The sequence below is a fragment of the Neomonachus schauinslandi genome, chromosome 8, assembly GCF_002201575.2.
Source record: "Neomonachus schauinslandi chromosome 8, ASM220157v2, whole genome shotgun sequence".
In the NCBI taxonomy this organism is placed as follows: domain Eukaryota; kingdom Metazoa; phylum Chordata; class Mammalia; order Carnivora; family Phocidae; genus Neomonachus; species Neomonachus schauinslandi.
The window spans coordinates 32,397,669-32,541,847 of record NC_058410.1 but is presented as its reverse complement, the minus strand read 5'-3'; the positions used below and the strand labels follow the sequence as shown (position 1 = coordinate 32,541,847).

Sequence of the window (144,179 nt, the reverse complement as noted above, 5' to 3'; positions counted from 1 at the left end):
TAGAATCCCAAATAGAAACTCTCTCCTCATGAAGCAATAACTCCCCATTTTCCCTTCCTTCCTAATCCTTGGTAACCTCAAATCTACCCACCGTCTCCATAAATTTGCCTATTCTAGGTATTTCATATAAAGACAATAGTTGTCCTTTTGTGTCTGGCTTATTTCACTTAGCATTATGTTTTCAAGGTTCATCCGTGTTGTAGCACATCACTGCTTCATTCCTTTATATTGTTGAATACTATTCCATTGTATGCGTATACTTCATTTTATCCATTCATCTGTTGATAGACGCGTGTGTTGTTTCCACCTTTGCGCTATTGTGAAAAATGCTGCTATAAACACTGTTGTACATGTATCTGAATCTCTGTTTTCAATTCCTTAGGATACATTCTTAGGAGTAGGACTGAAGGGTTCATATGGTAATTCTATGTTTAACTTTTAGCGTAACTGCCACACTGTTTTCCACAGTAGCTGTACCACTTCCCATTTCATCAGCAATTTATGGGGGTTCCAATTTAGGGGTGGAGCTAAATTTGGGACCTGATTTCCAATCCCAACTCTTCTAAGATTTTGTTTATTGTTTAACAAATCTAACGATCGTGGCATACCTTATTCTGTGATGCAGTGTTTTTTCTATTTTTTCTATTGAATTACAAATGTCACCCATTTCTGAGGAGATAAGGAGATTAATTAATCACTTGCCTTCATATCTACGTTTTTAGATTACCCTTTGAGTAATTACCCTGGTATTTGAATAGCTAAAATCTCATGGCTGGATGTCAAGATGGACTTTCCTCATGCCCAATTCCAGATTTCCAAATAATATTACAGTGATATAATATATATATTATGTATTTAATATATTATAAATTATATTATTATATTAAATAATTACATATAATTAATATAGTTTATAACTATATTACATTATAATAAAGTAGCCAAGAAATAAAGGTGACTTTTGTACTTACATAATGAGAAACTGTTATGCCTTTCTTTTGGGTAAAGAACCTGGAAAAAAAAATTCCCACTTTGATCCAATACACATAATTAATTAATTAATTAAACTAATTAATTATTTGAGAGCTTTATGCTTTAAGATGACCTAACTTTGGTTCCAAATGCGAGTACAAGTCACATCCATTTTCCTGAAAAGCATACTGATCCTTCCAGATGGTAGCTCTCTATTTTACTCCTAATTGTTCCTGGCATTTGGCAGTGGAATGTCTCAAGTGTTAAAATTAGTAAACTCAAATGCCATACAATCTTAACTGGATGTCTTAGAAGCATGCCATATCTAAATACTGAACAAACCTGCTCTTTAATTTCTTGGTTATTACTCCCTGATCATCCTGGTTTTGTGTACTTTTAGGAAGGATACTGTAAGGCTGCATGTTTCTCATGCACTCGCTTACCTGGAGAATTGTGACATTTCAAACATGGAACTGCCTGGAAGAAATCAACATCCACATTCTCTCACACTACCATTCCAAAGGCAAAGTGTCAGAAATCTTTCATTTCTCCCTCCAGATTTACCCTCCTGTTCTCTGCCTTGAGACCTCTGTACGCTGCATCTGCAGGTCTCCAAACCTCTGGCTTCCGGTTAGGTTAGGTCAAGGAGGAGTAAGGGGGAATAAGCAAGGACATCAGAGAGAGAAGAGTGAGGATAGTCTTCAGTTTCCTACTTGAGCGATTTGCCTCAGGCTGGTTGGTACCTTCATCAAAAGTCACTCTCAAGGAGCTCTTTTCTAGACAATTCTCTCTCTTTCTGGCTTCTGGTATCTCTCTCTCTCTCTCTGACCAGACCTGGGTTCCTGCACAATACCTTGTGGTTCTTCTAATGAGTTCCTTTGTAAATAAACACTTCCTGAGTTAGTTGAACTTGACTGTCCATCTGTTTTCTGTTGGGACCTTGAATAATACAGGCAGGAAAATGATTTTGGTATTGCTGCTTCTTTAAATAAAGCTCACCCTGGCTAAACTAGCAGTTTTTTATCTTGGGTTGTGACAGTTCTGGGTGACACTATTTATTTCAATAGGCATCATGAAATTTCTCAAGACAGTTTCAACTGTAATTCGAAACCAAGAACTTGACATTTAGCACCTTGTAACAGGTGGGGATGAAGGAGTGTGATCATCAAAGTCACTGGCTCAGTCATTCTTGAGTTGATAATTGGCCATTAAAGGAGGTACATTGCAAGAGGCTGGGCATGAGGCCAAGGAGTGGCAAACACACATGCTCAAGGACAAGGCAGGGGACGACAATAGAACATATTGAATATTGTGAATTAGAGAACGGATACTTTGCCTATGGGCATTCAAATTCAAATTAATTTTTTAAAAAAATCTACGAAACTAGCAAAACTAAGCTATAATCTTTTGGATGCAAGAACAGGTGTCATCTTTGGGATGCAGTGAGAAGTGATAACATGTTCACCAATGACTCTAAGTCAAGCGACTGACTAGTCTGAGGTAGGAGGGTCCTTCTGGGGTGCTGCATTAGTTTGCCAGGGAGGCCGTAACAAAATACCACAGACTGGGTGACTTAAACAACAGAAATTTATTTTCTCACATTTCTGGAAGTCCAAGATGAAGGTTGTTGACAAATTTGATTTCTTCTGGCTGTCTTCTCCTTGTCCTCGCATGGTCTTTCCTCTTTGCACGCACATGTTTGGTATCTCTCGCTGTGCATCCCAATTTTCTCCTCTCATAAGGACACTAGGCTTATTGGATTAGGGCCCACCCTAACAACCTCATTTAACCTTAATCATCCCTTTCAAGACCCTGTCTCCGAATACAGTCACCTTCTGAAGTACTGGGGGTTAGGGCTTCAACACAAGTCAGCTCTTAACAGGAGTTTATATTCTATTTTTTGACCTGGGAGATGGTTTCAGAGGTACTTAATGTATAATTATTTATTAAGTTATATATTCATGTATTATGCATTATTATGATTTTTATGTTCTTTCACAACGTTTAAAAGTTAAACAAATTGGCATACCATGCTGGCCAAAGGAACTGTTCTGAGCCACCCTTTCAGGCTTTGTATAGGCAAATAACATTCATTTCCAAGAAGAGCGTCAAAAATAAGGAAGTACTAGGACAAGGCAATTCATCTTCTTGGCACTGTTTTTCTTCCTCAAGAATGTTACACTATGAAATATTTCAGGATCTCTATTCAGCATACCTGGTACATAAATACTTTACCTGATTTTATTTTTGACCTCTTCTGAATATCAAAACTGTGTGTGTATTTAATACAAACTCTGGTGTCTATATAATCCCCGCTGCCCTAAATCTGCAGGCACAAGATAGGCTGCTCTAGTGTGAGTTATGCTTTGAATCTGTCCACCAGGCTGTAGATGACCTTGTGAAACTGAAGGCTCTGGTAATGAAGTTGCTCTGTTAAAAGAGAACAGCATTTCTAAAAACAGCAGCAGCATATTATAGTTCAGAAGGGGGAGAGGTGTTTTGTTTTCCGTGTTCACAAGGAAAAAAGGTGTTCATCACAAAGCAGAAGTTTATCATTTCCGCACTGTGCTGTTGAGATAACCTAAAATGTAATTGGATTTTGCATTATCTGTTGTTAGTAGGAAAGATCACAAATTAGGTTGTGTAGTGTTACTTGAAAGGTACCGAAAAGCCTTTCTCCTCCCAGTGGAGCTTATTCATCCACCTCCTATAGGATAAGAGATTCCCAATATTCCAGTTACTTCTCTATTCATCCTCCAGCAATGTGCCAAGTAATGGAATGCAAAGATGAAACAGACACAGTTCCCGTCCTTATGGAGCTCTCTGTCTAGTGCAGGAATCAGATAGGTAAACCATTAATTACAACACAACACAGTGAGGCAATAATAGAGGTCTATAGAGGGGAATATGGAAATAGAAGGAGATACGCAAGGCAGTTTGGAGGTTCAGGGAATTCTTCCCAGAAGTAATTCTATGCTTAAATGCAAAGGAGGATAAAAAGTTAATCAGGTTACAAGTCAGGTGACAATGTCCTGAGGAGATGGACTCACACTAAAATGTCACAGAGCCATTAGCCATCTCAGGGTGTAGAACTATGGTCATTTGCATGTTCCAAAGGCAAAAATAGAAAACATGGTTGGAAGGTGAGAGAGAAAGGAACTTTTATTTCATGTTAAGGGTGATGATGTCATATTATTTTTAGATGTATTAATCTGGCTTCTGTATGAAGGACTTGGACTTGAAGAAGAAGGACTTGGACTAGGCAGAATGACCAGTTTGGAGAGATGATGAGAGTCTGGACTAAGGGGGTAGCAATGGTGAGAGATTGATAAAGTTGACAGGATTTGTGAGGGAGTAGATGTAAAGGTGATGGAGGAACCAAAATTGAGTCTCCAAATGCTATCTGGGATGACTTCATGAATAATAGCAGCACTAAGAGACAGAGAACACAAGAAGTCTTAGGGGCAAGGTTGATCATTTCAGTTTGGGACTGGATGAATTTGTGGTAAGAGTATGATACTGGTGAGTAGTTAGATGTATATCCAGGAGAAGATTGAGAGAGGAATCTTCAGTACAGGTAAAGGTTTGGAAGTTGTTAGCACATTGGTGCTATTTGGAATCATGAAAGTAGATGAGGTCGCCCTTTCAAAATTACTGTGTAGAATACAAGCAGTAGACAAGGGTGAAATCCTAGGAAATGAATGATTTAAAGGGTAGGCAGAAGATAAGGTTAAAGAGGAAATAGGAAATAAACTAAATATAAGAAAGAAAAGAACCAGGAAAGACAAATGTAATGAAAGCCAAGGAAGTAGAGAGTTTCAAAGTAGAGAGAGGCAATTGATATTGGCAAAATAGCATGCTAATTGCATATGAAATAATTGAAAAATATCCATTGGATTTGATAATCAGGAGATTATTTGTGACTTAACTAAAATAGTTCCAGCAGACTGATGGAGGAAGTAACCCAATTACCATAAACTGTGCATTGAACAGGAGATGTGAACTAAGCTAGAGTCTGTATTGCTCTTTTGAGATGTTTGGGTAAAAAGGGGAAGGTGAAGACTAATGGTAATTCAAGCAGAACACTGGGTCAGAGGAGGATACTCTTATGATGGGCAATAAATACTTGATAGGCTGAGGGGAAAGAGCTAGTAGGCAGAGAGAAGAAGGGATGATTGAATAAGGACCATGAAGTAGCAGAAAAGGATGGACTCAAGAGAAGAGATGGAGAACATACCAGTTTCCTAAGGCTGCTGTAGCAAAGCCACAAACTGAATGGCCTAAAACAACAGAAATTTATTATCTCACAGTTCTGGAGGCTAGAAGTCTGAAATCAAGGTAGGCCATGCTCCCTCAGACTTTGGGTGGAAACTTCCCTTGCCTCTCCTAGCTTCTGATGGTGGCCATTGATCTTTAGTACCCTTGACTGTTGTGTTTGTGGCTTCACATGGCATTCTTCTCCTTGTGTGTGTGTCTGTGTCCAAATTTCCTTCTTCTTAATGACCTCATTTCACTTGATTCCATCCGCAAAGACCCTATTTCCAATAAGGTCACATTCACAGGTACCAGAGGTTAGGACATCAACATATCCTTTTGGAGGACACCATCCAACCCCTAACAGAGGAGTTGATCTTGAAAAAAACCAAAACCCTAACAGAGGGGTTGATCTTGAGAAAAGGTATCTCCTCTTCTGAGAAAGAGGTAGGATGGGAATGGATATAGACAAGCTTGTAGATAAAGAGGGCAGGGAGTTGACACAGTTAATGCCTAATAGCCTCAACTGTCATCTGCTAAGAGTAAACTGGGGCAGAGTTGAACAAGGGATTTAAGAGAGTGGCAAAGAGCTAAAAAAGGCATGAAAGGGAATGGACAAACTAACCCAGGATGAGTGAAAAGACTGATGGATGATAGCCATGAGGGTTCACTTAAGGCAGGAAAGTGGAGTGAAAAGGCTACCCTCAATCCTGCCAAAAGAGGAGGGAGGGATGTTCACATTAGATCAAAGAGTCCAGTGAGATTAATGCAGGGGAGGGGAAGAAACCCAGAGTAGGAGGAGTCCAACAAGGAGTAAGAGATGGGATGGGAACAGAGGGTGAGACTGCCTTTCCCTGACTGAGGAGTGAGAAGCATCACTGGAAGAAACTGGCTGCGTGTAATTTAATTCTGACACATATTGGAATAAATTCTTCATTCCTTGAAAACTACGGCCAAGACTCAGTGAAGACCAAAGAAAAAAGTGTTTCTGGCTGCTTTACAATTTGTAAAGACTTTTCACATAGGCTGTTCTATCTAAAGGCAAGAACCATGTCTTATACGAATTCTTGCAGAACTTAGTTCAGTACATGGAGGGGCTCAAAATAAGCTTGTTTCTTGTGGATTCAGATATTTTACTTGAAACAAAGAAACGGTCCATATGTCTACCACCACACATGGGAATCTAAGGAAAGAACGAGGAGTAGACAGTTATATTTTAATGGGAGATAAAGGGATAGAAGAGATGTAGTTGATAAGAGTTGTAAGGTGTAGCAGAAAAGGGCTTGGAATCTGGAGTCAGATACACCTCTGTTGGATCTTTGATTTTTGTGTGTTTGTGTGTGCGACTAGAGCAGAAGCCATGAGTCTACTTCAGAACCTCAAAAATGATGACCAGGATGGCAAACTCCTGAGGGGGAGGCTGAATGCCACTTGAGATGTGTCATATTTGGCCAGCATGGAGCTTTTTTAAAAGTTGACTTCGAATGATTTTAGCCTGGGTCCTATCCATTTCTTATAAAAGGAGGCAAAGGGGAAAACACCACGAAGTTAGGAAATTTCAGAAACTGACTAATGGCTGAAGTAACCAGGTTGTTTTCCACCATATTGCGGGAATGGTGGCCAAGAGAGGGTTCGCTCCAACTACAGAAAATTCCAGATAGCTACCTTTCTTAATACCTGCAGTTTGTAGCCTATGAAATTAACACCCACTATGTTAATTAATACGAATTACTACTATTTGGACTTTCTCAGCTCCTTAGCAGTTACAGTTGTGTGTATAACACTACAGCTTTATTTTCCTTATTATTCTTGCTAGGAACAGGTCTTCTTCCTTCATATATCCTGTTCCCCTCACTCTGCTCTGCGTGCTGTAGCTGCAAGTGATTGAAGTGTAGGGCCAACAAGAATGTAACTTAGAGAAGGGGAAGGGAAGAAAATGAGATTGATTTAAAAAAATACATCTATTTCTCATTGTTAATAAACAGGGAAACAGCCTCTTTAAAGACCTAAGAAAAATTGTTCCCTATTAAAGCAATTTTAGTTGAGCTTTTAAAGCAAAAGTTCTCTACAAAAGGCCATTAGAATGGCAAAACCTCCTTCTTCAGTCTCCAGGTTAAAGAACTCATTTAAAATTTAAAGATGCTAAGGATAATTTTGGTATTAGCCTAAGAAAGTATAATTTAGATGTAAATAATTTATATGCAAATATACCATAAAATAGTCTTTCAGTTCTTTAAAGTTCAACATAACTTATTTAAAAACTATAATAGATACTCATGCAACATTTCCCAAAATGTGCTTCTTAAAAAAGTAATTTTATGGTTCGTAATAAGTAGAATGTAAAAACAGAGTTCTTTATTGCAGCATTGTTTATAATAGCCAAGATATGGAAGCAGCTTATGTCCATTGATAGAGAAATAGATAAAGAAGATGTGGTCTATATATACAATGGAGTATTACTCATCCATAAAAAAGAATGAGATCTTGCCATTTGCAACAACAAGGACCTAGAAGGTATTATGCTAAGTGAAATAAGTTAGACAGAAAAAGACAAATACCATACGGTTTCATTTATTTGTAGAATCTAAAAAACAAAGCAAATGAACAAACAAACAATGAAAAAGCAGAAACAGACCTGTAAATACAGAGAACCAGATGGGAAATGTTGCATGAGTATCTACTTACTGTTTTTAAATAAGTTATGTTGAACTTTAAAGCACTGAAAGACTATTTTATGGTATATTTGCCTATAAATTATTTACATCTAAATTATACTATCTTAGGCTAATACCAAAATTATCCTTAGCATCTTTATCTCTTGGTGGAGATGATTTATTTTATTTTTTCTAAGATTTTATTTATTTATTTGAGAGAGAGAGAAAGCGAGAGACAGAGCACGAGCAGAGGGGGAGGGGCAGAGGGAGAAGCAGGCTCCCTGCTGAGCAGACAGACGGACGCAGGGCTTGATCCCAGGACCTGAGACCATGACCCGAGCCCAAGGCAGATGCTTAACCAACTGAGCCAACCAGGCGCCCTGATGGAGACAATTTAGTAAAATTCTGTGCCAAAAGAAATTGGCTGAGTTTTAAACATTCTCTTCATGAACTATATAAAGTAAATATTTGATAGTGACCATATACAGACACTTACAGGACACTTTTGAAATGTTCATATGATTTTAAACTTTAATAACCTTATATAAACAGGCAATTCTTAACATTTTTCTAAGATAGACTTATAAATATAACTGTAATATTGAATTATCCATTCTGTCAATGTGATTCCTCAACCCATTATAAATATACAATATACCATTTTGGCTACTGAAAAGTTCTGTAAACATCACCCTCCATTCAGTGAACACCAAACCAGGATGCTCTATCAGAAACACACAAATAAATAACACATATGCACATATGTTTGTTTTTTATATGATGCTGATAATAAAATCCTATAATTATAACTAAGGAGAACAATGCATGACTTGGAATCCTTTCTTTTGACTGGTGTTATAACAATGTGGTGCAGGGACCCAGGGGGCGCAGTCAGTTAAGCGTCTGCCTTTGGCTCAAGTCATGATCTCAGGGCCCTGGGATCGAGCCCTGTGTGGGACTCTCTATTCAGTGGGGAGTCTGCTTCTCCTTCTCCCTCGGCCCCTCATGCTGGCTCTCTCTCTCTCTCAAATGAATAAATAAAATCTTTAAAAAAAAAAAACACAGTGTGCTGTCATAGCAATTAGACAGTTACTTTTTTTAAGATTTTATGTATTTATTTATTTTAAGATTTATTTATTTATTTATTAGAGAGAGAGAGCATGAGAGGGGGGAAAGGCAGAGGGAGAAGCAGACTCCCCGCCGAGCAAGGAGCCCGACGTGGGACTCGATCCCGGGACTCCAGGATCATGACCTGAGCCGAAGGCAGTCGCTTAACCAACTGAGCCACCCAGGCGCCCTCTATTTATTTATTTTAGAGAAAGAGAGAGAGAGCAGGAGTAGGAGGAGGAAGAGAGATGGAGGGAGACGGAGAGAATTTCCAGCAGACTCTGCACTCAGCATGGAGCCCAAGGTGGGGCTCTATCCCAGGACCCCGAGACCATGACCTGAACCAAAACCAAGACTCCAACGCTTACCAACTGAGCCACCCAGGCGCCCCTAGAGACAGATACTTCTTGAGAAGACGTAGACCTTATAGTGGGCAAAATATTTTCAGGACCACTAAATGGAAGTCGGAAGACAGAGACAAATCTGTGTCCTTGAAGGAGTCAGTCGCCTCGTAGGGACAGGAGGTACCTCTACCTCACAGGTAAACGGTGTTCCTCAATAATGCTGACGTGTCTGTACCTCACATATTTTAAATTCATTTCCCATTTCAATCACTTCAGGTCTGACTGACACCTCAACTAATGGATGTTGATTTTCAAAACATTTTGTCCAGGTAAAAAACATCAATGTTGGTTGTATAATGGCCATCCAAAGATATGAAGTCCTATTCCCTTGAACTTGTAAATGGTATCTTAATAGTACTGCTGGAGCATTTCAAAAAGGAAAGGGATGTCGAATGGAAAGAGAGTTTAATCTTGAGCAATTTTAGTTAAAATAGCTTAATTTTACAAATGTTACAGAACATGTAACTAATTGAATACATTGCTAAGGCCTCCCCTAGGACTTTGGAAAGGGTTGGTGGACTTGAGGAATGTTGTAGCTTAAGCTTCATTAACCCCCCCAGTGAATATACCTCTGTACTCATGCGATCTCATTTCTTCTTCTTTTTTTTTTTAAGATTTTTTTTTAAGATACTATTTATTTATTTGACAGAGAGAGACAGCTACAGGGGGAACACAAGCAGAGAGAGTGGGATGAGCAGTCTGAGAAGCAGGCTTCCCGCCGAGCACGGAGCCAGGCGGATGTGGGGCTCCATCCCAGGACCCCGGGATCATGACCTGAGCTGAAGGCAGACGCTTAATGACTGAGCCACCCAGGCGCCCCGCGATCTCATTTCTTCTAATGCAAAGAGGAAATACTTCACTAACTAAGCTCATAAGACGCAATCCCAGACAGACTTCTTTATATAGAATTCTTCTCTATCGCTGATGGTGCCATAAAGATTGCAATTCTTATTTCAAGCCATTATTTCCCCCAATTAACAGTAGATTCTAAAGGAAGATGACTTTTTTTTTTAAGATTTTATTTATTTATTTGAGAGAGAGAATGAGATAGAGAGAGCATGAGAGGGGGGAGGGTCAGAGGGAGAAGCAGACTCCCTGCTGAGCAGGGAGCCTGATGCAGGACTCGATCCCGGGACTCCAGGATCATGACCTGAGCCGAAGGCAGTCGCTTAACCAACTGAGCCACCCAGACGCCCAAGGAAGATGACTTTTAATTGATATTTTCATCTGCTTTAAGCTTTGAAAAAGGAGATAAAGGTAGTGCATCTGCCACTCCGTACCCTCCCCCAATTGTTTTCTTGGATCTAAAACCATCCTCATGTGAAGCAGTAATAGTACTATTGGGAGCATTTCAAAACGGGAACATTTGCAACAAAATGCTTCTTCACACATTAACAAAATATCTGTCATCACATTATTTTCATCTAAAGGTTTCAAAACACTTAAAGTATGGATTATCAAATGACGTTTGGGCTGATAAAATACGCTATTTTAAAGGACATTTTACATTTCTGAGAACACCCTACTGGTTAAAAACTAAAGGAAGAGAAGCTTTAGGCAAGTCTAAGACACAGCTGCAGGGTGTGAGCAATCTCTGTTTTTGTTTTGCTCATCATGTTACTCTGCTTTTTTTCTTCTTGCTGTCGGAAAGCATGAATGAAATAACAGTATGAAAATTGATTTCTTTTATCCTTGAATCTGACAAGATGCCAAAGCCATAATATTGCTCAAACACTTAATTGGGTATGCAAAACGCGTAAGAAATTTTAATGACTTTCAAAAATACTGAGAACAAACCAGAAAACTTAATTTAAATTCACACATAATACATGTTCTAGAAATATTTGTTGATTCATATTCTAAAAGCAAAACTGCTTTTGAAGAATGCACTTTTGCAGTATTTCTTTTTGTAGTATTTCTTGAAGTGACGTTATATATAGAAACCAATATAAAGGAAACATTCTCTTTTTTAGCTATTTTGGAATTAACAGTTCAAAAATATCTTGATTTAACAATATCTACTTGCATGTAAATTTATTTATTCTACTTTGATTATAAGTTTTAAATCTATTATGCCTAAATTTTTTTAAAGACTGAACTTTTTTTAAGGCTGAACTTTTACAATTGTCAATTTATAATTGACTTTAATTCATCAATTTGTTGTCATGAATTTTTCAAGTAAGTATTGAATAAATATACGATAGCCCATATTAACATATGAAATAAGTAAAAAGGTATGAAGAATACAAAAAAAAAAAATGCCCAAGAACTCTGAAAGGGGAAAGCAAAGAAAATGTTACCATTAAATAGAACTTAGTAAGTAAAAGAGGTAAAATAAGAATTGAAAAGACATGGCTTCCTGCCCCCACTCAAAATGCTTGTATAGTCGCTGTTATTTTCTTTTTGGTTACTGGGTCTTTCTTGAGCCTCTGCTTTTTAAGCCAATGAGACCTATGCACTTGTATACACTTAACTTACACCCTTTTACTTACTTTAGTGAAATAATTCCTTTACTAGAAATCATTGTGAAAATCATGAAAAATCAGAGATTTCCTGGAAATGGGGAGTCTGGTTTAATTGTTTGACTCTCAGTGTTAATTTCAAACTCAAGCTTAGCTAAGTCATTCAGTTGTGTAGTATCTAGCTTTCCCATCTGTGACATTAATAATCAATAAATGATCAATTCAAAATGGTGATGATGGTAGTGATGATGATAAACTCCAGTGTAAAATCCAATCTCTGTACAACAGATAAGACTACTCTCCCCTCCTCCCCTAGCCTTTTGTCTCTTCTGCCAGTTCTCTTATTATCTCAGACATAAAATAGGCTTTGGCTGGACAGGGAAATTCACCAACCCTTGAGTTCACCCTGAGATTTCTTAACTCTGGTGCTCTAATTACCTGCGTTCATGCTGTTCTAGACCAGAGATTCTCAACCCTGGGTGCACAGGGAATCACCTGAGGAGCCTAAACCCCACCCCCAAACTATTTAAGTTAGAATCTCTAGGCATCAGTATTTATTTAAAAAGAGTTCCAATTTGCTTCCAAATGCTAACATGATATGGAGGAGAGGGCAGGATGGTGTCAAGGTATAACTGAAAAATGTTTCACCTTAATAACTGTTGAAATTGGGTGATGAGTACAAAGGGGTTCATTATACCATTTAGCCTACTTTGCAAACATTTGAAATTTTCCATAATAAAATGTTTTTTACAAAAGCATCCAAGGTGATTTTAATGTGCAGTTAGTCCACTTCTTGGAGATCCTAATCTGTAATAGGAAATATGAAATTAGACTCTTCAGTCTCCTTTCTTTTTTAAGCCCTCCATTAACTAACGTTTATAAATGTTTATTCTGGGCTGGAATAGTCCTAGCCCATGTCAGGTTCTGGAGACCCCTGAAGGGGCTTACAGTTTAGTTGGATGAGGTATACCTTTAAACAAATAAGCTATAGGTCCTAGGGTAGATGTATGTTCAGGGAAAAGTAGGGCATAAAGAAAGTGCATGCGTGTGTGAGTGTGTGTGTGTTTGTGTGTGTGCGTGCATGTGTGTGCATGTGTGTGTTTTGTGTGTGTGCACACGTGCGTGTGTGCACGTGTGTGTTTTGTGTGCACATGTGTGTATTTGCGTGTGCACATGCACGTGTGTGTTTGTGTGTGCGTGCACGTGTGTGTGTGTGGCAGTGGAGGTACATTGTACCTCAGGGAAGCATCAGAAACTGGTTCATGGGAAAGTGACTGAAGATGAGCTTGGTGAAATCCTACCCACCCTTTAAGATCCAGCTCAAATTTTACTTCCTACGTCCTTAATTTCTGTTACCAAAGAAACATAATCTCTGTTTCCACTTGGTATTATAACCCTTTGTTTCTACATGTTATTTCAATTACATTAGGCCTCGTGTTATTTTATTGTAAATTCCCTGAGATGAAAAGTTGTTTTATTTATCTTTGCATCCTTCAAAACCTTCTAGAAAAGTGACTTTTGAACATTTTAAGGACTCAAGAAAAGTATGCTGAATTAAATAAAATAGATTATCCTTGTAGTTTATTGCTGTATTAAATAATGTTGTCACATAACTTGACATTTGAGTTTACACATGTGCCTTAATTGGCAATCAATATTAATTTAGGAAAGAGTACTGGTCTAAAAGAAAAATATGTCAAGCTGGAAAGAGAACCTTTTTTTGGGGGGGTGGGGGTCAAAAATGGACACTGCTCTTTTCAAAGAGCTATAAATAAACACCCTAATTTTTCTCCTCACTGAAAGAGGCGCACTATCCAGCCAAGTGCAGCCTTGAATGTTAATTTTGTTCTATTGAAAGCACCTGGGATTCAAAGGCTTTTCCTTCTCTGGCTTGCACAAGAGCTGTTTTATCTGCTGCATAGAATTTGGAATGACCCAAATCTGTCACTTTGCCGGGAACAAATAATTAAAAGAAAGTTGGTTGACAGAGATAAAAAGCACAGAAAAAGAAAAAAAAGCAAAGCACAGGAAAGTATCAGTGAGGCGCTTTCTTGGCACTTTGTTGATTTCGAATGAGGTACTATTTCTTGCTTTGAACTTGGAAAATTCAAGGCCATTCCCTAACGCTTGGTTTACAAGTTCTGGCATAGCTAATAAAATGCTTGAGGGCTCACACCAGAGAGTATATTAGTAAGCCCACTAATCAAGAATGGCGGAAACAAAAGGAATGACTGGGCTCCATTTGCCTGTCAGGAGGCTGACTGGATCCTTAAGTCTCCTATTTTTTTTTTTTTTTTAACACTTAAACCTAATGTCTTTGCAGGCAATGCACTGGAGCAGGAAATTTAGAAATGAACTCCACCATGAGAAATACACAGAAATTCCCAAATAAGTATTTGTGCTCTTAAGAACAGGATTTTTCTTTGCTACCCCCCAACTCCAGTGAGGACAAAACCATGATATGATACCCCAGAAAATCTGTTTTTAAACACTAGAAAACTTGTATTTTGAGAAAAATCATGAGAAATCACAAACAACAACAGGCATATTTTTTTTATTTTGTCAGCTTTTTGCTCACTAACAGTCCTGTCAAGAACAACTAGAAACACTGGATAAAATATTGCAAAATATCTACTTGAAAGGATCAGGGACCTACCAATGTGCCTGTGGCTTATGGGACCAAAATCCCGGAGAGAAGAAATGCACAATAATGTGAGCCCAACCTTCGCCAGCTTTACCTTTTATGTAATGTTTACTAACATTTGCTGATTTATGAGCAGGACTGAGAAACTGAAATTGAGAACTTCTAACAGTCTTGCAATACTGGAGTTAAAAAAAAGTGGATTCTGAATCTACCAATGAGGACAGACCCTAGCTTTCAGATGGGACCTAGAAAATTCTATACGTTGGGAGCAGGAGAAGCTGGAGATGGAGAAGCCCTGATTAAGGTGAGCTCTCCTTGCTCTAATCATTTGCCAGAAGGAAAAGAACGATGGCAAACCTTAAATTTTATTTAGATGTTTTTCATGCCCAATATCTGACATTCAATAAAAAAAATTATCAGACATAACAGGAAATAAGATGAAATGACTAAATGCCAAGAGAAAAAACAGAAAATACAAACTGACCCATAGAAGACCTATATTTTTGGAGTCCTCAGACACAGAATTTTAAATATCTGTGATTAATAAGTTCAACCAATTACATGATTTCAGGAGAGCACTAGAAGCCTGTGTTAAAAAAAAATCAAAAGTAAACTGTGGAACTGAAAATTTTAATAACTGAAATTAAGAGCTCAGTATATAGACTTAATGTATTGGACAATTTGAAGGGGATAGTGCCTACCTCTGGGGAATAGAAAGGGGGTAGTGATGTGGGGTACAGGAGGTCTTCTGGGATTTAGTTATATTCTCTTCTTTTATCCAGTTACATAAATGTATTCATTTTATAATCTTTCAAATTGTACATACATGATTTGTGTTCTGTTGTGTATGTGGGTTAACTGAAGAGACTTGTTCTTAAAACTTATGAAATACCCCCATAGAGACACTGAAATTCTTGCAAGGATGGAGTATTTCAGAAAGGTGAGTTCCTGCAGGTAGGGCAAACACCAAGACAAAAATAGACACTAACATTTGCAGTGTTAGAGTCTTAAATGACTTCCTCTGACCTGACTTGCTGGGTTAACTGACATACACCACTCCCTCTAGTCACTCTTCTGACGGATGCCCACAGAATGTTGAACACTCCGCTAGTAGGCTCAACACTGCTTCCCTTCATTAGGGTGTGTGATTACAAGGCAGTTGTGTTTGCTACCAAACCTGAAACCAAGCCTATTGTACTTGTTCCTTTAATAATTCAAGATTTAGTTAAGTATTATATAAGTTAATGACATTTGAGTCCAAAAAAAAAAAAATGGTTTCTGTGAAAAGTTGAATACTCCTTCAATAAAGGTGAGTTAGTAGAAAGGAAAAATAAACAGACTGAGCAATGAATAAGGAAGGTCATTGAGAAATAACCTTTTTGTGTGCACCTGCCATTATGTAATGTCCATTGAGAAGAATGTGAGTGCCCACATAAACATAGAGATATGTGCATGATAGATATAACCTAATCATTATTACTTCATAGGGTTTCCAAGAGTCAAATTAGTTGCTATATCTAAATGACTTAGAAAACATAGACTAAATGGTAGCTATTGTTATTAGTCATTAATACAGAATTTGGATTGAAGTCCTTAAGCAGAAATAGCTGCATTTATGAAGGTTCTTTTTTAAGTTCTATTGTGTTACAAAATAATTTGCTGACTTAGATGAAGACATGCTTTCCCCCAAATGACCATACTCTGGCAATATTGAAATCAAGTGGATCCCTACTAATAATGGGAAGTGTAGGCAAATCATATAGATTAATAATATTAAGCACTTTTTTTTTCCAGTTAGAAAGGGACAATCACAGAAAATTTAAAATGATTGTTATAATTGACCACTAATAGAACCATAAACTGAACCAGTAAAATCCATGGGTTTAATTAAAAGTAACTTTATTTTTTTATCTTCCACTATCACTTTAAATCCCATGGCTTTGCTTCTTCCCCTGTCTGACAGAAATTTAGGATAAGTCATACTTACCTTAAAGAAAATCACAGACAATCCCAATTCAGTAATAGAAATATGCAATGCCTGAACTCCACTCAAAGTTCAGCTTCTCTCTTTTCTCACATCAGGGCTTCTGCAGGCTGGCTGCAGACAGTGGGAGAGTGGCTGTTCCATTCTTCCTTGGCTGGCCTTCCACTCAACCCCATCTTGCTGCCTCCATTTGTGACCCTGCCAGGATCAGAACTGTGTGGGGAAAAGAAGGGAGAAAGGGGAAGGAAAAGCCTTACTTAACATGACTTTCCCTGAGCTTGGGAGATATTTGAAGCTGTGTCTCTCCTAGGACTATTCTCCCCCATCACTGGAGACATCTCTACCACATTCCCCGTTGTGGGACATTGTATTTCTTCTGGCTGCTCACCTGTGCTTTCTTCTTTAGCCTCTGGGCATATCGTGGTGTGTCTCCCTGTTAGGGTCACTTTGGACAGGCTCCCTCTGATGGCCCACGTGCAAGGACACACTCATGTTACCATTTCCCAGAACATCCTGGAGAACACGGTAACCTCAGGGCAGTAACTTCTCTTTGCTGCAGTATCAGGGCAGCTGGCCAGGCCACCTCTTCTTCTTTGCATTCATGTGGTCCTAGCTGGACACCAGATCTTGGATGGCACTCAGTGTGCAGGGGGACACTTGTTAAACTCCCCAGTTTCCTTAGACTTGAGGTAGAGAGAAGTAAGTTCCCTCTTCAGGGGTGGGTCATAGAGAATATTAACCACCAGACCCCTAAATTTTCTCTCCATTTCCAACCCTTCCTGGCCTCTCCAGCCTCTAGGGTGAAGGTGGGGGATCAGTTTGGGTCCAAATGCTATATTTTCACAAATCCCTTACTCAAATCTTGCATAGTGATTTCCTACCTTACTTTGCACTATGGTATCTATTGTCTTGGATCTTCAACCCAAATGAGACATAAATAATTCTGTCCCCTTGAGTCATTTTTTGCACAACTAGAATGGCAACAAAAGCGGACCTAAGTCACTGATTTGTGTTTGTAGGTGTAGGCACTTACTAAATGTTCATTGAATGCTGAATAAATGTGCTAATACATGTTTCCTGTTTGTAGACACAATTTGATTAAGTGGTTATGATGGAAGATAGGGAAATTTTCCTCAGACCTTTTGGATTGTGTTAGGTTGTCCTGTCAGAAGAGGTGTGGGCTACCTTCCCTGAGATCAGTAGCAGGGACTAAAGGCTGTTACAGCCTTTTCTATGCCTAATGTCTCTAGAACCAACGGTCCTAAACTCGTGAAAAAATCAGAGCTTCATGTTCCAGCAGTAACTCTATTTATCTTACTTTCCCCTGAATTCTGTAATTCATTCATCAGAGCATGTTAGACTCTGAGAAAATGGATTTAAAATCTGACTCACCATTTTTGTTCTGGCTCCTGGCTGGTAAATAACCCTTCAATCAGCTGGTAAAAGGGAATTTTCACTTAATAATCAGGCTTCCCCAGACCCCGGCTGGAAAGAAATCAGGCCATTGGAAAGGTTCTGAGACATGGGATCTAGGGACAAGGTGTCTGGTCTGCGGGCAGCACACAGTTTGGGGAACTGGGAGTGGTAACCAACCTGCATCTCCACGGTTGGGAGGAGGTGGGCTGCTGGGTATGAGGAGTAATTACTTGCAAAAGACTCCCCTGTTAAGACAGAGGCTGGTCCCCACCCTGCCACACTGAGAATGGATCCGAAGCCCCTACTGTGCCTAAAAGTCCATATCGCTATCACCTCCGACCCTGCTGCCCAGTTAGGGCCACTCTGACCTACTTGGTTTTCCTCAAACAAGGCAACTCATATCGGCCTCAGCCATGCCACTTGCTGGCCTCCCTACCTGGGAACAAGTTCCCCCAGAAGCGTGCCTAGCTCACTCCCTCACCTTTTTTTCAGATCTCTGCTGTAATACTATGTCCTCAAAGAGACCTTCCCTGAGCATCCTACTTAAAGCAGCTCACAGTATCCTTACCGCAATCATCCTACTCCACTTCAATGTACCGATTTTACTTCTGCATTTTAATGCACCGATTCCTGCCTGATTTATTAACTTTTCTCTATTTGCTCATTTTCTGGAGCCCCCACTTGAGAGTAAGCTTCATTGGGGAAGGGATTTTATTATGGCTTTTCCTCAGCACCTTGAACGCTCAGTACAGGCTCCATAAATATTCTTGAACTGAGTATTATTCTACTTGCTTTTCATTTTTGTTTTGGTTAGGTGATGTATCTCATCTGCGCAGAAGTCTGATAGTGTGAATTACAAGCTAAACTGTGAGAAAGGCTTATAACCAACCCGGGACCATCAGAATTGACGCTACAGAAATTGAGTGTAGTGGCTTTCTTCAAAGTTACATGAAGAAATGATTATGGACTAGTTTCCCATGGCTGCCAGATTACCACAAATGAGGTGGCCTAAAATGACAGAAATTTATTCCCTTGCAGTTTGGAGGCTAGAAGCCCCAAATCAAGGTGTTGGCAGGGCCACATTCCTCTGGGGTTCTGGGGGGCAGGGGAGGAAGGCTTCTTTGCTCCTTCCAGCTTCTGGTGGCAGCTGGCAGACTCCAATGTCAGTCTCTATCCTCACATCATCTTCTCTTCTGTGTCTGTGTCTCAGTGCTATAAGGACATTTGTTTTGGGGTGTAGGGCCCATCTGGATAAACCACGGTGATCTTCCTCTGATCAAAATCCTAAATTCAATTATATCTGCAAAGACATTTTCCATTACGGTAACATTCATAGGTTCTGGGGATGAAGACACAGACATAAATTTGTAGGGGTCCACTGCAGAGAGTTCAGTGTTTCTGATTCATAGTTAAACTTACTAAGTCTGCAATTGCCATTTAGATGCCAATATTTCAAAAGCCTACTTCTTAAAAGGAAACATTCATCTCAACCTCAAGGCACAAATACAATTTAATATCTGAGCACCTGGGATCAACTCCAGCTGACTTTTTGCGATACGTACTGAACAATCAGGCCAACCCAGCCCTTTGTAAAGGTGTGAGCAGGTGGTGTGCCTCTGCCACTGCCTTCTTGTTCCCCTCTTTCCTTTCTAGCAGCACACCTGCCCTACTCCACAGTGTTGGAATCTACTGGCTGCCCTTCAGCGCAGTGTTGCATATTTTTAACCTTGCCATCCATATTCATCGAGACATTTTCTGCTTTTATTTTTTCCCCTTAGTGTTTATTGAAGTAGTATGGCTGGACTTTGATTTCTTTTTTATCTTTCTTTCTTTCTTTTTTTTTTTTTTTGCAGTTCAGATTTTAATTTGTAGACATTGACATCCCTGTTATGGATTAAATTGTGTCCCCCCCGCCCCCCGCAAAAGGTATATGAATGTCCAAACCCCCTGTATCAGATGTGATCTTATTTGGGAATAGGGTCTTTACAGAAGTAATCAAGTTAAAATGAGGTGATTATACAAAATATTTTATATAATGATGTATATTGGGGGGGGCTAATCCAATAGGATTAGTGTTGGTATAAAAAGGAGAAATTTGGACACAGAAACAGGCATGGGCAGAGGGAAGAAAGCCATGTGGGGATGAAGGATCGGAATAAGGCATCTCCAAGCCAAAGAACTATGCTGGCTACCATAACTACCACAAGCAAGGATTGCTTAATTACCATAAGCTAGGAAGAGGCAAGGAAGGAAGATGGCTTTGCTGACACTTCGATTTCAGACTTCTGGCCTCTAGAAGTGTGAGACAATCAATTTCTGTTCTGTTAAGCCATGCAGTCTGTGGGACTTTGTTATGGCAGCCCTAGGAAATGAATACAAGCCCTAAGCTACCTTATCTCCTTTCTTTAGCACACAGAATTCAGTCCCATCCTGCCATTGCCCTCCTAGTCTCTATCTGGGTTTTCATCTCAGTCCTTTGGTAAGACTTAAAATAATGCAACAAAAAGCTAATAATCATTTGTTCAAAGCTCCAAAAAAGCTTTTAGAAGAATTGCTTTAAAATTCGAGGCAAGTGAAGGCATGAGTAATAGTTCAAGGTAAGGGCTTATTTATACAATCTCAAATTGGCTAGTGAATATGTTAAAGAAGCTACCTAATTATTTATTTAAACATGATTTAAGAAGACAAGAATCCTGCTGTGAGAATAATTGCACATGGGGCGAAGACTGGAGTAATTGTCTCACATGAATTTATGAATTTCTTAATTATGAAAATATGAATTTCCTCCTTTTCCTCATCATCCTCCTTCTCTACTGGTTACACCCCCAGTCCCCCACAGGGCATCATCCTTGCTCCTGCAGCTGTGGCACGCTCCATCTCCAGAGGCAGAGAGCAGAAGGAGCCCTTGGTATCCCCCAGGACACTGCAGGAGGCTGGACCCTACCTACACTGGGGCTTTGAAGACTGCCTGTGTCTTGGCTGTGGAAGGTGCTTCTCAGTGGGCGGTACTATTATTATGGGTTCTCCTCACCATTTTAAGATTGTATAGGTGGGAAAAGATGTCTGCACGAAACATAGTTGGTAGTTTTATGGTATTTTTAACTCTGAGAAGGAAATTTGCCCTCTAACATATCCATTATTGATATTTGATCATCTAATATATGCATTTTTAGAATTCCAGTCTATATGAAAGTAAGATACTAATTCAAATTCTTAAAAAAAGGATTACCTTCCCCCCCAAATATATGATTTTTAACAGGGACCTTGGTCCAAAGACCTCAATACCTGTATCTCCTATACCCTGAGGGTTGATGAGGGTGGATTTTTTTTGGCAAGGGTCTTGCCTAATGTGTCTTAAAGCACCCAGCAAGATGGCTGCCTGCTCTGTCTTTGTATGAAGTTTGTCCTGAACTCTTAGCAAAATGAAAGTGCAGGTCTGCATGCAAACTCTGATGGTCAGACAGTGTGCAGCATCCAGCTCATGTGAGTAAAAAGGGTCATAACAAGTTCCCCAGAGGAACGCATGTCAAAGTTTCCTTATTCAGGACACCAGATGATTGCCCCCTGTCCCTGAGACCAATGCTCCACCATACTCCCCAGAGATAACATTTCTATGACCTTCCTTAAATAGCAACAAAGCAGCGTTGGGTCAGTGTCACCATCTGGTAACTAGTGCTGCAAACCACCTAAACTGAAAGTTGTTCACCACTTTCTTGAGCAAATTAGACAAAACAAAAACCAATCTTAACAATATGCTTTTCCTCAAGAGCCAGCATTCACAATAAGGAACAATAAAAGCTATGCTCCAATTTTTCCCTCTTTTATTTAATTACCATATTGCAATACTATTTTCCATTGTAAATATATAATATTTAAGATACGATTATTTTAATTAAATATGGAGAAATGTGTTCATAGTTCCAAAATATTGAATTATTATTAGAATTGGACTTTTGGTTTGCAATCTCGTAATAATCTGAAATATATATGTTTATATATATATATATATATAAATCCTTTGCTTCAACATCAAGATGCAAAATGTGTCATTTTCTTTCATTCTTTAAATATATAAAATTTTTTTTGCTGTAATGGTGGGAAATTCGATCTCACTCATTATTAGATTCCCTTCCCCCTAGTCCCACTAGGGTTACTCAAAGAGCTAAGGATTCTCATTCAGACCGGTTCTTACGTAAAGGGCCCTCTGGTCTTTGATCTTCATTGTCACTGTTGAATGTAGTGGCAGCACACAGAGGGCAGAGAGATGGTTCTGGTGTTCTTAACAAAGGGGCAGAGAGGTCTTTGTCAAGTATTGAGGTTCCCTTCCCAGGATCTAGCCTCTCTAGGTGCACCGGACAGCTATTCCTCCCCAGGGGTCCTGCCGTCCCTCCAGAATGCTGAGGTAGCTCTTCTCTCTGTCCTCCCGCTGCCACTGACACCTGCCCAGGTGGGGAGCATCCCTGCTCCTCCATTAGATCCACCTGCTTTCCTGGTCAGAACAAGTTCTTTCAGTTGGCCACTCTGCATTCCTACTCCCAACCCCATAGACCTCCATTCTTCACCTAGCACCCCCATTAGGCAGATATTTTCAAAATCTTTCAATTCTACAATGGGAGTAAAAGAACTTAAATCCTTGTTTGTCATCAAGGCTGGGGCTTGGGGAAGGACTAAAACTCCTCATTCCTTCTGGTTCATTCACAGGCAAACAAAACAGAAAGCAAGCAAAAATAGCAAAGAAACGAGACAAAAAAGCACCACAAAATTAATATCTTAATAAACTGCCCTTCAACACATGTATAATTGTGATTGATCTCTGATTTTCTTAATCTCATAAGGTGTTTTTCACACTCTGAGAAGTTACATGTCACACTTAACAAAATTATGTCATTAAGGCTTCAGAAAAGCCTAATAGAAGATACTGTTTGGATAGCATTTTGTGTGTCTTTAAAGATATATATCATTCTGATTTTTAAAAATTGGAGCTATTCCAGAAAGGTTTTCACCTTTGTGTGATATGCTTACTTAACTCCAAAACATTTAAAAATAATTTTTGAGATGAGAGGGAAGGTCTACCAGCCCAGTTGCAGTTGCTCTCAGCTGATGCTTCCTACAGAAAGGGGGAGATCCAGTATTAGCTAACTTCTTCCTTGCTCCCCTCTCGATTCAGGCTTTGTTCTTGAATCATTATCATAGTCCCCAAGAATTAAACATCTACAAGGAACAAATCTATTATTTCTCTTCTTCCAAGGAAAATAAAGTTATGAGTGTTGGATGATACATTTAAAGAGTTAATAGCTCTTTTTTTTTAATGTCTTTTTTTTTTCCTTTGAAAACCAACTTCTTTTAGTTTTCTTGGAAAAATTTTAAAATCCTGCAGAGCTGGTGATGAAAAATACAGCCCTTGGGCAGCTTTGCCTGTGTTGGAGGTGCTGATGTAGTTTCCTTTTTTTAGTTATTTCAGGCAATTGAACTCATTTAAATTTCACCATTAAAAAAAAAACCCACCCCCAAACAGTGCTGTTTCATGTTGTCTGAATAATTCACGAATGGGCAGATGGAAGTGCACATATAGTTACAAACTGAGTGTCCCTTCATACAAGTGTCCTTCTGTGAAATATTCCCTATTCAGTTCCGTGGTGGTTAAAGCAGTACATAGCAGGAATCAACACAATCAACTTCTCCACTAAAATACCACATTTACGAGGATTTATTAAAACCATTCCCAGCCAAGCAATATGTCTCTGAAATCTTACAGAACAAGGACAGAGTAATTCAAATCCAGGCATTGTACTACAAAATAAGCATCCTTCAAAGAATTATGCTCCTGGTTGTGAGTTTCTTTATTCCTTAAAAAAGTTTTAAAATAATTATTGTTTTACCCATTCAAAAGCAGGAACAGAAAAGTAGAAATAATCAAGCTACTGCCATGTTTTCCTGAGATAACCCAGGCCTCCTGCAGAGCAGCCGTTGGGGGGCTGTGTGACTCAAGGAATCAGGCATTGAACTGAGGTCCCAGAGCTTGCATCTAATTTTTTAGTGACCTTGTGAAAATTACTTCGAGAGTCTGTGCCTCTGCTTGCTTTTAAGGTGAGGGGAATAATATCAGTCTCCTACCAAGAGAGGATGGGGGTGAATAGCAAATGAGTATAATTGAAAATGCATTGCTAATCCTGTATGAAGAGCCATGTGAAGTACCCAGTGATAATCCTAGTCAGTGTAGCATGACTGGAATGTGAGTTGATGACAAATAGCCTGCTGTACTAGATCTAACGATTCAGCCACACTGCAGCTTGGAAGTCATCTGAAGGCTTTGTCATGGGCTAAGAGCATGAGTAACTCATTTCAGTCCTAAGGAAATGAAACATTAATACTTGCATATTCAAGCATTTCAATAAAAATTTGGAAGAAATATGTCTACTTCTAGTTTAGCCCAAGATTCTAGAGGGCTCAAAAGTCATTTAATCCCCCACCGCCCATGCCCAGTGTATAGGAACCACATCCCTGAGTAGGGCCATTTCCCATGGGAAGATATTCACCACCTCCTAGTGAGTGCATCAGGCAGAAATTCTTCCTGATACTAAGTTGAACTCTGATTCCTCATAGCATCTGTCCGGTGGCTCTAGTCCTATTGTCTGAAGCAACAAAATCAGTTTATTCCTTCTTCCATGTGACAGACTTTCAAATTATTGAAGTCAGAACTCCCATTTTTCTTGAGTTTCTGTCTTCAGCTAAAGTATTTCCATATATGACATGGTACCTGTAGATTCTCATCATCAGTGTCATCTTCTTGTAATCCAGTCTAACTTGTTATTGTTTCTTTTAAAATGTAGTCTTCAAAATGGATCACTACCTTAAGGGCTAGTTCAAAGCACAGTGAGGCCTTTTTTAATTTAAATTTTAATCAAACAGATACTTATTGGGTGATTTTTATGTGTTTGGCACTATGGATATAATGATGAGCAAAATGTACCTAATTCTTATCCTTACGAAGCCTATGTTTGGGAGTGGTAGAGGTGCATGGAGCAGACTCCCCTCCCAAAAGAAAGTTACAAAAAGTCAACAAAATAAGTCCAAGTCTTGAGATGTGTTATGGTGGATGGTTGACTGGCACTCAGCATTTCACCTTCTTCTAGCTTCTATTCCTTTTCTGCATAGCCTGGAAGCTAACACTATACTTCCCAGACTGCCTTGTAGGTAGGATTCTGGATGGAATTAAGTTTTACCACATAAATGCAACTCAAGTAGGTTTTTGTTAATGAGTTTTATTAAAGCAATGAAAAGCCATTGAAAGATTTTAAGCAGTGTTCTAACACTTACATCTTTAACAGGTTTAGATATTTGATAAGGCCAATCTCCCCTTATTTCGTTTTCTTTTTGAAAAAGTTTCTTAAGCTAGGTTTTGCTCAGTTATTCTTCTAGATGAATTTTAGAATAATTTATCAGTTAAAAAAAAACCTACAGTGGATGATTATATTGGGTTAAGCTTAAAAATTAATTTGAGAAGAAATGACTTAATTTTTCCATTATTGACATATTATTTCTCTCAACTTATACAAATCACCTAGCTCTCAACAAATTGAATAGTAAACTACACATATGAAATATTCCTACAATTTGGAGTTACTGGGTTACTGTGAGAACTTATTATAGTGCAACATAAGCCGTATTCATGATTATAGGTAAGTCCTTCCAAAAATGACATCTCAGTTGAGTCTTAGAGAATAAATAGGAGTTCACTGGGCAGAGAGAGAGTTGAGGGAAGAGACTTCCAGATAACTTGATCAAATTAGAGGAAGGTCCAGAGGCAAAAGAGAGTATGGAAAGGTACTTCAAGATACTGAAAAAGTTTAATATGGCTAGCACATAAAATTTGAAAGAAGAGGGGGACAAAAATGGAACGATCTAGGTAAGCAATGGCCAAATTATGAATAGCTTTGTAAGCTATATGTGGAAGTTTAGATGTATATTTGGAGATTAGATGGCAGAACTAACCTGATGTGGTAATGGAAGGGTAGGTATGGTGAAGTAAAGGGAGGAGTTAAGGAGAACGCCCAGGCTTCTGGCTTTGGAAATGGATGAATGGCAGTGCCTTTCACAGAAACAAGGAGAACAAGAGATGAATCATATATGAGGGAGAAAAAATCATGAATGCACTTTTGTACCTCTTGAATTTGAATTCCCAAGCGGAAGTTTCCAGTAGATATTTGAATCACAACCAAAGATCAAAACCACAGAAGGGTAATGTAGGTGGAGAGACTGATTTTTGAATGTGATAATTGAAGGCATGGAAGTGGACAATATCAGTTAAGGATAGTCAAGATAGTTCAAGAAGAACAAGAAAAACAACAGACCTTTTGCTCTGAAGGCCAAGGAAGAGCTCAGTGAAGTGAAAAGTCTCATCACACTGGCAATTCATACTGCACTCATGTAAACCTTCTGGTCAATTTCACACAAATTCTAGTGAGGCTACTTGGTTGTAGGTGGCAGATAGCCAAATCAAACTAGTTTAAGAAGAAACAAAAAAGGAACCTGGGTTCAAAGGAGAAGATCCAAAGTAGACTTCAGATATAAGTACACTCAGGGAGCTCAAAAGCTTACTTCTGATTTGCAAACCAGTAGAGAATCTCCTTCTACATGGTAGATGAGATAAACTCCAGCCAACCCAGCTCACAGCCTCCAAGCTTAGCAATATCAGTAGAAAGAATATTGGTCTCGGGGCGCCTGGGTGGCTCAGTTGGTTGAGCGACTGCCTTCAGCTCAGGTCATGATCCTGAAGTCCTGGGATCGAGTCCTGCATCGGGCTCCCTGCTCAGTGGGGAGTCTGCTTCTCCCTCTGACCCTCCCCCCTCTCACGTGCTCTCTCTCTCATTCTCTCTCTCTCTCAAATAAATAAATAAAATCTTAAAAAAAAAAAGAAAGAATATTGCTCTCTTCAAATGTATATATATTAATCCTAGAGAAGACACCAATTGGCCCTGTCTAGGTCTTATGCCCAACCATAGTTCAATCGCAGTGGCCAGAATAATAGAGCAGTATCATTGGGCATCCTGGATCAGGAGTGCTAAGAAAAATTAAAATTCTTGAAATCCACTCCAGACCTTCTGAATCAGAACATCCTGGAAAGAATTGCAAGAGTTAGTTTTTTTTTTTTTTTTACAAGCTGCTAGAGTGATTCTTATTGAGATGGGGGGTTCACAGATCATGATTTGAGAAACACAGCAAGCTCCCAAACTGTCTGGGATGGGATGCTGCCTGAGAAGACCTCAGGGATACACCCCGTCAGCCTTGGTGAAGTTGGAAAATGTTCAGGCTTTGGAGTAGACTTAAATGGAATTGGAGTCAAATCTGTTCCGAATCATTTTCTTAAATGTTTGAGCAGGCAATCCCTTAACTCCCCTGACATTTAGTTCCCTCATGCCAACACACAGGGAAGACTCACCTAGAATGGTTGTGCAAGGTTAAATAAAACAGCATTTGTGAGGTCTTACTGCCCACTAACATTCACCATTTCTCAGGTCCCTCAACCCCATGACTAATGTCCAGGCTTTCCATTGCTCAGTGTAGGGGTCCTGCCTCCTGTATCATCTGACAGTTCTCAGTGTTTATCCTTCCTTCTTTTCAGGTCTCTGATGGTGCATTTCTGGGATGCTAAACCCTGCCTGCCCACCTAGACCCTCACCGTGTCTCTGCCCCACCTTTTACCTGCCCGACCTCTCCCTGCCCTAACCTCCACACTCAGCCTGCTCAGGGAACTTCTTTAATCTCCACATTTTATACTTTTGAGCCCAAGTTACAGGCCTGGAGTATATTTTCATATGCAACTTAGTACAAGCAGCATTGTCTTAAGGTAAAAACTCATCTGGGCCTTTAATGAGTGCCAGATTGCAGGAGAAATGCAATTATCACTCTTTTTCAGGAGGAAAACATTTCATAGAAAGGACTTGAAAATAGACTCATAAGACTCTGCCTTGCAGAGCCACGCTGGATAAAAACAGACCCAAAAACCCTACCAATGGCCATGTTACACTGTCCATATATTTGACCCTTCAGCATTTTTAAATTTTCTTTAGTTCCAACTGCCATCTTGGGAAAAAGAGAAAAGCAGAGAGGATACAGAAAACTGACCTGTGATTTAGCAAGAAAATGACTTCTGACGGGGTTGACACGGCAACCATTAGAAATGGGACAATGAATTAAATGGTGTCCGCACTCTGTGACCTCAAGCCAGAAGAGAGTGTTTCACCACGTGATGGGGCAGGCTATGAGAATGCTGCCCGGTATGGGCTGGAAAAAGGTCTGTGCAATTGTTCCTCTGTGAGGATGCTGGGAAAGCACAGCTTTTGCAGCTTCTAACTTTTTTGGAAATTAAGTGCACCTTAGCTGCCTTATGCATAGCCTGCCCTTCTGTGCAGTTGCTGGGTTGGTGCCAGAAAATAAGTTTGTGGAGCTCTTACTCAAGTCATCCAAGGACCTTTATTCCATACTTTGTTCCTTACAGCTGAGTGGTATTTTTATGTTAAAGAACTCGAAGTGACAAGATACTATTTTGGTCTTGTCTTATTCTATACTATCCTACTTTTTTTTTTTCTTTTCTGTATTTTCTTTGTTGAAACAGTTCTTTGCCTGGCCCTCCTTGTCTCCAGAGAAGAAGGGGCAGGATAAACTTGGAAATCCTGGTTTTTGTCTTCCAAATCCTAAACTCTAGAGGGTGAAGAAAATCTGTGAGCCCAAGGAAAGTGACCTTAATAAGCATGGCAGGTAAAGGATTCCCCAAGATCAGAAATATTCCCCAAGGCCCAGGGCTATATATATAGAGAGAGATGCAATGCCTCCTGCCCGGCATCCTGGTAGTACTACTAGAAAGGCAGGGAGACCTCTGAAAATCTTGGGCCCTGAGAGCAAAAGGGATGAAGGCCTGGCCTCCTGCAGCTAGACCAAGGAGATCAAGGCTTTACAGGTTCTCAACCAGGGTTATAAACATGTGGCCATGTTCCAAGTGGGTTAACATGATCATGAGGTTTGGAGTGGTGTAACTGGGAAACTTAGTGGGGCTGGTGCAAAACTCTAGTGTATGCCTGCCCAAAGGCTGTCTAATCCCACACTTAAAACTACTGTGAGGGCAGAAGAAACACACCTATTGTACTTGACAAATTTTGGCCCATGGTCTAGGGGCCACATTGAGTGGGACAATGACTGTTTTAGCAGTAGTACCGAGTGTGGATGCATAACTAAGGCTCAGGGGGCCCCCAATGCCTTGGTGCCTCATAAACCCCAAATACTGTCATTTACTCTGAGTGGAATGGGAGGAGGGAAACATTGAAACGACCAGGTGAGCTACTTACAGAAGTATCAGAAAGAGGCTTCAAAGAGAGATTAAACAGAGTTATAGAAATTTCCTAAAGTTTCTGGGGCACCTGGGTGGCTCAGTCGGTTAAGCGTCTGCCTTCGGCTCAGGTCACGATCCCAGGGTCCTGGGATCGAGCCCCGCATCGGGCTTCCTGCTCGGTGGGAAGCCTGCTTCTCCCTCTCCCACTCCCCCTGCTTGTGTCCCCTCTCTCGCTGTGTCTCTCTCTGTCAAATAAATAGAAATAAAATCTTTAAAAAAAAAAAAAAGAAAGAAATTTCCTAAAGTTTCTTAGACATCTGATTTATGGGCTGATACTCCTGTCGTCAGAGAGGTGTCTGGGTTAGTTTGGGCTTCGCCAGCTTCTCTCTTTACTGGCTCCTCCTCGTCATTGTTTAAACTTGTTCACAGAGCACCTTTATTAAAAAACAGAGCACAAAAAAATGAAGCCATTGCTCAGTCTTAGGTTTCCCTGCAGCTGCCTTGCTATCTCTTCCTCTCTCTTCAAAGTCAAGTATTTTGACAATGTTGTGTCTACTTCTCTCCCGACCTCCTCACCTCTCTGTCATTCCTCTGCCCACTGGGACCTGGCGTACATCCCTTGCCTTTCCACGGAAACTGCCCCTTCTTGACAAATTTCTGTGACTTAACTTATTCCATAACTGGAAGCCTATATCTCCATCCCACACCCTTTCTGCCCCTCCCCCCACACCTTTCCCCTCTGGCAACCAGCAGTTTGTTCCCTGTGTTTATAGGTCCAAGTCTTTTTGTTGTTTATTTTTTTGTTTTATTTTTTAAATTCCACATACAACTGGGCTGCTTTCTAACACCATACACAAAAATAAACTCAAAATGGATTTAAGACCTAAATGTGAGACCTGAAACCATAATACTCCTAAGAGAATACAGGCAATAATTTCTTTGACATCAGCCATAGCAACATTTTTCTAGATATGTCTCCTACAGCAAGAGAAACAAAAGCAAAAATAATCTTTTGGGACTACATCAAAATAAAAAGCTTTTGCACAGCAAAAGAAACTATCAACAAAACAAAAAGGCAACCTACTGAATAGAAGAAGACATATTTTGAAATGACATATCCAATAAGGGGTTAATATTTAAAATATCTAATGAGCTTATACTACTCAACACCAAAAAAATCCAAACAATTCCATTAAAAAAAATGAGCAGAGGACCTGAAAATAGACATTTTTCCAAAGAAGACATACAGATGACCAACAGGTACATGAAACAATGCTCAATATTACTCATCCTCAAGGAAGTGCAAATCAGAACCATGATGAGATATCACCTTACACCTGTCAGAATGGCTAAAGTCAAAATGACAAGAAATGCCAAGTGTTAGCTAGGATGTAGAGAAAGGGCAACCTTTCTGCACTGTTGGTAGGACTATAAACTGGTACAACCACTGTGGAAAACAGTATGGAAGGGCCTCAAAAAATTAAAAATAGAAATACCATATGATTCAATAATTCTACTACTGGGTATTTACCCAAAGAAAATGAAAACATTAATTCAAAAAGATAATATGCACCCCTATGTTTACTGCAGCATTATTTACAATAGCCAAGCTGTGGAAGCAATTTAAGTGTCCATCGATAGATGAATGGATAAAGATGTGATATATATATATATATAATGGAATGTCATTATAATGCAGCCATTAAAAGGCCAAGATCTTGCCATTTGTGACAACATGATGGACCCAGAGGGTATAATGCTAAGTGAAATAAGTCAAACAGAGAAAGACAAATACCATATGATTTCCCTTCAATTACCATCTTTAAAAAAATCTAATAGTGTAGTTGGATCATGTCTTACCTTTCTAGTTCCTCAACTCGCCTATCGAGTCTCCAAATCTTTTCAAGTCTTCACATCAGCATATTTTAAATCATTGCCCTTGTCCAAAACTAGCCTCAGACTCTTGCTATCTCTTACTAAGATTTTGAGGGTAGACTTCTGGCTGGGCTCGCTGCCTCTCATCCTGGTTGCCTCTAATCAACATCACAGCCAGAGAGAGCTTTCTAAAATAGAGGTCAACACTGATGAATCATAGACCTGTACCCTGAAACAAATAATACATTATATGTTAATTAAAATAATTAATTAATTAAATTGAAAAAAGTTTATATGGTTGATAGAATCTAAAGCAATAAAGTTGATGTGGTAGAAAAAAAAAAATAGAGGCCAGCAAACTTTCTAGAAAGGTCCAGTGGGTAATTATTTTATTTTTATGTTTTATTATTACTATTTTTTTTAGCGAGAGAAAGAGGGTGAGCAGGGGCAGGAGGGGCAGAAGGAGAGAGAGAATCATAAGCAGGCCCCACACTCAGCACAGAGCCCCACCTGGGGCTTGATCTCACGAACCTGAGATCATGACCTGAGCCAAAATCAAGAGTCAGACACTTAACTGAATGAACCCCTAGATAGGAATTATTTTAGGCTTCGGAAGTTCTATGGTGTCTGTTGCAAATATTCAAATCTACCACTGTAGCATGAAATCAGCCATAGATAATATGTAAGTAAATGGGCATGGATATGAGTCAATAAAACTAGTTACAAAGCAGGCAGTGGACAAGATTTGACCTATGAGCCATAAGTTGCTGATTCCTGTTTTGAAACATAAACACGTTCTTCCCATTGCCTTTAGGATAAATTACAAAATCTTGTTAACAGCTTATGAGCCCAGCCAGATCTCTTAACATCCACCTCCATTATGAACTCATCTCCAGCCATGTCGAAAGACTTACATTACTGCTTTGTGTTTTGATCCACAGCTGACTAAGCAGGTCTATTTGGGGCTGATACTCCAAACAACACAAGTTTAAGAGACATGAAGTGATGTCGGTCTAAGTTACAGCTCTATCCTTTCTAAAACTGCAATCTTAGGCAAGCGTCAATTTCTTCATTTTTGAAAATAAATGGGGATAATTATATTACTTGGGAATAATAATATTATCTATCTCTTACACAATTCAGTTGCGTAAAAATAAATGACATAGTGAAGATGAAAAACATTCATAAACTGTAAAGTGTTCTGTAAATGTCGGTGTTGCCTACATAGGCTTGGCCAGTCCCCCTTTTCCCTTCCCCTTCAGAGTATCTCGACTGGTACTCTCTCTGCTCTTACATCAATCTGCTTTTTTTTTTTTTTTTTTAAGATTGATTGATTGATTTGAGGGAGAGAGAATGAGCAGTGGGGAGGGGCAGAGGGAGAGAGAAGCAGACTCCCTGCTGAGCAGGAAGCCTGATGCGGGGCTTGATCCCAGGACCCTCAAGACCCAGAGATCATGACCTGAGCTGAAGGCAGACGTTTAACCAACTGAGCCACCCAGGCGCCCCTGTATCAATCTGCTTTTTGGCAGTGCAGGTCAGCCGTAGCTCAGTGGAACCCTGGAGGATTCAGCTGACTGTGCCCTCCCCAGATCAACCCACTTTGCCAAAGCAGCCCACTCCCACTTCCCTGCCCAGCCCCAAATCTGGTAATGGAAGCCCTGGCCCAGGGCCCAGCCCCATTTCTGGAACAATCTCTCATTCCCATGAATGAGGGCTAATTAGAAATGGTGCGTGCGTGTGGGGGGGGGCCGGTTGGGAGAGGTGATGATAGACAAGGGGAGAATTAGTCTACTAACTCTATCTGACCCTCCCTTGTTCCCTTACTGTTCCAAGGAGGGGACGGTGCATTTCCAAATGGAAGAACTATGGACCAAGCAGATGTCGGATGTCATAAGGAGAGTAAGTCAAAGCAGTGCATATTTAGGGTTCCTATATTCCCTTTGTGAGCCTGGGGATTTTCCTACCTATTTGTAGCACCAGAATACAGTCCATCAAACATCAAACAGGACTTTTTATTTTTATATTTGCTTTTTTATTTTATTTTTTAAAGATTTTATTTATTTATTTGACACAGAGAGAGAGAGAGAGAGAGAGCACAAGCAGGGGGAATGGCAGAGGGAGAGGGAGAAGCAGGCTCCCCGCCGAGCAGGGAGCCCGACGCAGGACTTGATCCCAGGACCCTGAGATCATGACCTGAGTCGAAAGCAGACACTTAACTGACTGAGCCATCCAGGCTCCCCTATGTTTGCTTTTTTAAAAAAGCTGCTATAATATCTTCTAACTTTGGTTGTTTCTTAGTCAGAGATTCTCTGACTCATTCAGGCTTCTTAACTAACCTATTGAATTTTTCTGACAGGCATCAAAAGCATAGGGAACTAATCTTCCGTATTCTTTAAAGTTTTGGAGAAATAGCAGCCCCCCATCTGGGCTCTGGAATCAATTACACAGGAGAGCACCAGAAAGAAATGGCAAAGGAACAGAACATAGCTGTTTTATATCTGCTGCTTGAACTAGATTAAACTACCTTTTCATGATAGAGAACTAGAGAATGCACTTGATTATATTTTATAGAATATAAATCACTTTTTTGGATTAGAAATTACGAAGAGCATCATGACAGGCATCTATATAAGTAAATTCATTTACTGGGAGTTGTGCCTCTTACAAAGAATCTTTTGTGTATGTATATATAAGAATTGCATCATGTAGCATTTTTCACAAAGGAGGAAGTTCTGCAAGAGTTTTCGAATTGATTTTATTTCTAATGTGATTAGAAATCCTTTTCATTGTCTTAGCCATTCTTTTTCCTGTTTTAAAAAATTTCTATTCCTTTATGTGAACTAGTGAACTATATACAAATGTTTCTAGACATTGGCGTGGTGGCAACTATTGTTGCCATAATATATCCCGAATATTATGTTAAATATTAAACTGTAAAACAGAGGACTACCCAATCTATTGTTAGATTTCCTGAGCACCTCGGGAAAAAGTGATGGTCCCTTTAGGTTTCTGAATGGATAAAGAGGTGTCATCATTAAGCAGATAGAACAATTAGGAGCATATACACACCTGGCAAGAGAGCCCTAAAATCTATGAAGCAAAAATGGACAGAAATCAAGGGAGAAATAGGCGGGTCTGCAATGATAGTTGACGACTTCCATACCCTACTTTCTATAATGAACAGAACAACTAAACAGAAGATCAGTGAGGAAACTGAGGCCTTGAACAACACTATAAATAAAGTAGAACTGACAGACGTATATACAACACTCCATCCCAAACCAGTAGAATACACATTTTTCTCAAGTGCACATGGAACGTCCTCCAGGATAGACCATATGTTAGAATACAAATGTTCGTATTCATCCAAATATTTGAAATCATTCGAAGTGTCTTCTCTGACCACAGAGGAATTAAACTAGAAATCAGTAACAGAAGGAAAACTGGAAAATTCACAAGTTTGAGGAAATTCGTGAACACACTCTTACACAACACAATTCAACCCATAACAAGAATTCTTTTCTTTTCTTCTCAATCCCAGTTAGAAAGCAACCTGGATATTGACTCTAACAGCCCAGCTGGAGATTAGGTGCTTCCCTGGGCCAGTCAACGGGGGCCAAGGTTCTAGTTTGGGGTAAGAGGATGGCCAACCTTTCTATAGGCATGCACTGGGGTCCGTGCGATCTCCCGGGAGCAGAAGGGGACTCGCTCAGACAATATTATAGGCCCACCACTCTGATGGTGGTTTGTATAAAGTTGAAAGAATTCTAAGGAAATTAATATTTAAGAAACACATGGAGAAAGAAGACTGTTGAGATGAAGGTCATCTATTGCTCTGCTGGGTGAGGGGAAGCTCTGAGCGACTTTGCCCAGGTAACATGAGTCTCTTCATTTACAAGGAGCAACGGCCAGTGCATCTGAACAGGTATCTCTGGCTTCCTAAGCCAAAAAGAATCTAAGTGTATCTAAATGTATCATTAGAACAACTTCACTTGAGCAGAACACTGAGAGCTGAAGTACAGAGGAATCTGGTGGAAGAACCTAGGAAAGGTATAAGGAAAGAGGTGTGCCTTAGAAAAATGCCAGAGATGGGGCTGTTGCCCATGAGAATATATGTGCACATTTCTAGAAGCACATGGGAAGGCTAGGCTGGGTCGAATAGCAAGACCTGATGATTTTAAGAATACATTTTCTTTTTCATATTTTTTCATATAGATTTAATTCCTTTCCTTCTTGGGGTCTAGAGGCAGAATGGATAGGACCTCTACATTCCGGGAACAAAGGTTTATGTTGTTATTGTCATTTAAACTGGGTTCCTCGGAGCACCTGGCTGGCTCAGTCCTTTAAGCATCTGCCTTCAGCCGGGGTCGTGATCCCGGAGTCCTGGGATCGAGCCCCACATCAGGCTCCCTGCTCCACGGGAAGCCTGCTTCTCCCTCTGCCACTCCCCCTGCTTGTATTCCCTCTCTTGCTGTGTCTCTCTCTGTCAAATAAATAAATAAAATATTAAAAAATAAATAAATTGGGTTCCTTACTCACTCCAGGTAATCTCCCTGAGTGTTGTTTTCAGTCTTCCTCAGTTAAAGGTGCTCCCTCATTTAGCTGCCTGTAGCAGACTGTGACTCAGAGCAGGGACCAGTGATGGGTGGTTTTCAAGGCGGAGTTTTCTTTTGTGTGGAAACTGCTGAGCTGATCTCTGTTGCTGATAATTAACAGACTCTTCATCCCTGTTCAGGAAGAATTTCCTTTTCTTTCTTGCCCCTGGTGGTGACCAGTCATACTTCTTGGACAGCTTCGTTAAATCCCCAGGGGAGAAAGAATAAAAATAGCTCTCAGCAAATTGATGGCAAGAGGAAGCTCTTTTGTAGGGAGTTTAAATTAGGAAGTATACTGACTTTAAATAATGTTTGTCCCATTTTGAAAACTTAGTGAGATGTTTCCAGATATTTTAAATTCATTTGTACATAAGGTATGTGACTTAACTAAAAGAAACCCTCTGAAGTACTCCAAAAATACTTAAAAAATTAAACTTATAATATTGAAGAAACTTGGGCTTTCTTCAAGGTACTGAAACTGTACATAAAATTAATAAGATTTCATTTTGAAATCACAAGTTCAAATTAAGTACTCAATTATAAATTTTAAATTGGAATTATAAGGCTGATCTGTTACTCTAATTGGTCAAATTCTTATAAACATAATGAGTATGAAAATATTAAGAATGCACAGGTTTATTAACACAAATATTAATCCTGTGGTTTTGATGACATGCATTTCTATATTTAATTCTAAATCTTTATAGAATTAAAAAATGCTTAACTATCAAGGAAATAATTATACCGTTGCAGTCAAATTTGAAGGATATTTTCTCTGTCATTTGAAATTCTTAAGAAGTGGAAGATTTCAGCGGGAACACTGGATTCTTATTGATAGCATTGCTGGGACATGTTTTGACCTATTACGACCTTCAGATAGGATGGTCTGACAGCTCTCGTGCTCCATGTTCTTATGCTTAGGCAATATGTTACTCGATTCTTGTATCTGCTTGCAGAGTATGAGACTGCTATTCAGCAGCTGCGTAAATAATTCTCATTTTTGTTCTTCCAGGGGTGCTGACAGAAAGGTCTTGTTCTAGCTACATATTCCTACATAATAAATTACTCTAAAACTTAGTGCCTTAAAAAAAAAAACCCATCTTACTCTATGTCACAATTTTGTGAGCCAGGAATTTGGGCAGGAATCAGCTGGTTCATTCTTCTGCGCCACCAAGTTACCTTCATTAATGCCACGTGGAACAGAAGGATCATCCCTCTGCACCCTGTAGCATTCCTGACCTAGAAAACTATGAAATAGAATAAAATGGTCCAAAGGTTCAAGGTGGTTTCATTCACAGGTCTCACACCTGTGGGGAGAATGCTGGAATGCTGAGCTTAGCGGGGACTGTCCATTGGAGTGTCTACATGAGGCTTCTCTAGCAATGTGACTTTAGGGTAGTCAGACCAGTGCAAGTGTCTCTGTAACCAAAGTGGAAACTGTGTGATCTTTTGTGATCTAACCTTGGAAGTCACATAGGGTTCACTGTCACTAGACTTGATTGGGTGAAAAGTCACAAGTGCCATCCATATTCCAGAGGAAGGGACATAGTCCCTCCTTTCTATGGCAAAAGTGTTAACAAACATGTGGCCACCTTTTAAAACTGCCACAAAGCTCTTAAAATATTTAAAGATCTTTTCCATTTACATCAAAAGATCTTTGAATTTGATGTGCATTCTCAAATGCTTCCTGTATTTTATGAACACTTAGCTTATTAAAACAACATCTGATTAAATTCTAGATATATTGCATGGCAGTGTCTGACAATCTGGGCATGACTTTGAAAGGGTCATTCTATTTGGTAAAATGACTTGAAAGAGCATTCTACTTGATGAAATCATTTATAAGAAAATCTCCGCACTTTATTCACTGATGAGTTGGCTATCTCTTGAGATGAACTCAGAGTGGGAAACATTAATGATTTCTTGAATTTTCTTAAATAAATGTGCATGAAAAATATTTTATGTTCTTATATTCTCAATTCAACAAATATAAAATGAGTATCTTTTCTAAGTGAGGTGCATATTCAAGGCAAGTTTGGATTTTATCAGGATCGATAATTAAGAACTCATTCAAGATAAATGGAACAAGATGAACAGCTGAGGTAAGAAATCATTCAACACGCTTGAGGATGAGTGTGCTAAGAAAAGAAGCAGGCAGGTCTGCAACCTGCTTCAGTCTGGCCCAGGGACCAAGTTCCTGTTGTGTCTTATTCTATCTGTTAACTCCTATAGAGATCTTAATCTTGATTCTACTTTTTGAGCAATTATGTTCACCGCCCCTCACCGAAACAAGAATTGGTAGATGTTGAGTAAGTATTTGTTGACTGAATAAATGAATGACCAATTTTCAAGGAATTTGAATATAATAAATAAATTCTTCACATTAAAATTATACTGCTCACGAATAAATTTTTCAGGAATCAGAGGGATTTTCTGTCCTCTACTAGTGCCTTGAGGTCATCATTATAAATAATCAATTATCATTGTTTTCCCTAGGCAACTTATTTTGCTTTTCTGTATATTTTGATTCCAGATAAAAAAGCATGTAGTAGAAGTCTCTCCTACTGGGTTTTCTGTCTAAATAAGATGGTAGAAAGTCAGGACTCCAAGAATTCAGAGTGAGCTCACTGACATGCAAACCATTACCAGCTCTTCTCAGTGGCTACTGTAGTTAAATAGAAATAAAATATCCACAGGAATAAAGTCTTCCTCAGTTCCAGTGAAATGCACTGAAGAGAGCACAAAAATTGATGTGTGGCGTAGGCGAGATAGTTTCACAAAATCACCCTCCCCTAAATTCAGCTGGTTTTGATCTCACTCAGCTGTGTCCTATGATGTGGGACTGGAGAGAGATTTGCTTCATCTACCGGGGATTTATATAAAGTTGCAAGACTGCCCTACCTTTCACATCTCATTGGTTGGCTCTACCTCCGTATTAATCTCCTTTTCCTCCTCTAGACACAGAGTTCTCTTTGCTTTGTCTTACACGTCTTGTGCTGCTCTCGAAAATAATAACCTATTTCAGTTAAGGGGGCCCAAGAGGAAAAGCTATTCCCGTGATTTAGGGTGATGATTTCAATTCTCAGATGCCCTCTTAGTCTGCTTGCTTGAAAAAAGGTGTTTACAATGGGATTAGCTGTGGTAGGTTTCTTGCTTTCAAGAGTCTGGAAGGAGTGCTGAACAGAGGGGAGGAATAAATGTTATGTGAGTTTCATAGGTGTACTTTGGCAGGAGGAGCTGTGTCTCTGTGGGAAACAATTCAGAGGAAGTCGCATGGGGGAATGGATATGTTTTCTCCTTATGCTATTGCAGATAAGTGACTGGGGCGTCAATGTTCACTATCGTTTCAAAACAAAAAGGGTTCCTGGTAGGAGGGCCTCTAGCTATTTTTGATTTATTGCCTAATTTTCAGACATAGAAATTAACACTGGGAAGAAATGAAAATGGGCAGAGAAGAGCAGAAGCTCTACAATGATGATTCATTTGTATGAATACATAACATCATTTTTAACAGTAAGACAAACTAGGTGTGGCCATTTGAGAAAAATCAAGGTCTCTGCTGTCCTCTATTTCCTAGAATTTCATCATTGTACATTGTACAAACACCTATCCTGAGCATTTTTCCAAACTGGTCCATGAGATTTTAGTAAGCCGTCTTTGGGGGGAATAAACCCCTTTTTCTTCTTAAAACATCATGTTTGAGAAAGGAGGATTGCTGATCTGGTGTGCCTAAAATTGTAATATATATGACATATTTTCATGTATAAAAATTCTAATTCTGGAGTACCTGGGTAGCTCAGTCAGTTTAGCATCCAGCTCTTGATCTCAGCTCAGCTTTTGATCTCAGAGTCCTGAGTTTGATTCCCACGTGGGTTGGGCTTCTTGCTGGGCATGGAGCCTACTTAAAAAAAAAAAATTCTAATAGTGGTCTTGCCTCCTTTTCCATGGAATGTGAATTTGTCTGATTCAACTAATTTTCGACATGGTTTTTACTCAGGTAATGCAGTAGTACATTCTTTAAATTTGTTTTATGCTGCTGCATTTGTTAATATTGCTATCAGTGATCACAGTCTTATTTCTGATTTCAGTGAAAATGCACTTAGTATATTTTTATTTAAATTGATGTTTCCTTTGCTTTTGGATAGATTACGTAACTGTTTCTAGTACTTTCCTCCATCCCAGATACATGTCCACACTGTGTCATAGTGGTAGAGTGCACTTCCCTACCTCGTTGCCATTGGACTTGACTATGTGACCTGCTTTGGCCATTGGAATATTAATGTACGTGACTCAAGCAAAGTCTTCAGAGGTGTTCCTTTGATCTGCCCCAGGTTGCCGATACCCAGAAGACACTTGTCACAAAAATAAAGTAGACCCTAAGACCTGGAGCTGGGCTTGGTACCACAGAGCCCGGCCTAGATCAGCCCAACCACTGCAACGTGCAGACCCCTGAGGATGAAAATAAATGTTCATTGTTGAAAGCCACTGAAATTTTGAGTCTGTCTACAATGTAGCAAATATTGACTAATATAGACAGTGGTACTAAAAGTGGGTTGCTGCCTTTACAAAAACCTAATGTATGTGGTATTGCCTATGGGGTTAGGGGCCAGGTGGTAAAAAAAAAATAATAATAACTGGCTAATTTACAAGCATAATTGAAAGGAAACTGAGTCCAAAAAATGCAGGTTGGATAATGAAACTGTTTCTCACTGAATCATAACTATGGCCATTGGGACAGAGGACAAAGACAAATCAAAGACGGGACCTATAGCATTCATTTTTAAGAACTGAAAAGATTAGGGCACCTGGGTGGCTCAGTTGGTTAAGCGACTGCCTTTGGCTCAGGTCATGATCCTGGAGTCCCTGGATCGAGTCCTGCATCGGGCTCCCTGCTCGGCGGGGAGTCTGCTTCTCCCTCTGGCCCTCCCCCCTCTCATGTGCTCTCTCTCATTCTCTCTCTCTCAAATAAATAAATAACATCTTTAAAAAAAAAAAAAAGAACTGAAAAGATTAGAGTGGTGCTAGGAGATCTTTATAGAAAGGTAAGTTTTGCTCTCTTTAGTTTTAATTTATTCTTCCTTTTCTAGATTCTGAGGATGGAAGTCTACATGATTGGTATTAACTCTTCCCCCCCTAATTTATATATATTTATTACTATAAATTTCCCTTTAAACACTGTTGTAGCTGCATCTCAAAAACTTTGTTATGCTATATTTTCATTATTATTCTGTCAAAAACATTTTCTAAATTTCATTATTATTTTGTTTTTCACCCTCAAATTATTTAAAAATGTGTTACCAACCAAATAAGGAGTGTTTGGAGATTTTCTTGGCTTTTTTTTTTTTTTTCTTACTCATGTATAGGTTTATTTTGGTCAGAAAACATACTTTTAAAATTTTAATTTCTCTTAATGATCCTATCCATGGTCTGCATTGGTATATGTATGTTGTGAACCTGAAAATAACATATATTTTGTAGCTATTTATTGCAGTTTTCTATGACATTAGGTAACTTGTTTAATATTGTTCAAAACTGCTGTATTGTAGCTGATTTTTGCCTACCTGTCCTATCAGTTACTGAAAGATGTATGCTAAAAACTCTGATGACTGGATCTGTCCATTTCTTTATTCCTTTTTTTTTTTTTTTTTGCTTCATTTCTTTTGAAGCAGCATTATTAGATACATACATAATTGGGATTGTTATGTGCTTCTAACAAATTGACCCATTTATAATTATGAAATATCCTACTTTACCTCTGGTAATAGTCTTTATCTTTAAGTCTATCTTATCTGATATTAATATAACTATGCCAGCTTCCTCATGATATAACTTTTTCAACCTTTGTCTTTTATCCTACCTGTGTCCTTATAGTTAATGTGTGACTCTGCCCAAATATTGATTTCTAAATCTTTTCCTCACAAAAAGGAAGCAAATATCCTTAGAGAATGATTGAGTTCATGATTGGACAGAGAAGTCCAAAAAATGAGCCTGGGATATTTTGCTTTGCCAGAAATTAAAGAGGCAGTTAAAATAAAATTGGAACACGTGAAAAATATTTGCATATTCCCACTCATGTAAACTTCTATTTTCACAAGTTTATTCCTTTCAGTATTGTTTGCAGTAGTAAATGATTGGATACAATTTGTATGTCTATGTATAGGGGACTAGTTAAGTAAATGATGGGATATCTATACAATGGAATACTACAGAAATTTAAAAAAATGGGAGAGCTCTTTACACGAAGACTTTAAATGATATACCAGATATGTAGTTTAACTGAAAAAAAAAAATAGGTACAGAGCAGTGTATATAATGTGCTAATATTTATATAAAAGAAGACAATAATATGTTTTGGTATTTATATGAATTTATGTTATATAAATATATGGCTTTGTAATACGTGTATTTGCTCAACTGTTTGTAAACTATCTCTAGGAGGCTACACAAGTAAATGATGACTTTTTTTACCTCAGGGAAGAAAACCATGTGGCTGTTGCAAGAGTCAGAGGTGAGTTGTACTTTTTGAATGTAAACACAAAAATATTTTGAAAAATAAATAAGCACAAATTTTAAAAAGCCAAATAACCAAGCAAATATATATTTCTATGTGTACACATATAGGTGTTAAAACAATTTCTATTAGTAATTTTTAAAAATTGTTTTCAAGCATTTATTTGAAGGGCAAAGGAACCCTTGTTCACTATTCGTGGGAATGCAAACTGGTTCAACCACTGTGGAAAACAGTGTGGAGTTTCCTGAAAAAATTAAAATTAGAATTACCATATGATTCAGTTCCAATTCCACTACTGGGTATTTACCCAAAGAAAATGAAAACAATACTTTGAAAAGATATATGCATGCCTATGTTTACTGCGGCATTATTTACAATAGCCAAGGTATGGAAACAACTCAAGAATCCATCCATAGATGAATGGATAGAGAAGATGTGGTATGTATATACCACATACACACATACATACCTATATACAATGGAATATTACTAAGCCATGAACAAGAGTGAAATCTTGTCATTTGCAACAACATGAATGGACCTAGAGGATCCTAGAAATAAGTCAGCTAGAGAAAGACAAATACTATATGATTTCACTCATATGTGGAATTTAAGAAATAAAACAAAGAAAAAGAGAAAAAAAAAAAACACTCCTAAATACAGAGGACAAACTGGTGGTTGCCAGAGGGGAGGTGGGTAGGAGGTAGGTAGGATGGGTAAAATAGATAAAGGGGATTAAGAGTACACTTATCTTGATTAAGAAAAAAAGAAGAAGAATGTTTTGGGGGCACCTGGGTTGCTGAGTTGGTTAAGCATCTGACTCTTGATTTGGGCTCAGGTCATGCAAAGTTTTCTAGGTGTGTTTCTTGGTTAAATGGTGGTGTACGTCCAAATTTATTTACACAAAAAGATGCCCACATCACATAGCATACAAGTATATGTATACCATACCATAAATGTATATGCATAAATGTGTATATGTGTTTATATACACGCACACACTTCGAGAAGAGAGAGATGCATGCATATACACACTCCTAGGGAGATGCTTGGAAGTATCATAGGTATCAAATAATATCTGTAATAATCTCTCTAGGTGGTGGAATTTGCATGCTTTTTGCTTTCTTCTTTGTAGTTTTCTATAGTTGAATTCACTTTTCAATGAATATGTCTTTTCCTCCCAAAGAATATTTTTTTTGTAAAAGAATACAAAATACTCATAAACCAGAAAAACTTATGCCATAATGGATAATAGCATACAAAATAGTATTTCTTATCTAAATTGTCACTTGAAATGAGAATAAAAACAGCCCATTTTCGGGGCGCCTGGGTGGCTCAGTAGTTAAGCGTTTGCCTTCGGCTCAGGTCGTGATCCCAGGGTCCTGGGATCGAGCCCCACATTGGGCTCCCTGCTCAGCGGGAAGCCTGCTTCTCCCTCTCCCACTCCCCTTGCTTGTATTCCCTCTTTCGCTGTCTCTTTGTGTCAAATAAATAAATAAAATCTTTAAAAAACAAAAAATACCCACAAAAAACAGCCCATCTTAAAGTAAATATCACTAGTTTCCTTCATTAATAGCATGCCAAACTATCAAAAGCAGGATTTTTCTAAGATTCCAGATATTTCCAGGTGTCACAGTCTCACGTGTTTCCTGCCAGTGTCCTCTTTCCTAGATGCAATGTTGTTTTCTCTTGCAAAAAAAGATTTACACAGAAAAACTTATAAAAGAAAGGCACTAACTCACCCCAAATTTTAAACTCTTTTATCAGCTGGGATTTGCAGGCTGAACATAACCAGCCTTTCCCTAACCCACTATGCAAAAGAGATTGTTGTCCTGAGGTTCATTCCCTCATCCAGAAGCACTGCTAGGTTCTCTCTCTTCTTTACCCTGTCCTTTGGCACTGATCAGTTTCCCTAAAGTTTCTCAAAGTTGCTAGCCCAGTTGCTCCCTACACTAACTTGTTACATGAACTTTTAACTCAATAACTCCCAATTTATAGTTACATCTTGAAAGAAACACAGAATTTCCAATGCCAATCACTAGTGTAAAACAGAAACATATATACATATTAACACACACAAAGAGAAACATTGTCTTATTGCAGTGTTGTGCCAATTCTTCAGGATTAATAGGCTTAAACTTGCTGGACTATTCACACTAAATGTATTCATATGCTGGGCTATCCAACCTTAATCGTTGAACAGTAAGGAATTTTTATTTTTTTTTATTTTTTGTTTTATTTTTTAATTTAAATTCAATTAATTAGCATATAATGCAGTATTGATTTCAGAGGTAAAGGTCAGTGATTCATCAGTCTTATATAATAGTCAGTGCTCATTACATCACATGTCCCCCTTATGTCCATCACCCAGTTACCCCATTCCCCTACCTCCCTCCCCTCCAGCAACCCTCAGTTTGTTTCCTGAGATTAAGAGTCAATTATGGTTTGTCTCCCTCTCTGGTTTCTTCTTGTTTCATTTTTTCCTCTTTTCTCAGATGATCCTCTGTTTTGTTTTTTAAATTCCACATATCAGTGAGATCATATGATAATTGTCTTTTCATTTGACTTATTTCACTTAGCATAATACCCTCTAGTTCCATCCACCTCGTTGCAAATGGCAAGATTTTGTGTTTTGTTTTGTTTTGTTTTGTTTTTGATTGTTGAGTAATACCACATCTTCTTTATCCATTCATCTGTCAATGGACATCTGGGTTCTTTCCACAGTTTGGCTATTGTGGACATTGCTGCTATAAACATTGGGGTGCAGGTGCCCCTTCGGATCACACTACCTTTGTATCTTTGGGGTAAATACCCAGTAGTGCACTTGCTGGGTTGTGGGGTAGCTCTATTTCCAACTTTTTGAGGAACCTCCATACTGTTTTCCAGAGTGGCTGCACCAGCTTGCATTCCCACCAACCGTGTAGGAGGGTTCCCCTTTCTCTGCATCATCTCCAACATCTGTCATTTCCTGACTTGTTAATTTTAGCCATTCTGACTGGTGTGAGATGATATCTCATTGTGGTTTTTATTTGGATTTCCCTGATGCCGAGTGATGTGGAGCATTTTTTCATGTATCTGTTGGCCATTTGTATGTCTTCTTTGGAGAAATGTCAGACAGTAAAGGATTTTTAAAAAATAACCCATCTGAAATAACCTACTCAACAAGCATTGTGGTGCCAAGCACTGTGGTAGGTACTTCATGTTCATTATTTCTAACCTGCCAAGGACCCCCCATACTGTTTTCCATAGTGGCTGTATCAGTTTGCATTCACATAAAGAGTGCACTAGGGTTTATGTGGGAATTCTTTATGCTAGGTTTGCCAACTAGTCTACCCCATCCACACTAAATCTATACGAAAGGTAAATGGGATGTGTCAGCTGAGCCTGTCTTTTTTTTTTTTTTTATGATATAAGCAAAGTTTTCTAGATGCCCCACTCAACACACTTCCACTTACTGGTCAGAACTGCATTGTGAGGCCACTCGTTGCTGCAGGATGGCCACGGAAGAGGGTTGTAGCTGGGCTGAACCCACCAGAATGTGGGCCAAAGAGAGAGAGAGAGTAAAGGGAGGAGGGGAGCCGTGAGAACAGCCTGGTTGGACGCTAGGGAAGAGGACCTGCCTGTCAGCATCTCCCTTACCTGGGTCACAGTAAGCATGGCCTGGCTGGTACCTTGATTTTAGACTTCTTAGCCTCCAGAACTACAGGACAGTCAATTTCTGTTGTTTTAAGCCACCTAATTTGTGGCACTTTGTTACGGAAATGCTAGGAAACTGTCACAACCCTCGTATTTTTTATCTACTATTAGATGCTGTAGAAAAAGTACCAGGAAGGAAATATTCGGGTTCCTGATAGAAAAGAAACTCTTCACCCCTTAGTGTACTAAGTGTTGAACAACTGATTTTTTTTTTTTAGCAACTGATTCTTTTTTTTAAAGATTTTATTTCTTTATTTGAGAGAGAGAGAGAGAGACAAAGATAGCGACAGAGAGCAAAAGTGGGGAGGAGAGAAAGAAGCAGGCTTCCCGCTGAGCAGGGAGCCCGATGCGGGGCTCGATCCCAGGACCCTGAGATCATGACCTGAGCCAAAGGCAGATGCTTAACGACTGAGCCACCCAGGTGTCCCTTAGCAACTGATTCTTTTTTTTTTTTTAAAGATATTACTTATTTAATTGGCCCTGGGTGGGGGGGCGGAGAGCAAGCACAAGCAAGGGGAGTGGGAGAGGGAGAAGCAGGCTTCCCGCTGAGCAAGGAGCCCAATGTGGGGCTTGATCCCAGGACCCTGGGATCATAACCCGAGCCGAAGGCAGCTGCTTAACCGACTGAGCCAGTGCCCAGCAATTGATTCTTGAATTAGCATTTCTTTCTGGAATTTGACTTAGAATTCTTTGTTCTGGAATTCTCTTACTTAAGGATTATCAGTAGGATATTTAATTAATTAATTAATTAATTAATTAATTAATTGAGAGAGCATGCTCAAGGGGCGGGGGAGGGGCAGAGGGACAGGGTGAGAGAGAGTCTTAAGCAGGCTGCACGCCCAACTCAGACCCTGAGATCATGACATGAGCCAAAATCAAAAGTCTGACGCTCAACTGACTGAACCACCCAGGGGTCCCCAGTAGGATATTTTACATGTTTGGCTAAACCACAATTAAAAGTGATAAACTAAATTGAGACTGGCAAAATTTTGACCATTAGGGCTCTGCTACTTCTGTGGCCTGGGCTATAGACAATATTGGCAGCGATGATTCATCCAATCTATGCCCTCACCCCACACCAAATGTCACTTCCCCAGCTCTCCCTTATGACCAAGATATGGCATATTGCCCTTAGGCCTATCTCTTCACTGCATTTGAACTTCATCCAATGTGACATTGATTGTCCCATAATAACCTTAGCTCTTGTTTCGTGGATGGACAGCAAGAACTGTGGTGGGTCTGAGACCTTTCCTACCTACAAGTTTGCAAGTTATCATGGATGATGGCAGAAGACACAAGATTCCTGGATCAGAGAGAAAGAAGATTATCAATCACAGCAGAAGTGGTAGATAGATCTTCACGTTCATTTCCATCAGTTTCCCATGCTCCCAGGTCCCTCAGGGGCAACACAAAGAGCCCAGAGAGATGCCTATGGGCACATTGAGTTACATTACAGAAGAGGCACATTGATCTTGGGGAATCTACCACTTTTATAATAAGCCTACTTTTAGTCTGGGGGTGATGTACTTCATCCCCTACAAACAGGATCCTGAGAATGGCCTCGTAAACAGCAGTCAGAGCCCTGCATTCATGGCATACCAACCAAGAATGTGCAGAAATGCCCACTTTGCCCACAGCAAAATTGCCTCTCCCAATAGACCAAGAGGTTGGCAAACAATAGACTGCCTATAATCTGGCTTGCCACCTGTTTCTCTATGACCTGGAAGGTAAGAATGGTTTTTACATTTGAACCCTAATTAAGAAAATTATTACATCCACAAAAGAGAATTTTATTCTTCTCATTAGTAGACCTGTGTTACAAAAAAGTATACTCAATTATTACTAAAATTCTTTGAATTTCATCAATAAAAAATACCTCTTGTTATATAAGTTCCTATTAAATTTTTTTTTTTAAAGAAGATTGATTTATTTGAGAGAGAGAGAGTGCACAAGTGAGCACAGGGAAGGGCAGAGAGAAACTTTAGCTGACACCTCTCTGAGCTCGGAGCCTGATACGGGGCTTGATCTCAAGACCCTGAGATCATGACCTGAGCTGAAACCAAGAGTGAGACACTTAACTGACTGTACCACCTAGGTCCCCCCTATAAAATATTCTGGATTTTCGTCTCTTGGTCTGAAAACCCTGGCTCTTGACAGAAAAAGTTTGCTGATTCCTCATCTAGATAATTGAGAGTAGGTTCATAATGGGTCCTGCTTATTTGCCATTTTTATAACTGCTAATTTTACAACTAAGCTTAGAGGAAATGTGAGACTAACCAAATTAGTTCAGATGTCTGCAGATTCTTTATTTGAATGTAATTTTTGACTAGGTAAATGTGTACATGATTTCATTCAAAGCAGAATTTAAAAGGCTCCTCCTTATCAGCCTTTCTCCACTCACCAGCTTGATCTTTGAATCTTCTAATGCTAAAGCTGAGCGTTATCACTGAAAAACACATTTGCTTTATATTTAGGCTGATAACAAAAGAGACTAGCAGGCTTGAATTAGAGAGATAGAATATTGCTTATCTGAACTTTTTTTTGGCCCCGAGCTTGTCTGGATTAATTTTATTTAGTATACAGTATACAGTACAAATGTCAAGCTAGTTAGAGTTGATGTTTAGGTTCAGGCAAAACTTAGTGGCTTAAGGCAATAACAATGTATTATTTCTCACAACCCTAGGAGTTGACCAAGTGGTTGTCCTGTGTTCTGAGTTGTCAGCGGAGGTGCTGTCACGCTAAAAGGACCAAAATCACCTTACTCACATTGCTGGCAGTTGCCGCCGGATGCCAGCAGGGGGCTCAGTTGAGACTGTTGGCGGGGGTCTGTGGTTCTCTGTGTGTCTCAGGTGGCTGCCTGAGCTTTTTCTTGCGTGGAGTTGGGCTCTAAGAAAGAGCATTCCAAACCCAGTCTAAGAAGCTACCCACCACCACTGCCTCCTGTTGATCAAAATGTATCAGAGAGATGTACCCTAGTTAAGATGTTAACATTATGGGAAGCTGGGTGAAGGGTACTTGGGAACTCACTATATTATGGTTGCAAGACTTCTATAAATTAAAATTATTTTAAAATTAAAAGTTTAGGGGGCGCCTGGGTGGCTCAGTCGTTAAGCGCCTGCCTTCGGCTCAGGTCATGATCCCAGGGTCCTGGGATCGAGCCCGGCATCAGGCTCCCTGCTCAGCGGGAAGCCTGCTTCTCCCTCTCCCACTCCCCCTGCTTGTGTTCCTGCTCTCGCTAACTCTCTCTCTGTCTGTCAAATAAATAAATAAATAAAATCTTTAAAAAATGATAATAATAAAATTAAATTAAATTAAATTAAAAGTTTTCAAAGAAATAGGTCACACAGTTAAGCCAGATGTAAGGAGAGGGGAAACGCACTCCAGCTTTTGATGGGAGGAGTGACAAGTTATATTGCAAGACAGCTCGCGGATGGGAGATACTGTTGCAGTACCCGAAGGGGCTTCAGAATTCTGTTCAGGACATCTTAGTCATGGCATGATTTAGAGTGTGTGTGTGTGTGTGTGTGTGTGTGTGTCTGATTTCTAATGCTTTCTCACCTGAATTTGACAATCTTCTTCCATTTTTGAACCAGCTATTAAGAAGTACTTCTGTGTTCATATTGCCATTTATTCCTTCTGGGATCACATTTTCTGAGCATGATCCAGAAAAAAATAGGTTGAGGGAAGGCTAAGGGGCATTCCTTGACTTGACTACTGTGATATGCTGACCCCAAGTCTGAGAATCAGACATGTAAGTCCATCAGGCGCACACAAAATGAGCTAGAGAGTATTTTTTCCCCCAAATACCTTGGTCTCTACAGTGCAACCTCTAGAATCTAAATGAACTGCTTATCATCAGTGTTTACTTTGTGAGCTAATAACTCACAAAACACTCTTAGATTTTAAAGACTGGTTGTGAAAATTCACAAGTCATTTGTAAACACCTCAGAATTCATTTATGACTACGTTTTGGGTCTGCTTTGGTCTTTCCTGAAGTTCCAAATTCCACCTGCTGCACCTTTAACCTTCCTTCATACCCCGGCATTGGAATACAGGATTTATGAGGGAAAAGGAAAAAACCTGGGAATATTTGACATGGAAATGCCATCAAAAATTTCATTGTTTAGGAAAGCACCATTATCATAAATGAAATTGATCTATGTTTTACTTTTTGCAATATCTCTATTAGATTTGATATAACATGCTAGCTTTCTAAAATGAACTAGAAAGGTTTCCATCTTTGTACGTTCAGCAATAATTTAATTTAAATAACACAGGAGGTGTCTGTTCTTTGAAGGTCAGGTAGAGGGGTCCTATCTAAAAAAACCACCTGGGCAGCGCACATTTTTAAGTAGATCTTTGATAATTTTTTTCAATTTTTTCAGTGATTATTGTATTCAGGTTTTCTATTTATCCTTGAATCAACTTTTAAAATTTGTATTTCTAGAAAATCAGCAATTTCATTTAGATCTTCAAATTTACTGGCAAAAAGCTACACATAATACTTTATTATAATCTTCCAATGTATCCCCGTGTGTGGTTTCACTGCCTTTCTCGTTGATAAATTTGTACATTTTTAACCTCTTTTTCATTGATTAATTTTATCTATTCTTTTTCATTTTTTATCTCCTTTTGGGAGGGAAGAAACAGTTCTGATTTTATGTATTAATTCTACTTATCTGTTCACTTTCTAATTCATTAACTTTATTTTCATTTCTTTTGCTTTGTGAGTACTCTCGATTTACTGATAAGGCCCAGGAGCTGAGACACCAGAGTTGCAAATTTTCAACATGGATATTGTAGCTACCCTAACTGGGGGCAGGACACATGGTAGATAGGAAGGCTGTCAGATGTGGTAGGAGCTTCAGAAAGGTCACTAGATGAACTTGGGAGAGGTGGAGACCACTTTTCATTTATTATGAGAGACATCTAAGGATAGTCCTTCTGAGTGATTTCCCTCAGTGTAATGAATAATTTAAAGATATTTTGAGTAAGTGGAGCATAAAGGACAGAAAGGAATAAAATGAGCACATTTAGTGGTGGTTAGGTGGATTGACCCGGTTCTGACTGCCACAAATATTTTTTTAAAGCAGTTAAAGAGCTTCATGACTTCTAGGAAAAGAATTACTTCGAAGATTAGATTTCAAAATTCAGACTTATGAAATATCTTGTTATTCAGTGGTACTTTTTCTTCCGTCAATGCTATGAATTTCCCACATCATGATGGGAAATCTCTCCCTTCTTGAGACAAAGGCAGATTCCTAATGGACAGGAAGAAATTTTTAGGTCACTGGGAAAGCAAACTATCCTCTTGCCATTCTTCAAAACTTAGGGGGAAAAACTGAGATTGAATCAGGAATGTAGGGCTCTGTCTCAGGCTTCAAGAGCTAAAAGACTACTATAGACAAGTCATTCCTTGGTCTTAGTCTTCTGGGATCATAATATCTGTTTTACTGAATTGATTGCAGAGCAAATAAAACTTTTCCCAGTATTTCATGTAAACCAGATTACCATGCCTTTATATGTACAGCTCTCAGCCAAGTCTAACCATTTTAATTATATCCACCATCTTTAATTCCCTGACCCCAAGCACATGGATAGCCTACACACCTCTTCTGCTGAAATTGTTCACACCATTCTCTTCCATTCTGTTACTGTCTTGTCACAGGACCTAGAAACTCCTCAGTGGCCCAATTTTCTTGCTCTGAAGCCCCCCATATTTGATTTTTTTTTTTTTTGGCCATCCCTCACTTTCCTCTTACAACCAATCGATCATCATCAATTCTACCCTCAATGCCTTTTGTATTCACCTGACCTGCTCGAGTTCAGACCCTCTCTTGCTTTCGGGGACAAAGAAACTAGAACTCATTAAGCACTCATGATGTGTTCAACACTGTGGCAGACATTGGCTTGCCTCACAAGGTTTATTCTTCCCTTTCCTTTAGGAAGGAAATCTTGATTTTAAGCTGGGCACACAACTGCTCAGCTAAAGGGAAATCTTAAAAAGGAGTGTTCAGGATTTTCTTGTACCCTTTCATTGTCTACCTGCCCAAAAGAGGAGTCCGTGAATAGAGGTCTGTGGACAAGAAAGGTTTTTATACATTTTAATGATTGGAAAAAAGTCAAAAGAAGAATAATATTTCATGACCTTAGAAAATTACATGAAATTCAAATTTGTGTCCATAAATTAAGTTTTATCAGAACACATCAAACCCACACTCATTTGTTTACATATCCTGTTTCTTCACATGGTTCTCCCTCTGTATGAATCTGTGTCCCAATTTCCTTATCTTCTAAGGATATCAGTCATATTGGATTAGGGCCCACCCCAATGACCGTTTTTTTTAAAGATTTTATTTATTTATTTAGAGAGAGTGTGTGCGAGCATGGGGATGGGCAGAAGAAAAGGAGAGAGAGGATCTCAAGCAGACTCCATGATGAGCATGGAACCCAATGTGGGGCTTGATCTCACAACCCTGAGATCATGACCTGAGTCGAAATCAAGAGCCCGATGCTCAACCGAGTTTCCCAGGTGCCCCCCACCCCCAATGACCATTTTAACCAACCACCTCTTTAAAGACCCCATCTCCAAATACACTCACCTTCTAAAGTGCTGCAAGTTAGACTTCAGTATAGGAATTTGTGAAGGGTGGGGGTGTGGAGAGACACAATTCAGCCCATAAGACTCTTCCACTCTTTCTCTTTTACTTTGCTGCTTCTGACTTCTCCAGGATCAGATCAGGGAAATGGGATGAGGGTTGAAGGGCAAATGCCTTTTTATTTAGCTGGTGTTGTTGATCCCTCTAATGAACCTGTTGAATGCCTTCTTCCAGGACAGACTTTGAACTGTTGATCTCTCTAGAAGTAATATTATCATTTCTTTGCACACCCTTTCTCCAGCAATGGCCCCCACCTGGTACCTTGATGCTGGTGATGCACTCTCTGGCTGGTACCCCCTCTTCAGCTCTTGTCCAGCCAGTGGTACATTCCACCCAGTTTTCCTACTCTCCCTTTGGCGCAACAGGCAGTCCTCTGGGGTCAGGTCTTTTTCAGCTGACTACAGCCTGGCTACCCTCCAGAAGGTGACAGAAACAGGCACATCAGTCACTCATCTTACTCCACATCCATGGACTGTACTTTGTTCCCTCTACTGCAACTCACTCTCCTCCTGCTGCCATCAGAGGTGGCTCCGACCAGCCTCTACCTTCATCCCATCCACCCCCATTTTCATGGGGACACATGTCAGAGTCTTCCAAGATCTCTTCATGTTCCATTCCAGAAGTTACAAAGGAGGCAGGGCCACGGAGGCCATGCATTTCCAGTAAGTCCAGGCTAACAGGTGTCTACAAGACAACAAGTACTCTCTGGGCACACCTAAGCAGTGCAGCCTTTCAGTGAGGGTTTCTCTTGGGGCTCCTTCATTAGGCCTGAGGTGGGGATGGCAAGGGAAAATGCCACGGTGTTTTACTTCTACATATTTTTTTTAAAGAATCATCTCTCATCCTTTATATCCTTGAGGTGCCTGGTGACATTTGAGCAAAGACTTGAAGGAGGTGAATAGCAAGGGAAAAAGTATGAGCCAGGAATGTGTCTGACATCCAGAGTGCAGCGAGTAAGGGGAAGACAGGCAGGAGATGACATTTTTTAGAAGTACTATAAACAGTACTGTCGGATGATAATAGTAGGGACCTGGGTGAGGAGTATGGTGAATTAAATTGTGTCCTCCCAAATTCATATGTTGAAGATCTAACCCCACTGTGACTGTATTTGGAGGTAGAGTCTTTAGAGAGATAATTAAGGAAAATTAGGTCATAAATGGTGCCCTAATCCAATAGGACTAATGCCCTTATAAGGAAAAAAAGACAGCAGACACCCCCCCCCCCGTGTGTGTGTGTGTGTGTGTGTGTGTGTGTGTGTGCGCGCACAGAGGACAGGCTATGGAAGGACACAGTGAGAAGGTGGCTATCTAAAGCCAGGAAAGAGAAGTCTCACCAGAAACCAAGTCACAGCACCTTGATCTTGGACTTCTAGACTTCAGAGCTGTGAAAAAATAAATGTCTGTTGTGTGAGTCACCCAATCTGAGCTATCTTATGCCAGCTGTTGCAGGCTGAGACAGGTATATGGGAACTCTCTATCTTTGCAACCTTTCTATAAAGCTACAATTATTTAAAAATAAAAAGCCTATTAAAAAAATGAATAGGGAGGAAGAAAAGAAAGAGCACCAGAAGAACCCAGAAGTATCAGAGTGCAGAAATACAATAGGCTATGCTGGGAAATGATTCCTCTCCATCTCATTGTTTTCTAGTTCATTTCTTCTGCCTTCCTGCATTACTTCCCCTGCCTTCTTCATTGCACTTTCATATGGATAGTCCTCCACTTTGTGAGCCCTCCTCCCTCCCTCCCCCCACATATCTGTATGTTGAACTTTCTTGGTTTGTTGAACAATGATGGTTTTCAAGGTATAATTCAATCAATTCATGCCCAGGATGTTAATAGATGTTACCAGAGTGAAGCAAGGATTCTGGATCAAATATATTAGGAAAATGCTAGGTGGAACAACATTAAGCAGGTGTGTCTCCAATTAAAAAAACAAACAAACAAACAAAAAAACCCACAAGCTAATATAAGGATCCTGGTTGTGAAACTAATCTTGCCCACCTCTTAGGAGTAGATCCTTAGGATGACGTAGCTCTTTTGTTTCAATGGGAGGGTGCTCTCACTTATTGTTCACACCTTTGAGATCCACCCTGAAACCCCAACATAAAATCCAATTTCACATCCTCTGAGACTTTCACTGCTTTATGCGTTGAATGTGTTGTTTCTTGCTACACATTCCCACATTGTCACCACTGCTGAGGAATCATTCCTGGCCTGGCTTCCCTGTAAGGCCATTACATGTTCCCTCAACTTGAGTTTCAGAATTAATAACTTAATTCTCCTGTGTCAGAGGGTCTGATTTATATTATAGATAATTGCCTACTTTCTTTATTACGTTGCAAGTTCTTGTTGGCAGTGAGTTGAGGAGGCATGGAAATATGGAGAAGGAAGAGAGATACTGAAATTAATTCGAGATGAGCTGTGGTGAGCATCCCACTACAAGGGCAATGAGTTTTCCCCCATGGTCTATCTGAAAGGATCTTTTTGTGTTCTTTGTGCTCTCCCTATTCTTTCAAATAATGACTTTGGATAACTACTTTTGTAATAGCTAATATTGTCAAAATTGTGGTAAAATGTTGGTGTTTTTGTAAAGATACCTGAAATGCATGAATCTTGTCCTGCCAGGAGATTCTCCTCTCCAGGAGTTCCTGGGGGGAATTAAACACTCAAATATCAATAACAGTTTGTGAGTTGAAGCACCTCTCTCCAAGCACCCGCACAGGACCATCTATCCCAAGGCAAGGGCTCTGATGAAGTCTGAGCTTGAAGCATCCAGACCAGGCTGGAGATATGAGCAGATCCTCTTCGCTTGTCCTGAAAGGACAGAGTTGACATTTACTGAGATGGGAAAGATTTTGGATGGGAATAGTTCTGGCAGGAAGAGCAGAAGTTCAGTTGTGAATGTCTGAAATTTGAGATATCTATTAGACACCTAAGTGAAAGTGTTATTAAGCTCTTTGATAAGAATCTGGTGTCCGGGAAGATATAAGCCAGAGATAAAAATTCATGGGTCCTCAATAAATAGTTAATATTTAAAGTCATGAGATGGGATGAAATCATTAAGAATCTAGATAGAAAAGAAAAGAGGCCCCATGATTTCTTCTATTGTTGAATCACTGTTATTTCAGATGTGTCTGGGGTGAAAAAAATGTTGAGGTCACTATACTGAATCTTTTGTAGGTTCTTATAGTCTCAGGTATGGTTGGCTAAGATTTTTATTTCATGAGGAAAAGAGCTAAAGATCTGAGCCAATTCATAAAATCAGATAAAAATAGAAATGATTGAAGAATAGCTTAAAGATTAAAATAAAATCCCAAATCTTCTATATGTATTGCACATTGTTGTTTACTCACCAACATCCGTTCCATCCCAACGACTTAACCTAAACTGACCATAAAAATCTCATTTCCCTGCCGATAAAGGTGGAACAGAAGCAGGCCCAAGACAATTTCAATGACAAGCAAAGAAAGGCCTTCCAAGGCCACCTGAAAATGAAGCTTATTTATTTATTTATTAAAGATTTTATTTATTTGACACAGAGAGAGAGAGCACACAAGCAGGGGGAGGGAGAAGCAGACCTCCCGCTGAGCAGGGAGCTCGATGCGGGGCTCGATCCCAGGACCCTGGGATCATGACCTGAACTGAAGGCAGACGCTTAACTGACTGAGCCACTCAGGTGCCCCAAAATGAAGCTTTTAGACTCTTAAGACTATGGGAAAGGAAGCTAAGTTTTCTGTCTTTCCCACTCAGTGAGAAGAAGAAAATTCATACTACTGCAGGTCTATACTTTATAAATATGAGTGTAATCAACCTTGGAATGAAGTTGATACTGTAGATGGCCCAGTAGACACCTGGGACCTTGTTGATATCATTAAGCTGTGAAATTAACCAACAGATAAATCTGTCCTACTACTATGTGAGCTAATAAATAGCTTTCTATCTTAAGGCAATTTCAGTTGTTTCTCCTGTTACCTGCAGCCAAAAGTATCCTAATTAATGCATCATGTGTGTTATACACAATAAATTGTCTCTAGGCTCTTTAAGATGACAAATAGATGTTACAGCTAAATTTGGACTAATTGCATTATTCATAAAAATTGCAATAGCCTGTCTAAGAGATAGCTGGCTTTTGTTTGACTTCAGAGCATAGTTCATGCATCGAGTCAGGTTGATTTCAAGAGAAAAAAAAAAATTCCATAAAAGTTTTCTGTAGTTTAACACTACCATACACTGACGAGCGCAAGAAGTGAAAGATGGTGTTTCTAAATGAATAGATAATAAATGCTTGAGGGTGAAAAAAAGTCGAAGAAAATGATTGTCGGAATCCGTTCAGGGCCCCACCAGACTCCTTTTGTGCCTGGACTTCAACTGTCTTCAGCGTCTACGCCATTCATTTGTCACATGCTTCCTGTGGCCCTTGTATATTCTAATCACCAGCAACCTGATCATGAGTCAACACACGCAGTGTGAAGCAGCTGCATTATATATCTTGTTTAATTCTCACAGTAGCCTCTGTTCTAGGTATAATGAGATTCAAAGAAGCCAAGTAACTTTCTAATGTGAGCCCCGCTATGATCTGAATGTTTGTGTACCCCCAAAATTCATATGTCAAGATATTAAACCCTCAGGTGATGGTAGTAGGAGGTGGAGGTAAGGCCTTTGGGAGGTGATTAAGCCATGAGGGTTGAGCCCTCAGGAATGGGATTAGTGCCTTTATGAAGGGACTCCGGAGAGATCTTTCACCCATTCTTCTGCCATATAAAGATACAATGAGAAATCTGCAATCCAGAAGAGGCCCCTCACCCAACCACCCCGGATCCCTGATCCAGCTTCCAGCCTCCAGAACTGTGAGTGGTAAATTTCTGTTGTTCATTAGCCACCCAGCCTGCAGCGCAAGGGGACTAAGGCACCCCCTTACGAATACCAGTAAGTCAGTCTAGGTTAGTAGGGAATCCCAGCTTTTCAGTCTCAAACCTAGACAGTGCCTGGCATACAGGGGCACTCATTGCATGCCCACTGAGCGAATTACTCAGTCCTCTAATTGTTACATTGGGGTCCATAGTGCATCCCCTTGAATTCAAATCCCTGGCCCCTTCACTATAGTATAATCATCCCTAGATGATGGTTATTAGGGCCTTTGAATAAGAGAAAAATAATTCAATATTTCTCCAAATAATCTCCTTTTATACACTGACAATGTCTCTGTGCATAAAAACCCCACATACTGTCACCATGACAACACACTGTCCTTAGTCCCATTCAGACCATTAGACATACTTTATAAATAGAATATTCAGTTTCATTCCACCCAATTTTGCCTTAACTTATTTTGTAATAAAACCAGAGATAATAAACAGCATATTAAGTTAAAACTCAGAATATGGTGTTTTCAGAATTTAATAGTTCATAGAGTCATGTGAGATGTGTCATGAGTATTTAACATTTAAACACTACTTTGTTGCCTTAACAAGTAGCCGAGAACCTTCTTTCTGGTAGGTGTAAAATTAGGTGCCGGAAACACAAAGATAAACAAGAACAGTTTTCCTTCCCTCAGGACACTAACAACACTTGATACATTCATGTGTATGATGCATAAATCAGTAAATTTAAATTAGAGATAATTTAGTCAGATAGGGTTAGCCTCACTTTGTCTAAAACAAAGAAAACCTATTATCAATGTCCTCTTATATTTGCAGTTAGTTTTAGGTTCTACTCAGAGAGTCTCAGCTTATCACAACAATGAAAGATCTATAACGTGTCAGATCACAAGTCAGCCAAATTAGGGAAAAAAAGAGATAGCACATTAATTCCAACCAGTGAGTTGTCTTCTTGCTATATTTCAAAATACATTTGGTAAAGAAGCTTTGTCCTTTACCTCAGGCAAATAAAATGTGCTCCAGGAAAGTTTTCAGAAAATAAAAAAAAATTCCACTTTATTTAATTGTATTTTATAAATTAGTCTTAATGATCATCATTTAGATTTTTCTGGGGATAGGAAAAGTGTTCAGAACTGACTGGGACTGGTAATAATAATGATGATAATAATAGTCATTACTGAACACTTAGTATGTGTTAAGCATGGTAATTTGCCTATTCAGATTCATTGTTTCATTTAATCCTTCCAATAATCTAGTGAGGTATGTAACATCATCAGCCCCATTCTAAAGATGAAGAATCTGGGACTTAAAGAAACTAAGTAATTTGCTCAGCTCCTAAATGGTGAAGGTGAAGTGGAGGAAATTCTAGACCTTGTTGGTACTCATCTTCATTAGTAAAAGACCCATTTTCATTTGTTTTCAAGGTAACTGTCACATAGACCATTCATAGCAGAATTTTTACTGCAAGTGAATATTTTATTAAGTAAAGAAATTTCTAGTCCTTTGCTATATAGCTTGGGTTATTAACTGCTCTGTTGTTATGAGGAAAACCTTCATCCTCTCGACCTGTAATACCAAAATATCTCCAGCTAGACTCTGAGAACCCAGAACAGTACCCCTGAGGTCATGCTGATGTTTCTATTCGGATCTCCTTCTCCTGGAGCCCCGTTCTGCACCCCTAACTCACAGTGCCTGCTAATGTCTCCAGCCTGCGATGATGCAAAAGGCCTTGGATAATAAGCGCATTAGCACTCAGCACTGCTGTGGGCGGAAGAGAAAACATTTCTCTGTTTGGGGTGAAGTAAAAATGCACATTATACAAAAAAAGCAATAGAAAGAATTGGGCGTATAACTGCAAAAGGCACAGTTATTATTTCCTTCCCAACCCCTACTGCAAAACGCTCATTAAAATATTTTTGTCTCATTTTTCCATGACTGAGAAGTATTTCTTAACATTGAAAAGAGAAGAAAAAAAAAAAAACAACCCTGAAATGAAAACCTGAAAGTTAATGGGAAAAAATAGGTTTCACACAGAGTCCTATAAATGGGCCAAGAAGAAAAATCAAGGAGAAAGAAAGAAGAAAGAAAGAAAAAAAACAAAGAAAGAAAGAAGAAAGAAAAAGAGAAAGAAAGAAAAAGAAAGAGAGAAAGAAAGAAAAAAGAAAGAAAGATGGAGGAAGGAAGGAAGGAAGGAAGGGAGGGAGGAAGGAAAGGAAAGGAAAGAAAAAGAGGAAAGGAAAGAAAGAGAAAAGAAAAGCAAGGAAAAAGAAGGATGGGAGGGAAGAAGGAAGGAAGGGAGGGAGGGAGGATGGAGCAAGCAGAGGTCCTTGGGATTTCAGAGTTAATGGGTAAACCTCCAAAGTGCTGGCCTCTTGAAAGCCACTTAGATGAACATCAGACATCTGAGACTTTCTCTATCGAGTAGCCTAATTACTCAGATCTGAGGTAATTGGGGAAAAAAGGAGGAGGTTGCTCTGCTAGATTTTTGTCTTCCGGAGGTGATTAGCACAGGTCAGACAAGCTGCTAAGCTCTTACCGTGTAGGATGGCGGGGAGTGGGTCCATGTGGCATGGCATGGATACTGTTAATACTCTTACTTATCACCTGAGGGGCTGTGCTGTCACTGATCAAGGTCACATGACTTGAGAGTGGGGAAGGGGGAATTTAAGACCATACATGTTCAGAGCCTGTGTCCCTGTGTCCTTTCACTAACTTAATTATGCTGCCTCTTCATTACACCCTCTTTTAGTTTTTCATTTGGTTTATTTTTAATCAGAAAACATTTTAGAGAATAATAGAATAAATACCCACATATCTATCATCCGACTTCAGAAATCAAACGTTACCAAAGTAATTGGAGTCCTCTGTCGACTACTTTCTGATCCCAGTTCCCTCCCACCAACCATGTTCACCAGAGGTAACTACCATCCTGAATCTGGTCTGGCTTTTTCCTCATGCATATCTCTACATTTACTACATATTCATGTAGCTAGCCTCAATAATCTAAAGTATTGTGAAGGTTTTAAGCTTTATAAAATATCAACTGATATGTACCCTTCAATAATTTACTTCAGTGTTTTTTTTGAGATGTTATCTGTTTTCTTTTCAAGTGTATCCATGCTGATACACAAAGCTCTAGGTCATTCATTTTCATTGCTCTCTAGTATTCAATGTGTGACTACACCACAATTTATTCATTCTCCTATTGCCGAACTGGGTTATTTTAAAGTTTTTTTTTTTTTATCATTACAAACAGTGCTGCAATAATATTCTTGTACATATCCTCTTGCACACAAGTCTAGTTTCTCTGAAAACTATATCTAGAAAATTGCTGTATTGAGAGTGTAAGCATCTTCAATTTTACGAGACATTGTCGAATTGATTTTCAAAGTGATACCGATTTAGAAACCCTAAGCTCTTTTTGTTCCATATCTTCTGCAAACGTAGTATTCCGTCAGTTATTCACTGTTATGGATCTGTCTGTCTGTATCCGGTCACTGTATTTACTGTGTCTGTTGTGACACAACAGTTCTAATGGAATCAAATCTATCAATTCTCTTATTCATGGTGTCTTGTTTGATGAAACCAAAGAAATGAATGATTTATAGACGCTCTTTACATATTTTGAAAAGCAATGGTTTGTTAGCCATACATAATGGTTTGCTTTCAATTTCCCTATCATGTTTGTCAGTAGTAATTTCTCACTTGCGGTTGAGTTACGTGGAGGGAAAGGCAGAGTTTGGGGCATTCACTTCGCCACTGGAGATCATGGCAGAAGCTGCACATTTGTGTTGGCAGCTGTGGCGATCAATGGCTCTTGGATTTGACAGCTTCCGACTGTGGAAGAGGCAGCAGCTCCTGGATGCTCAGCTGTTTCTACAATTATCCTAATAATTCTGTGAGCTGCCTCTATCCCTTAAACAACCTGTCTTCCCCTAGTGGAGTGGATTCCATTGCCTTCCACTAACAGCCTACAAAGACAATTGATGAGGGTATATCTCTGCACTCTAGGAAGAGCTGAAATTAACAATAACAGGAAAATAATATAACCTTTGAAATATACATTTAAATATGGTTGATTCACTTAGTCTGCACTGGTTACTATGTCAAGTGCTTGCAATACAGCCCCCAAGGGTATTCCCATGTGAGTTTGTAAACATGAGCGTGGGGGGGGGGGGGGCCCTAGGTGGCTCAGTCGTTAAGCATCTGCCTTCGGCTCAGGTCATGATCCCAGGGTTCTGGGATCAAGCCCCGCATCGGGCTCCCCGCTCAGCGGGGAGCCTGCTTCTCCCTCTCCTACCCCCCCCCCCGCTTGTGTTCCCTCTCTTGCTATGTCTCTGTCAAATAAATAAATAAAATCTTTAAAAACAACAACAGAAAACATGAGTGTGGGTATGAGGTGACCATGGAGGGTACAAGAAGAGGTTAACAGATAATCTTAAACATGGTGGCAAAAGCTACATATAAAGCTTGCCCCTCTTTGAAGCCTTTTGAAATCAGAGAATTTGGGAGGGGACAAAGGAGGAGACAGAGGAAAGAAGAAAGGGAAAAAGGAAGAGAAAAAAAAGGAAAGAGGAAGAATATCTGACACTTCATAAATATTATTTGACCTTCAGGATGCACAAACATCTTATTTAAAATGTTATCAATGAGGTGGGTGGGGGAATGGGGTAACTGGGTGATGGGCATTAAGGAGGGCACTTGATGGGTGTTATACACAACTAATGAATCACTGAACACTACATCAAAAACTAATGATATGTTGGCTATTGAATTTAAGTTAAAAAATAAATAAAATGTTATCAGTGTTATAGCAAATACATTGAGAATATTGATCCTATTTTAGAGGTGAGAAACCAAGGCTCAGGGTCTGGGATTACACTTATCCCCAGACCCCACTCTGTTTTTAACTTAGTGTATGTGATGGGGGTGGGGAAAGACAGTAAAATTTCTGGTTATTTTTCCAAAGTTATTTGTTGAATACCCAGTGTGTAGAGTGACATTTAGAATCGTGAGCACATTTTACCCTTGGACTTTAGAGTTTGATGATTTTTTTCCTGCTATATGTAAATTCAAAATTTTATACTTTGGACATTTCTTGGATAAATCTGAAATGAGAACATGAATGTTTCCAGATATGTCTTCTCATTCCTGAAAATTTTGCTGATTTGGCCTGATAGTTTCTATAAATAACTCTGCGGGATGGATAAGTGTACAGTTAGGAGGAACAAGGCACAAGGAAGGACCTGTGTCTTCGCGACAACACGTAATTCCCTTAGAGATTGAAACTAAGCAACCATGTAAATGAGCAACCTTTTCAAGGACATGAGGCATCACCAATAGAGTTTACTTAATTTATTTTGGCAACTGCTTCTAATTACTTGATATAACACATTACATTGCTAAGAAAAATGCATAATAATATAACACCTTGTTGCTGTTTCAGATCAAGTGAGAGGTATGTGCATGTATTTGCCAGGCATTTGTGGGCGTGTCTGTGTAAGTGTGTGTGTGTGTGTGTGTGTGCTTGGAAGATTCATTCAAAAAAACTTGGAATTTCAGCAGTAAAGAGAGATTAAATTCCATGTCGAATGTGAAAAAACTCTTGAATTAGTAAGCGCCGCCCATTTTCAGCTCTGAAAACCCGATGACTTAAATTCATTTTAGGTTAAATTATATACTAAAGCTAACGTTAATTTGTCTGGCTTTTTTTTGTCAGACATTCCGTTATATGTTAATCTAGCGCCCCCTTGTGTAATAAATTTTAATAACAAACTTTGGGAGTCTTCTGATTTCTAATTCTAAAGGAATATAGTCATTGGAGAGTGGCATTATTTTATCTTCTTTGTGTGTGTGTGTTGTTGTCTTTTTGCATCTCCAAAGGCATACATAAGAAAAACTATAGAAAGGAGCAAGACTGAAATTTGCAGATTTCACGCTACATCTCTGATGGTCAGTGAACAAAAAACACTTTCATGAGTCAGGACATTTCTCAAGAAAATCAGATGCCCTATCAGGAGACAAAAGAAAAATAATTTTGGAAAACAGGACAATTATTTCTCAGAGATTCTTGGAGTTTTCAGGCAGGAAGAAGCTGTAGAGACCTTGCGAGGGACAGAATGTGGTTGGCACTTGTCTCTCTTGTGTCAATGTTGCTGTCACTGTTTGAGTCTGGCACAGGCTGACAGCATTGTTAGTGCCTCATACAGAGCACGGTCTTCTGATTTCATTTTTTAACATTTTGTTTTTTAAATTTCATTTTTTACAAAATTTGCAGTAAAAGCCATGAAGCATACAATATACCCTCCTAACCGTGTTTAAGTGTACGGTCATGTTAAATACATGAGCATTGTTGTGCAACAGATTTCCAGAATTTTCTCATCTTGCAAAACAGAGGCTCCAAACCCACTGAACAACAACTCCTCTTTTCCCCTCCCGACAGTGTTTCTTTTTTCAGAAACTCTCATGTGCGCATCAATATGTGGAGAGGTGCAAACAGTGCTGCTTTAATCAAAGGCAACAGGGTGGGGGGGGTGGCATCCTGTGAACTGGACCCTCCTCTGGGGAGCTGCTCAGGCTGTGTCCTCCGTGAATTCTTCGACTTCTCAGAAACATGGTTTGACATCACGATTACAGATGTCACTCTTCCCCCCCCATGAAGGGTTGAATGGTGCCCTCCCCCATTTACATGTTGAAGTCCTAAAGCCCAGAACTTCAGAATGTGACTTATGTGGAGATAGGGTCTTCGCAGAGATAATCGGGTTAGTGTAATGTCATCACGGGGGGCTCGAATCCAACACAACTTGTGTTCTTATAAAAAGGTGCAATTTGTAAAGATGAAGGCAGAGATTGGGGTGATGCACCTACAAGCCAGGGAACACCAGAGGTTGCTGGTCAACCACCAGGAGCTAGTGGAGAGACCTGGAGCAGATTTGCTCACAGCTTTTAAAAGAACGAACCCTGCTGACACCTTCATCTTGGACTTCCAGCCTCCAGAACGAATCCACGTCTGTTGTTTCAGTCACCTGTTTGGTACTGCAGCCCTAACACACTAACGCCTCGCATTTGCTGTCTGTGGCCCTGTGGTTGTTACTCCTGAAGTAGCACTGCCAACACAGGGTTAAGGGTTAGCCTGAGCCGCTAAAAATCCCCATGATGCAGGCAGGCCAGATCTGAGCACTCAGAGGGTGTCCCGCCGGACCAGCCAAGAGAGTCCTCGGCTTCTCACAGGATGGAAATCAAACGCCAGCCGGCAGGAAGTGAGAGCAGAGTTTATTGAAGATATAGAGAGAGCAGATACAGACAGAGTGTCTGGGAGACTCAGAAAGGAAAAGGAGACTGAGTCTTGTCTTTGGGATCTGGAATTTTTACTGAGGACAGTGGTCTGGTGTACGTGTTCTCTCAGGCATCCAGGAGCTGGTCGAACAAGGACAAGTACTCAGGTGTCCTTCATAAGTCACTTATGCCCTGGAGCCAAGGGTCTTGGTGTCAAGGCATTTGGAGTCAGTGGTCTTGAAAAACGTTCATGGCCACCTCACCGGGACACTCCTAAGCCGTCATCTATTGTGATGGAAGACTCCAAAGAAATCATTAACTTCTTGACCTTTACAAGGTGGACATACATTAAGTCGTGTGTGAGGTGGGGATGCAGGTCCTAGCAAGAATAGAAGCAGGAAAAGAAGCAAAGGGGGAAAAAAAAACCCAGTTTTTTCTTTCATGAGGCCCCTTTGGTTTCCCCGTCTCACCCAGAGATACGACAACGTTGAAATACAATGCAATTAAATATTCTATTATAGAAAGTAATTAGCTGAGTGAAAAATGTGTTTTCAAATTGCCCCTGAAGGGGAGCAGAATATGCCACCCCAAAATATGCCTCTTCAGCGTGAGGATTATCTAGGGCTGGTTATTTTGAAGAAACAGACAGGAGAAGCTCTGAAAACAGAGAAGTCACCCTTTTGAAAGGAACATTTACATTCTAAAGGAAATCTCCATTTGCAAGGGTGTTTCTCTTTCTTACCAGGAAGAGCTTGACTACATTTCCACAAAGCTCATCAATGCAGAAGGCAAGGACTTCAACAGGCATCCATACCCTGTTCACTGTGCTTTGCCTGGTAACTTACCATAAACTAGAAGATTATTTTTCCTCCCCTACACGCAGAAGCTTTCTGAATATTTATTTTTAAGTGGAATTTTTAAATTTTTTTTTTTTTTACTTTTAAGTTTTTATTTAAATTCCAGTTAGTTAACATACAGTGTCATATTAGTTTCAGGTGTACAATATAGTGATTTAACACTTCCATACATCACCTGGTGCTCATCGCTGCCTAGACATTAAGACATTCCACCTTAAGTATATGAGTTGCATCTTTAAAAAATAAAAGCATTTTCCTACATAGCTACAATAACACTTCATTAAAATCTTTGGTATTATCTAATAACCAGTCTACATTTAAATTTCCCTATATGTCCCCCAAATCATATATCACTCCAAAATAGGATCCAATTTGAGTCCACATACTGTATCTGATTGCTGGTTCTTTAAATCTCTTAATCTGGCCAGTTACATTTTAATGGAACTGTCTTTCTGAAGACAATAGCTCACAGTGAAGAAAATACCTCGAATTCTGAATTTATCTAATTGTTTCCTTGCTGTATCATTTACCTGTTCCCTATACATTGGAGTTAGATATAAAGGCTCAATTAGATTCAAATCTTTTTAACAAATATAGGTCCTCGATGGTGTGTTTTACTTTATACTGGATCTCATCAGGGGACTCATGACATCTGATTGTCCACCCTTGGGATGCTGAGTGAGACCACTTGGCGTGGCGACAACATCTTGATCCCTCCATGGCAACCAGAAACTAATCTCTGTGTGGTTACTGTGGCCCCACACAGGTGTCCAGTTCCCCATCAATCATTCTTCTAGTGAGGTCAACACCAGTTCCTTAGCTTGAGTCAATGATTGGATTAAGTGTTGCAAAATGATGATTTCCTACTTTTATCATTTCCTATTTGTTCTGCTTGTCTTTTCCTGTAAAGCTGTCTTTTATTACTGAGGGGTGGGGGTGGGGGGGTATCTCAGCCAAGATTCGAGAAAGATAGAGGGAAAATTATTTTTTCTCACCTGCAAGAGTTAATTTAATAATTGTCTGAAGTGGTGGAGATATTTTTTTTTTACTCTCCCTTTTATTAGGATCAATATGGACTCATGGATTATTATATATTAGATGTATTTTAGTCAATTACAATCATGGGGGTGGTTGTTCAAATCATCACAAGTATAGCCAGTGGAAAACACTTGAGGCTGGCTCCTGGATCTTTTTGACATGACTCTGTTCATCTGTGAAAAGTTTTCTTGCTTGTTTTTGGGCACTAAATCTGCGTTCTTGGTATAAGAGACCAAAATCACTGCTCTGTGGGGGCTAAATGCTAATGCAGTGACATTACATCTTGGATATTTCAGGAGATAAAGTTAGAAAATATATACATATTGAAAACATGAGTTCACATTAATATGCCCAATTCAATCTTAGCACTACAGCGTTTTTTACCTAATTTCTTCATCTCTTTCCCCTTATGTTTTATCTTATAATATAAAGACAATGCTTTTAAAAATAATACCAGTGTTACTACTAAAAGAAGTTTTAAAAAACTTTTGTAGATTTTTTCTTTTTTTTCTTAGAATGCCTCCCAGTAAGAATCTATAGTCTAGGTACATTGTTTTAAAGTTACTTAAAATACATCTTTCCTCTGTGGAACGTCCCTAGTCATCTAACATACAATTAGTTCATTTGTTTTGTTTGGCTTTCCATTTCAGCCATTGAGATTTAGTAGGTAATGACTCAGAAATCAGATCCAGATGAGAAGTCTCCCTCTTGTTCCTCATTTCTCCCCACTTTAAGTGATCATTTTTAATGGTTTCTTCTTTATCCTCCCAATGTTTATTTTTGCAAGTGCATATTTTTTCTTATTGCCCTCCTCTCCTACACAAGGGTAACATATTCTTTATTTTTCTTCTTCCTTGCTTTTATACATAACTCTATATCCTGGGGATCTCCCCACAGTGGTGTATGTCTACCTTTTCCTGACTGTGTAGAGTATTGAGTCCCCTAATCCAGCATCTTTTGAATAGTCGCACTGTATTTTAGCGAGTATGTAGCCTCATAAGGGTAGATAGAGCCAGAAAAATTGATTCTCACACCCCCCTCCCCTTGCAAAATTGCATTTGCCCATTTTCTGGGTATATCTAATCAAGCTGAACTGGCAGTAAGCACTTTGGGAAGAAGTTCTGCATAATATCCCTTGGACAGCATTGGTGACAGCAAGAGTATGAGACTTCTGAGTGCTTCCAAGTTCAGTTCGTGATGCGGACATGGCATGGGTGGCTATGTTATTTGCAGATTTGATAAAGTCCGCTTAGTGGCATCAGGGCAAACAGGAGCATCTGGTGCTCTGTGGCGGCAGTCACATCCCTCTGTCAGGCTCGCCCTCTGCAGCGATGTTAGGAGCCTTGTTCCCAGAGCCCTGAGCCTGTTTTCCCAGCCCACCCAACATTTCTCTGAGCTGCCTGAGATTCTTTAAATAAATTCCTTTTTCTGCTTAATTGGCCAGAGTTTGCTTTTTATGCTTACAACTAGGAATTCCGACCTAAATACTCTTTAAGAAAAAGTAATGCTCAAACAATATGAAATATAAAGAGTGAGGGAAAAGAATGTACCATCTGTCCTTACTTCATCTGTAATAAATTATCTTTGACCCACTCTCTTTCAGCCTGTCCTTGACATTTCTTTTATCCTCATTAGTTTGCTTAAAAAAGGAAAGGAAAGGAACGGAAAGGAAAAAGAAAAGAAAGGGAAAGGAAAGGAAAAAGAAAAGAAAGGGAAAGGAAAGAAAAAGCAACCAAATTTTGAATTCCATCTTTTGTTCCTTGTGCACTAGGATCATAATTGGAGATATTAAACTGAAGTAGTCTTCAACCCAATGCCAGAATTTCCGAGTATCCATATATTTCTCTCCTTGTTCTGGCAGCAAAGATGGCTTTGGGTATGAGTGCTCTCAAGATAGGAATGGTACAAAGAGTCAACCTGTTGACTTTTGGGTTCCTACAGAGATTCTTCAAATCACCTCAACAAGATGTTAATCTTTAAACCATGATTTCCAATTTCAAGAGCCAAATGTTTGAGGGTACCAAGAAATGCGATGAGTTGCTTGTTAGAAGTCCAAAAGTCTTCTCTTTGACTATCAAGAGCAAACTGGGAGAACTCACACACCAATGTTAATGCCAAAACAGAACATGAGGATGTCATAAGCAGAGGCTTGGATTTTATTCCACTCTAAAGGAAATGTGGCTGAGGGGGCCATGGACCTGGAGAAGCCTCAGGGTGATACAGGAGGATGGGATGAGCTTTGTGGATCTGGCTGCCCAAGAACAGAAGCAGCCGACAAGAAACCAAAGAACAATGAGTATCAGCAGAAGTGACCACATGGCAGACCCTTGCCTGCCCCTGATACCACGGTCCTTGTCATATATCACTTAGCTCAGCTCCCAGAATATGGGAGTGGGGCAATAATGTTGCTCCTGCTGTCATCCCCGTTAATATGAATAGGCGGGAGCGCTCCTCAGTCACCACCGGAATCAAGCCCCTGGCCATTGTTATAGGCTGTTGAAGAGAGGGGCTGGCTGACACCCAAGAGGACATCCGTGCATAGTGGCATCCGGGGCACACTCGGAGTTCTGGGGAAGGTCAGAGTTAGGAAGGAAGTGGAACACTGGATTCTGGGAGGCTGGGAAGGCCACACCTCGCTGGTGCCTCTGATGGATTCTGGCATTGAAGGAGCTGCAGTCGGCTGCATAGATTCAGGAAGAAGGATTTGGAAGGGGGTCCTATGGGGACCTTGGTGCAGAGAGAAGACATCACTGAACCCCCAGAAACAGATCTGGGGGATAAAAGCATAATGTGACTGGGACAAGGCTGGTAACCAGGAACTTGGTTTTCTCCTCTTTCCCTTATGCTCTTTTCTAGCCGACGTGGTCTCAGATGCTCTCCACGATTCTTCTCTGCTTTATGCCTAACCATCCCCCTTGAGGCTGGAGCCCTTCCAACCAGCTCCATGAGCCTCACTCCCTTTGTTTTTCATCTCTTGATTCCTACCCACCAGTCTGGGAGGCTCAGGCCACTTTTTAGGGGTAACATACAAGCTTAAAAATAAAAATGTTTGGGAATTAATACTCTTTCTCCCCCTGTATAGATTTGTAAGCTCCTTTGAGACAGGGAACCTACCTTCTACAAGATGCCTTATATTCTATTATTACACAAACAGGGTAGTCAAATGTTAACTGACTGACATCTATTTCCCTTCATTTTGATGGGAGTGTTCATCGGCTCACTCCTCAGCGTCACCAGTGACAATATCAAACAGCACTAGATGTTCCAATCGTGTTTGTTTTTCTTTCCCAAGAGGGCTACCTTGCACTTCTCAGAGCCGTTCAGCTACGGGCTTACCAAACCACAGCCTTGTCCAATAAAGTCGTCTGGCGACTGACTTCATAGATACTGAAGCTAATAACCTTTAGGACAAACCAGGATTTCTGGCTTCACCCACTGACTTGAAGCATCTGGAGCCCTTGTTCATGTTTTCTTAACTTTGTTCCACATTTAATTTTATTAAAACATTGTATTGATTAGCAAATTAATGAGGTTTAATAAGATGCTCGATGTAAACACCTAACCCAGCTTTGACACCAATTGAGCTCTCCCAATGTGAGCTATTCTTGTTACTTAATCTTCAGAGACATAATTTTATTCATCATTCCCTCACGCAGCCATTTACCACACCATATGAGAAAGCGCTAAGTTGTCGAACTTTGCTTGATTTTATTTTCTTCGTTAGTTTTGCTTGATATATTTTTCATGTATGCCCCCTCCTGTTTTCCCAGCATTTTCTACTTTCTAAAGTGGTCACAAATATTAGCACAGTAAGAAGTATATGAAAAGAAACTACATTCTCTGTGCATTATTCATGGCCTTCGTTACTCAGAATGGACTGGCCTAGTTTCCTATTTCCACAGGGACATTTTGCACAGCCCACATTCAGTGTGACTGTTAGCAGTCATGGCAGGTAATACTCTCTTCAGCCCAAGGTAGACAGCCACCCAGCCTAAAACTTAATAAAAAGCTGAAGTCCCTCCTGGGAAATTGATTTACAAGAAATTTACTGTCTGTTTGGGTTATGATGCCTCATCTGTGATGGATCTCTAAGGACCCTGTGATGGGAGTTAAGTCAGTAAAACGTGCAGGGGACATTTTCCTGGATTAAGCTTGCTTCTCCTCCACCCAAAGGTAGGGTGACCCTTTCCTACCAGGGAGCTCTCCCAGACGACTGGCAATGGTAGTCTGGTCCAATGGTTCTCAAATTTTCCTCTCTATCCAAATCACCTGGGAAGTCTGATAAAAGTCAGAATCCAGGGACTCTCTACTCCGACCCCCACCTTTACACACAGATTCTAACTCACGAGGTCAGGGGCATGGTCCCAGGGAGCAGGGCCCCTGGTGAGGACGTGGTGGCAGGCAGTGCGCAGACCACAGTTTGAGAAGTGCTGCTGGAGGCCATTCACCGTCTGTTCATTCACTGAGCTGCCGTTTACTGAGCGTTCAGGGTAAAACTGGGTCTCATGCACACGAACTAGGCATTCGGTGGATGAGAAAGAGAATCCGAAACACTGATGGAATAGAGAGTGTTCAAAGCATGTTCACATCCATGTTTCCTCTCCATGCGGACTATGTGAGAGGAAGTGACTGGATCAGCGTTTCCATTCCACACATACAATAACGGAAGTGGGGCGCCTGGGTGGCTCCGTCGTTAAGCATCTGCCTTCGGCTCAGGTCATGATCCCAGGGTCCTGGGATCGAGCCCCGCGTCGGGCTCCCTGCTCGGCGGGAAGCCCGCTTCTCCCTCTCCTTCTGCCCCTCCACCTGCTTGTGCTCTCTCTCGCTGTGTCTCTCTCTGTGTCAAATAAATAAGTGGAATCTTTAAAAAGTAAAAACAAAATAACGGAAGCAATTTCCCCAAGTTTCTATGGCCGCTAGATGATGGGCATGGAGACTATCTTCTGACTGCAGGGGTGGGAAGGAAGAAAACTACTGATAGCTACACTAATCCCCTGAAAGGCAAGGGTATAAAGCCGTGTTTACACAAAGGTCCATTGCTGTGTTTACCACAGGGAAACATTGAAAACAATCTAAATGTTCATAAGTAGGGATTTGTTAAAAAAAAAAAAAAAAACCCAAAAAATTATGTATTCACACAGTGGAATATTCTGCAGTCTTCCAAAAGGAAAAGGTAGACCTTTATTAATAGAAAAAAAAAAACGTTTGTGTGATGCATTGTAAAGTTTTAAAAGAAATCACAGAACTCTATGTAAGAGAATGGTTACTTTTATGGAAAAAAATATGCACGAATTTAAAATTCTTTGAGGCCATTTCCTTCTACACATCTAGACAAGGAGACAGACAGGGCTTTCAGAGGTGCACATTACAGTTATATTTTGGGCACCCTGGTGAACGTTGGAATAACACTAGTCAGTAGAGCCTTCACTAGGCCCTTTATGGAACAGAGTGCACAAGAGATAATCTCTGTAAATTAAGTTGTATGTGAGTTTGAGACCTATTTGGCATAGAAAGATCTGCATTAGGGGTGGTGGCCATGGGTTGAGGGCCCTTCTTAGAATCACAACTCTGTTCTTAACTGTAATTATAATGCCATTCTATTTCATATGACGTAACGGTGTAACATTAATGGATGTATCCAAAACCATAATATAATGAAGGTATCATTATACCTTCATATAGGCACTGACCAGGTATCAGTTTATAAGAGCCAAACATTATAAAAAAGAAAACTTAAGAGTAAAAAAATTGTTATACACTTTGCAAAGGAGAATGTGTTTAGCAAGATCTTCTCTTGGAAAAGGTACATCTTTGAGCCTTGGAGGGCAAGAACTGGCTGGAAGAAAGGAAAAAAAATAAAAACATATTTGAAAAATAGTCAAAAAAGTCTTTCAACTCACAACTACAGAGTGCCATAAGATGATACTTTATGGATATTTCTTGTATGCTTCTCCAGAATTGGGTAATGTGTATTATCACTCTCCTACTTTCAGCCAATCATGATGCGCCTCTCTTAAGCAGGTCCTAGGGGGACAAAGATGACAAGACAAGGTCTATGCCTTGGAGAGTCAACAGTCTTACCCTTTATTTTTCAACCTGCAATAAATTCTGTTCAAAGTAAAGTAAGCATCGGCAGAACCAATGATGGGCAAAAGGCTCTTTAGGTGAAGAGGCTCATGTCTTTAGTGGCTGATTTATTATTTTTAACAAGATGGAATGCTTTTTGTGCTTGCCAATTCTGAAATGTATTTTTTTAATATAAACAATTGCTTCTTCTTCTGCTTCTTCTTCTTCTTCTTCTTTTTTTACTCTATTCATGAAGACAAAGCCTAAAGAGAAATAACACTTACTTCTCATTAGAGTGGCTTGTAACATTTGTAGGTCATGGACCCCCATCCATCTCCACCGCCCGAAGAATCTGCTGAAGATAAGGAACAGTCCTTGGAATGGACATACGCAAATGCCCGTGAAATATTGCAGATAGTTTCAGGAGCTCAAGAACAACCAAATTCATCCATGGACACCAGGTAATCCACTCTGTTCTAGAAATCTGTTCTTTTCAAGTGCAAATCTAACACTATGTATTCAGCAAATATTTTTAGAGTACCTATACTATGAAAAAGCACTGTTAGACGTAGGGGAGCAATCTGTTTTAACACGCTCTCCAGGTGATTCTGATGCATGCTGAAATTTGATACTCACCGGCCTAAACTGAAATATGCCATATGCGGGCCTGGCCCCTGGAGGTTTTGATTTATTTGATCTGGTGTGGAGGGACCCACTCATTGGGGTTCCTAAAAGATTTCCAGGAAATCTTCATATGCAAACATAGTGGAGACTTATTGGCTTAAACACTGGAAATGTTCTTTCTGGTTCCTGATAAACATCTGTAGCCCCCAAAGGAAGAAAATCCATTGTCTACACCTGTGTATCTATGGCTCTCAGCATGCACTGTGGCATTAGGCTGGGAGCTTTAAAGGACCAGGTAGCCCTGCTTCCATCACCAGGTTGCTTTGGAGGCTATGTCCCAATGCCCCACCTTCCCCCAACCAACTTACTGTTCAAGAGCAGGAGCTCCAAATCCTGCTTTCTAGTTAATAAATATTAATTTCTCTTTTAGGGTTTTTTTTAATGAAAAAGATAAAATATAATCTCTGAATTGTCTGTATAGAAACTAGAGGAGAGGAAATCCATTTGAGGGGTGGCGGCTCTTAACTTCCAATTGCTGTCCCCAGCGACAAATAGATCAATTTCTGTTACTGATCAGCCTCTCTGCTAACACTTTCTGTTAAGACATCTATTTCACAATGAATGGAGAAATCTTTGCTTTGAAGAGATTGTAGGCTTTCGATTCACACAAGAAGCAATTTTTGCAAGTCACTGCCCTCTGGAATATCTGCATGGGGTCACAAAAGTCAGAAGAAAAGACACTGCCCTTCCCAACAGAGTGATTTTTATTAAATAATGAAATATATGTATATTTTAAAGTAATACTAGCCACCATTTTTATTGAGTATTTAATACAGATAGTCACTGTATTGGACATATTGCATACATTATTTAATATATTCCTCACAAGAATCGTTCAAAGTTATCATTATAACCATCTTGTACATGTTGTTCAAAGTCAAATACTCAGTATTCAAACCCCGCCCTTCCTGATTCCAGAATCTATGGACTTCTAACCACACTGCACAGTCTTCTATCCTGTGTGATGCACAACAGAGTGCTAACCGTCATATGCCCCATAAATGACCCTGGGGGAAGACTCATATGACAGAACTCCAAACTCCTCTTGCAATGGCACCTTTAAACTGTTTGAGAAACTAGTGACACACTCTCACCATCCCCCAGCTCTAGCTGCTGTGAGAGCTGCCTCCGTTTTAAGCTGGGAAAACACTCTGATTTGGTATTAGACTTATCTTGGTGTTTGTATGAGAGCCTGTAGAATGGATGAGCTCACATGATCATCTGTGCCCGCACTGAAGTCACATAGAATAACATACTGCTCTAGGAAGTCTCTGCTTTCTTTGGTGATTTGAAGAAAAGTTAACCACATTGCTTAGGCAACAAGCTATCCATTTAGGGCCTGATGAATGTGATATGTCTTTATATTAATGAGATTAAGCAGACACTTGCCTAAGTGATAATTTCATGGTTTGAATAGTTATTCATAGAGTTTCACATCTATCCACCTATCCTCTTGGAAGCCTGAAGGATTGCCTGTCAAGCCCCCAAAGGAAGACAGTAGAAGCCCGTTGGTGCCACCAGGGTAATTACTTATTCAAGTTCACATGTGGTAGACACACAATTGTATAGTTCTGCATTCTATCGTAAGCGTGTTTCATACCCTTATGTTGCAAATTTGATATATGGGATAATTTTTAACCTTCAGCATTATCATGTTGGATTATACAGGTGCATTTCATCAGGAGAAAAAAATAGAAAATAATAAAGTGATCATCTTAGGGAGAAGGGAGGTTTCCAGCAAAAAATAATAAAAATAACTTCGGCCCACGTTGCTTTTTTTCTCACCATGACCCTGGCCTCTAAACGCTCATGCCTCATGCTAGCCTGGAAATGCCAAATGTTTAAGAAATAGACAATGTTGTGCTTATTAGGAACATTGCTTTCTTCATCCATAAGTGAACGTTAATTTATTACATCAACACACATTTTCAGAAAATTAGAGTTGTTAATCCATAAAATACTTATTCAGTCAGGAACCAAAGTTCTCGGTACAAGTAAAAAGAGAAACACCTACATTCTGCAGTTATATCAAATACCACCATCATTCATTTACATATTGTTTATAGAAAATCAGATGTTGAAATAACTTTTAAATTCTCACAGTATTTTTAGTAGTAGTGAAGAGTGAGTGATACAATCTAAACATTCATCATTCAAATTATTTGTGGTTTTTGATAGGTATTATTTGATAGAATACTGATATCTTTTTAGAAACATTCTTCAAAGGATTTTTTTTTTAAGATTTTATTTATTTATTTGAGAGAGAGAATGAGAGAGAGAGCATGAGAGGGGGGAGGGTCAGAGGGAGAAGCAGGCTCCTCGCTGAGCAGGGAGCCCGATGCGGGACTCGATCTGGGGACTCCAGGATCATGACCTGAGCCGAAGGCAGTGGCTTAACCAACTGAGCCACCCAGGCGCCCCACTTCAAAGGATTTTTAATAATATGGGAAATGTTCAGGAAGTAATTCCAAGAGAAAAAAGCAAGGTATAAAATTGTTCCTGAAGAGCAAAATAGCAAAATAGTTCCCCCAAAACAAAAATATGTAAGTATGCAAAATATTAGAAAGTAATATAGCAGAATATTAGTAGTATTTACATATAAGAGGTAGGGTTGTGGGTAATGTTCATTTTCTTCTTTATTTTTTCAATATTGTAGATATTTTACAATAAGCACCTATCCATTTTTTAACAAGTGGAGATATTATTTTAGTCTATCAGCAGGAAGAAAGTTAAAATTCTGAGGAATCTCAGAAATTGTCCAATGAATAAGAGTTGACTAACAGAAATGATAAATATCCCCAGTCGGTCTCATTAAAGATATTCATGTTTAGATGTAAAACCTTTATGAAAGCATGTCTGTTTTATTTTTCTTAATTTTGTTTTTTAGATTTATTTATTTATATGACAGAGAGAGACACAGCGAGAGAGGGAACACAAACAGGGGGAGCGGGAGAGGGAGAAGCAAGCTTCCCGCGGAGCAGGGAGCCCGATGCGGGCTCGATCCCAGGACGCCGGGATCATGACCGGAGCCGAAGGCAGACGCCCAAAGACTGAGCCACCCAGGCGCCGCGGAAGTATGTCTGTTTTTTATAGAACCCACAGGTGCCTAACACCTTCCTTGGGAGTTCAGTCTTATAAGGTATTGGTTTGTAAATATCCACTGTTTTGATGCTGGAAAGAGTAGACGGTGCCTGGCACAGAGTGTTGTCCATAAGTATTCGTTGGACGAAGGAAGGAGTAGAAATGATTACTCAGGTTGTAGTGAGTGAAGAGGTCACCATTTGCCCACTTTCTTTTATCACTGCAATCTTGGATTCTTTTTGGAGAGAGAGAGAGAGAAAAGAAAGCAAGCGTGCGCATAGGCACGAGTTGAGGGGGAGGGCAGAGGAAGAGGGAGAGAGAGGATCCTCAAGCGGGCTGCCTGCTGAGTGCAGAGCCCAACATGACACAAGGCTCCATCCCAGGACCCTGCGATCATGCCCAGAGCTGAAATCGAGGGCTAGCCACCCAACTGACTGAGCCAGCCAGGTGATCCAGATTCTGTTTTTTTAATCAGCCATCAAGTATGTTTATGAGCATTTATCCTATAGATATTTTAATCATAGTTTTCTCTTAGTCTTCTTTAGGAAGGATTAGCTTTAGTATGCTTATAACAGCAATATGAATTCAACTAATACTAAAACTACATGTGTCTTAATGAGGGTGCGACTTCTTTCTGTCAATATTGAAAAGAAAGCATCAGATCTTGAACTTGCATACAATTGTTTCAAAGTCTTGAAAACAGTAGAAGCTCCTCCCAGTAGCACCAACCCTGTTGGGTGCTCACTTATGATAGAGTTTGGCAACCACGTCCATGGACATTACACAGTAAACAGCACTCACAGCCCTGCTGCCAACTGCGTCGTTGGCAAAAAATGTTGTAATTCTGGAGGTACCATGCGCAGAAGCTAGACCTTAGTGGGAATGGAAAGCAATGGATATTCCTAAATCTGAGAAAAGAGATTAGATTGAGAAACCACTTATCAAACAAGAGTTGTATTTTTAAATTATGTGGGCTATTCATAACTCTCACAAACAATTTAGGGTCTTTTTTTTCAACAGATACAAATAAATCAGCCAGTGGCATTTTAAGAAAAAGAGTATATCAAAACATTTAACATTTACAGTTTAATTGTTTGTGTGTGTGTGTGTGTTTTCATGCTTTGAGACTATAAAGAATTTGAAGGTGCTTTCAGGCAACACATAAAATATAATAGTCAAAAACAAATTAAGATAAAATGAAAGTAAAGTGCAAACACACACTATCCCCACGACCCCTACATAATTGGCTACAGGTGGGACACAAATTTGGCTTTGAGCTTCCTAGAAAACACAGCCTATGAGAAAAGTCAGTTGCATAGAATTTACTGCCCCAAAAAAGAAAACTTAAGAGTTTCTCAGGCCAAGCAAAGACTTTACAGCACTCAGGTCTGAAAGAAATTACCCAGTGGACTGCACGTAGGGAATACTTACAATACATAATGACTTCAGTCATATCCCCATCGCAAATATAGATATCCATTTCATAAGGCTGCTTGTTGTTGTGTCTTCCCACCAAAATCAATTTCATGATAGTAAAAAGCAACTCAGGGAGACCAGTCTCCTGTGAATCAAAGTGGTGCCCAAGGATGTTGCTTTCTTAGATTTTAGTTCAAACCCTGAATAAAACCTGCATTAAAAAATCAGAATTGATGAATTACCTCACCTTAGATCATTCTCTCTCAATAGGTACAGATATAAAGTCACATTAATTGACGGAGGTCCCAGCCAAATACTTGAAGATCATCCAAATAGTTGGTGTTGATATTGTTTAATAAAATCCAGGGTTAAACCAATCTATCTTGATGAGCCATTCTACCACGGCTGCATACAAAGTTAGAAGGTTGTTTAAGCAACAATTTGGGGGCTGCATTTGAACCAAATTGTTTAAAATACAGTTTTAAGAGTGTCAACTAGTAACACTTGACAATTGTGTAAGGTAAACCTGTAACCAAATGGGACAAAATATTTCAAAATTATCCAGTAAACGATAGCATTTGGACAAAAATAAGGCTGCTTAAAGTTAGCTTCCACAGGTGACAATAGGCCTTGGCTAAGTTAACTAGTATCTCTAAGTTCATTCCCATTTGCAAAACCGGGAATACATGACCAAAGATGAAAGATCAAATGACATAACTAACTTGAAAGGGCACTGTACATTGTAAAATGCCAAGCAAACGTCTAAGATTTTATTACATCTGTTAACGTTTTATTAAGGACCATTAGAACTTTGTTTAGACTAAATGTTCTGATTATAACCCTAATAGTTTTCTCCTAAAGTTCTTTACCTATTCAGTTTAGCAAGTATTTATTTGATTACCTATCAAATGCTGTTGGCAGGACAAAATGAAAACATGGCCCCTTAATACACAGGGGGTTAGAATACAACCTCTAGAACAGTGTGCTATTAAATGATGCAGCAGTGTCCCTGCCAAAACGTCTCTGCTTGTTGAGATCTGTCAGAGCTGAGAGCATCATGGTTCCCTGGGAGGCCTCTCAAAGCAACAAGACACCATGGAGTGTTTCTCCTTCTCTTCTTAATCAAGCCCTAAGAGTTGACTAACAGAAATGATAAATATATTTTATCATTAAGCTAAGAAGTCACTTCACTGGTCAGTACACACTATTTTCTTCCCTTTTCTCAAGTATAATCTTATTTATGAGAAAGTAAACACCAGTTACTGAATTTAATTTCTCAAAGAATATTATTTTTAACTACTATAAAGCAAAATCATAAAAAGGTAAAGAAAAATATATACGTTTGCAACACATTTGAGCAAAAAAGGACCAATAGTCTTAATATGAAAGGAGCTTTTAAAAATTATTAAGGAGAAAAAAAAAAAAAAGAGGGGCACTTGGATGGCTCAGACAGTTAAGCTCTTGATTTTGGCTCAGGTCATGATCTCAGGGTTGTGACATCCAGCCCTGCATTGGGCTCCATGTTGGGCATGGAGCCTGCTTAAGATTCTCCCTCTCTCTCTCTCACCCTCTCCTTCTGCCTCTCCACTGCCCCTCAGCCCTGCTCATGTGCTTGCATGCTCTCTCTCTAAAAAGAAAAAGAGAGAGAAAAGAGGAGAACAAAAGATGGACAAAGAACTTGATGAATTTAAAGAATAATACTAAATACATATGGCAAATGAGTAAATTGTGGGTAATGAGAGCCAGGTTTCTTGCTGTCAGAAAAGGGAGTTACAAAGAAGGAAAAACAGAAGGTTAGAATGAATTCTTGAAAATCTATGCGATTGGATTGGAGAATCAATACAATCCAGTATATTTCAACTGGCAAAAACTTGTGATTTTTACAATATTTTCAGATGGACAGATACAGGAATAGGATGTGTGTGTGTGTGCATGTGTGTAATACACTTATTTCTTAGCTTAATGAGCTGAAAGAGCCCAGAGGGGCAATGATTTCTCAGTACCAATGGGCACTCCTAGCACACATCTTGGTTTTCACATACCATTCTAAAATAAAAATAAATAAATAAATAAAATAAAAGGACCCGGGGCTCCTTGGACAAATGACTAGCAGGATAATAGCAGGAAAATACAAAATGAAGTACAAGATGAGCCTGGGATATCTTGTGGTGCCAGAAAGGAAATGCTCAATAAATGTGGGAGCCATGTAAACAAAGGTACAGGAGTCAACTTAAAACATTGGCTAAATCTGGGGTAATCTGAGCAACAAAATAAATAAAGATAAAAAATACCATAGATTGAGTGGCTTAAACAATAGACATTTATTTCTCACAGCTCTGAAGTCCAATATCAAGCAAGGGAGGTTTCATTCTGAGGCTTCTCTTGGCTTATAGGTGGTTGCTTTCACCTCACTGTGGTATCACATGACCTCTTGGTGCATGTGTGCGGAGAGCAAGCTTTCCGGTGTCTCTTCTTCTAAGGGCAATAATTTCCTTATGAAGGCCTCACCCTCATGACCTGGTCTAAAGCTAGTTACTTCCCAAAGGCTGCTATCTCCAAATGCCATCATACAGGAGATTAGGGCTCCAAAATATGAGTTTTGGGGGGACTGCAAACATTCAGTCCGTAATGAATAATACGGACTGTGTGGATTTCCTCTGTGTGGATTATAACCCACAGAGGAAAGTAGGAATCCCCCAGTCCATGGTGATATAAATAATTGAGTAACTGAACAAGTGGGAGAGAAATAAAAGCTCTTCCTTAGAGTAGAATTCAACTAATGTATGTAAAAAAAAAAGATGGAAATAATCACCATTTGGTAAATATCATGGTAATAATTGTTTTAGTCAAGAATCACCAATTGGGGGCACCTGGGTGGCTCCGTTTGTTAAGCGACTCAGATTCTTACTAATTACAAAGAGAAAAATAGCAACTTCATAGTGGAGAAAACTGGCAGATCCTACTTTAACCAAGTGGTTCAAGTCAACATCAATTGTACTGTTAGTGACAAATTAAAATCACATGTTTTCTACTATGATATATTGGGAAGTACACAACATTGCTTTTGTGGTATTCTTATAAAAATGCAAAACTTGAATTTAATCAGAGGAAACCTTGGACTAATCTAAAATGAGAGACCCTAAAAGTCTGAATTTCATGAAAGACAAAAACTGAAGAACTATACCAAATTAGAGATTAAAGGGAAAAGTGCATGCAATCTGTGATCCTAGATTCATCCTGAGTTAAGGGTAGTGTTCATATATTATACTTCTGAGTCCCACATAACAAAAAGCAGAGAAGCAAGCAATGGTTTTTTGAAAATAGGTACTGATTATTTACCAAGGAATCAGATGACTAGAGTCCTCTGCCTTCATCAGCTCCCCTCTCTCTGCATAGAAATATGTGCTCTGAACCATCCATAGAGTATAGATGTAAAAACTGAACAGTTGTCTTGAAACTGCTAGACTCTGCCAAGTAAAAATGTGTCATGATCTCAGAGGTGACTCTGACTCATTTGTTCTTGACTCTGGAGAACTAGAGAGCCAGGCCTCCTTGCATACGTGACCTTAATCCACATCTTAGAATTTCTACCTGTTCTGTGAAAGGAAGTATATGCAAAACAGCCTCCAAAACCTGAAGGAGCCGTAAGAACAAAGGAAAAAGCCCTCAAGTCCAGCTTGACAAGAAATAGTTTATTAAAGGGACTTACAGACAGAAGCATGTCTTGGGTGGCCACAAGATGAGTAGTTCTCCACAACCCCATCTCCTATAAGACCTGCTTTTAGAGCTGGGAGACCACCCAGGAGGAAATATCTGAGAATCGCAGTCCACATTCCAGAATAGATCCAAGATACTGTGTCCCAAAGGTGTTCTTAAGGGTGTGACTAAACAGAAAGAAATAATAGGGTGGGGGCTGTGCTCAGGAAGACTTCAGGTCACAGAGTGGTCATCATGGTGGGTTTATCTAAGATGGCATTAGTCTGGTTCACACGTCTGTCCAGAGAGTGGATAACTTTTCTATTTCCCCTTTTGGGAAATGTCATTGGAAAGATCAAAAATGAAAATTCCCACTGTAATTTGCCTGAGTGCCCTCAAAAAGCTACCTGTAGACCTTCAGTTTTCAAGAACGGTAGGCTAGGTTATTGAGATCATCTCTCTTGATGAAAACAACTAAAAATACTGGGCAAAACTCCCTTAGAAGCAGTGATGATCTAACATGACAAGTAAAGAATTGTGAGGCTAGAATTCAAAAAAGAAATTGGGAACCTCAAGGAGTGAGCTAGAACAGAAGCTGCCTTTGTTCTGGGCCCTTTGAAAAAAAATTTTTTTTTAAAGATTTATTTATTTATTTATTTGACAGAGAGAGAGAGAGAGAGAGAGCACAGAGAGAGAGGGAGCTGCTGGCAGAGGGAGAGAGACAAGCAGACTCCCTGCTCAGCAAGGAGCCTGATCTGGGGCTTGATCCCAGGACCCTGAGATCATGACCTGAGCCAAAGGCAGACAGTTAACCCACTGAGCCACCCAGGCGCCCTGGGACTTTGAAAATTCTGATAAATTTTAACTTTTGTTTTGGCAGCCTCCTCTTCAATTCTGAACTATTTATGTGCCCTGAGTTTTGGTTTATGTCCACTTTACTCTATGAGGCTGTCACTAAGATACTTTTGACTTTAATGCCAAAAGGAGAGAAGAGAGAATATGAGGCACAGAATATGAGACATGAGCACATAAAAAGGACTATGAATTTTTAATAATTGATACTTTTGCAGGTGGAGAGAGGTGGCACATGGAAGCAGGAACAACAGTAGAAGAATCCAAAAAATGTGGATTTCAGGCTCAGTTTAGACTCAGTCCATTATGTGGTTTGGACAAGCAACTCTATCTCAGGGGTCACAGTTATTTTATATGTCTATCATTCTCTGTTCTGGACCACATTTTTCTCAGAGTAAATCGAGATCCCAATAATGGGATCTAGTTCTCTGGCTCCAATCTGTACCCTTAGTGCAGGACATTAAGTCCCCAAACTACTTCTAGGTGTCGCCCAGAGGTGGCTCATGTGCTCCTGAATCTAGTGATTTTAGTTCCCTGTGATTTCTTTTTTCTCCCTATTTTAGACTCTCTTTGGTATGTAGCTGCAGCCTCCAAAATGGAACTTAAATATCTTCCCTTGACTCGAAGGCTGTAGTTCAGGGTCCCATTGGACACTGTGTGATATCTTTGGAGACCCCAGGAGACCAAAGTGGGTAGAGCTCCCACATTTGCATTGCCCTCTGTCACCTGGTGCAATGCTGCCTTGAGCTCCCTCTGCTCCTAGAGAGATCGGTAATGTTACACTTTGACATTTTGTTTCCTATAGCCTCCAAACTCTGAGGAGTGCTGCTTCAAGTCTGGCTGGGTAAAGAGAGAGAGGAAGGCAAAGAGAGGAGGAGATAATAAATATATAGTCATGAAGTAACATGAAACAACATGAGCTAGACTTTTGAAGTAAACCTTTTCTCGTGGCCGCCCACTTTGCTTGGACTTCTGGCGTGCCTCAAAGGGTTAGGAGAGTCATCATCCAGAGATAAGACTAGGTAACTTACCCAGAAATCATCCAGTGTACACTTTTCTGTAAACTCAAAGTGTTCCAGGAGCAGGCCCATCTTTACTGCATTGGGCTTAAAGAGTCCAGGCAGTGTACCTTGAAATCATTCCCCTAGAGATTTAGTTCTTAGGATTTTGTGGATTTTCCAGTCCTCTATAAAAGTGCTGGGAATCCCAGCCTTCATCTGAACAGTCTCATTTGTTAGCTGGCTGATGAAAAGTTCATGAAGAAATGGGTCACAGTTTGGAGCCTCAGAAAGAGAAAAAAGGAAAGAGTAAGAGTTATGTCATTTTTGATTCGTTTCAGCATGCAACTTGCTTATTCATCCTTCCTTTGTTATAGCAAAAGGGAGTTCAGGGTTGAATTGTATTCCCCCCAAAGATATGTTGTAGTGCCAGTCTCTAGCATCTCAGAATGTGGCCCTATTTGGAAATAGTGTCACTGTGGTTGTAATTAGTGAAGATTAGCTCATCCTGGAGTAGGATGTGCCCTTAACCCAATAGGACCCGTGCTCTTTTATAAAAAGATGAGCATGTGAAAACACAGTGACACTGCAACGTCAAGATGGAGGATTAGCGTGATGCAGCTACATAACAAGGAATGGCAAAGATTGCTGGAACACCTCCAGAACCTAGGAAGAGGCAAGGAAGACCTCTCCTATTAGTTTCAGAAGGAGTACGGTTCTGCAACATCTGGATGGCAGACTGCTGGCCTCCAGAATTATGAGACAATAGATTTACGCTGTCTTAAGTCATCCAGTTTGTGGCATTTTCTTATCATAACCCTAAGAAACTAAGACAAAGGCCCATGTGCCAAATCTCATCCTAGTGGCTTTCGATCATAGTCAAATAAGATGTGGTCCCATCCTCAGGGAAATACCAGATAGGATTTTTAAAAAGAGACAGAGAAAGAAATCAGTTAAGAAAAGGGCTTTAACAACACTACATATAGAGTACATATGATACATATGTATACTCTTAAATAAATAAAAAAGTTGGGCTGGGAAAAGTGGGGCTCTGATGGGATGATACAGATAAGAGGGCCTCTGTCTTCTCCCTGTAGAAGTCCTGAGATGACAATTTTGGAGACTGAAAAGATGGTTTGTGTTGATAGGAAGAAGGAAGCAGGGATCACCAGAAGTCAGGATGTTTTCCAAGAACAAATCATTACCTTCGACAGGGAAGTCAGACTGGTAGATGACAAAAGGTAGCAGACAAAGGACACACTTGGTCGTTTCCTTATGGTGCCCTTCCAGACAAGATGAAGTGGTTGAGCGAGCCGAGTGAACAGCTATACGTATGGATTGGTGATTAGTTAATGGAGCTATGCCGATCTGAGCTGAGGTTTCCAGTGGAATGCCAAGGAACTCTTACATAAGTGCTGCCTTGTTCAACATTTTTATCAGTAGCCTAGAAAAGTCAACCATTACCAATTTTGTCTTTGATGGGTCAGACTGACTCTGTCTAAGTCTAGAGGTACATTAGAGGGATGCACTTGAAGCCACATACTTAAGGAGGGCATAGGGAGGTCAGAAGATGTTTTGAAGAGAGTGACCAGGTGGTAACCTGAAGGAAAATAGTAGTGACGTAACACAAAAAAAACGCAAAAAAGTATTTGGGATATTCAGGCTAACCAGTAAAGGACCCAAGAAAGACATGACAGGCGAGAGATAGAATGTTTTACTTATTTTGAAGGGTTGTGATCAATGGAGAAAATAATAGGAAGGCAATCGCAGCTTGATATAAGAGGAACTTTCAAGATGTTAGAGTATTAAAAAAATGTTGACAATGAAATTTGAAAGAGAGCAAATCTCTGTGGATCAACGGACAAATTTAGTAAAAATTCTGGCAGGATTCTTTTTTAGGAATCTAATAACTTATTCTAAACATACAGGAGAATAGAGGTGCACCTGGGTGGCTCAGTCGTTAAGCATCTGCCTTCAGCTCAGGTCATGATCCCAGGGTCCTGGGATCAAGCCCCGCGTCGGGCTCCCTGCTCAGTGGGGAATCTGCTTCTCCCTCTGCCTCTGCTGCTCCCCCTGCTTGTGCTCTCTCTCTCTCTCTGTCAAATAAAGGGAAAAAAAGTCTTAAAAATAAATAAATAAATAAGAGAATAAAGGCCTATACGTAGCTGAACCAGTTTTGAAAAAGAAGAGCAAAAATGTCATTCTTGCCCAAAGAATGGTAAGATATGCCACACACCCATGATAATAAAATGATGCAGACCTGCTACAGCCACAGGGAAATAAGCCAATGGAACAGAAGAAAGAACACAGTGACAGACTCGTGCTTTTAGGGGAACCTGGTACATGATGGAGATTTGACTCAGTGGCGAACAAATGGATCACTCAGCAGGTGTTGTTGAGGAAACCGGTGGCCTACATGGGGAAAAATATAGTTGGAGGACTTACCAGTATAAGAGTGGATGTAGAACTAAATATGAAAGAAACTCTGAAGCAAACAGAAAAAAATATAGAAACCCATATTTATGATTTTAGAGCAGGAAGGACTTAGATGAAACTCCCAGAACACAAAGCATAAGGGGAAAATATTCAATTATCTATTTCAAAATGAAAGATAACATATACAAAATTATCAGATTAAATACTGACAGATTGGAAAGTTATTTGCAACATGAACACCATAAGAGGTTAATGCCTCGCTATCCAAAATACCAGAAGTAAATATCTAGGATATACAGACAAATTCACAAGTGAAAAATAAGAAGCCTCATTAGAAAATGGTCCTATCAAGGGGCGTCTGGGATCACACATCAGCGCTGTTCTCAGCACTGGGGATAATACAGCAGACAAAATTCCCTGCTCTTATGGTATTTAAATACTCCACAATATTCTCTTCCATCAATAGGAAAAGGACATTAGTGTCTACTAAATGAATTTTCCCTTTAAATGCCATTGATATCACTTTACAGTTGGAGGAATTTTTGGGGTGCATTTCTCTTAAATCCATACTTTTGCCTGATGATAACCCCCAGGGACACACAGGTTTGACAGGCACGGAGAGCTGACACTTCACCCGTGTTTAGACTGTAAAGCCCAATGGTTAGGTGGATGCAGAATGCCAGTGAATCACGGCCCCTCGTCTACCGCCTGTGCACAGCATTTGGCAACTTCTCTGAGCTTCAGTTTCTTTACCAGTAAAAATGGAACTAATGGTCCGACTTGCTATAAAATTGGTCTAAGAAGGGCGCTTGGGTAGCTCAGCTGGTTAAGCGGGGCTGCCTTGGCTCAGGTCATGATCCCAGGGTCCTGGGATCGAGTCCCCGCGTCGGGCTCCCTGCTCAGTGGGGAATCTGCTTCTCCCTCTGCCTCTGCCGCTCCCCCTGCTCGTGCTCTCTCTATGTCAAATAAATAAATAAATAAAAATCTTAAAAAAATATATAATGAAATTGGTCTAAGGATTAAATGAGATAATATAAAAGAACAGCATCCGGCACATGATAAAAATGTAACGTAGACTATTTTTACTTCTGATTATGATACTACCATCCCAAGAATTGTTACTTTCCCTGCACACTGTATTTCAGAATTCGCTCGCTAACATCTTTGGGTTCTTAATCAGGTCATTCATTTTTCTTTTCAGTAATAATGGGAAAAGGAAAGCCTATGCTTTCCTTGACACATGTGGCGCATGAGGCGTGTCTCATGGATTAACCATTAATCCTAGTGTGTGAGACCGGCACTCAGGGTTGCAGGGCTGGACGGAAAGTGAGAGACCGACTCACCAGGCCCAGCCCTATTCCCCACAGGAGGATTCAAAGGCCTAGAGGTGGTAGGTGCCCTGCCCTGCGTTTCCTCAGCGAGCACCATGACACTACTTATGTGGTTATGATTAATTGATTATGATTAGAAAAGATTCTCAGGCTTAGGAAATCGAGATTGTGGTTAGGAAAGAGTCTAGTCATCCAGCTGGCTTTGTAAAATGGGAGTGAACCGGCGACATGAATACGCTCACTTTACAGATCTAGACCCAAAGGGACTCGTGGTTAGTCCAGGTATGAAGACCTCGCGAGACTTCGCCTGACTCTTCCTCCGTGCGGTGGGTGGAGCCAGCCTTCCTCATTAGAATAAGGTAAACAGATTCAGCCCAGTTATAAATGGAAACAAATATGTGGCCTCAGTCACTGACGGCTGTAGAGAGCGGTGCCTGGCTGGAGAACTCAGTGCAGCAGAGAGAAGGGGCCAGAACATGAGTTCCAAGTCAAAATTCGTAGGGATCATCGGAGCGCCTTTCTCAAAGGGCCAGGTGAGTAAAAAGCGTGGCCTTGAATAACTGAAATTCATGACAAAGTCTCAGACTTTAGAATTAGTAAGGTGCTAATGTCTGCTTAGCTCAGTTCCCTGGGACAGCCGGGCCTGAAACAGATAGATATATTTTAAAGTCCTCTTACCATTTTGCAACATTGGAGAATTATGGTAACAAACTCACTTATTCTTGTGGCTCCTAATCTCAGCGGCAGCCAGTTTTATTTGAATCGACTACATTTTTCTTGGTATTCTTTAAGAGAACATATTTTTATTTGAATGGTAATGGGCTGTGTCTGTATTATAGCTACCCATTGAGATTCCCATGTTCTCGTTGCTTTGGGTTTCAATAGCGCATATGCCAAGGCCAGAGGATTTTGAGAAAACACTTTGGGTTCGTCATGTCTTAATGCCTAGAAGCATCTCGTGGATTGGCAGCAATTTTCAGACTTCTTTTAGTCTGCATAACCTAAATGTTACTGGTTTATGCAACTTGGTGAATGATTCATATTATTTCAGGGCTTTCATTATCCTGTGAAAATGTTGGTACATGCGCTAGGTAGAATCCTTTGTGCATGTCTTTTTGAGGGAGGGAAAAAGAAAAAGGAAAGAGAAGAAAATCCAACTGGAAGTTGGCAACATTGAAGGGACTAATGCATTTATGAAATGCCCAGGTTGCCAACACATGCCAGCAACCTTGCACTTTGCAGCCTTTTTTTCTGGTGAGCGCACTCATTCTGGCAAACAGTGTGACTAGAGACCTCGGACTTCAGCATGCATCTGTGCTTAAAGGGGGAACGCAAAGAACAAAACAAAAGCAAACAAGACAGTGTGACTTGGAACTCTGAGGGTTGATATTTTGTCATTGTGGTTGTTTCAAACAGGGTCTTCTCCGTTTTCCAGCGTTCTCTTTGCCCATCTGGGCAGCGGCTCACTCCTCTTAGTTTTGAACTCATGCTTGGCACTCTGGCATTTTATTGCAAAACAGATTAGGAGAGGTCAGAGGGTAGAGACCCAAACTGCATTTGGAGTGTCAGTAAACACTGCTGCACCTCCCCTGGGAGTCCTTCAAAGCTCTCTCCTGGAACACAGGGACATTTTGCTGACATAGAAGTGTTTCTTCTAGCGCTCGGGTTAATTGCAAAACCCACAATATACTCACCTATTCTTGTGACAGGTTCTAACGAAGACAGAATGAAAATAACTGACCAAAAGGAAGGAAAGGAGGAAGGAAAATAAAAATTGAAGAAGGAGGAAGGAAGGAAAGAAGGAAGGAAGGAAGGAAGACAGGCAGATGGGCGGGAGTGGGGGAGGGAGGGAGGCAGGCAAGCATGTAGCAGCCTGAATATATTCCGGCCCTCGGACCTCAGCAGAAGATTTTATGCTATGATAATAATAGCCCATCGAAGGGATAGTATTTTGAAACACAGCCTGATGCATTTTCTGTTTTTAGTATTTCTTTTTCTTTTCCCCTACAGCTCTTCCCCTATTAAAACTTGGCCCCATGAGAAGGAAGCTTATTGTTTCCTGATAGTAAGGGCTCAGAGAGAGATATTTCTACCCTAAGCCCTAGCATAGGAGGGAAATGGTGGCCTACATATTAGCATCTCTCCTCAGCTAAAGGAGGCAGAAGTTTACAGATAGGCAAAGGAGAGAATTAAGGGCAGAAGGTTGAGTCTGAGAAAAGATTCCACTCCCTTGCAAGGCACTGAGTGGGGGGGGGGGGGGGAGCTGATGACAAAATATGAGAGAAGTATTATATTTATTATACAGTTCACTAAGGCTCAGAGAGGTTTAGCAATTTGCCAAGTTACTAGCCTTGACTGTGTGATTCCAGACAGGATTGTATGATCCCGATGCTTATGCACCTGATTTGTGTTAATGCCTGTCAATCCACCGCAGACTTGATGCTTGTGGCCAGTTAGGGCTGGGGACCCAGCTTCGAAGTCAGTGGAGCTAAGGAAGTGATTTCCAAAGTGGGCAGATAAACCAAGCAGTGAGAAGAGACCAATAGTGAGAAGCAGTTTGAATCAAACAAATAACCTATCACTCTGGAAAATCTAACCACTGCATTAGCACAAATAGGGTGTCAACTAAGGGGTCTATGAGACTTGTTCCAAAGCTTGAAAGGAAGAGGGAAACGGCCAGGGGTTTTTCTCAGGGTGACAGTTTTTGAGCATCTATGAAAGGCTACAACATGTAGCCCCGTGAGCAGAAAGAACCTTGGGCTGAAATCTAATAACGGAGGAAAGACAAAGCAACCATAAAACGAAAGGCAAAATTAGAGCCAAGCGGCACTCTACTGAGGTTTAAAGAAGGGGCAATTACGTCTGCTCCAGGAGGGAAGTGTGTGGGGGTGGTCATGCCAGAATGCAAGGGAGAAAAGGAGCAAAACGTGTTGGGCAGAGGGGTGGCGGGCGCTTGGCGCCCAGAGCAGGAATGTGACATCCAGGGTCTGCCTGGCAGCCGGGGCAAGTCAGCTGTCAGTGGAATTAGGTAGAAATAGCTGCTTCGTTTGGTGCCGCGGCCCCAATCCTAGGGACAGACGCCCGGGTCTTCTGGCACGTCTTCTCGTTGGATAACCCCAAATAACTTCCTGTGTCTATAAGCCTTGTTGGAAATTAGAATCAGAGAGCTACAGAAGAGAACTGTTTCTTTTGGCCGCTATTCTGCCAGGAAGCTGGAGAGGATTTATGGCAAGGAGGAAGTGTGTTCGCCTCTCTGACGTATAAAAACAGCAAGTGGAGCATTCTTGTCAATCCTGCTGAATGAAGCAGGTCAGAACCTGAAATACCGGGTTGGTCTTTGTGAATTCAGCTCCCAGGTGATGAATTTCTGTGGCCTGTTTTCTCCCCAGGAGCTCAGCAACTTACCCCCGTGCGGATGTGCATGTAGGACACTCTCATGCCACACTTGGTTTTTTCTTATGCTTTTTTTTTTTTTTAAGATTTTATTTATTTATTTGACAGAGAGAGAGACAGCTAGAGAGGGAACACAAGCAGGGGGAGTGGGAGAGGGAGAAGCAGGTTTCCCGCCGGGCAGGGAGCCTGATGCGGGGCTGGATCCCAGGACCCTGGGATCATGACCTGAGCCGAAGGCAGACGCTGAATGACTGAGCCACCCAGGCACCCCTCTTATGCTTTTATCCAAGTTGTTTTCTGGGTTTGCAGAGTAGCTCCACCACACCATCCCTTTTCCTGGAAACCTACTCATGTTGCAAGACTCAGCTGAAATGTCATCTACCCCATGTGGCCTTACCTGGCACACTCTGTCCCCGGCAGAGTTCGGAGCATCCTGTTTTTGTTGTTAGGACCTCTTGTATCGGCACTGAAACAAATCTCCCAAGTACTGTAATTGGGGTTAAATATACACATTCCCTATTAGCTCATGAGTTACTCAAAAACAAAAGGCCTCTCTTTTTAGTTGATTGCATCTCTGTCTCTCAGAGTGCTTTTGCACAAACTACATGTTCACCACGTTGATAGCGTGGTGTCTGTCGTGGGAAGAGGAGACACAGGTTCTGGGATCCAAAGAACCTGGATATGAACTAAAGCTCTGCCATTTGTTAGCTGCGTGTCTATAGGAAAATGAGATAACCTTTCCGATTCTAGATCCTCAGAGTTGACATGGGACTCATTCAGTCTGCCTCGCTGGGATGATTCAAGGAGGTGGGGTAAATTCCTGGCTCTGGAGGAACTCAAAAAACGATAGTTACTCTTCACCTGATTGAAGAATGAAGAGTTTCTATTGTGGGCATCTGATCATGTCTGAATTATTTTATTTTTTAATCATTCAGCCACGAGGAGGGGTGGAAGAAGGCCCCGCAGCATTGAGAAAGGCTGGCCTGCTGGATAAACTGAAAGAACAAGGTAATTTTTCCATTGAAAGATGACCAGCCTGATTTCCTTCCTGCTCTGAAGAAAGGAGAGGCTCCTGCTAAAAGGGAATGCATGTGGAATGACATTTATCCCACAGAATTGCAGCATGAGTGGTAATTTTAGAAGTACATCCTATTAAAAAAAAAAAGCAGTGTATGGAGAAAATTCTCCATAGGTATTGTTGGATGAATATCCTCACTCAGATATTTTGTCTTTCCAGCCAGGCTATTGTATAAAAGAATCTGTGGGCTAGAACTGGGGTTGGGTGGGTGGTAGGGGAGTTAGGAGAAGTGCGAAGGAAAAGTAAGGGGCAGTAGGAAGTACTCCGCTAGCAAGAAGACTCCTGTTTGCAAAAGGAAATAAGACAGTGATGATGATGATGATGATGAAGGTGGTGGTGGTGGTGATAGCACATAGTGTTTGCACAGTGTGAATGTGTGTATGCGTGTACTATACATATACATACATGAGCCTGCAGATAGAAAATGATATAGAGTTTAAAAGTATAAATAGGCTAAAGCAAATGTTGTCTTTACATATAAAATCCTGATGATGTGTTGGCAAGGACACAGAACAACTGGGACTGTCGCACGTTTCTGGTGGGCATGCTTAATGATACGGCCACTTTGGAAAGCAGTTTGGCGGTTTCTTAAATAAACACCCATCTGCCTTCTGGCCCATCAGATCTCCTCCTAAGTATTTACCCAGGAGAAGTGAAAACACATCCACACCAAGACTTGTACTTGAATGCTTCTAGCAGCATTATTTATAACAGCCAAAAGAACGGAAACAATGAAATACCCATCAACTGGTGTAGCGATAAATGACAGGTGGTACATCCACACTGTGGGCTCGGACTCAACCACAAAAAGGAACGGGCCACTGACAAGGGCAAGAACATGGATGAACCTCAAAGACAACATGCTAAGTGAAAGAGAGCAGACACAAAAGACTACCTACTGTATGATTGCTTTTACATGAAGTTCTAGAAAAGGGAAAAGCATAGGAACAGAAAGCTCATCAGCAGTTGCCTTGGGGTGGGCACAGAAAATGACTGCAAAGGGGCATGAGGGAACTTGCGGGGGTAATGGAAGTGTTCTAAATCTTGATTATGGTGGTGGTTACAAGACTGTAGATGTTTCTAAAACTTATTGATCTGTACAGTTAAACTGAATGAATTTTAGTAAATAAGAATTATATGTCATGAAGCTGAGAAAAGGAGGGGGAGAGAGAACAGAAGGGTTGTGTAAATGGACTGGACTAGTCTCTCAGTTAACAAGCATAATTTGGTCAGATTTTATATCAGGCTAAATCTCTTAAAGGTGTTACTGAATCATAGATATGCACAAACATATAATAAATACAATATACAATGACTGGTTAGTTCAAACACTGATCTCATGTCAGTTTTACCTGAAGCTCTGTACCTTGACACCTAATGCAAGTCCTTCTAGGAAGTGCACCCAGGTCCTTAGGAACCTCGGGTTACCTGCAATATCTCCTTATTAAAAAAGTATAATAATTAAGCCTTTATTTCCTGAGCTCACTGAAGTGTTAAGCTCGTTGCTAATCATATGCTTACTGAATTCTGACAATACCACTGTGAGGCAGATACAAAGCACAGGGGAGGGAGCTGAACTACTCCAGCAGGTAACAGATTGGATTGAAACCAAGGACTGTTAATTACAGTCAGAAAATTTAGAAAATACTGGTTTAGGGCGCCTAGGTGGTTCAGTCGTTGAGTGTCTGCCTTGGGCTCAGGTCATGATCCCAGGGTCCTGGGATCGAGCGCCGCATCGGGCTCCCTGCTCAGCGGGAAGCCTGCTTCTCCCTCTTCCGCTCCCCCTGCTTGTGTTCCCTCTTTTGCTGTGTCTCTCTCTGTCAAATTAATAAAGTCTTAAAAAAAAAGAAAAAGGAAAGAAAATAGTGGTGTAACTGGTGCATTTCCTTCTGGGCATGTACATAATATATAATATATATATTTTTAAAAACAATTTATTACAAATACAACACATGCTTATTGGAGAAATGTAGAAAGCACATAAGCAGGTAGGGCCACACAGAGATAAAGACAGCGAGGCCGCTTATTAAGCCCAAACCAGAAGATGATCACTGTCCTACTTTCGTGTCCAGCCTCACTGGATTGATTGCACAAGTGTTTACCGAGAGCCCAGTGTGCAGCTGAGATGACAATGTCAGGCAAAAGCAGACACGGTTTCTAGCTTTGCAACTTGAATGGTCCTTCCTGATGTTTTCTTTGCTTATCCTTATAAAAGTACACTGTTTTGCAAGTTTGGAATCATCCTACACAGACTGTTTTGTAATCTTTTTTTATGTAGTGACCTAAAACTTTTGCTTTTAATTACAGAGTGTGATGTGAAAGATTATGGGGACGTGCCCTTTGTTGATGTCCCTAGTGATCCTCCCTTTCAAATTGTGAAGAATCCGAGGTCTGTGGGGAGAGCCAATGAGCAGCTGGCCGGCGTGGTGGCAGAAGTCAAGAAGCAGGGAAGGACCAGCCTGGTGCTGGGCGGAGACCACAGGTCCTGCCTAATGACTCTCCCTCTGAAGTCGGGCACAAAGGGCCTAAGGGAGTATAAGTGAAACCGTGAGAGGAGAGAAAATACGAAAGGAAAAGTGCTGATCAATACTTTATACCGATCTGCCTTTTTTTCTTTTAATTGTTTCAGTTATTTCTTTTGGAAATAGAGACTTAGCTCCATTTAAAGTCTTGCATTACCTTTATTACAGCAGAAAATATATGACATGAAGGGATTTCAGTAAAATATGCATCACAAACTTACATTCCTAGATGAATAAACACGAGGAAGTTCCTGGCCGGGTTACTATACTTGATTCCTGATAGCAGGAACAGCTCATTTAAGTCAACATTTGAAAGTATGTTTCCTGTTCTAAAAGTAATAATTTCAAACTTTTAAAACACACACACACACAAATAAAATAGTAGTAATTGTATTTCCTAACAAACATTTCAAGTGAAATTGCAAATCGGGCATATTTCCTTCCTGCCATACTGTTTCCCTTATACCTGATTTTAACAACCATGTGATCCAGTGCTTTGTTCTTAACCTAAAGTACAGATTTCCTTATGTTACCTCATGGTATATATAAGCATAATTTTTACTGTTGCATATTTTTCATCAGGGTATTAAATCACTATACATATCCATATTGCCACATATTCAGGTAATTTTCAAATTTTCCTGATTATAAATAATGTGGCAAAGGCCCTTTCTGTGCATGAGCCTTTTTAATGTCTACTCTTGAGGTCCCTGAGTACATTATCAGAGGTCTGATCAGATCAGAAAGTACAAACATGACAATGGCTCACTTCAGCTCCGTTTTCCTCCAAAGCCAAACCATTTCCAGGGCTCCTGTGTGACAAAACTGCAATTGAGAGACTGGGGCTCACTTTCTTTTTTAAGTGGAAAAATTTGTACGTGGAAATGTTAAGAGTGGCAAACAGCCACAAGACAAGAAATCTGAAGGGGAAACAAATACCAAACTGGATAATCAATATCTAAGCTTCAAGGCAGGTTCCCCTCACTTTGAGCATCTACAAGTTCACAATCCCTGAATGACACGACCATCCGCAGGTGGGAGGACACAGGTGCCAGATAGCAAATCCTAATTTTTGACATTTTATGTAAGATATTACTTAGTGCTTCCATTCTGGCACATTTTCTAGAGCTTGGAGTGTTTGAGTTGAACTTTGAGAGTTCTGGACCAGGATAAGAGTGGGTCTTTAAATGTGTGGCAGGAGAGTAGGAAGTTCAAGCAGAGCTTCTGAGCACTGAATAGCAAGTGAGCACTCAGGAAATGCTGGTTGAACTAGATGCAAGGATTTCTGAGTGATGCTCCCCAATTGTAAAATAATTGGATTTTAGGAAAAATGGACTCTGTAGTAATTCACTTGAGAGAATGAAGTATTTACCAAGAGACATGAGAGTACAGGAAGCGAGCCTGATTTAATCTTGAGAATTAAATAGTGTCTCATGCTAAGGAATTTCCTGTGTGACTAGTGTTCTTATACAGATTTAATTTTTGGTTAAAACAATAATTTGCAATTTTATTAGAAGGTGGTTTCCAAAAAATAAAAAATCACAAGTTTTTTAGTAAGCCCATTGATGAAAACTTACCTTGTTAGTAATTAAGCATAAGCTATGCTTTTCTATTGTTATAATTGTTTAATTGGCACCTCCAGTTAAAAACCTGCCAGAAATACCAGCCATTTTGACTTAAAGGAAAACCAAGTGAGAGCACTGAGTTAATAGTATGATGGATGGAATAATATTGCAAACCTGATGTTCACACAAACTTTTTTCCTCTAAAGTATGGCGGTTGGAAGCATCTCTGGCCATGCCAGGGTCCACCCAGATCTCTGTGTCATTTGGGTGGATGCTCACACTGATATCAACACTCCAGTGACAACCACAAGTGGGAACTTGCATGGACAACCTGTGTCTTTCCTTCTGAAGGAACTAAAAGGAAAGGTAAGGGGCTGGTTTGTATTCTATTAAAAAGGAACTGTCTCTTTAGCAAAGTCGAGGAGATAGAAGGGAAGGAAGAACCCTGGTGCCATCTTATTTTTGGTGTAATCTCAAAGCATTTTCTCAGCAGCCAATAAGCTAAGGCTTGGTGCATAAAGGAAGTGAGGCTCTGTGCCTCTACCTTACTTGATAGTTTGCAAACTGACTTTACATATATCTTCCCTTTTTATTCTTAAACTAATAACCTTTTTAGTATGTGGGGCAGGGAGTAATCCCTTATAAGCAAGTTAGCAGAGGTTCAGAGGTTAACTGACTTGCTCAAGATCACATGCCAAACACATAGCAAGGCAAGGGCCAGAACTGGTCTATAACCTACCTCTTTCTCCTACGTGACACACAGCCTTTCATGCTTCCCAAGCATCCCCTCCACATCATGGGCCTTTTTCAAAAATGGAGTTTTAAAATATGGATTATAATGGTTTATTATTTAACATCTTTACTGTGAGAAGTTCATATCTACATCATAAGAGGAAGAACTAACTCCTTGCTCCCTAGAAACTTCTTTTCTACAAGATGTGAGATGACAGGGGCGCCTGGGTGGCTAAGTTGTTAAGCGACTGCCTTTGGCTCGGGTCATGATCCCAGCATCCTGGGATCGAGCCCCTCATTGGGCTCCCTGCTCAGCAGGGAGTCTGCTTCTCCCTCTCCCGCTCCCCCTGCTTGTGTTCCCTCTCTCGCTGTGTCTCTGTCAAATAAATAAATAAAATCTTAAAAAAAAAAAAAAAAAGATGTGAGATTACATTCCAGATTAAGATTTAACATTGTGGTTCATATTCATTGATATTTTGTAGCATATCAATAAAACAATTTTTACTGATATAGCTATAGAATATTGGTCTTTATGATACCTGGGGATTCAAACCCCTTGTTAAGTGCTCAAAAGTAACACTTTTTTAATTTTTTTATTAACATATAATGTATTATTTGTTTCAGGGGTACAGGTCTGTGATTCATCAGTCTTACACAATTCACAGCTCTCACCATAGAAGTAACACTTTCTGAACCAAGTTATAGGTTTATAAACTTACAAAGTGTGTAGTTAGCACATGGCAATAGCCGCCCTTGGCTCTAGGGCATTTGGAGAGCAACCGAAGCTGCTTGAAAATCTCCCCTAGTCACTCTAAGCCATCCTTGGGATTAAGTCCTACTGAGAAGAGAAATAAAGAAGGAAGCTACAAAAGTCATGAAAGCCACTGATTTCTTTATAGCAGAGTTTTGGGAAAGCAGGGCCCCGTGGAATGGGGCACAGAGAGGTAGATGCTGACAAATGATTCAGGTTGGGTCTGGGCCAGGGTGAAGGTGGGTAAAGCCAAAGCCATCTAGAGCACCACAAGGGGAGGGAGGCATTCTCTTCTGAATTTTGTATTGTGTTTTAATGATTTCCTCGAAATTTATGTTCTAAATATAAGATATATGCAATCCAGTAAGGCCCTTAACTTTCAATGTAAGATTTGCTCAAGATTCATATATACTAATCAAATGGAAACATTGCAATTTTAGATCCCCGATGTACCAGGATTCTCCTGGGTGACTCCCTGCATATCTGCAAAAGATATTGTGTATATTGGCCTGAGAGATGTGGACCCTGGGGAACAGTAAGTTTATTCCTTGATGTGAATTACCTTTATTTTCTCTCTTTTGCATGCTAGGCATGCTGGTCAAACCTATGAGAAAAAAATTATTTTAAGCACCAAGTATATATATCAATATCTATATACCCATACAAATATTTATGTCTATAAATCAGGTGATTTTTATACTAATTGACTTGCTGTTAAAAATACATTAATATATACATATAGTTCATAGGACTTAAATATTTTATGTATCTTGCCACAGTGATCTTTTCTTTAAAGGTAAACGAGGGCATAGAGTTAGACTATTAACTGTAGGATTATCTTAATATCTCCTCTTTCATAGCTACATTTTGAAAACTCTGGGTATTAAATATTTTTCAATGACTGAAGTGGATAAACTGGGAATTGGCAAGGTGATGGAAGAAGCACTCAGCTATCTACTAGGAAGGTATGATGCTTGTGTGTGTGTAACGTAAAGATTAAAAGGACTTACTACTGATGTTAATGATTATTAATAAAGCCTTCATGTAAAATTATGGAACTTCACTGGATTGTTACTTTTTATAAAGCAAGGTAAGAACTGTATTTATGTACTATGTATTAAACCACCAACTTTAAACTGAATTTCTTTCCCATCTCTTAAAAGAAAAAAAAGGCCAATTCACCTGAGCTTTGATGTTGATGGATTGGACCCATCTTTCACACCAGCTACGGGCACACCAGTTGTGGGAGGTTTGTCTTACAGAGAAGGTCTCTACATTACAGAAGAAATTTACAAAACAGGTAGGTAAAAATTGGGATGCATAAAGAAGCAAGTGTACCCATGGCCAGGATATATTTATACCATCTGATCTGAAAATCAAGCCCCATTGGACACTTCCAGAATGCCCATCACATGATGCAATCACCAGCGGTTTACACTCCTGGATAATATTTCAAGGCAGGGTACTGAATTAAAAATGTCAACTATTTAACAAACTACATTATTTTCCATTGTTGTTATAGGGCTACTCTCAGGATTAGATATAATGGAAGTGAACCCCTCTCTGGGGAAGACACCAGAAGAAGTAACTCGAACAGTGAACACAGCAGTAGCAGTAACCTTGGCTTGCTTTGGAGTTGCACGGGAGGGTAATCATAAGCCTATTGACTACCTTAACCCACTTAAGTAAATGTGGAAACATCATGTAAAAATCTCACAGCTAATGTCATCATTAGTCAATCTTAATAATTTACTTAAGCTTACAGTTATCCTCCCAAAAATTTGGTCTTTCTGAAAAATGTTCTGCCTCGGTAAATATTGGTATAATTAATATAAACTATCAATTCCCTTTTGGTGTGAAATTCAAGATTTGGAAATTCTAAGTTTTGTGTAATTAAAACCACATATAGAGTGGGACTCCTGATATCGGAAGATAAAGCTACCCCACCTGAAAAGGGACCATATTCCCATGTTGTTCAAAGATGTGATTTTTATAATAAACTCTTTATATTAAGGTTGTATTATGTCTATATGTTTCTAAACACATGGATTTACTAAGGATTTCAAAAGCCCACAGTGAAATCATCATCCCCAAAACACTGTAAAACTGGTGAGATGAAACTCTGCCTCCTGGTTTCTTCATCTGTAAATGGGTAATGGTAAGGCCTTGTGAATCTCCCAAGTTCATTAATGTTAGATGACCATGTTTTACTTTTTCTAAACCTCAGACATGATATTGGCTTATATTTTAAGCAAGGCTGCTATTCAGGTAGCCTTTTGGGAGGTAGAAAAAAGAAATCAAACTGCTATTTGTTTCTAAAACCTTCTAATTCAGATAGGAATTTCACCTAAAATTATCTGTGGCTTCCCAACACTCCCACCGTCCCTTCACTCATTGCAATTATAGTGTCTCATTGGCTGAAATCCTTAAACAACCCAAAAACTCATCTTGGCTCTGGAATATAGTGAGGGAAATGGAATAAAATAAGTAAGAGTAAACTACAGTTGACCCTTGAACAACATGGGTTTGAACTGCATGGGTCCACTTATACACGGATTTTTTTTTTTTTTTTTTTTGGATATAGCACAGTAATGTAAATGTTTTTCTCTCTCTTATGATTTTAATAACTTTTTTTTCTAGCTTTATTGTAAGAATACAGTATATATACATATTATATATGTAATATTATCAGCAAAATATGTGTTAATTGGCTGCTAATGTTATCAGTAAGGCTTTTGGTCAACAATAGGAGTCAAAAGTTATAAATTTTCAACCTTGTGTGGGGGTCAGCACCTCTAACCCCTGTGTTGTTCAAGGGTCAGCTGTATAATCAAAACCAGGGAAGCAAACTCTTCCCCTTCTCCCCAACTTATACAGAACTCCAGTGGACTCTGTAATGAAGCCAGTCCCATGAAAGGATTTTTACTGCTGTAGTAGCTATGTGTTAAAGAGCCTCTGTCATCTGATTTTTCAAATGCAACCCAGAATCTTAAACCTAACTGATACTATAGACTCTGTAAGATAAATATTTTACTGAATTACTTTTAGGTAAGAGCAATTGTCATGGACCTTAAAGTATAATGTTCAATAATGTAGGCACATGGGGTTATTTAAATTAATTAAAGCTTAATAAAACTAAAAATTCAGTTCCACATTTCAAGTGCTCCAGGCATGTACAGCTTCTGACTCTGTATTGGACAGAACAGATACAGAATATTTCCACCACTGCAGACAGTCCTATTGGACTTTTTTTTTTTTCCCCCAGAAAGAAAAAACTCTTAGGATGAAATGAATACAAAGGCATTGTTTTCCCCTCAGGTGCATTCTAAAACCAAATAAATCTATCTTCTTCTAATGTCTGATTAACAATTCTTTTAAAAGCCTATTTTGGGAAAATCATATCCCCATATTTTTAGTAAGAGAGGAAAAAAGGTAATTTTTAATAAATTAACTGGAATGTATTTGTCCTTGAGAAAGTGGTACTGATTTTCACTTCCTTTAATTCTATTTGTATAATACCAGTGTCACAATTATTCCCACTCTATGATCTCAAAGCAATATATTCTTCAAGGCAGCAAGAATATATTGAAACTATGTTAAAAGTAATACTTGAATTCATTTCTAGCATAAAATTTCTGGAGAACTTGCATGGCAAATAAAGATTTAATGATCAGAATAATATGAACCACAAGGAATATAAAGGTCTAAGAAGGATGTATTTGGAAATAAAGATTTGAAGTATAGTTGGTCAAGCTTCTCTGATTCTTAAAAAAAAAAAAAAAAAAAGTAACTCTTAAGTCTCAGGCCAATGTCCGTCACCATCTGTAGTGTCCAACCCATAAGAACTGTTCTCTGTTACAACCCAGTTAGCATACTGCCTGGAATACAGCAGACACTCGCTCAGATCGAGTAAGTAATCAGTTTATTCATTCAGCAGATTTTACCAATTACTTTTTAAGTTTTTTACAATTTTAATGCCGTATCCCGCTCCCCCAAATTAACAGTTTGTCTCTCAAAATCTGATAAACCCTAAACCAAAATGTAGGCTATATTTAAAAATATAAATACTTAAAAATTTTAAGATTATAAAAATTTAAAGAATCGCATCATTGGCTAGGTGAAAGTGCCAACCTGGAAAAGCAATTAATTTATTTTTAAAAATAGAGATTGCAGAATCACCATTTAACCATGATTTTATTAAGTTTATGCATTTCTATGTTATTTTCTTACATGGCTTCCAACTCATTTCATACAGTAAGTTCAAATCCACAGCAAAGGCAAAAACTTGCCAATCTGCCTTGATAGAAACATTAACCCATTTATTTGGAAACCTATGGTAAAAACTTTAAGCCGTTTCTAAAAGAATATGAAACTGTGCTCCTGCAATGCGATGAAATCTAGAGTCCTTCACTTGACAAAAATCTCTTATCCCAAAGATAAACCAAGAGATTTATGTATAAAATGATTGGGTAACTATTTTACATGTGTGGTGCCTTTAAAACAATGTATTTGAAGACTGAAGTCATTAATAATAAAAATTAAAAATAAAACCAGTGGCTAGAATAGGAAAGACTGAAAGTATCTGATAAAAGTCATTTGATCCCAGATACCTCCATATTCCTAGGTAGCTCTAATAAATTGTTATGGATATGAGCAACATGTAGCTTACTTGATCTCTTAGAGACAAAATATAGATAGGGAGATGGGAGTTATAAAGTATCAATAGATTCATCATTAGAATCAAAATAAAACAATCTGAACCTCACTGCTTCTACTACGTCACTATGTAGGCTTGATCATGTTCAGATTTAATAGATTTGAGTCCACTTTCAAAGACAGATGTGTTTCCCTTTTCACCACCACGCACCTGGATTTCACTGAGTTACTGGTAAAGACCCTGGCACCTGATTAGACTGAGGTGCTGGAGACCCACTACTCATGGCTTGTGCAGGCACGGCAGCTGGCTCCATCTTGCTAATGTGTGTGATGAATCGAAGACGAAGTTTTAAAGCTGGTTTTAAATTACAGATAATCTTCTCTACCTAAGAAATAAACACATTAAAAAATATCTTAACCAGAGAACTTCAATTTCCCACTTTTTTTAAATAATTTTTTTTAAATAATTTTTTTTAAAAAGATTTTATTTATTTAGAGAGAGAGACAGCAAGAGAGGGAAACACAAGCAGGGGGAGTGGGAGAGGGAGAAGCAGGCCTCTTGCCAAGCAGGAAGCCCAATGCGGGGCTTGATCCCAGGATGCTGGGACCATGACCTGAGCCAAAGGCAGACGCTTAATGACTGAGCCACCCAGGCGCCCTCAATTTCCCATCTTTAAAGATGTACTTTATACATATCAGGAGATAATAAAATCAGGGAGTGGAGTGGGCTGGATAAGAAGTTTCTTTCTGTGTTTTATGTTTTAACAAAAGCAAATAAAATTATTTCTCTCTTACATGAGGAAAAAAATGTGTTCTCCCTTACACACGTTATATATGTGCATATAATCTATATATGTCTACACTTACAAAAACATATTCACTTACTTAGCTAGCCAGTCATCCCACTGTCAAAAGCTAATATAGTTTACACTGGAAATTTTATGTATCCAACCAGTCCACCATTCTTTTTATTTTTCTTTTTTAATATATTTTTTTAAGATTTATTTATTTGAGAGAGAGAGAAAGAACAAGTGGGAGGGGCAAAGGGAGAGGGAAAGAGAATCTGAAGCAGACTCCACACTGAGCATGGAGCTGGACACGGGGCTCAATCTCACAAGATCACAACCTGAGCTGAAACCAAGAGTTGGACACTTAATCGACTGTACCACCCCCACCCAGGCATCCAGTTCACCTTCCTTTTAAAATGCCATCATCACAGAAGCATGAAGTATGATTATATTTTGAAGTTATTTGAGTAACTTATGTCTGTAACATTTATCTACAAAGCTAATTTTTTTGGTTTTGGTTTGTACTTGGAATTCAAACAAAATATTAGATCTACTTTTACTTAAAATACTTTAAAGAAATAAAAACATCACGCAGTTCCATGGCTTTCTTAGCTTTACTCAATTGCTCTTTGACCTTACCAGGAAAGATCAGCCTATTAATAATTTTTCCTTTCTGTATTCCCTTGTGTCAAAGTTTCTCAAGCCCAAATATAAAGAATATGCTAAATCAAACACTTCTGTATTGTTTTCCACTCAACTTTGACAATCCTGCTGAGGCAATAAAGAAGTGAACATCCTCCCCACTCCATGTCCCTAGCTCCAAGGAAAGAACCCCGTAGACTAGGATCCATATGTTTATATGTCAGTTTACCTTCCTTTCCTGCCAGAGAAAGAAATAACATTAAGGTATGGAGCGGAGGTCACTTCACCTATCTGCCCTACCTCCACCCTTCTAAAAGAGCCAAGCCTCTGTTTCCTATAGAGATGAAACTCAGTTATGATTCAAGGACGTCCTTTCCACTTTCAGAAGACTTTACCAGGAAGTGGCTCTTTAGATGCTGAGTCTGAACGTGCTTCCCTTTAACTTCACTGGAGTTTATATGCCTTTTGAAGTAACACAGAACAAATCTAATGCCTATTCCAAATGGCAACCCTCCAAATAGTGAGAACACAAACAATTCCCTAGGACTTTGAAAATTCAAGTTAAGTACCTCCAGTTCCTTCAAATACCCTTTATATGAATTATTCTCTTGATCCCCCTGGCTTCAGTCTTCTAGTTATGCTGCAATCTGTCCAACGTCCCCATAGTGTACCCTAGTCACTGTGAGAAAAGTGGGATCTCCTTCACTCATTACATAGTACCTCTCTGATCTTTTAAAAAGTAGACATTCTGTACTGTTTCTTGCGAATGAGATTACTATTAATCAACCACCTAGGTCTTTTCAGATGTCCTGCTGCAACTATCAAGGGGAAGAAGTGTGAGAAATTATAACATGTATTCACTAGTACTTGAATTATACATGCAGAATAATGTGTTCATGTAGCCTAAAAAGGTCTAATAATAACCTTTTCCCCTTAGAAGAAAAAAAAATAACAAAGTACTGAAACAAAAGTGTATCATCATATATTCAAGTTTTCTAAACTAAATATCATTAAAAGATAAAGTTAACTTACTTGTTCTTTTACGCTGTCACCAGTAAACATATACTTCATATGATACAGGAAGTCACAGATGGGATCCATGTAATTTAAGTGGGCACTACACTGGTCTACATTCAGCAACATGTCATAAAATGCCACTCCAATCTATTTAACAAATAATATAAAATTATTTAAGGGGGCAAATAAGGTTCAAGCATTTAGAATGATGTAGCTGGACTCCATTACAAGACTAACACAGAGGGATAACACGTTTGTTGAAGAACTGTCACTGATCATACAAACCTCTATGTGCACTGGATATACGATATGGTCTGCATTTTTTTTTAAAGATTTATTTATTTATTTGAAAGAGAGAGAGAGAGAAAAAGTATGTGAGAGTGTGCATGTGAGTGGGGGAGGAGCAGATGGAAAGAATCTCAAGCAGACCTCCCACTGAGCAGGAAGCCTGATGTGGGGCTTGATCCCACTACCCTGAGATCAAATCTGAGCCGAAATGAAGAGTCGGATGCTTAACTGACTGAGCAACCCAGGCGCCCTGATAATGGTCTGCATTTACAAAGGAATCCAAAGTGCTACAAAATGTCCCCTAATAGGGCTTAAATGCAATTTCTCTTCATAACTCCGTAATGTCGTTTAAAATGAAGAGATAGACAATCTCCTTTCTAGAAACCATTTCTCAATGTCTAAATTGCAGTCTCAGGGATACTTTACGTTGTACCTTCTTGGTTCCATTTGGTGGCTCATACTTTAAGGTTCTATTCTTGTCTCATTTTCTTTTCTCTGCACTCTTGTTAGGTGACTGACTTCATCCATTCCCATGATTTTAATTAATTACTCTGTACTATAGGGCCAACTCTCAAATTCACTTCTCCATCCTTAACCCTCTTTTCAACCTTAAGAATGAGTATTTCCCATGCATTTCTAATTTTTTTTTTTTAAGATTTTATTTATTTATTTGAGAGAGAGAGAATGAGAGACAAAGAGCAGGAGAGGGGGAGGGTCAGAGGGAGAAGCAGACTCCCCGCTGAGCAGGGAGCCCGATGCGGGACTCGATCCCGGGACTCCAGGACCATGACCCGAGCCGAAGGCAGTAGCTTAACCAACTGAGCCACCCAGGCGCCCCCATGCATTTCTAATTTAATACATCCCACATCAAACTCATTATAGACATACTAAGTTATGGGCACACTAAATCCTCTAAAATTGTTCTTAGATCCTGCTAAACTAATTTCACTACTAATGGTTATGATGATATACAGTTTGGAAAACACTGGGAAAGAAACAACAATAAATCTTTTAGAACTTAATCTTATCACAGACAACCCAGGTTATATTTTACCTCTATCATACATCGAGTTCTCTCTTGCTGAAATCTTTGTAAAAATGGCCCCACAAGATGGTACACATAAAGCAGCTGGAATTCGGTCTTCACTATAGGAAGAAGGACTTCAGTGAGAAACCTAAAATTTGAAGATTAGCAAAATTTCTTTTCACTTCAAATCAGCTGAATTGTTTGAACTTTGTTGATACAGCCTACCCAGGCATTTCTAAAATTTGTAATTTTTTGTAAAGTTTCTTTTTCTAATTAATCTTACATTCTCACTGGCTATGATTTTCATTTGATTATCAAAATAAATTATTTCAGATTTAGGAGTCATTCTCAACAGTAAAATTACGGAATGACAGAATGTGAATTACAGGTATCCCCGCCTGCTTTCTGAAAATTTGCTTTATGCCACTTTGCTTTTACAAAAGGATTATTATTATTATTATCATTATTATTATTATTATTATTGCAATGGCTTTTTTTTTTGTAAAAAGCAAAAATTCTCTTTGGTTTTCTTTTGGTTAGCAAAAATAGGTACTAATGTAGGTTTTCTGTAAAAATGAATTGGCGTAACATGAACTTTCAGAAAGGGTGGGATATGCTTCACTTTATGTCATTTTGGCTTATGGAAGGTTTCATAGGAATACTCTACTTTTGAATAGCAGGAAAAACCAGTATTTGAAATAAAACGAGAATAACCAATCTAATATAAATGCCATTCTGAAGAAATCTGAATCTAATTACTACCAATTTTATAGTCAAGAAAAATAATCAGAAAATAGGTTAATATGAGTTATTCAGTTCAAAATGCACCTTTTGGGATATAATCTGGAAAAAGCCTGCATCTGACTAAACCTCCTGAAACTGTAATGGAAAACTAGATGCCAGACTATTTTTTTGCACATACAAATTAATTTTTTCAAACAATTCTGAAATAAAGGAACTTTCTCATTATCTAGAAATTCTACTTAATTAAAACTCACTTTGCAAGTTATTCTACTGAATGAGATACATACCTCCTGTGTAAATGAGATTAAAAAAACACAAAATGAAAAAGTCCAATTTACTTAAGAAATCATAATACCTACTTGGGAATGAGAGAAAGTTGCCCAATGCTAGAATGGTGCCACACAGCATGTGCGAGAGCTAACGTATAGCTGCAGCTCATCTCGGAGTAGGATTGATGACAAGCAGTGAAGTCAAATAGGCGGAATGGATAGCCAACCCACTCTGACTCGGTTGTCAAGCTGGGACTGCTGATTACACTCACAATTCGATCATGCAGGACAATCCAATATGGCTCCTTTAAAATCAGAGGAAAGCCTGATGAAAAATACCCTTATCCGGTATTCCACCCCACTTCCAATATTCCACTCCAAAGCCTAAAATCATGGCACTTTCTCATTCTTTAAAGTTTTACTTATCTAGCTTGTGTTTTTGTGTAATGGAGATTTTGAAAGCAAAAGTAGGTGGCTTCATAGTAAGTCAAATTAAGTCAATAAGAACCTGGGGATAAGTGTCTGTGAGTTAGAGAGCTCTATACATGTGTCTGTCCCGTTCATTTAGTGTCTGATATTTACTATACAGTAAATTGTTTTTACCAATATCTATTATACAGACAACACTAGTACACATAAATAACTCAGAAATAAATACATATATTTTGGAGGTGTGTAAGGAAAAAAATGATTGATTTGGAGAGGTGAATAATCAAGTTTGGAGAGCACAGGGTTAGACAATGTTATTGAAAGATACTGCAACAGTCAACTATTGCCAACAGTCAACTGAGTAGACACATGTGAGGTCACAGAATGGGTCACTGAAGAAGCAGGACCTAAGCTGGCAAAGAATGAATAGGCTTTAGAGAAGCTAACAGAAGGAAGAGGGGTTCTGCATGTCTCATTACGCCACACATCAGAAGTACTTAAAACATATTTCAACAAGCATTATTTGCATGAGCAAAGGCTCAATACGTAACATGTTAAGTGGTCAAAAGTAGATCAGATTTTAATGTCAAAGTAAGGTTGGATAGATAAGATGGGACCGAAGGATGCAGGGACCCATAGATCAGGTAGGTTTTTAGATCTCAGGCAGAAGGCAAAGAAAATACTCACTGCAGGTTTCTGAAGCAATAATACTATAAAAACTTAAAAAATACAGAAATACTTCCTTAACTGTGTGTTGTCCTCGTACAGGGCATCTTACATGCATCTTATTGTTGTGGCCGACAGGGGACAACTGCATTCCATTACTATGTACAAATCACAGTTATTAACTCACTGGTAATGCAGTGATGATCAGTCCAATTGCATTCATCCATGCTGTAATATTCTCTCTTGGCACTAACGGCTGACTTTAAGTGAAGAAAAAAAGAATAAAAAATGTGAAATTACAAAAATACTTTTATATGGTTGATAATGGATCTTATTTTGAGAATTTATATAATTCAGGGCTAACAACTGACCTACTCCAAAAAAACTACAATGAATTTTTATTGAGTAAAAATTTAATATACCCAAAAGGTAAGTAAGGCTTTTCTTAGTTGTCTCCTTTAACAATGGTTGCTGGGATGAAAGACTATTTCTACTTATTTATACTTCTCCAATCATTACCCCCTACTTTATGTTGATCTTCAAGAAAGGAATCTTGAAAAACTATCTTTGGTGAGATGTTAACATTATTCCTAACTTTATTAAATGTCAAACAGCTAATGAAGAGTAGAGGTGGGAACAAACCCAGGTCTTCTGACACTGTCCAGGGTTCACTCCATTACATCTGTATCACAAAGATAAAATCTGGGACCAAAAGACAATTACCATCCCATATGCATCAGCCTTGGGACAACAGGTTTGTCTAACAGTTCCAAATAAAATATCATTCTTTTTACAAATAAACAATGAATCTTATCACATGAAACAGAATACACACCTTTTCAGGACGACATTTAGAAGCGCATTTCCAACATCTTCACCTGAAACAGCCAAGGCCATGAGCTCCACACAAGTAACATGCAGTGCATGCGCAGCTGGGTTGGGAAACTCATTGAATCTCCAGTCGCAGTTTGGGAAAGGACCAGGAGATTTGCCAGCCATCGGTGCAGATGGTTAAAGCAGTAACTGCTTATTTTGAGATTAATGGCTCACATTTGTAGTGCTTCATAGTTTTAAAAGTGTTTCACGTGTAAATATCTCATTTTATTATCAATTTATCTGATTATAAGCCCCCAAGAAGTGACTGAACAGAAATTAAGAGGCAAATAAGAACCAAATACACATCAGTTTGACATAACTGAAATGTACTGACAGCAACCATGTGATTAACCACAAGGTATAAATGGCAGCTCTTGTGCTTTTATAACTGACAAGATAGCTAGAGAGGCAACCAGAGTAGCCCCAGGCTTCATCCACCTATTTCTTTTAATAGTTATAAGACAGTTGATAAGAACATTACTTTATAATGAGTAAATCTTTTACTTCAGGAAACAAATGCCTTCACACAGGAAAACAAATCACACCCATTTACGTAAAATTGCTCTACCTAGTAAACAGTGGCATGGTGTACAGACATAGTAAGCACAGTGTGCTAATAACTTAAAACATGAAATCAAAATAAAGAAATAAAAATACATATACAGCAGCCTTTTCATTAAAAAAGAAAGTTTTATTATCTATTAGTATTTTTTAAAAGGACCTAAGGATTTATTTAAAGCAACAAAATTCTATGTTCTCCAGTAGCCAACAGATGCATTTACTACAACAAAGAGTACTTTTTTTAGAAATAAGAATTTTTTTCTTTGCAACAACCTCACTAGGTCTGTTTTTAGATATAACATTTAATGGAGTGAATGTCTGCCTATCTGGCAGCTAACTTGCTGCTGCTAATTTAAGATTTCAAAACCTCTACAAAAGTAAAACTAAAAATGATCATAAAAAAAACTAGTTTTGGAATATATAAAAATATTACTTTGAAAGGATAATATGTGTTCTCACAAATCAACATATAGTTATTTCTGAAGGGTCTGGAAAAATCACAATGAAAAGGATATTATCTACTAGTCTGCCAATCAATCTGCAATAGTAGGAGTCATCTGGGACCCAAGGATTTTCTTCTCGTGCATTCATGCCACACTTCAGGTATGTGTCACTTAGACACCAGCCTTGCGGTCGGTTATCCTTGAGTGAGCCAATGATGGCATGGACAAGCTTTCGCTTGAGATGTGGGCGTTCTCTCAGGTGCATTTCATAATAGTGCAGGGTATTATACAAATAAGTCACAGGGCGATCTGCCAAGAAGAAAACAGATCATCACAACGTTAATCTGGTTACCCACAATGAAAAACTAACCCCATTTTTCAAGATTATCAAAAAATAGCTCAGAAGCTCATGAAACTATTTCACATGCTGGGCAATTGCATACAATGAGCATTTTTATTTTAGGACAAGGCAGAAGGCTTCTAATAACATATACATATTATGTAAAGGAATATCCATTGCAGCTCTGTTTACATTCGCAAAAGATTAGAATAGTCTAAATGGTCAAAACAAGGTAAATCATGGCATGTGTGGCATGAATGAGTTTTTTATGTACTGATACAAAGTAATCAATCCTAACACATCATAAAGGCATTAAAAATAAGGTGCAGAACAATGTGCATATCCTATATTATTTATGTGGGGGAAAAAAACGAACCCCAGAATATCTAAGGAAGGATACACAAGAAACTGGTAACAGTGGTCTCCTAGAGAAAGAAACTGGCCAGCTGGAGGTCATGATGGGGTTAACTACTTTTCACTGCATACCCTTCTCTACCATGTGGATGTTACCTAATTCCCCCACCCCCCAAAAAAAGTTTTTTAAAGGAATGCTTGCTTGAACTTCATACCTATTCTGTAGTGCTAAAATGCAATATGGATTTCTGGTTAGGAGGAAGACATCTTAGACAAAGGACTGAGAAGAACTCCCCTCCCCCCGCCCCGCCCCTGAGAAATACACTTAGTCCCCACAGTGGCTCTAGGCCTTTCACGCTCCTGTCACTGACTCCACCATTCTCTGGTCACCTAGTTTAAAACTTCAGAGTTGTCTTTGACTTCTTTCCTTCTATATTCTCCCCACAAGCAGCCAATCAAGTCCTCTTCCTTCTTCCCTGACTATCTGTCCCTTCCTTCTCATTTCCAATGTCATCATAGTTGTTTAGGTACTAATCATATAACTGAATTTTTTGACAGAAGTCTTTGAAATGGCTTCTTCCTTCCAAAACATGCTGCCAACTACAACTAGATTTATCTTTCTAAAGTGTCGCTTTCTATGCCATGACCCTACTCAGTAACTTCTAGCTGACTCTTGATTATCTGCAGGTTATAAGATCAAAACTTCTCAGCCTGGCACTTCAAGTGATCTAAGTGTTGGGTACAAAGTTTAAATTCTCAATTTAGCCAATGAGGAGACTGTCTTCAAAATGCTATGATTTTTCCAAAGGATTCCTTCTGCCTAGGATGTTCTCTTTTCCTTCCTGTTTATATAAATCACATGTATCAAGAGCTCGAATCCTATCATCTAGGAAGCCTACTGAGTTAGTTCATAGTAACATAGTCTGTTCTGAACTCAGATCATACCCTTCTCCTTCTCTACTCACTTGGCAACTAATCACACACTACGTAAAAGGGGGCATCTCTTGCATATCACTTTTATTTCTACTTTTTAATACATTTGCCATGACCTACCTATTCATATTTGTATGTCATCTATTTTACACTTCATGGCATTGCTATATAGCACTTATTCTCAAAACACTTTTATTGAAAAACAATTAAAATAAAATCTTTAGAACCATGATTACCCATATAGTCATGCCCAGACTACTTTTGTTTATTGAGTTATTAGATGGAATTAAAATTTGAAAAAGCTTACCATGAAATTTATATAAGCCACCAAGGTGATCTAGTAGAGTCTCCAGTGACTTGGAAACTGGAAGCAACTCTAAAAATCTGTGGATTACTATATCAAATACTGGGAGAAATCGAAGACACACATTTCCAAAATAGATGGGTAGATAGGGAGACTGGATCTGCACAGGAGGATCAACCTGCTCCGCCAGGCCCTCAAAATATAGTTTCTCAGGGTATTTCTGTGGAAGTGAATAAATGGCCAATGTTCAGGGCATCTTTTTTTATTCTCTTAAAAAAATAAAGCTAAATAAACTTGTCATTTTTAAAAGAATATGAAACCATGTTTGTTTTTGCAATGCAATGAAATAAATCTAGAGTGCTTTACTTAACAAAAATATTATCCCAAAGACATACCAAAAGAGATTTATGTATAAAAGAATTTGTAATAACCCTTTCATTTTTTAAGTACTCACGTCTACTAAAACTGCAGTTTCAATAAATCCCTAACATAGAGATACTCTAGAACCTTGAGGCAGTTTAGAGAGCTAATTTCCTTCTATACAGATTAGAGAGAAAACAGTAGAACCACAAAGAAAACAGCCAAACCAATTAGCCAAATACCTAAGAATGACGTAAACAAGATTCACTGAAGCACTGATTTGAATTAGTACCTTGTGATAATTCATGTGCTTGGTGTGCCAGTCATTCTGTAGCCAGTGTTCTGGAGAATTTTCCTTCACAAAGTCACTTACTCGATTTCTAAAATCATTTGGTTTGAGTAACAGCAACTGAATTATGAAATAACAAACCTGGGCTTCATTTCCTTCGTGACTACGCATGGCCTTTGGAGAACAACAGAAAAATGATATTACAATGTCTGACCTGTGCAAAAGCATGGGTCTGCTACTAGATAGTCTATATTTGAAGACAGTAATATCTCACTATTATTAGAATTTTATTATATGTCGAGTCTACCCCTAACCAACTGTTCAGAATTCCCTAAACATATCTGACTTTCTTGCCCATTTTTGGTTCTCACCATTCCTTCTGCCCAAAGTGTCCCTCTTTTTTCTTTTGTTGAAATTCAATCCATCCTTCAAGATCTCTCACCTAGATAGATGTGGTCTCTCATTGTTCCCTGGCGATATTTTCCTTACACCTCTATCTTATCCTTCTATTTTACTGATTTATAGATTTAGCTTATTTCTCCTATGTCATAACCATATTTATATTTATGTTCCATAGCTAAGAGGTTAATGTTAATCAAATAAGCCACCCCAAATATCACCATTATAGTTTTTAAAAAAGTAGCATTTTCCAGCCTGGTTCAGTGTCTTCTCTTAAAATTTTGCCTGAAATAGACACCAACTGAAGAGGAAAAATAATTTGGGGAATACTGGGTGGCTATGAGAAACATTCAGTTCTGAATATGGCTGCCAAAGTATACAGAAATGATTATTAGCACTCTACAAAGAAAATCAATGGCTTTTTTTTTAAACCACTTCCTGCTTCTAGTGGGAGCCTTTGGGAATCAACTCAGGGTCTAATTGCTTGTACTTTTACAGCATCACAAGGCCAGGACCATGACTGTCTTATTTACTTCTATACTTTCTATGCATAGAACACAGCAGATATTTAATACACACTTGCTGAATGAATGAAGACACTGGGAAATCTCTAGTTCCTTAGGGAAGTGATAGCAATGCTTGATTATCGTATAATTTCCTTAAATCTTTAGAAGCAATATATCTACATTAATACAAGATCTGACGGTCACACACCTTGATCCAAAAGAGAATGAAGCAGCTTAGAAACTTATTCTTAAATAAGCGTATTCTTACCAGGCAGAGAATTAATCTGTCCAGTGTAACAATGTTATACTTCCATACCATGTCATTAAGAATTTCAATGCATTTGTTGAGTTGTTGACCCCCAGCTGACGTAGAGAACTCATATACTAAGAAATCTGCAAATGTTCTCACATGGGCTACCAAGGCCCTGGCTCCAATTCTTTCTAACACTCTAGAAAACCAAGAATAAATAATAAGTTATATTGCTATATGGTATAATGGTTTGTCAAATGGAATGCAGATGTAGGTTTCTGGCTTACCTATAGCCAATCTGATTAATATGATCTGTTTCCAAGAGCATTTTCCAGAGAAGACAAAGGAAGAGAGGAGGAGAGCCTTGCATAGAGAAGTGGGTAATGATGTCATTTTCATTGGTCATTGACTTCCACTTCCTATATTCCTCCTCCACATTTTTTTTCAGATTAAAACGGCTTTCCTGAGGTACATTATTTTGCTTGAAGAATGCCTAAAAGGAAGATCAGAAGTTTACTTCAAGGGTTATACTAAAAAGAAGAGCATTGGCTATAGAGTCAAGAAACCATTCTAGGCTTGATTCTGACACTAATAAACTCTATGTGACCTCAAGCAACTTAGTAATCAAGACTGAATTTCTATAATGGGAAAACACACAGGCTTGACTAGATTATCTCTAAGATTCCTTTCCTAGATTTCCTAAGCAGAAATTCCAAGCAAGCCTGAATTCAAAGCTTCCTCAATCACTTGTTGATACTTCTGTTCATCTTAAAAAAAAAAAAAAAAAAAATTTATGTACCTTTTGGTTACATATTTTATTATCTCTATAAGGAAAATCCATTATACTATCTCAGACCATCAACCAGCATCACCTGGGACCTGTAAGAAATGTAGACTTGGACCCCATTCTAGACCTACTGAATTGGAAGTTCAGCAGTCTATCTGAACAAGCCCTCTAGGTAATTCTGATAAGTTTGTTCTAACCCTATTGGAAGTTCTAGAAAGCAGATGTTCATTATGCTTTTAAACTTTTCTCTGAAAAGTAGAGGACAGATGAGGTTTTCCTTTCTCCATATTATAAAAGCCAAGTTTATAGTCTTTCTGTGTGATTAAAAAAAATTCAGTCAAGTGTAACAATGTGTATTCTGTGAAGCTTTGTTAAGCTGTATTTCTCCCCATTTCAGTTCTAAGAGAGAGAAACCTTTTTTTCAGGTGATATGTTCATTCTCACAAGGTTCTAAGACTGTTAACTAATAAGACAAAACCAAAATTATATTTTTAGGAACATATCCAATCCTGGAGTATGACAGGGAACAACTCAAGAGACTTTGGAATAGGAAAAGATTTTTTAAAAAAAGAAATAAAAGTTAATTTCCTTTGGATATCACTAAAACAAGCTCTCTAGAATAACACTAAATGGGAAGAAATGAATTAATGGGAAAGAATGATTTCATATATATTAAATGGAAGAATGATTTTGTATACATTCAATATGTAATTCAAGACCAAATTACCTGTAGTGGGCCTGGAAAACAGCTAAGAGTGTGTGACGCCCAGTTATGAGGAGTAAAACTCATGATGGTCTGAAGTATGTCTTTACACCAAGTTCCCTGAATTGAATCAGAGCCTGTAAAAAAATCTAAACATAAACAAACAGATGTAATCCAGATATAAATGACCCACAATTCATAAGTATCACAGAGAAAGTAACAATTATGTAAACCCATTGAATTTCACTGCAATACACTCACTGCTTAGCTAGTTATATTCAGTTTAAACCTATATTCTCTTAGTTTATAAATGATTTGAATTACTACATTAGTAAAATGAACACAATTTTTGAAAAGAAGACAAAAGACATTGCAATCTTTTTTTTTTTTATTTAAGTAGGCTCCACACCCAGCGTGGAGCCCAACATGGGACTTGAAATCATGACCCTAAGATTAAGACCTGAGCTGAGATCAAGAGTTGGACGCTTAATGGACTGAGACACCCAGGTGCTCCTGCAATCTTTTTTTTTTTTTTTAAGGTTACAGAGCACCAATGATCTAACAGTGATACAGGCCCACCACGATTGCTCATGTAGTTCACTCTGACAATGAGGTATCAGCACTTTATTGAGCCAAGGAAACAGAATTAAGAAAGTAGGTATCTTTTCTAGTGGTTGAAACAGCTATAAGACTTTAACTCTTTAAATCAAGAAGGTTAATTTTTGTAAAATAAGATAGTTTACACAGATGTATTTGAGGTTGCTAAATTCAATAACTATTTCTTTAAAACAGCAGTTCTCAAAGTGTGGTCTGCAGATTCTGTGGGTCCCCAATATCCTTTTAAGGATTCGATGACATCAAAACTATTAAAACCATAATACTAAGATAATACTGATCTTTTCACTGTGTTGATATGTGCACTGATGCAGCAAAGGTAATGGTAAGTAAAACTGCTGGCCCTCAGAACAATCAAACAGTGGCACCAGACTATACTAACAGCCACTGTAATCTTCACCACACTCTCAGGGCGGGTGGGGGGAGTAGGGGGGAAGTGCCAGTTTTACTCAAGACTATTCTTGAAGTAGTGAAAAGGACTATATCCTAGTCCTTAAGTACATCTAATCTTATGTTGTGATAAAAATGGAAGTATGCATAAAGTGTCCTAGCTACACATCAAAGTACGATGGGTATCCTAAGTAAAAGTACTTGTGCAATTGTTTGAATATCGAGTTAAGTTGCTTCTTGGCCTTTTGGCTAAGATCAAGTGTGGAATATCGAGTTAAATAAGCTCTTTTTTTTTTTTTATGGAATTCCATTTTTACTTGAAAGAACATCTGACAGAAAACTACAGTTATTCGGACTTGGGCATTAAGCAGAAATTTTCTTGAAAATTAACAAAGGGAGCCTGTTACTTCAAGGAAAACAAATGACCACATCTTTTGCCAATGATAAAATCTGACTTTTCAAGTGAAAAATCAAAATTTTGGAAAACTTGTATCCACTACTATAAGCCTGATAGTTTTCCAAAACTTAATGATTTTCCTAATGAAATTTGCAGTGATACTAACAAATGTAATTTTATGATACTGTATAATGAAGTGTGCCAACATTTTAAGATCTACATAACTCAGTGAACCAAAGCTTTCCAAAAACTAATTCATAGTTATAAAATATACATGAATTAAAAAAATCCATTAGGTGTGCAAAACAGACCAAAGGATTATAATGTAATAGAGTACCAAAAGTTAACTGATAGAACTTCGATTCTACAGTGCAACTAAGTTTAAGAAACCATTACTTGTCCAATTTTGTGTGACATCAAAGAATATTGACAATTACTGGAAAAGGCCATTAAAATACTCCTCCCCTTTCCAACCTCATACCTGTGTGGGGCCATATTTTTTTTCAGTTCTAAAATAACATATTGCAATAAATGAAATGTAGAAGTAAATATAAGATCCAGCAAAGCTTCTTTTACATCAGATATTAAAGAGAGATGCAAAAAATGTGAAACAGTGGTGCCTTTTCTCACTAAAGTTTTGTTCTAGAGAATATATAATTTATTTTTCACAAAAAATATGCCATTTATGTTAATATGTAACAAGTTCATTATTTTTAAGTGAATCAAAAAATATTAAAAAAGCATCCAACTAATAATACAGTGCATATTAACTAAATTGAATTTAAATAAAAAAGTTAAAAAGCATGTATCTTAATATCTAATAAAGTAAATATTGATATAACCCATATAAATGAAAATCTTTGGGAATTTCTTTTTTTAAGAGTGTAAAGTGGTCCTGAGACCAAAAATCTCAAGAACCACTACTTAAAAATGATGTAAAATGGCTGAAAACTGAAGCTCAACTCAGTTAAAATGATAGTACATAGAAGAACCTCCATTAATGATTAAAGGTATTAAACAACTATTTTTTTTTTAAACAAATGAAATGGATCTTTTCAGTATGTTATCCCCTTAATAATCAGTAGGAACACTGCATGCTCTAATTCATCTGTTTTTGTTGGTGATAATCACCATATTCACTGTTACCTGTTACGTGAGTTGCTCTAGCTAAGGTCAATATCAAGGCTCGGTTCAGCTCTTCAGATTCTGCAGATAGCACCGTTTTGGGATCACTCAGGAAGCGTGTGAACTGTGGCTGTACCTCTGAGCTTCCTAATGCTGTTATAAGCCTAAGTGCAGTGCTCTCAACACTGAAAGGTGGGAGAACAAAAAGAAATGAAAAAATTAAGTTGCATATAAAATTCTAGAATTTTAGAATTAAACCTAATTCTAGGTTAATTAAAATGGAAAAAAACATGCAAACTATGAATTCCTCTTCTTTGATTAAAAAAACACCCTCCTCCTTTACGTGAAAATGAGCTTTGTTTAATTTGTTTTAAAACCCTGAAGTGCCAAAAAAAAAAAAAAAAAAAACCAAAAAAAAAAAAAAAAAAAACCAAGGTGCCAAATTTTATAAAAAAACCGACATTATTTACACATTTGAAAAAGATAGCTTGTAGCTTATAGGACTAAACAATTTCACCTGGATATACAGCATTTCAAAAATTACATTTTTCAATCAAATATATTTTCACTTAGAGCAAAATCAAAGTGACATGATAATATAACCATAATCTGAAGTGTATTTAAATCCAATATTCTTAAGGGCTAAATTAGAACATTTTGTCAAAAGCCTTGGAAGTACTTATTCTCAGGCCAAAGAGCACTAGGTGAGGATTGAACTACCTTAATAACTTCTTATTTAAAAAGCTGTCCTCTACTTCTTCTGTACTGGAAATAAAGGACTCTAGAAGCAGAGGAGATTTATGACATATGAATACAAATACTATAAAGGATTAAGTTCCCCATGTTCAACAAAGTTTCTAAGAAATCTTAAGGAAAGACCGTCATCCAAGAGCTCACCAGAGATGGAGCTGGTTCTGGTTGGTTTGTGCAACTGCGGCTAGAGTATGAAGATGGCTCAGGAGCTGCACTCTATAATGAGGCTGGATGTGGTGCATCCGGTAGCTGAACATCTCAAGAAGTGTGTGTAAGATCCCCCATGCATGGGACTTGAAAACAGTTGGTAAAAGTTGACCTTGAGGAACAAAACAATTTAAGGTACCAATTATAAAAGCTATGAATTAAAAGTACTGAAGAAAAGTCACATGGAGTAAAATCTACATAAAGATTTGATCATGAACACACACACACACACGCAGACTCTTTCCAAATTTTCTCCATTAATTTCTCCTTTAATGGTAAGGAAAAAAAATCTGTATCTTAATTAGAATACCAAGTCTGCTTTTTTTTTTTTTTGGCTGGAATATGACAAATGATACTCAAGTTCATCTGAAAAAATGAGACAACATATGAAAAAAAAATTACCCTTCCTCACTTCAGTTGTCTTTTATTTTTTTTATTTTCTTTTACTTTTATAACATAATGTTCCCAGTCTTTTGAAGTATAAGGATCATTTTTTAATATACAAATTGCATGACACCCACTCTTATTCCTTCCTCTCTCCCAAAAAAGCTGTATTCAACCCTCAATTATCTGGGAAGAAGAATAATTATGGTTCAAATTAAAATTATGCTGTATTAGTAAAAAGTTATAATTACCATGAATCAGAAAAACACTTCTATATTAGGAAGTATCTATTAGTTAGAACTGCTAACAACTAAGAGATACTATAAGCCATCTCCTGAAATGCAGGAAAACTCCTTCCCTATTGCCAGTCAGACTTAGCCCCAGGGGCAAACCAGCAAAAGAAGCACATGGGACCACACATTCCTGCATGAGAATAGGTACCATGTCTGTCTAGCTCACTGCATCCCAAACACTTAACACAACACCTCTTTCTTATCATAACTTTAAAGTACAACTCACTCTCCTCACTCTCACACTCTTATCCCTCTTTTTTGATTGATTTTTCTCCTTAAGACTTATCATCTGACATAGTCCATACTTCATTTATTTCTTTGTCTGTCCCCCTCATTAGCAGGTAATCTCTATGATGGAAGTGACATCTGCATACTATTGCATCCCCGGCACCTAAAAGAATACCTATTGAATTAATGAATGGGTTAATGGTTATAAACACCAGAAAGTTCTGTCTTACTGATAAATCCTTTGATGCCCAAGGACTCTATTTCCATATAGACCAATAAACGACTGTAAGTTTCCACTAGGGCTGGAGCCAAGGCCACACTGGATTTTGCATGAGCAAGTTTTATCACTCTGGTAGCAATGCTATGGATAAGGCTGAGGAAAAACAAAAGAAAAGAAAAAGCCTTATTTTTGACATAGATAAGCAGTTACTCTACTTATAGGGAACTTGGTATAAATCTAAACTTAGGGGCACCTGGGTGGCTCAGTCTGTTAAGCGTCTGCCTTCAGCTCAGGTCATGATCCCAGGGTCCTGGGATTGAGTCCGCATCAGGCTCCTTGCTCAGTGAGGAGCCTGCTTCTCCCTCTGCCTGCCATTCCCCTTGCTTGTGCACTCACTCTCACATTCTCTCTCTATCTCTCGTTCTGACAAATAAATAAATAAAATCTTCAGAAAAAAAAAAATCTAAACTTAAATACATGAATGCATGAGCTCCATTTTAATCATTTAAGTTGTACAGGACACTTGGTAGTGATGCACTGTACAACCTGAGACTAATTCTGGTTTCCATGGTGCTTTCAATGCACATCAGGATCCCTCTGCACATGGAAAAGCAAAATTTGGGTACGACTCATAAGAACACACTTGAATTAAAAAAAAAGACTAAAACACACAAAAACCAAAAACAAACCCCAAAATAATTTAAACAAAAAGAGCATGTATGGTTTTAGTCTGTTTTTCTTTTTCAAATATGTAACAAACTATTTCAGAAATTAAATGACTTTTATTACAGAATTACTTAAAAAAATCACCGCTAAGATCCAAATGTTGGGTTCTAACACGGTTTTCCTCAACTCTGTCACACAAGCAGGTAAAGCACATATATAATGCTATGACAATGTTTACCATTAGAAAAAGAGCATGGCTCTTCTAGAACCGATGTCCCACAGATACATTCTCCTTTACCTACATAGTGTCTGAACTTTGAGCCAATACTTAAGAGCTAAAAGACTAGAAATGAAAATCTGGATTTCTAGCCCTTCTCAAAAAAATTTAGAAGATCTAGCTATACTAGTCTACATTCTTACATTATAGAAATTAGCTAAAATGGCAGCACCATGAGGTAAGTCCTGCATGCTTCAGTCAGCCTCAATCCCTTCTAGATACACATACTTGCATGTGCATGAACACCTGGCACTCTTTCACTCAGCACCATGTGGCACTCACTCACATTGTCAGCTTGGCTCCTAGGGGTACCTGAGGTTCTAGAATCACAACCAACAGAGCCATTCCTGTCTTTTTAGAAACTATGCAAATGTCAATTCTAAAAGCATCCCTATTTATTACCAATATAGTACAGGCATTATAATTTTCATATCCCTGGACTCAGCAATTCTACCTTCAGCAAATTATTTAATCAAAATGTATTATAGGTAGGTGCAAATACAGCCTTAAAAGCAGTTTTCATAGCCATCATTATAATACTAAGACACTGAATAATTCATGTCCAACAATGTGGAACTGACTAAATAAACATATATAGCCACACAAAAGACTTCTTTATAGAAATTAAAACAGATGTTTTTAAAAAAACACTAGACTGAAAGAGGTGTTTGTTCGATTATTATGGGGAAAAGGTGGTTATAAAAGAGTATTGCAGGGCGCCTGAGTGGCTCAGTTGATTAACCGTCCGCCTTCTGCTCAGGTCCTGATCTCAGGGTCCTGGGATCAAATCCCTCATCCGGCTCCCTGCTCAGAGGGGAGTCTACTTCTCCCTCTCTCTCTGCCCCTCCTCCCGCTGATCTCTCTCTCTCTCTCCCCAACTCTCTCTCAAATAAACAAATAAAATCTTAAAAAAAAAAAAAAAAACTATTGCAGTAAGAATCCATTTTGTTAAAAGAAAAATCCCAACCCATAAATGCATATATTTATACACAGAAAAAAAGACTCAGAACATACACCAAAAAATTTTACAATGTTTATTTCTCAATATTTTCTTGAGGTTTATTTGTACACTCTAGAATTCCTATAATACCACTTTTGGGACGCCTGGGTGGCTCAGTCGGTTAAATGTCTGCCTTCAGCTCAGGTCACAATCCCGGGGTCCTGGGATCGAGCCCCATATCGGGCTCCTTGCTCAGTGGGGAGTCTGCTTCTCCCTCTGCCTGCCGCCCCCTCTGCCCCTCCCCCTGCTCGTGCGTGCGCACATGCTCTCTCTCAAATAAATAAAACCTTAAAAAAATAAGTAAATATCATTTTTGTAATAAAATAAACCTAATCATTTAAAAAAAATGTACCTAACCATAAAACACATACATAATCATGAAATAAAGCCTATACTACACTGATATCAATTTCCTGACACAGGAGCAAATAAATAAAAAGAACATACCTCATTTTGGCATGAACTGTCAGTGAATCCAGGAGGTTCATGGGTAAGGGAGTAATAGATGCTGAAGCCAAGCAGCTCGTTCCAGGAAGAGGTACTCTCATAATTCCATTTCCATAAATAGTTTCTACCAGAGCTCCCATGGGTAATGTAAAACATTCTGAATTTGTAGAGTATGCATTACACAGCAGGGCAATCTTATAGTCATTCATTTGTAAACTCTTATTTCTAAGACTCTGCTGTAGGAACCTAAAATTTCAAGTACCATTAAACAGTAAACAATGCAAATAATTCCCAGAATGTTAACTCTGTGCTTTAAAAAACATTTAATTTCATGAAATGATTTACTAATACTATCTTTATTCCTACAGATGTGACAGTTTCTGCCCAAAATGTAGAGTGGAAGCATAGAAAAGTTTGAGTAGCCTTTCAAAAAGAACTTAAGTAATCACAAGTTATCAATTAATGGATATTTGTTAAGTATTACTACACACACAGCACTAGGATTCAGATAATGAAGAAATAACTCAAGAATTCATGAACTTTGTTTCTATTTATTATCTATCTGGTTAAACACAACAATGTGGCTTCATTATAGATGTCACTGTGAAAAAATGATTAAGGAATGTCTCATAAAGGGAAAGCCAAATGAAATGTGAAGTCTCCCTACCCTACAGTCTCCTATGAAGAGATTTGGCAGTCCTTGTCAGAAGTTCTAGGTGGGAATTTCAGGTGTTCCTAACACCCTATCTAAAGCCAAGTCTGTCTAACAAGGCAATCTTCTCTGAGTAATCACAGCTCTGGAAACGGTGTAAGGGAGCACACCAGCCAGAGCAGCTCAAATAATCCTGGCTGCCCAGGGAGTGAAGACATCTGTCAGATCACTCTCAACTCCTGAGTACTTAAGAAATTTTGAAACATTTTCACATACTTTTGGAAAATAAGAACTTTAATTAAGGTAAAACATGTAAAAGCAAAAATTAGACCTGGAAATTAAATAAATATATATATATCTGCAAACACATAAAAATTTTCTAGTTGTTTTCTGATACAGGTATTGGTCAGTTTTTCTTGGCAGGCCATTACACATTAAATATTCACCTTTACCCCCAGTGGGTGTGGGGAGATTTCCATACTTCATACAAATACTGAGACCAAGAGTAGCCTACAATACACTACTTATTAATTAAAAAAATTAACTTAACCTACAAATTACTTACTCATGGTGAAGCTTTAGGGAATGAGGTATTGGAATCTGTAGCTTGGAGTTGTCATTTTGGGCTTTTCTATTGAGATGAATCCAAATGCAAGTCATTGCAAAGGCATGAGTTGACTGGGGTTTGTTAATATCGGGAACTGGGATATACTGGAAAGTAACAATATGCACATTATAGGAAAGAATTAACTAATTATATGTATTCTAATAAATACGTATTCTAATAATTCATTATTGATATACCTCTTTTTAAAATATCCTTTAACTTCAATTGTTCTTTGACTATTCAATAATACAAATCAGAAGATCTAACAGCTATAAAATAATGAAACTATTACAAGATTGTTTTTCCTTGCCAAGAAATTAACAGAAATTCACAGACGCTTAGTTGAGTTTTTCCTACTGTCACGAGGCATTCACAATCATTTAAAATTATATTCTTAAAAAAACACACACTATGAAATTTTACTGAATGTGATGAATATGCTGAAAACACAGAATTTCTAAGTCACATACACACTTTTCAAGAACATCCAACAATTAAGAAATATACAATCTAAATAAGTACTAATAAAAAAATAAGTACTAATAATATACATCATCACACATATACATATATTATATACTGATGGGGGAAATGACATGGATGTCTGGAATTTGCTTTAAAATTGTCTAGTGTTAACAAAAAAGATGAGTAGAAAGATGAAGCAAGGATATTTCTTAAAACTACAATGAGATATCCCCTCACATCTATCAGAATGGCTAAACTCAAAAACACAAGAAACAAGTGTCGGCAAGGATGTGGAGAAAAAGGAACACTCTTGCACTGTTGGTGGGAATGCAATCTGGTGCAGCCACTATGGAAAACAGTATGGAGGTTCCTCAGAAAGTTAAAAATAGAACTACCCTACGATCCAGTAATCGAATGCACTACTGGGTATTAAAATACAAAAACACAAATTCAAAGGGACACATGCACCCCTATGCTTATTGCAGCATTATCTACAATAGCCAAATTATGGAAACAGCTCGTGTCCATCAAGAGATGAATGAATAAGATATGGTGTGTGTATATATATATATATATATATATACGATGGAAAATTACTCAGTCATAAAAAATTATGAAATCTTGCCATTTACAACAACATGGATAGAGCTAGAGAGTATAATGTTAAGTGAAGTAAATCAGTCAGAGAAAGACAAATAACATACGATATCACTCCTGTGTGGAATTTAAGAAACAAAACAACTGAGCAAAGAAAAAAAAAAATGAGAGAGAAACAAACCAAGAAATACTCTTACCTACAAAGAACAAACAGATGGTTACCAGAGGGGAGGTGGGTGAGGGGATGGGTGAAAGAGGTGATGGGGATTAAAGAGTACACTTATCAAGATGAGCACTGAGTAATGCATAGAATTGTTGAATCATTGCATTAGACACCTGAAACTAATAAAAAACTTAAAAAAATATTTCTTGGTGTGAGTACACAGGAGTTTATTTTTCTATTCACTCTACCTTTTTTGTGCATTTAAAAATTTCCATAACAAAATGTATTTTTAAAAATGGCAATCATCAATACAGACCATATTTTACTCAAATACTCATATAATGAAATGGGGGAACACACTCAATTGGCAAACAAACAAAAGATATTAACAGATACTAATGTTATTTGGTCAGTCAATGACATGTATAAATTAAAACAGCTTAATGCTTTTATATAAACCTATTTAGAATGTAGAGAAAGAGCTTGCTATACAAGATGTTCAATTGTAATTTAAGATAAACCAGAAATAATCTAGTTCAATTTCTTCACTTCACATATGAGTAAACTAATGTCAAGAGGGACTGATGTCCTTCCCAATTATGGTTAGTCACAGAATTGGGAAAGAACTCAGGTTTTCAGCTTCCAAATCCAGTGATCTTTCCACAAAATCACACTAAACATAAATTAGACATAATCCATTCAACACACTGTTGACTATTTTATAAAACTTACTTCTTTTTCTGGGTATAGAAGGTCAAAGAGCTTCATGACAGGGAGAAAATCAGCTAGTGCATTTTTCTGAATACTTCCAGAAATGAATTGCAGGAGAACCCACATTAGGTGATCTCTGCCTTTAATCAGTCCTCGCCCTGCTAACTGTAAAAGATGTTTAAATACACATCTACACAGCTGGTTAAAGAGATGGATATAGTAAAGTTTAAAGAAAAAATAAAACAAAAAACCAGGAGAAACCCTGTTCTCCAAAAGTTAGCATCTAACTTCGGCATTTACAAAGTACTTAGTCTCAACTCAAGACACACCAAGCAAAGCCTTTTAAATTATTTTAATGTTCTATGTATGTTTCCTCTGTGACCCACAAAATAGCTATGCATATCAAAAGTTAAATGTTTTAGAACATAACTAGGTTGCCTATGTATGCAAGAGAATCAAGTTTAATATGATATCATGACTTAAAATATCTCATCACAACACAAGGAATACTTCATGATACCAAAAGGATTTTTTTTTTTTTTTTTTTTTAGTTTAAAATCTTCAAGGGGCGCCTGGGTGGCTCAGTCAGTTAAGTGTCTGCTTTTGGCTCGGGTCATGATCCCAGGGTCCTGGGATCAAGCTCCATGTCAGGCTCCCTGCTCAGCGGGAAGCCTGCTTCTCCCTCTCCCACTCCCCCTGCTTGTGTTCCCTCTCTTGCTGTGTCTCTCTCTGTCAAATAAATAAAAAATAAAATCTTTAAAAAAATAAAAATAAATAAAATAAAATCTTCAAGAAGCTGTTATCAAAACACACTTCTGGTTTCCTGCAAATTATAACAGAAATCAATGGTGGTGAGGGTGGCAGTGGGGGTCACTGGTGGTTGGAAGGATTTTAACAATGCTTACAAAAAAGTTTCCCCCAAATAATCCATGTTGTAGAGATATTACAGATACAACAACACTTATTTCCATTCAAATGTGACTAAAATCTTATGATAAAACCGACTCTTCCATAAACATACTCTTCCACTTATAGTCCCTATTTTGGATTCATTGTCCCACTTTTTCATTCACTGCCAAAATAGAAACCAGTGAGTGATCCTAGACTCCTGTTATTCCCTGTTACCTATCCATGGCCAAGTCCTATTCTCAGCATACCTGTCTCAGTATACCTGGTCTTGGGTTCCTCTGTTCTGGTTTGGGCCGTCAGCATCTCCCACCCAGATCATTGCAAAGGCTCCCTTACCAATTTCCTTGCCTCTGATTTTGGCCCCTTCCATCTCTTTATGTCACCATCTTCCTACATGTGGCAATTAGCAGTAATTTTTCCCACTTGTATATGATGATGTCATTCCCCTCCTCATTTGCCTCCCAAGGAGGATCTAAATGCCTTAGAACAAACATTTGGCCATATAAAGTTTTCCATGTCTGGTCTTGTCTTCTTGCCTTCCTGATCTCACCAACATGTTCCTGTTCATATTTTTCTTTCCAGTTCTCACACATATTTATCCTTTTCCAAATGATCATGTTATTGCAATGGAAACACTTTCTTATCTTTTCCTCTTGGCAAATTTCTACTTGTCCTTCAAGTGCTAGCTTCAAGATCTCTTTGATAAAGCCATTCCTGATGTCTTGAATAGGAACTGTTCTCCTTCATACCTACTACAGGAAAACACGCTTCCATTATGTGAACTATTAAACTGTAATCACATTGTTTACTCCTGTATCTTCCCAATAGTAAGGAGCTCCTTGAGGGTACCCCACTGCCTTCTCATTTTGTATCCCCTGGTCCTTGCACTCTGAATATGTGGAATGAATGACTGAAACCAATATTTACAGTGACAAGAAAGTGTAAAGTTTAGAAACCATAAAAGCACCGCACAAAACAGAAATTAGGGCTAAGAACTTCTGTCATTGCTGAAATCACAAGGCAATGTCCATACCAGTCTAAAACATACTAATCAACAGGTGAAGTGGCTCTGATGAAAGATTTAGCACTTACCTTCTGATGAAGAGAAAGGACCATGTGTGGAAAACTTGCAAACTGGAAAAGCACAAAGAAAATGAGCTGACTTGAGAGATGCTGCCACAGGAGTTGGCTTGTTCCGCCATCGTCAAACTTCTCCTCAGTCTCGGACCGCTCCATGGCATAAACCACCAGATCCACCAACTGGTCCTCCAGCACAGGGCAGCGCTGTTTGTGCTGTAGGGCAGAGATTAGATACAGTATTCCAAAAGCCTCCCGGTTAGTTTTAGAAGTTACTGGTTAATGGGCATTAATTGTAACAAGAGGCTGAGAAGCATGGAATGAAGTTGAACTTAGAAAGTTAAGGTTAGATTTAGTCTATTAAAGCTGCATCATGTTACATTATCATAGAGGATGAGTTCCATAAAAAAATTACTTTTCAGATTTCATGGAAAACAGACTAAGTCTTATTAACTTCTGGCTTTCACTACACACGTCATTGTTTCAATTTGACAAGGGGCACTGCACAGGAGAAAATTTTGTTATTTATCCTTTGAAAAAAAGATAATTTAAAAAGCATATGAAATGAGGATAGCAGTATTAATTTTGCATTCTAACTCAAAATATAAAAACCCTGAATCTCCAAGAATCAAATATTGTGATGAGAGCAAACAAAGCAGAGAGAATCTATGTATTTTAAAGCAACCACCACAAGTTTATACTAACTTTACATACAGAGGTATATCTAAATAGCTGTCAGATTACTCAGTATCTGTTTTTCAATGTGTGTTATTGATCCTGATACTGAAATGGAAACTTCCTCTACAAAAACACTGATCTCAAAGTTAATCTCTGCTTTTCCTTCTTAGAAGCCAAACATAATGCAGCTTTAATTTTAAATTAGACTATTTTAAAATCTAAAACAAGAAAAAGAATTGAATTTAAACACTAAAAATGAAAATGCAACTTCCCTTTCTAGAGGCAAAAAGATTTATGCTTTTAAAAGTGATTTAAAAAAATATACTTTTACCAAAAGAAATATGTTAAGCCATATTTTAAGCCATTTTCATATTTCTTTTATAAAATGCGTTATATGACTTAATGGCCAGGCAGTTGGAAGCCTTTCTAGTGAATACAATTACTAATACAGATGCTTTCCCTCTAAACTTTAGACATGATTATTAGTCTTTTGCCATGAAAAAGGGATATGATTTCTTTAAATTTAGGGAAAAAATGCAAAATGGGGACAGATTTGGAAAAAAACAAAACATAATGAGTAGCATCCCCTCTTTTGCATGCTCTTTGCCAGCTCCAAACTTGTAAAGCTCCAATATAGCTGCACTTTCTTAAAGCATGCAAATAAAACAAACATCTATCCAAAACAGTAAGCATCAATGGTTGTTTCATAGTTTTTCCAAAACACAATGCCATGATCACAGTTCAACCACATTACAGGTTTACAAATAGCAATAGTAACACCACCAGTTGAGACTACAGTACTTTCCCTCCAAATGTAATTATCATTATGAAGCAGAGCAAAGTGCAACAGACAACACTACAAACTATTTCTTAAATCAGCATGCAAAACTACTGTGTACAGGGCTTGAAATTCACTAGTTCTGCCAACCACCAACAACCTAAGAAATGTGTCAGACAACACAAATTTAGAGTGAAATCATTCAAAGTATACAAGAGTCAGAAAAATTTGTGAAAAGAAGTAAAGCCAGGATTTCCAGTAGGAATTTTTCATTAGTGATGGGAATTTGCTTCTAGTTTGGAAACTAACCAATTTGTCATCTATTCCTCCATCCACGATGGTCTTCCATTAGTCCACTTCAGGAAAAAAGAACTAAATAAAATTGGTTTTTAGCACCTGAGTCATTTTGGAATTTCCCTTTTTAGTATTAGCTATTTTTTAAAAAACTAGATTTTTACCTACATATCTTTAACTGTGTTGTAATGGTCATATAGTTAATGATTTAAAGAGGAAAACCAAAAATATTAAGATTTTGACAAAGTAAGAACTGGGAAATTTACAGTTAAAGCTGATGATCTTTCAATACATACCAGGACTCAAATTACCTCTAAATTTTCTGTTAAGAATTACATTAGTCTGGAACCCCTATGGTATCCAATGCCCTGGTGTCTGAGTGTGGCAGAACATCTATCAGGATTAACTCCATGTTTCCCCGGTGTTTTGGTTAAAGCCAAGGATATTTCTCAAACTGATTTTGGGGATAGCTTAGTTCCTTTGTTTATTTGCCAATTTTATTAATATCAAAAAAAAAAGAAAGAAAAAGAAAAAGAAAGAAAAAAATCCCACTGAAATAGAAAATGATGTGTTAATTACTTGAGAATAAGTTTAGCTTTAGTTTTCATTACTAAAAAATAAGTACATTAAAATTAATATTCTCCACCATGTAGATTATTTTACAAAGTGGAATAAATGTAAATTTGTAAAGCAGTTTAATAATTTGATAAAGATTAATTATCAATCACGAGGCTATGGTAATTTGGTAAGCCACTGGATGCTTTGTCTATGGCTATTTACAATGTGCTTTTGTAAATTTAAGTCTTCAAGATATAGGCATGTAAGTCAAATTAGCTAGTTTACATCATATCTATATGCATATTTAGTTAAAACCTGTTTAAACAGTAAGAATCTAAGTTCAATATTTTAACAACTTGATTTCTGCATAGTAGCTCAAACTGCACTGGAAACTTATTTAATTTTCAGCTTTGGTAAAAGCTGAAAATGAGGCACAAGGCATTAATAGAAACACTAGCATTAACCTCTACTCATGCCCCTGATTCTTTCCCACCACTATTTCAAATGGCAAATGGTAATGCTTTTCACTCTAAATAACCATATCCTATATTAAGTGGCCCCCGACAATTTTGATGTAACAGTTCTGATACTGCTTTTGTTGTAAAATTTTAACATATTGTAGTGAGGTGGACTTAATTTCAAATCATTATTTCAGTGCTAGAAATCAATTTTAGAGCAATACCTATTCAGGACAAGTTGGGAAGAGAAATCCCTTTGTATGCCATTTATCATATTCTCTGCCAATCAGAATTGGAGCCCTATGCCAGTTAATACCACTTTCAATGGTGCCTTTCAAAGATAACTGAGTGATTAGTCTAGTACCTCAATGTCTCAGGGTAGCCAGAATTTACACACCACCACAAAAAAGCTTGAGGAGTGTATCTGTTTTGTAATGTTCTTATTCAGCAGAAAGAACACAAAGTTGTGTAAACACACAAAACAGGATTCTTCCACTGTGAACCCTCCACTTTGCTGGTCACAACTGGGCTATTTATGACCTTCTGAATGTGACCGACTTTAGGATAATATATAGCCCAATTCCTACTGGAAAATGCAATATGGATAGCTCTTAAAAGGTTTCAAGCTTTAAGTAAATTATTGCATTGCTAGAGAAAGGATAAGAAAGTATAGTGCAGGATATAGTTCTGTAATGATAAAAGATGTAGTAAGATCACTTGTTTATTTTTAATCATATGTTTATACTTTGTATTCTCATTTTCTACTCTAATTTCCAGGTGGTAAAAATAATATATCAAGTCAATTCAGCATATATCTTCCATCTACAGTCCATTCACTACAGAGTTTTCTACCAAAACAATTACTGATGAATTGTGAACTTTTGACAATGTTTACAGTGGGACCAATACTAATAATGTTCTGTCAGCATTTCCATTATAAACTTTATTTTTTATGGATTTATGTCTTAGTCATAAACTTTTTTTTAGGTTGAAACTTGTTATTAAAATAATCAAATCAGAAATACTCTTCTATGAATTGTTTTGTCAATTTCTACTTTGAGAAGAGCCGCATACCAAGAGAAAAAAGCTAATGATAACTAAGGATATCTGGGGGAAGGTACTCGCAGCTCAAATGACCATGGGTACATTTATCCACCAAACTGTAAGAAAAATTGAGTCAAGTATGACTTTAAGTTCATTGCAAAAATTAATTTTAAGACAGAGCATGAAGCATTCTTTCAAAGTTGACTGAATACTTACCTCTAACTCAAGTGAAAGTTGATCAGAATTAATGACTTGGTATTTAAGATGTTAAATTGACAGGTTATATGAAGTAACTGTCAGACACTGTAGTGTGAAGCAGTTTCAGTTTCACATGTACATAGGCTTGTCCAAACAAGGAAAATTGGTAAATTTTTCAGAAGAAAAAACTTAAAATAATAAAAGAGATACTGCTACTAGGGTGAGGTTTGGCATGCAAAGTTTCAACACTGAGCAAGTTTTATGGCCAAGCTATATGTCCTTAAAAATAGGGCTTTATAAATGGAAGCACTGGCACAACCTTCACTATAGTATTGCAAACAGTAACGCTATTTTATATAACCTAGACAAGAACGTCTTTTTAAAATAAAAAAGCTGGTCTATTTTAATATGTTGGGCTCAAAAATTTTTAACAAAAATAATTGGAACCACTATTTTGTTTAAAATCTCAAAGGTGAAAAGTCCTGGAACAGACTTGGGACTGTATAAGAGTTTGGTTTATAAAGTTTGGCCACAGTGTTTTTCTCCTACTACAGGTGAGCTTCAATTGCAAGGAGCCCACTCTAGGAGGAGGACACTTCTGGCAAAGACTGACAAAGAAGGGTGTTTGTCAAGCAGGTGTGGGGTCACCTAAGAGTGTGACATTTCTTAGTCAATCCCCATGTTTCCAAAAAAACCTTCCCTGTATAAAGTTTACCACTCCAACTTTTAAAATAACGTAACTCTATTAAAGTTTTTCCTCTTTTTTGTTTTGTTTTTAATTTGTTTTTGTTTTAAGGCAAAGCAACGTAAGTATTTTTATAGATGTTTTTTATTTATGTTTTAATAATCTGGAAAGATAAAGGCCACCATAAATCTTTCCATCTCTGAAAATTCCACAAGGCAAGCTTTGGCCTAAAGTATTAAAAAAAAAAAAAAAAGAAAAATGGAGGGGGAAGAAAAAAAAACCAAAAAAAAATAAAAAGTCTTTTTAATGTCCCAGGGTTGGCCTTTAAAAAAAAAAAAAAAAAGGAAAAAAGAAAAAAGAAAAAAAAAATATAAAAAAACAAACACCAAAAACCAAAACCAAAAACAATCCACCAAAAACAACTCTCATATCCCAAGAAGAAATTCATTTTAGTGGCCTTGGTCTCAGCATGGTCCTGCCAATTTCAAGCCCCGACCATACATGTATTCTCTAAATGGAATCAGTGGCTACAAAGCGGCCAGCGTATCGTTAGTCACAATACAACAGTAAGGTTGTGAACATACCTGAGCAATGTTCAAGGTCTAGAGCATTGGAGGATGGGCAGGACAAGACAGGACAGAACAAAAATAAAGGAAGAAAAAAAGAAAAGACAAAACAGTGACTATGAGGCCAGCCTCAAGGAACCCAGAGTCAGCACAAACCCTCCCACATGTTAAACCACCAAAAACAAACATATACCAAAAAGGGGGGGAAAAAATCAGCAGTCAGGCCACGCTGAAGATACCAAGGGTTATAAAAATAGGCACCCAAACAACAAAAAAAATAAAAAATTATGGTTAAGACATGTGTAGGTTTCTCTGGCAAAAGGTATACTTGAAACTGGCCTTATAGAAAAAAAAGCAATGCAAAATAAACCAACTTTTAAAATATCTCCTTTTTAATTTAAACATTTTTAAAGCAATATATAAATAATAGGAACAATACACTGTTTAATAAACCATATATTAAAAAAAAATCACCAAATAGTTCTTAACTGTTTTGCTCAGTTAGCTCTAGCAAAGAAAAGAGAAAAGAATAGTGCAGATTCTATGCAGAATTTACTTGGTTTCCAGCATAGTACAGTACCTGCTTATTTAAACCTAGCATATTGCAGACCATATCCCTGGAATAAGGCTGCTCCAATACATATCTCAACAAAGCAGTCTGTGGTTCAAACAGATCCTTTAAAGAAAATAAAAAAAATTATTGCTTCAAGATCAAAGTAAATGTTAATTCAAATAATTTGAAATTGGGATAAAAAAATCTGCTAAAGGCACTTGTTACCTTCACACAGTAGGCAGTATCTAGTGGAAAAAAATCATAGGATTTTAGTGCTTACAGTTAATCTGATCCCACCCCTCATTTGATAGGAGATATAACTGAGGTGAAGGGACTTGCCCAAGGTCATACAGAAGCTCAATTCAGAAAGACTTCAGTTACTGTCACAGGAGAGTCTTAAGCATCACTGTAAGGAAAGCATTTTCTGCTCAGAAATCTAATCAAAGAGGAATGGAGGTAGTTTCCAATCACTTTCATACAAGTGTAAACAAACACACTACTTCCAAATTTGGAGAGGAGAAATGACTTGATAGTACCGGGGTCAAAGTGTAGATTCTGAAATCAGATTGAGTTCAAATCCTCATTCTACCATTTCGTAAACATGGGGCCTTAGTCAAATTACTCAGTTTCATCATCTGTATAATGGAGATACTAAGATGATAGTTGAGAATAAGGGTTACTGCAAAAAAGTTCTTACAACAGTGGCTGGCATACAGTAAATACATAATGAATTGATCTATTTTCAATATTACCGCTATCAAGATAACTGTAAATTCCATTTAGTTTACCACTTTTTCACATTCCTAAGTTTCGCTGACTAATATGCCAGGAGTCCAGGATTGCGACTTTAGTTTCACTATTTCCCTCTCCTCGCTTCTGGACTAGTTTCCTAATCATTCTGTACATCATTTTTAACGTGAAACATTTACAGGAAAATCTCTAGTCCAAAAAAAAAAAAAAATCTCTAGTCCTCCTCTTACCCTGCTCTGTAACCATTTCAACCACCAAGATACTATAATGAATCTATCAAATTTCATTCTAGCTTTAGGTCTATACCTCATACTTCATTTTATTGATACTTGTAGATTTTTTTCTTTTGAGACCATTCTACTCCACTTTTGTCTTCTTCATTCCCCATTTAAAAAAATCTAACACAGGTAGGGGCACCTGGCTGGGTCAGTCGGAAGAGCATGCGACTCTTGATCTCGAGGTCCTGAGTTCAAGCCCTATGCTGGGTGCAGAGATTGCTTAAATAAATTTTTTAAAAACTTAAAAAAAAATAAAAATTAAAAATCTAACAAAGGAGAGCTCACTCTTCAAATTTTAAGAGAAGTGCAAATTCATTTTTGGTCCTCACTTTGCAAAGGAAGAATAAAAAGGTTTCCATTATAAAGATTCAATTTTCTTAATCTAAGTGCTTTGTTGGGGCCAACTGGAGCATAAACATCCAATATTACAAACCACAGGGTATACTTGGATACCAGAATCAAATGATAAACCATAAACTATTTTTCATTAAATATACACTTCTTCAGTCTATGAAGAGACAATTTAGCATAACACATCATATAATCCAGGATGAAGACTGTTAGATGGACCAAAGTTCCATTATATTCATCAACATACCTTATCATATGGCAAAAGGCCTTTCAAAGGAAAACGAAGAGTTGCAGGATCCAATTTCCATGAATTACAAATGGCTCCCGAGTTATTTACAACTGGCAGAAGGCTGCAGCGGCCTGTATGTATTACAAAAAATGGTTTTAAAGTAAATGTGAACACAAATGCCTGGTCCTTCATTCACTCTATGAATATTTAATAAATATCTATTCTGAATCAGGCACTGATTTTAAAAAGGTTGTAATTAGATATAACTTTTAGGAATTTTCTTTGATTATTTTTAGTCCAGATGGTTGGAGACCAATTGTACAGGCCTTCCAAACCCAAAAATAATGGCATTTGTCCAAGTATATAGGATAAAGATCGGCAAACTATAATCCATGGGCCAGATGCAGCTTGCCACCTATTTCTGTAAAGTCTTATTGGGACACTGATGCTTTCCCACTATAATGGCAGAGTTGAATAGCTGCAACAGATTGTATAGCTCACAAAGCCTAAAATATTTATTGTATCACCATTCATAAAAAAAGTTTGCAGATCTCTAGTCTAGGGTCAACATGATTAACTTTATGCATGATGTTCCTAGAGGCCTTAGATGTAGCATATGACCATCAACTCATATATCCAACTGCCTAATGAATACTGTCATCTGGATGTCTCCCAGGGACCTCAAGCTTAACAGATCTTAAATTGAACTCATCATCCTTCTCAAGCCTGCACCACTTCCAGAATTCATTAAATGATATCAATATCCACTCAGCTACAAAAGCTAGAAGTCTGAGAATTATCTGTCTAGCATCTACTTGTTTTATCTTTGTATTTCCAATCTAGAATAGCACCTGACTGACAAGAAGTGTTCAAAATTTGGCCACTGACTAAATAATGGTCTATATACCCAGACAGTGCTGGGCACTGCACAAATTGCCAAATCACATGCTTGTTTTTAAAAGCAAATTCTGAGAATGAAAGAAAACATGAAAAAATGAAAAACAAAATAAATGAAGTACAGAGCAAAAGCGTGAATTGGAATGGGCTTAAAGAGCCTGAGCCTTGTGTACTATGGACACACAGGGATGGTCAATTGAGACTTCTAGTTGCCTGGAGATTCCATGGTGGTTTACTAGCTCTATTAAAAGTTCCCTCTAGTTACCAGGAAACATATCTTCTAGAATGATTCTATCTGAAGCTTAGACCCAGTCCAGACAGTTGCTTTTCCCTCCCTATACTCTGCAAACAAAGTACGTGAAAACAAGTAAATGGCTATTATTAAGCTTCTACAGAATTACCAAAATGACAAACCACCAAGACATGTGTAAGATACCATCTGCCAATTCTGTTGAATAGTTCACTAAAAACGAGGTACTATTTAGTACATTTTAAATTATAATCCTACCACAAATGGAATTTATCCTTGCTGTGGGCCTGAAGGTATCCACAAAGTCTGATACCAGGTTTCCAAGTAACTAAAAACAAAACAAAAAACATATATAAGTATAAAAATAAAATCAAGATTGCTTTGAATATAACCATCATTTATGTAAAATGAGATAGTACGTAAAGATTTAATACAATACCTGGCATATAAAAATTACTCAAAAGTCAGTCCTCTTTCACTTCCTTTCAAACAATTACTTCCCAGTTCATCTGTCCCTGAATTAAGCCAAATCATACCACCAGGTCCTTCGATATTTCATGAAGCTGGCATATTTTCACACATGATATAGAAACTGTCTTGGGGTGCCCGGTGGCTCCATTGGTTAACTGTCCAACTCTTGATTTTGGCTCAGGTCACGATCTTGGTGTTGTGAGATCAAGCCCTGTGTCAGGCTCTGTGCTCAACAGGGAGTCTGCTTGAGATTCTCTCTCCCCCACTCCCTCTGCCTCCCCCACCCCAGGCACGTTCTCTCTCTCTAATAAAGAAATAAATCTTAAAAAAAAAAAAAAAGAAAAGAAATGTCTCAACAGGATAGCAGAGAAATAAAAGAAATACATTATAATGATAAAAGAGTACATTTTATCTCAGGATAAAAGTGACCATTTTAAAAATAAGCACACAAAAATAAGATTAATATAACTATTTTTTATTAAAATTGCTCCCCCCCCAAAACTTGGAAAATATCAGATTTACCCAGTGTGGAAGTTTTCCTTCAGGATATAGTTTCCTAATCTCTGTGACTGCAAAGTAGGCTGGTAATAAACAGGCATTTCTTTCCAAGATATATGCTATAACCTAAGAAAAATAAAAGAGCAATGTTATTCTTCTTGGTTAGTTCCACAGAAAAGCCCTTTAAATGCAACAGTGGCAACAACAAAGATATTAAAAGCAAAGATATTACTTCATGGATTTATTGGGCTTAATCTGTAGCACAAAGAATTCATTTATATGTGAAGAATCTCTAAAAATGAAGATTAATGAAATGGATGTCACTAAGTAACATTGCTTTAAATACTGGTAGACTCCAACAGGAAAGCAACTGACCAAAGTTATAATTCTTGCAACATCAGTTACAAAGCACAAAGATCTTTTAAGTGGCCCATAGGCTAAAGTCTTTTAACAGCTAAAAATACTTTAATGTCTATATTGTTGTTTTCTCAATTAAAAGCCATGAGTTAATTAAAGTTTAAAATTTTCTTTTGAAATATAATACAAGTAAAACAGCATCTTTAAAACTAGAAGTGATTTTTGTAGAAGTACCCAAATGGAACAGTCCACAGACTACCATGTTTTAAAGGCACAGAACTATATAAAACTATTTTTTTGAGGTTATGATCAATGAACTGCAGACATGTCTAAATTACCTCTCTTGCTGCTAGAAGCTGCTGTACAACAGCTGAGCTCACTGTATTGGGAATTGTCAAGATTTTCTCCAAAATCACTTTTAAGAGATCTCGAACACCCTGATATAAGAAAAAAACCCATAGGTTAAAACTAAGTAGTGCCCCCTGTGCTAGTTAAAACACCTAAAGATTTCAACATTATATACTCAGGAAAAAAGTTACCTTCAAGATCACATCTTTAATTTTTCTGAATCAGAGCTCCCATTCAAGTCCCTAACATTAGCCCAAACGAAGAGTCATGTTCCAAAACAGAATTCTAAAGAATATGAATGAACAAAGAAAGTCCCTTACAAATAAAAATTAATCTTTCCACACTCTGCTAAGCTTTCTGGACCCTCACAACATTACAAGAGTTTCTACTATAACAACAGTCCAAAAAGCTTAATTTGGGCTTAGAGGCAGAAATAATTTGAATAGAACTTGAAAATACTCTGAGACATGGGCCATAATGTTAAACTTTCCGGAAGGTGATTCCTTCTGCTCACTCCCTTTGTCATATTCTAACTTTATTCCCCCTTCTCATCCATCACTTATCCAATAAAGCTAGTCTGTTAATTGGTCATCTCCTCTTATCTAGTACCAGTTGCATTACTTTAGAGCAGAATCTGATACATGGAGAAGAAATTTCATTCTACATGCATTTATTGAGTATAAACTGTGTGATCAATCTTGTAAAAAAGATAGACAAAACATACACGAGAGAAATTAGAAACAATTATAAAGCACCGTACAAATAAGAAGGTAAAAACTTCATGTTAACCTGCTAAGAAAACTAAAGAGAGAGAGAAAAAAACAAAAAAACTGAGCAATTTTAAGTCCCCTTAGGAAATATAACAAAACATAGATTTTGTAAATGCTTCCACTTCATTTCTCCCATCAGAAATTAAGATATACACACTGAAAAATTATTCATGTCTGAAAGTGATTACTTTTTCTAATTAGGAAAAAATACCTTGTAATCCACTCCCCCAATTATTTTCCGAACCAGTTTAAATGTTAAGGACCAAAGTTGTGTTCTTTCCCATTCAAGGGTGTCGGAGTTTATCAGGGATTCACAAACCATCCTAGAAAATAAGAATACCCATTCCAGTTACAAGACAGAATTTTGCCAAGTTCTCCAATAGCCAAGGCCTGTGTACTTTGGATATGATATCTGTCATTTTGTTCTTCAGAAAGGTACATTACTACTCAAGAATAGTTAAAAAAAATTATATATATGGTGTATTATGTTTTTTACTTGTGTGAAAGATAGAATCCAAACAGAACTAAATAATACTGTTATATTTTTACTAGAAAGAAATTTACCAAAAGCTATTGATTAAATGTTTACCATCTGTCAGTTTGTGGTAGGTTGTATTTTTCCAAGATGGCTGAAACAAGCTTTTCAATCCCACATGCTCTTCTGAAGGGTGACACTGATACTCCTCCCATGAAGAGGTGGGAGAAGGGTCTACATTCTCTTCCCCTAAACATGGGCAGGCCTAAGACTATGGCAAAAGGGACACTTACGACCCCCAAGACAAGGTAATGCAACTTCTCCCTAGCCTTCTTTTGAATGCTTGGTCTTGGACACCATCATGCTGTGGGAAAGTCCAGGTCACATGGACAGAGCCTGTGTAGGTTCCAGCCAACAGCCCCAGCTAAGGTTCCAGATGACAGCCAGGCATCAACCACCAGACATATGAATGGGGAAACCTTTGTCGTAACTACAGCCATAGCCACCATCGGATTGCAGTCACAAGACCCTGAGATAAAACTGCCTACTCAACTCAGTCAACCACTATAACCATGAGTGTTAATAAAATGTTAAATGATCGTAGCCCCTGGGCTGAAAGGTAAAGGCTGCCTGGTTTTGAACCTTTAAATATACAATTCTAAGAATACTACATCCTAGAAACTAAAACCTGAGGTTTTATGAAGGATTACTTGTTTTGTTTTTTTTTTAAAGATTTTATTTATTTATTTGACAGAGAGAGACACAGTGAGAGAGGGAACACAAGCAGGGGGAGTGGGAGAGGGAGAAGCAGGCTCTCTGCCAAGCAAGGAGCTCAATGTAGGACTCGATCCCAGGACCCTGGGATCATGACCTGAGCCGAAGGCAGACGCTTAACAACTGAGCCACCCAGGCGCCCTGAAGGATTACTTGTTGAGCCTAACTTCCTTCTTCATTCCTTCATCCTTTTATAACAATCTTGACCAATTACCAAACATTAATTAAAAAAAAACAAAATTCTTTGGATTGCTCATATCCACCATTAAACATACCTGGGTGGAAGGAGACCAGTCTCCACTGCCATTGCTAAGCAGTCATAAAGAAAAGAAATTCTTTTAGGACTATGCTGGCCATGAATAAATTTAACAATCCACTGGATGCATTGTTCATGAGATTCCTGGAAAATTAGAAAATGATTACATTTTAGGTCCAAAGTGATATTTTATACTGACAAATACCTAGTACGACACCTGGGAGTATATCAAGACTATGAATGAAATACTCCATTATAAACATGCATGGATGAAAACAATTTAAAAAAAAGTGGATAAATTCAGATTTAGTACTTCAGTTTAATCAAAATGTAGTCCCCAGGTCCTAATGTCCTCTTCCTCTGCACTACCACCATCCCTCATATACCCTTCTATTGTTGAATGTATATTGCTGATTTAGAAATATGTATTTTCTTCGTGACTCCCCCATTAGGATATAAACTTCTTGAAAACAAGGGCCGTCCTTAATTCATAGAATGTTTAATGGATTATTAAAAAATTAAAAGATGTTGAAAAGATGTTCAACAGCAAAGAAATGCAAAATAAACCATGAGATATAATTTCTCCTGTTTTAGATTGGCAAACATCAAAAAAATTCACTAACACCCTACCGTGAAGCCCTAGGGAAGATACTCTTACACATTGCTAGAGGGGTATAAATTGGTATGATGCTTATGGAAGGCTATTAAGCAATTTCTATAAAAATTATAAATAGACATACCCTCTAACCTAGCAATATTACTTCCAGGAATGTATTCAGTGTCCTGTGCATAATATTGTTTTTGTGCATAATAATGTCCTGTGCATTATATAATTGTTTAAAGTGGAGAAGTTAAGAAATAACCTAAACGTCAGTCAGTAGGGGACTGGTTAAATAAAGGAAGGTGCAGCCACATAATAGATTATGCTGCTGTAAGAAAAAAAGGCAGACGTAACTTTCAACGGAATGATGTAGAATTACCTTCAGAAGTGAATAGGAGGAAAAAAGGTGTTAATGAACAGTGAACACATTATATGAATGTTCTATAAAAATGGGATCCTATATATGTAAAATATTTCCAGAAGGCAACAAACTGGGGATACTGGCTGCTGATATGAAAAAGAGCTGGTGATTAAGCTAAGGGAGATGGAAGGCAGACTATTCATTGGGTTCCCCTTTTGGTACCATTTGCATTTGGAGCCATATGAATAGATTACCTATTAGAAGATAATTAAAACAGCATTTTTAAAAAAATGAACGTACGCCATTATGTGACCCATGTTTGAGTAGCAAGTCTCACCACCAGTGGCTCAAATGAAAACAGTTCTCATTTTCCTACCAAGAATACACCATGAGAAGATAATACACTACTGGAATACCAACTCTGTAAGGATCACACATTTTGTCTTTTTCATGGATACATTTTCTGGTGACCGTTCTTTGTTACTAAGTTTTACTGCTCCTTTCCTCATTTTTATTAGAATATCTTTGTAGGGACACCTGGGTGGCTCAGTCGGTTAAGTGTCTGCCTTCAGGTCAGGTCGTGATCCCAGGGTCCTGGGATCGAGTTCCGCATCAGGCTCCCTGCTCAGCGGGGAGCCTGCTTTTCCCTCTGCCTGCCGCTTCCCCTGCTTGTGCGCTCTCTCTCTGACAAATAAATAAAATTTTGAAAAAAAAAAAAAAAGAATATCTTTGTATCTTTGTTATAGTAGCCTTATTGTGGCATCTTTGTTTCTTTACTATGTTTTTAATCAAAGTATCTTTGTATCAATGCTTTGCTAGTTCCTTTGTTGAATGAAATTTGTATCTTTTAAAATCCCTACCAGAGCTGTTTTCACATGCACCAAATAAATCAGAATAGGATGAAAATGGTTTTATATAATGTAACCCGGGGGAGATTTTTAAAGACATCTCTCACTGTGCTGTCATCAGTTTGACTTCTTACTACAGGTTCTCCACTGGAAAAAGGCAAATTGAAACAAATGGAAACCAGAATATACAAATAAGAAATGACATTTTTACTTGTCCCTTTCCAGAAAGACCTTCACAGCGACATCAAAGTAATGTAAAAAAGAAGGCATCAAAAATCATCAGCTGAATGTAGTAAAAATGCAGTGCTCACCTGAGACAGACCACCCCAGAACTGTCTGAAGGCCCCTAGACAGCTAATCAGTTTTGTTTTTTCATCTTCAGGGGTGTCCATAAACATTCTAAAAAACAAAAATCACATTATTTGCCACGAGTTCTAAAAGGGTAATTCAACATAACCAGAATCTTATGGATCTTAGATACCTTCAAGACAAACCTAAGTAAAATCTTACAAAGATACACTCACGTAAAACCACAAAAATCTGCCATGCATATATACTCACCCAGGAAAAGCCTCTTCTATAATTTCCGTTTTCTGTAAAAACCAAAAAGTAAGCGATGTAAAAACAAAAACAAAAAAAAAAAAGGAAAGAAAAGAAAAGAAAGGAGGGACCTCCCTGAGGAAAACATTATCATATGGGACAAGTCACCTTAACCAGGGACCCGCACAAAATACCATTTCCGGCCTGGCCTGTCATGCAGGGCGCTGTGGACTTCACAGGAGACTTTGAATTTGACAGCATTCTGACACCCGCTAAACCCTCGCAGGCACACAAGGTGTCATAACAAAGGAGAGGTGGGGGAGAGGTAGCCCGGGCTGGGCTCCGGGGGTCTCCCCCTCCCCAGCCACCCCCCTGGATCCCTGGCGGCTCCACTCACCACCACATCCTCAAAAATGCTCTGCAGTTGCGTCTCCATCTGCACCATCGCCCCCGCCTTCCCCGGACGCCCGGCGCGCGGCCCGGGTGAGGCCCGAGCTCCGGGAATTGACGGGCAGAGAGGCGGAGACGCCCCCAGGAAACCTCAGCTCGCGGAGCTTGCCTTTTCTCTCAAGCGCTCAGCCGAGAGGATTCCCCCTCCCCCGCCCAGCAAACCGCCGGCGCCCGCACGGAAGCCGGGAAGCGCCGGGTGCGTGCGGATAATGAAACCTGCAGAAACCAGGGACCCAGCCCCTTGGTTCCGCTCGTGAAGAAGGCCGGCCCGCCGAGCCAGACGAGAGCGCCCTCAAGTGGAGCCTTGAGCCTACGTCACCCCGAGGCGTCGTCGGCTGCAGGCCGCCACCTCCCGGCTGGAGCGGGAGTTGCTTCCTGCTCTGGACTAATGCTTTTGCCTACTGGGAAGGAAAAAAGCTTGGAGCCCAGGGAACGGCAGCCGGCGAGAAGAGCTCCTCCTGCAACCTAGGTCAACCTGATGTCCGTGAGCTACTGACCTTCTGGAGCCAGTTGAAACACAACTTTCTTGATGACAGGGACCATGTCTTCTCAAGTATGGTAACCTCAGTGCCTTGCACAGTGCCTGACACATAGTAGGCTTTTAATAAAGGTCAAAAAAAAAGAACGCATTATTACTGATTTTTAATTAATCAAATAATAATGTCTACCGTTTAAAAAATTTTAAAATATCTACCGTTTTTAGTTATAATCATGTAAAATAATATTTATCAATTACTGAATACCTAGAGCATCTTTGGTAAAGGTAGGGGTGGAGAATGGTTGGCAGATAGGAAGGCTGATCCATTGGCAGGGTCAGAGCAGTGGCCAAGTGCCTTGCGGGGAGTGCCCGCCCCATCGCTGTATTCTTCCAAGCATCCGTTTGCATATTCCTGGAAGCCTGCCCTCCTAGTTCAAGTTGATGTAGGGTCTCTTCCTTATGTTCATATAACACCTTAGTGCATAAGTAGTAGAGTACTTCATATATGAAATATTTGTTCACCCTTTGCTCAGTGTTAGACACAGTGTTAGGTACCTGATGAACTGTATTGCAGGAATCAATTTTGTAGAATGTACAAGCTAGAAGGATGAGAGAGCCAGAATTATTAAAATCTAAGTAGCCTAACAATCTATTGTTCTTTTTTGTATGCTAACCACATTATCTTATTTTGGACTATCTTTAATCAGATACACTTCTAAGAGTTTTCAGTTACTGTCAGGCAGATTTCCATGCCTCCACTCTGTTTCCAAATCAGTATGTTCTCAGCAAATGCTAGCAAATCTTAATATTAGCCAGGGCTTGTGTAGTTAAAAAGATAGAATGGTCAGGAAAGAATTACATCTTTTTTTCATAACCAAATACAATTTAATTTTTATATCATGCTTGCTGATGCTTCATCCATTAAATAAAAATTGACCATCTAGTCCTAGACCTTGATGTATTTTCCCCCAATATTCATTTTTTCAATCGATGTATCATCTATAAATAATGAAACACCTAAATTTTACATGTACAGGTCCATGAATCTTGACAAATATTTACACTGATTTAACTACGACTTCAGTCAAGATACGGAGTATTTTCATACACGGGAAGTTCCTGATGTTCCTTTGCAGCCAATCCCCCTTCCAGAGGCAAACACTGTTTTAATTTCTGTAACCGCTAATTAATTTGCATGTTCTTGAAGTTTATATAATGGGAATCACACAGTATGTACTCTTTTGTGTCTAGCTTCTTTCACGCAACTGCATATTTTGAGATCCATCCATGTGTATCATTCCATTTTATGAGTATACCAGAGCTTGTTTATCAATTCACCTGTTGGTGGACATTTAGATTATTCTC

General features: G+C 38.6%; 2 protein-coding genes across 10 annotated transcripts; one reads left to right on the top strand and one right to left on the bottom strand.

Moving 5' to 3' along the window:
* Positions 1–87,484: 87,484 nt before the first annotated feature.
* On the top strand, positions 87,485–99,723 carry ARG1 (arginase 1). 3 transcript variants are annotated; one of them, XM_021693651.1, is made up of 8 exons: positions 87,485–87,698; positions 91,494–91,566; positions 93,944–94,118; positions 95,930–96,089; positions 97,647–97,741; positions 98,067–98,171; positions 98,370–98,506; positions 98,729–99,723. In XM_021693651.1, the coding sequence occupies exons 1-8, from the start codon at positions 87,642–87,644 to the stop codon at positions 98,893–98,895; spliced, it is 969 nt and encodes a 322-aa protein (XP_021549326.1). In that variant the 5' UTR covers positions 87,485–87,641; the 3' UTR covers positions 98,896–99,723. The 3 variants fall into 3 exon arrangements, with proteins under 3 accessions (XP_021549326.1, XP_044773564.1, XP_044773563.1); XM_044917628.1 differs by lacking the exon at positions 87,485–87,698 and having other exon boundaries at positions 90,810–91,566; XM_044917629.1 differs by lacking the exons at positions 95,930–96,089; positions 97,647–97,741 and having other exon boundaries at positions 87,575–87,698.
* Positions 99,724–101,113: 1,390 nt separating this feature from the next.
* Positions 101,114–142,466, bottom strand: MED23 (mediator complex subunit 23). 7 transcript variants are annotated; one of them, XM_044917679.1, is made up of 30 exons: positions 142,284–142,331; positions 141,908–141,939; positions 141,658–141,745; positions 139,556–139,680; positions 138,243–138,354; positions 137,252–137,350; positions 136,581–136,682; positions 135,846–135,915; positions 134,459–134,571; positions 132,860–132,955; positions 132,298–132,315; positions 127,036–127,236; positions 125,056–125,199; positions 123,057–123,202; positions 121,840–122,085; positions 119,460–119,602; positions 118,262–118,436; positions 117,386–117,549; positions 114,862–114,986; positions 113,635–113,840; positions 113,366–113,546; positions 112,196–112,366; positions 111,547–111,763; positions 109,685–109,921; positions 108,568–108,733; positions 107,920–107,992; positions 106,728–106,942; positions 105,652–105,772; positions 104,325–104,456; positions 101,114–102,248 (listed from the first exon to the last, which is right to left on the bottom strand). In XM_044917679.1, exons 1-30 carry the CDS (start codon positions 142,329–142,331, stop codon positions 102,081–102,083), a joined length of 4,134 nt encoding a protein of 1,377 aa, XP_044773614.1. In that variant the 3' UTR covers positions 101,114–102,080. The 7 variants fall into 7 exon arrangements, with proteins under 7 accessions (XP_044773614.1, XP_044773616.1, XP_021548973.1 ...); XM_044917681.1 differs by having other exon boundaries at positions 127,036–127,077; positions 142,284–142,322; XM_021693298.2 differs by lacking the exon at positions 132,298–132,315 and having other exon boundaries at positions 142,284–142,466.
* Positions 142,467–144,179: the final 1,713 nt, after the last annotated feature.

Excerpts from the sequence above, each read along its gene's own strand:
- MED23 (XM_044917679.1), bottom strand. The coding sequence starts at position 142,331 with ATGGTGCAGATGGAGACGCAACTGCAGAGCATTTTTGAGGATGTGGTG. Across the intron at positions 113,841-114,861 it reads GTTTTCCAGGCCCACTACAG|GCATTCTTCAAGCAAAATAA; the intron begins GTAATTTGGTCT and ends TCTTCCTTTTAG. Across the intron at positions 106,943-107,919 it reads TGATCATCACTGCATTACCA|GAGCCATATTGGATTGTCCT; the intron begins GTGAGTTAATAA and ends CTGATTTTAAAG.
- ARG1 (XM_044917628.1), top strand. The coding sequence starts at position 91,431 with ATGAAGAGTTTCTATTGTGGGCATCTGATCATGTCTGAATTATTTTAT. Across the intron at positions 94,119-95,929 it reads GTGCTGGGCGGAGACCACAG|TATGGCGGTTGGAAGCATCT; the intron begins GTCCTGCCTAAT and ends TTTCCTCTAAAG. Across the intron at positions 97,742-98,066 it reads GATGTGGACCCTGGGGAACA|CTACATTTTGAAAACTCTGG; the intron begins GTAAGTTTATTC and ends CCTCTTTCATAG.